The 141884-nt window shown below is 32.2% G+C and overlaps 18 protein-coding genes, 2 long non-coding RNA genes, 2 other non-coding genes and 2 pseudogenes across 33 annotated transcripts; 10 read left to right on the top strand and 14 right to left on the bottom strand.

The window, feature by feature from the left end:
- Nucleotides 1-1460: 1460 nt before the first annotated feature.
- LOC112771609 (uncharacterized) lies at nt 1461-2220 on the top strand. The gene is made up of 3 exons (XR_003187125.2): nt 1461-1545; nt 1648-1732; nt 2081-2220. It is a non-coding gene; the product is annotated as an uncharacterized lncRNA (long non-coding RNA).
- Nucleotides 2221-2389: 169 nt separating this feature from the next.
- Nucleotides 2390-3672, top strand: LOC112792302 (probable helicase MAGATAMA 3). The gene is made up of 4 exons (XM_025835484.3): nt 2390-2441; nt 2619-2741; nt 2834-2920; nt 3161-3672. Exons 2-4 carry the CDS (start codon nt 2703-2705, stop codon nt 3365-3367), a joined length of 333 nt encoding a protein of 110 aa, XP_025691269.1. The 5' UTR covers nt 2390-2441; nt 2619-2702; the 3' UTR covers nt 3368-3672.
- A 1653-nt stretch (nt 3673-5325) lies between these two features.
- LOC112792301 (G-box-binding factor 4-like) lies at nt 5326-9061 on the top strand. Of its 2 annotated transcripts, XM_025835481.3 has the most exons (4): nt 5326-6479; nt 6759-6830; nt 7343-7372; nt 8419-9061. In XM_025835481.3, exons 1-4 carry the CDS (start codon nt 5754-5756, stop codon nt 8497-8499), a joined length of 909 nt encoding a protein of 302 aa, XP_025691266.1. In that variant the 5' UTR covers nt 5326-5753; the 3' UTR covers nt 8500-9061. The 2 variants fall into 2 exon arrangements, with proteins under 2 accessions (XP_025691266.1, XP_025691268.1); XM_025835483.3 differs by lacking the exon at nt 6759-6830.
- A 1422-nt stretch (nt 9062-10483) lies between these two features.
- LOC112792299 (probable U3 small nucleolar RNA-associated protein 11) lies at nt 10484-15093 on the top strand. Of its 2 annotated transcripts, none has more exons than XM_025835478.3 (9): nt 10484-10961; nt 12294-12411; nt 12514-12604; nt 12699-12790; nt 12895-12988; nt 13083-13162; nt 14167-14256; nt 14512-14611; nt 14692-15093. In XM_025835478.3, the coding sequence occupies exons 2-9, from the start codon at nt 12356-12358 to the stop codon at nt 14782-14784; spliced, it is 696 nt and encodes a 231-aa protein (XP_025691263.1). In that variant the 5' UTR covers nt 10484-10961; nt 12294-12355; the 3' UTR covers nt 14785-15093. The 2 variants fall into 2 exon arrangements, with proteins under 2 accessions (XP_025691263.1, XP_025691264.1); XM_025835479.3 differs by having other exon boundaries at nt 10522-10961; nt 12297-12411.
- A 266-nt stretch (nt 15094-15359) lies between these two features.
- Nucleotides 15360-17026, bottom strand: LOC112792300 (bidirectional sugar transporter N3-like). Of its 2 annotated transcripts, XM_025835480.2 has the most exons (6): nt 16659-17022; nt 16530-16566; nt 16199-16409; nt 15896-16057; nt 15679-15798; nt 15360-15586 (listed from the first exon to the last, which is right to left on the bottom strand). In XM_025835480.2, exons 1-6 carry the CDS (start codon nt 16708-16710, stop codon nt 15506-15508), a joined length of 663 nt encoding a protein of 220 aa, XP_025691265.1. In that variant the 5' UTR covers nt 16711-17022; the 3' UTR covers nt 15360-15505. The 2 variants fall into 2 exon arrangements, with proteins under 2 accessions (XP_025691265.1, XP_072068966.1); XM_072212865.1 differs by lacking the exon at nt 15896-16057 and having other exon boundaries at nt 16659-17026.
- A 9304-nt stretch (nt 17027-26330) lies between these two features.
- LOC112792298 (bidirectional sugar transporter N3) lies at nt 26331-29667 on the bottom strand. The gene is made up of 6 exons (XM_025835477.3): nt 29416-29667; nt 29285-29321; nt 28269-28479; nt 28021-28182; nt 27812-27931; nt 26331-26832 (listed from the first exon to the last, which is right to left on the bottom strand). The coding sequence occupies exons 1-6, from the start codon at nt 29468-29470 to the stop codon at nt 26536-26538; spliced, it is 882 nt and encodes a 293-aa protein (XP_025691262.1). The 5' UTR covers nt 29471-29667; the 3' UTR covers nt 26331-26535.
- Nucleotides 29668-47658: 17991 nt separating this feature from the next.
- Nucleotides 47659-55109, top strand: LOC112792297 (uncharacterized). 7 transcript variants are annotated; one of them, XM_025835476.2, is made up of 15 exons: nt 47659-48544; nt 48631-48716; nt 49437-49560; nt 49940-49998; nt 50166-50360; nt 50664-50718; nt 50860-51054; nt 51163-51287; nt 51668-51851; nt 51986-52045; nt 52135-52377; nt 52972-53230; nt 53341-53546; nt 53778-53828; nt 54310-55109. In XM_025835476.2, exons 3-15 carry the CDS (start codon nt 49444-49446, stop codon nt 54595-54597), a joined length of 2037 nt encoding a protein of 678 aa, XP_025691261.1. In that variant the 5' UTR covers nt 47659-48544; nt 48631-48716; nt 49437-49443; the 3' UTR covers nt 54598-55109. The 7 variants fall into 7 exon arrangements, with proteins under 7 accessions (XP_025691261.1, XP_025691259.1, XP_072068965.1 ...); XM_025835474.3 differs by having other exon boundaries at nt 47660-48544; nt 49406-49560; XM_072212864.1 differs by having other exon boundaries at nt 47664-48544; nt 49406-49560; nt 52135-52236.
- Nucleotides 55110-55878: 769 nt separating this feature from the next.
- Nucleotides 55879-58400, bottom strand: LOC112792296 (protein BYPASS1-LIKE). The gene is made up of 2 exons (XM_025835472.3): nt 57845-58400; nt 55879-57387 (listed from the first exon to the last, which is right to left on the bottom strand). The coding sequence occupies exon 2, from the start codon at nt 57320-57322 to the stop codon at nt 56147-56149; it is 1176 nt and encodes a 391-aa protein (XP_025691257.1). The 5' UTR covers nt 57323-57387; nt 57845-58400; the 3' UTR covers nt 55879-56146.
- Nucleotides 58401-59214: 814 nt separating this feature from the next.
- LOC112792295 (tubby-like F-box protein 8) lies at nt 59215-64264 on the bottom strand. Of its 2 annotated transcripts, XM_025835470.3 has the most exons (7): nt 63052-63465; nt 62848-62912; nt 62608-62664; nt 61575-61994; nt 61355-61442; nt 60479-60611; nt 59215-60186 (listed from the first exon to the last, which is right to left on the bottom strand). In XM_025835470.3, the coding sequence occupies exons 4-7, from the start codon at nt 61920-61922 to the stop codon at nt 59472-59474; spliced, it is 1284 nt and encodes a 427-aa protein (XP_025691255.1). In that variant the 5' UTR covers nt 61923-61994; nt 62608-62664; nt 62848-62912; nt 63052-63465; the 3' UTR covers nt 59215-59471. The 2 variants fall into 2 exon arrangements, with proteins under 2 accessions (XP_025691255.1, XP_025691254.1); XM_025835469.3 differs by having other exon boundaries at nt 62848-64264.
- A 367-nt stretch (nt 64265-64631) lies between these two features.
- Nucleotides 64632-64705, bottom strand: TRNAV-CAC (transfer RNA valine (anticodon CAC)). The gene has a single exon. It is a non-coding gene; the product is annotated as a tRNA-Val (tRNA).
- Nucleotides 64706-65354: 649 nt separating this feature from the next.
- On the bottom strand, nt 65355-67520 carry LOC112792294 (WAT1-related protein At1g25270). The gene is made up of 5 exons (XM_025835467.3): nt 66927-67520; nt 66565-66681; nt 66087-66492; nt 65808-65959; nt 65355-65717 (listed from the first exon to the last, which is right to left on the bottom strand). Exons 1-5 carry the CDS (start codon nt 67175-67177, stop codon nt 65522-65524), a joined length of 1122 nt encoding a protein of 373 aa, XP_025691252.1. The 5' UTR covers nt 67178-67520; the 3' UTR covers nt 65355-65521.
- A 3702-nt stretch (nt 67521-71222) lies between these two features.
- Nucleotides 71223-73460, bottom strand: LOC112792293 (WAT1-related protein At1g25270). Its single transcript, XM_025835466.3, has 6 exons — nt 73048-73460; nt 72846-72962; nt 72160-72403; nt 71930-72091; nt 71712-71863; nt 71223-71630 (listed from the first exon to the last, which is right to left on the bottom strand). The coding sequence occupies exons 1-6, from the start codon at nt 73305-73307 to the stop codon at nt 71438-71440; spliced, it is 1128 nt and encodes a 375-aa protein (XP_025691251.1). The 5' UTR covers nt 73308-73460; the 3' UTR covers nt 71223-71437.
- Nucleotides 73461-78571: 5111 nt separating this feature from the next.
- On the bottom strand, nt 78572-79688 carry LOC112792292 (cytochrome b-c1 complex subunit 6-1, mitochondrial). The gene is made up of 4 exons (XM_025835465.3): nt 79507-79688; nt 79320-79404; nt 79001-79090; nt 78572-78912 (listed from the first exon to the last, which is right to left on the bottom strand). Coding segments are annotated over exons 1-4 (210 nt in total). The 5' UTR covers nt 79509-79688; the 3' UTR covers nt 78572-78879.
- Nucleotides 79689-80422: 734 nt separating this feature from the next.
- Nucleotides 80423-81641, top strand: LOC112792291 (uncharacterized). The gene is made up of 2 exons (XM_025835464.3): nt 80423-80870; nt 81144-81641. The coding sequence occupies exons 1-2, from the start codon at nt 80661-80663 to the stop codon at nt 81291-81293; spliced, it is 360 nt and encodes a 119-aa protein (XP_025691249.1). The 5' UTR covers nt 80423-80660; the 3' UTR covers nt 81294-81641.
- A 6560-nt stretch (nt 81642-88201) lies between these two features.
- LOC112792290 (serine decarboxylase 1-like) lies at nt 88202-90041 on the bottom strand (annotated as a pseudogene).
- Nucleotides 90042-112955: 22914 nt separating this feature from the next.
- Nucleotides 112956-113974, top strand: LOC112792288 (vacuolar iron transporter homolog 4). The gene has a single exon (XM_025835462.3). It carries the CDS (start codon nt 113063-113065, stop codon nt 113726-113728), a length of 666 nt encoding a protein of 221 aa, XP_025691247.1. The 5' UTR covers nt 112956-113062; the 3' UTR covers nt 113729-113974.
- A 75-nt stretch (nt 113975-114049) lies between these two features.
- Nucleotides 114050-115075, bottom strand: LOC112792286 (vacuolar iron transporter homolog 4). The gene has a single exon (XM_025835460.3). The coding sequence runs from the start codon at nt 114975-114977 to the stop codon at nt 114318-114320; it is 660 nt and encodes a 219-aa protein (XP_025691245.2). The 5' UTR covers nt 114978-115075; the 3' UTR covers nt 114050-114317.
- A 2473-nt stretch (nt 115076-117548) lies between these two features.
- On the top strand, nt 117549-118675 carry LOC112792287 (vacuolar iron transporter homolog 4-like). Its single transcript, XM_025835461.3, has one exon. The coding sequence runs from the start codon at nt 117848-117850 to the stop codon at nt 118541-118543; it is 696 nt and encodes a 231-aa protein (XP_025691246.1). The 5' UTR covers nt 117549-117847; the 3' UTR covers nt 118544-118675.
- A 1343-nt stretch (nt 118676-120018) lies between these two features.
- LOC112792289 (glycine-rich RNA-binding protein RZ1A) lies at nt 120019-122461 on the bottom strand. Its single transcript, XM_025835463.3, has 4 exons — nt 122308-122461; nt 121187-121298; nt 120339-120871; nt 120019-120260 (listed from the first exon to the last, which is right to left on the bottom strand). Exons 2-3 carry the CDS (start codon nt 121295-121297, stop codon nt 120362-120364), a joined length of 621 nt encoding a protein of 206 aa, XP_025691248.1. The 5' UTR covers nt 121298; nt 122308-122461; the 3' UTR covers nt 120019-120260; nt 120339-120361.
- An 850-nt stretch (nt 122462-123311) lies between these two features.
- On the top strand, nt 123312-126268 carry LOC112792285 (uncharacterized). Its single transcript, XM_025835458.3, has 6 exons — nt 123312-123706; nt 123819-124030; nt 124637-124954; nt 125083-125157; nt 125336-125410; nt 125572-126268. The coding sequence occupies exons 1-6, from the start codon at nt 123490-123492 to the stop codon at nt 126124-126126; spliced, it is 1452 nt and encodes a 483-aa protein (XP_025691243.1). The 5' UTR covers nt 123312-123489; the 3' UTR covers nt 126127-126268.
- Nucleotides 126269-131794: 5526 nt separating this feature from the next.
- On the bottom strand, nt 131795-134107 carry LOC112792284 (uncharacterized). 2 transcript variants are annotated; one of them, XR_003817950.2, is made up of 2 exons: nt 133875-134107; nt 131795-132306 (listed from the first exon to the last, which is right to left on the bottom strand). It is a non-coding gene; the product is annotated as an uncharacterized lncRNA (long non-coding RNA). The 2 variants fall into 2 exon arrangements; XR_011870078.1 differs by having other exon boundaries at nt 131795-132273.
- LOC112793343 (U2 spliceosomal RNA) lies at nt 132925-133108 on the bottom strand (annotated as a pseudogene).
- On the top strand, nt 133465-133688 carry LOC112793602 (small nucleolar RNA U3). Its single transcript, XR_003198302.1, has one exon. It is a non-coding gene; the product is annotated as a small nucleolar RNA U3 (small nucleolar RNA).
- Nucleotides 134108-137651: 3544 nt separating the features above from the next.
- LOC140177781 (uncharacterized) lies at nt 137652-141354 on the bottom strand. Its single transcript, XM_072210950.1, has 7 exons — nt 141257-141354; nt 140241-141188; nt 139930-140093; nt 139722-139777; nt 139508-139640; nt 138748-139414; nt 137652-137718 (listed from the first exon to the last, which is right to left on the bottom strand). Exons 1-7 carry the CDS (start codon nt 141352-141354, stop codon nt 137652-137654), a joined length of 2133 nt encoding a protein of 710 aa, XP_072067051.1.
- Nucleotides 141355-141884: the final 530 nt, after the last annotated feature.

The following is a 141884-nucleotide window of genomic DNA, read 5'->3' as shown; positions in this document are numbered from 1 at the left end:
ATTTACACCTAACATGTGTTGGTCGCAAACACATTCACCACAATCAAATCAAGCAAGCGCCTGGATGAACGTATAACAAGGAGATTACATGTCTTTTAAATGGCTGCCACTGTTTTTTTAGTTCCGTATCTTATCCCATGGAACGTTATAGCCGTAGATTGAAACCTTATAAATGTTGAGGAAATTTGTTTTTTAATATAGTGTTGAACATAATACATATTTTTCGACCTGGTTTAACCTGCACCGACAGTATAAATAATGAAACGTAAGCCACATATAGTTATGGCATCTATGATATATTTCTATTTGTGTGGTTCATCTCCACTTTTAAATCTACTTTGGCACTTAGATTGTATTATTTGCAGGTGAAAGGAAAACGATCAGTGCCAACAAATCATCTACTGATAAGCAGAGCAATGGTCCGGGGGAATAATATGAAGTGTCCGGCTGCACTTCTGGATAAGCCACAATAGTATATATTCAATTTAATCTGAATTCAAATAGAAAATATAGCATTGTGGTTTTCGAAGAATTTTCTTTGTGCATGGGCAGGTTTCTCGGACTCCAGTTTTAGTGGTTCGCATATCTTCAGTAACTAAATCGCAGCTTTGATGTTGTGATTATAGATGAAGCAGCCCAACCTGTAAGTATGAAATCTTTTTCAGTGTTAGGTTGCTTGTAGTATAATCAATTTGGCTAAGCTGCCTAAGCAGGTTAGTAGCATAAGCTGGTGGAACTTCATGATAAGCATAATTGATATCAGATAATTTTTTTATTAATTTTCATGTAACTCAGTGCAAACTTTCTTTATAAAGATAAAATCATATATTTTAGAAATCATCACTTTTTTGTAAAAAAATTTGCGGCCTTTTACTTGGGAGTACATACATGTTCCTTTTAGTCTGCTCTTAAATTTTCAAAAATTGTGCTTCAGTAGAATAACAGTCTCACTGTTGTCTGTGTGCTGTGTTTTTTAATGTCTAATATACTTCTCTCTGCAAGTCAGCATATGCAATAGCATATTGTCAATTAGTCAGCATTAATGAATCGCTCTGGTCTCGGTGTTATATTTGTCCTAAGTAAGTTAGTGTGTTGTTAGCTTGTTATCATTGCAAAAGTAGATTAATGATTTCAGTATGTACGATTTTCATTTTTCAATGTAAAAAAACCAATGTTGCTAATTTTATTCATCTTTTGTACGACATGCTACCCATGAACAGGTGGAACCTGCGACCTTGTGCCATTAGCCAATCAATGCAAAAAAGTATTCTGGTATTGTTCACCACCCCACTGTCGTCAAAGGATCCTGGATTGTTTGTATTTACAATATGTAGTTGCAAGTATTCTTAAAATGCCCAGTTTGCAGGTTATAACTAACTAATGATTTTGTTGTGCATAGTTTTGACTTTTTAATTATTCGGACTAGATTTTTGTCATATTTGTATTTTTTACCATGCTATTTTAATTTTGGCTTTTGTGTTTTAAGGTTGGTGATCCTGCACAGCTTCCAGCAACTGTAATTTCAGATGTTGCTAAGAATCATGGGTAAACAATCTTTTGATGAGATAAGCATATCTTCTAACTAAATAAAACTATTCTTCTGCTTAATACCCTACTTTTGTGCTGTTTTCTGTTTCATGCTTTAAGATATGGCACAAGCTTATTTGAAAGATTGATGCAAGCTGGCTATCCAGTTAAAATGTTAAAGACCCAATACCGAATGCATCCTGAGGTTGGTTCATATTTTCCTGTTCATACTATGGTCATGCTTCACATTTGGGATTCCTTTATTCCCTAGGCAGCCTCAGATTGAATTGCATAACACAACCAATAATATTAACTTATCGGTTTTGTTGTTCTGCCTTGCGCCCCCCCCCCCCCCCCCCAAAAAAAAAATTTAGAATTATATTATACTCATTACTTATCAGGATTTGGATATTTAGTGTCATGAGACTTCATCTGTTTTGGGGAATAAGGTTCATCCTTGTGTTTCTGTCTACTATCAAATCTTGTGTTCTCTTGATCTATTAAAATATCCTATCACTTTTTCTAAGTGGATTTATCATATGTGATCAAATAGATAAGAAGCTTCCCTTCTAGCGAATTTTATGAAGATGCATTGGTAGATGGGGATGATGTCAAAATGCGGACACAACGTGAGTGGCATCAGTATCGCTGCTTTGGTCCATTCTGTTTCTTTGATGTACATGAGGGAAAAGAGACTCGCCATCAGGAGTGGTTCTTGGATAATACTGAGGAAGTTGATTTTGTCCTATTCTTGTATCAAAAACTGATAACACGATATCCCACGTGAAGTCGGGTAACCAAGTTGCAATCATATCACCCTATAGACAACAAGTAAGCTCTTCCAAAAACGTTTTGAAGAGACTTTTGAGTGTCATCCCAGGAATAGTGATACATGTACGGTTGATGGTTGCCAGGTAAACTAGCTACATTCAGTTATGTACCAGTCATTTTTTCCCCTCCTAAATAGTATTGAAGAAATTTCCAATAAACAAAATATTTGAATATGGTTCTGGTTTCGCAACATGGGGCACAGATCACATGGTTGCATAGATTAAAGTACTAAACAATGCTCTTTTTTTTCTTTCTTTTAGGGACGTGAGAAGGATGTTGCAATATTTTCATGTGTGAGGGCAAGCGAAGATAAAGGTATAGGGTTTGTGGAGGACATCCGGCGAATGAATGTTGGGATCACAAGAGCAAAGTCTGCAGTTTTGGTACTGTATCATTCGGGTTAAAGCGAGGTTTTCAATGAATTGATTTGGTGCACATGCTTTACTGTGATCAATTTTCGTTTTTTCTATTATAGGTTGTTGGATCTGCCTCAACATTGAGGAGGAGCAAACAATGGAACAAGCTAGTGGAAAGTGCTGAGAAGAGGGATTGTTTCTTCCAAGTAAATGCTCTGAAAGTTATATTTATATGCATACCAGTAGCATTGAAGTGAAATTTATTAATTAAAATCGAGGTTTTTAATTATTTAATTTGTGTTCCCTAATCGTAGTTTTTTCTTTGAAAAATCCTCTCCTCTTTTGTTCATGATTCCACTATGCAGGAGGAGTCTCACACACTTGGACAACTTTTTTATAGTTATTGTTTCTAAGCTGAAGACTAACCCAAGAATTTACGTCTTCAGGTTTCGAAACCCTACTCCTCATTCTTCAGCGACGAAAATCTTACATCCATGAAAGCAAAGATAGGGGAACAATCTCAGAATGCTGAAATGCAGGATGTCGAAATGCCGCATGAAAATGCTGTAGCAGATGCCGATCAAGCACAAGCTGAGGACTATGGAGATGGTGATGGCGATGCTGAAATGGATGATCCAGGTGACGATGATTAGAGTTAATAAATAGTTACATAGCTGTATAGTTGAGTATACACATAACAGGCTTCTGGTTCTGTATATTCCAATATTTGCAACCTGCATTTGTCTGGATAGTTAGTAACTTTCATCACCAAAAAGCAAGAAAGTCCATCCGCGACTATTGGTTTGTTATACTTGTTAGAGTATAATTAGGATCAATTTACATTATTTAACATATCTGAATATTTATTATAGGATATTATGTCTTAGCACCTATGAATATTTTTTTATATTGTATCATTCTACACAACTTGAATACTCACAAACCTTTTTTCTGTTGCTTTCTCTCCCTTTTCTGACAATACTAACTTGTATTCTATGATGATAATTGATATTGGGGCAGCTTCTAATTATTTTCATACAAGTAATACGAAATCAATATAATATTTGAGATGAAAGAAAAATTAATGTTGGAAAAAGAAAGAAACGAAGGAATAACAGCATGATCGATGATCAGGTGAATTTATGTGAGTTAAGCTCTATTTTGGTTTCTAAGATTAGTGGGTTGCACTAATTTTGTTTTTGACTTTCCAATTGCTACTATATGGTCTCCAAAATTCAAAAAAGTACACTAATGTAATCCTTTGTTTATTTTCCATCACTGGAACTCAATGCCATTAGTGACCGTAACTCAAGTCTTGTCACGCTGGACATATTAAAACGACATCGTACGCGTTTTGACGCTAAAAAAGGTATTAAACGACGTCGTTTGAGGATTATAACAAACCTCAAGTTCAACGCGGTAAATGCATAAAATTTCTAGCATTTAACTCCGTACTATGAAAAGCTTAGCCGTACATTTGAAAGATAAAAGATATCCTGTTCCATCATAGAGAATTTATGTGATACGTTGCAGCAATCATTTTCGAAGATTTGATAATTGCTAAAAGCTTATTTTTTCAAATTTATAATTCTTAAATTTAAATAAAGGCGTTTGATTACATTTTTGAAAGAGAATAAAGAAAAAAGTAAAAAAAATTAAATGGTCTGACCATGTATCAAGAGAATTTGGTTATGACAAGATTGTTTAAACCCTCAAACGATATAGTTTAATGCTTTTTTAGTATCAAAATGCGTACAATGTCGTTTTAATATGTCCAGCATGGCAAGGCTTGAATCACGTCATTAATGGCATTGAGTTCCGGTGACAAGAAATACACGAAGGATTATATTAATGTACTTTTTTTAATCTGAAAGACCAAATTACAATTAAAAAATCAGAGACTAAATCAGTACAACTCGTTAATCTCAAAGATCAAAATGAGGCTTAACTCGAATTTATGTACTACTTATAAATTAAAATGTTTCATTTTTGCTGGAACGTTCTATTCTACCTCGTTTGTCTTATGGTAAAAAAATTCTTTTCAAAAATACTATTTTCTCAACTATTATCTTTTTTTATTTATTGTTTATCAATTCTACTATTAAATGTTTTATCAATTCTACTATTAAATATATAATTATCATTATGGCTATTGTTATGATTGTTATCATTATCTAGAAAGATGATAATAGAGAAAAAAAATATTTTTAAAAGAATTTTTTTATTAAAAAATTAAAATAAGATGAAATAAAATATTTAAGACAAAAATAAGATATTTTAAATAATAAAAAATTAAATTAAATCTAAATATTGACTAAATTAATACTTGTCACTACTAAATTAATCTTAATGACCGATGTATTCACCTTTCTATAATATTCATTTCTATTATAGTTTGTTCGGTTGTCCATTCACTTCTATTCTATTATAAACTCCTAAATTAGCTACCTTTAGCCATTTTATTATACTCTTTTAGTGTATTCAATTAGTAAATAATAACTAGTATTTAACCCTTGAAATATTGTCTGCCTATTTAATCAACTAAAAGCCAACTCTCCAGCAATGTGAAGTGCATTTTAAATATTATTAATAGTATAATGCATAAATAATTGTTTATTATAATTACATTAAAAATTTAGTTTTCATACAGTAACTATATAAAATAAAATAAAATACTACGATAATTGAGTATGTACGTAAAATATCTTCACCATGGTAAATTGTTAATAACTTAATACAGTGTACTATAAGTAGTTAAGTATGTATTTAAGGGGGTAGATCCCGAATTCCAATGTGAAAGTGAAGTAAGCCAAAGGGTGGTTGCGTAGGGTAGGGTAGGGTGAAGCAACTGAGCTGTGAAGAGTACGATGATGACATAATATTCGTTCCCAAATTGGCCAATCGCAATGCTTCCTTACTCACTCACTCCCAAACTCTTTTTATAGTGGCAAATCCGTCCATCCAAGTATCCAATCAAAGAAAAAAACAAACACTACTATTATAACAGAAAAAAGAGAAAGAGAGAGCTAGAAACGCGGCATGGCGTCGTCGAAGATTGTCACGACGAATACGGATCTGCCACGCGACTCTTCTTCTTCATCATCGTCTTCTTCTTCTTCTTCCTCTTCTTCTTCTTCTGCTGCTGCTGCTGCTGCTTCTTCTAATTATTACTCCCTTCTTCACAATCAAAATCTGCATTATTATTCAAACTCGTCCGTGGTAATGGACGATCTTCTAAACTCCATCTACACCACCACAACAACCACCACCTCTCACCCCTCAAATCCTTCTTCATCCCCTCCTCCTCCGCCCAAAACCGTCGATGATGTCTGGAAAGACATGATCCTAACCCACTCTCACAGAGACTCAACTCACCATAATCACCACCCGTTCGAGGAAATGACCCTTGAGGCTTTCCTCTCAAAAAACGCTGCCGTCACTGATGACGACGTCACCGCCGTTGCTCCTCTTCATAATCATCATCCTGTTCCTCATCAGTTCCCGCAGGTGCCCGCCGTTGAAGGCTCATCCTCCTCCGCGGCTGAGCCTTTTGCCAATGGGATTGATGCTGCGGTGGCAAGTGGAGTCCCAGCACCCTCGTCATCATCAGGAGGAGGCGGCGGTGGTGGAGGAGGAGGGGCAGCTGCGGTGGCAAAGGGAAAGAGAAGGGCGGTGGAGGAACCAGTGGACAAGGCCACTCTTCAAAAGCAGAGACGCATGATCAAGAATCGTGAGTCTGCGGCTAGGTCCAGGGAACGCAAGCAGGTACTTACCCTGTTTTTCTAATTTTTTTTAATAAAGTTTCATTTTTTATATATTTTTATTTGATGTTTGGAAAATGGAGATTCTTATGTGGTAAGTGAGGTTCACTGTTCCTGGGAATCTCACTATTGGGGGGCTTTAATAGTTGAATTGGGAGGAACAGGAACTGAACTAAAGTTGAGATTTTTCTTCTCTTTTATTTTATGCTTAGCCTTTGTCTGGTTTTGTGACCACTTACTCTCTAATGGGAAATAGTCTTTGATGCTCTTCTTCCTTTAACAGGCTTACACAACTGACCTTGAGTCTAATGTTCAACAGCTGGAGATAGAGAATGCCCGGTTATTGAGTGAAGAGGTGCCCATTATTATATATATATATATATATATATATATATATATATATATATATATATATATATATATATATATATATATATATATGTTATTGCTTGACACTTATACATGTCCATTTCTTTCTTTCTTTGGCTAGATTGAAAAAGCCAATGGTGGAGGTCTTGACAGTGATGTTATTTTAGCTGTTTTAGACTTCAGTCTTAAGATTCTAGCACATGGTTTTGTTGGAGTAGGCATCAATAATACTGTAACATACCCATCCAACACTTAGGATAGAGGTTCTTCTTTTGGTTTTTTTCTTAGGCCATCACACTATTCATCCTTCTTCTATCCAATTGTGCCTTTGGTGGCCTTTTATTGCTAATACAAACTTAAACTTTATGCTTTGTATTTAATGTGGCTCACATATTGTGTTTCAACCTTTTTCTTTTTACTCACCTGGTTTATTCTTCTTGAGAATCTTTACATTTTTTGCCTAAAATCTGATTTATTGATTAAGTTGGCTGACTGCAGGCTGAAAAGAAAAAGAAGAGATTGAAGGAGGTATGTAATGTATCTCACTTTCTGTTAACTCAATTTGCGTATTCTTGTGTATTTGATCTTATGTGATTGAAACTGTCATGTGAAGATATGTATTTATTAAAGAATTCACATTCTACTCTGGACAAAACAGACTCGTTAATCCTTTATAGTTGTGGCTTCAATGGCAGACTGAAGCTTTGGCTTGAGTGTTAAAAATGAAAAATGTAGGAAGTTCCAGCTAAACATTGTTTAGAAATATGGAAAAATGATAGCCTGATTGTGTATAGACATAGCCAGAGATGTCCAACTTGACTATTACAGCTCTCTGTGAAGAGCTAATTCTTAAATGCTTAAATTTACCTCTGCTCTTCATTACATTAGCAATCTTCCAATGAACCTCATTCTACATGACTTTCATTGTTTAGTACAGAGCATAGATGTTGTTAGAAACAAAACATGGTTAAGAACTTGTTTGTGAGAAACCAAACTTCATATATTACACTAATAGTAGTTACATATACAAAAACAATAGCAGGAAGGTATAATATCATTTACTATAAATGAAATTGTAATCCTCTGTGAAAGCTATTTCCTAGGATTTTAGTTTCCAATACCATGTATAATGATGCTTTGTTCAAACATAAAACTACTTTAACAGCTGTATGCAACCTAAATTGTCATGACTACCATTCTTGTTTAGTTATGCAGGCTTGCTTGAGCTAGGCTTCTGTATACTCTTCAATTAAGTTCATAAGTGCCAGTTTATTTGAAACTGCAGGCTATCATATATTTAAAAATCGAGGGTCTTTTGTGGAATTGGCAAATCGACAGTTATATCCATTGATAAAATGGTCTCTTGTTTTCATTCTCCTATTGCACTAGCAGCATAGTTGTTTCTACTTGCCAGTATTAGTTGCAAACTTGTTTGTTATAGTTTGGATCTTTCTCATTCATTTTGGTATATGCATAGGGTAGAAAAAAGGGTCACGAGCCAACTTCAAACAACTCACTACTTTCAATGATTTGTTGTCAAACTTATCTCTATAACTTTAAATTACTTGTTGCAGCTTCTTGAGTTCGTCATCCCAGTTGTGGAGAAGCGTAAACCAAAAAAGCTTCTAAGAACGAATTCAGTTCAGTCATTGTGATCAGTTTATGGCATGATGTAGATACAAGGGGAAACTTTACAAGAGGGAGCAAAGGTTACAGGGTGTTAATATACCTTAGCTGGTTCCCGGAGTCACATTGTATACAGAAAATAGCTGCAACAAAATAATTCAAGTAATTTGATTCAACTTCAACGTACATTGTTGGTCCATTGCTTGCGGAAGATCCATGGTGCTGGGTGGACTTTGCCAGGGTAGTCCTTGTTAGGAAAAAGTTGAAATAAGATTGCATTGTTTTATGTTAACTGATGCAATCTGATTGAATACTATGGTTGATTTCATTCATGGCAATGGGGGAAGGGAGGGGTGGTGAGAGGAATTAATAAAAGGTGCATGCTCACATACAGGTCGCAAGGTTTACAGTTGTTACAATGTTGCTATTGTTGTGGTATGGAGGCAGCCACATGTAACTGGAGGCTATGATTATTTCATTTTTCTGTCTGCTTCTTGTCTAGTAGAGAACAGGTTCATGATAAAAATTGAAATATATAAATAAATTTCGACCATCATGATATCATATGATGGTTAGGATTCATCCTTCTAATATTTCCATGATAAATTTGTCTGATATTATAGACTTAAAGTAGCACTATGCTTTTTGCTTGGGATCTGCTTTCTCAAAACACTATAAATATTTGGCAACTACTCATATAAAGATGGCAAAAGCATCTTCTCATGAAAATGCTTTGTTTAAAAGTGTGATTTATTTATTTAACTACATTTTAAACAAAGACAATACTTTTATATTATATCAAAATAACTATACAATTCGTCATCTAAGGATAAATTTTTTTTTTTTCACATAGAGACAATTATAAAATCTTCATTCTAATATCCACTTAAATATTTTATTCCTGTCGTAGGTGCTGGGCTCTCATTGTGGTAAGCAATAGTAGGAACAATAACACAAGAATCATTCACCAAAAGTATTCTAGATTTCAAGGGCACAAAGATACTTGCTCAATGCTCATCAATCGAGAAAATTAAAAATTGAAGCCAATCCAAGATACCGCATGCAGGAAACTAATAAAATGACATGCGAAAGTTTATATCTCTCATAAAAAAAATTTAAAAGATGCTTCCAATAAATAAATTTACAAAAGATGATTGCTTCAAATTATTATAAATAACCACATTTTTCTGAAAAATAAATAAAAATTATTGCTTCAAATTTTTCGTACAATTTTTAAAATTTATTCAAATATTGTCACAAAAATTAAGATGAAATGGATAAGTCCATTGCTAAGTACAAAATTTTTTTTGTCGCTTACAAAAAATATATTTATTGATTATTTTTGTCGCATTTTTAAATCATTCAGGCTATTTGCCCATAACATCTTTTAAAGATTTTTTTGTCAACGGAATCTTTCGAATACTAAATTGGTAGTTAAATATTTATATAACTGAAAGAAACTGATTGGCCAGATAATACAATTTAGTTTTAGAATTAATTTATATGAGTTAATAATCAAATTAGTCTTTGAAAAATAGCTCGCTCAGTTTTACCCATAAAAAAATAATTTTCGTCAGATGTTAATTAACAGCATACCTAATATTTAGCATGTTCAAATTAGACACTGATCAAATATATTTATAAAAATTATCAATTTAGTTCTTAGTATAACCTAATTCTACTATAATTTAGAGACTAAATTAATAAATTTTCATAAAAATTTCTATTTAACATTTAATTTGAATATACTAAATATTGTATATATTGTTAGTTAATGTTTAACCTCATCAAAGACTAATTTATATGCACTAACAACGCAAAATAGTTTTACTTTATGCTACCATCGGACATCAAAATGCAAGATTATGTCATATCAATTGTTTTAATTTTTTATCTTAAAAGAAAATCTCAATTTTTTATTTTTTGAAAAATTTAAATTAATTTAATTTTTGAGGTCTTTACTAATAAATTAATAATAGTAGAAAATAGGGTGCACAACTCTGCACATGGTTTGGTTTGGGTCAAAATTGGCCCGACTTAATAGTGATCCGGCTAAAGTCAAAGTTCGGGTCATTTCACCAGGCCGGGTTGAACCCAGTTCCTATGTTAGGGGTTTAGGGCAGTGCAGAGTGCTTCAACGTGGTTGCTTCCCTTTCTTCTTCATGCTTCAGCCACCTCCCACGGCCACCACCGCGTAGGCGCACACCAGCCAGGCAGCCACAGCCTTCTTCCCTTTCTTCCTCACCAGCCAGCCAGCCTCAACCACCAACCCACCAAGATTCGCGGCTTTCCTCGCACCGGTCACTACCACGTACCACGGTTCGCCGCTGCGCCACCTATTACGGCGTTTCTCACCGCGCCATCATCCACCCATCCCACCGGATATCGTTCTCTAATATCACCGTGCGACCACGCTGTTGTCTTTGATCGTCGCTGCCGCCAACCACCAGCTCGTCGCCGTTCAAACCAGTAGGCAGCAGCCTTTTAACAAGTAAACCTCGTCGTCGTCTACTCGTCTTTGCTTAACCTTGATAATGCTAATAATGTTTATTTCAACAGCTTGATTGTTGAAGATTGATCATTGATTGTTGATTCTGATAACATGATATTACTGATTCAGCAGCCTATTATTGCTAAAATTTGATTGTTTATTATGTTGATTCTGTTATACTGTGCATATGTTATATAAAAATATATAGTATCAGTGTTACATAAATAATATGGGATTGTGTTCTTTGTGAGACTTGATGAGTTCCTCAGTAGCTTGCCTATTCTCAATGTTGTGGCTGACGATAAGGCTAAGGGTAATTAGTCTTGTAGATGCATGTTTTTCTTGTTTCTTTATTTGGAGAATGTAGATGGCACTTTTATATTTGCACCTGTCGCACAAAATGATACTGAGCTTCTTGTGAATTAATGTTATTGTTAAATTATATAATAATTTGCAGCAGAACTCCTGTACTTTTGTTTTCAACTATTTGAGGACAATTGCTTAATGTAGATTGTGATCAAAATGATCTTTTGACAATGCTGATTGATTGTGAGAATGAAAATGGTTGGAATGAGGCTGAGATTTTCTCAGCAAGAAGCCTTTATCACAGAATGAAGTAGACCTTATCCTTTGTATTGGTGTTGCCTATGTGTAGTATTCTGATCTTATGATTGCGTCCTTGGTGCTGAGTGTTGATCAAGGCTTACAAAACATGTGACAAAAGCAAATTTTGTGTGTGAAGATAACTCTTTGGTCGTTGAGACTCTTAGCTTCTCATTTAGCGTAATGCCATTGATGATTTGCAAGAGAAACAAACTTTTATAATGTTTTTCTAGTTGGCTAAAAACTCTCATACTGCTCTGACTTGCTATATATATCACTACTACCACCTCTTGAGAAGCATTCTTTGATTCTGTGTCTGTTGAGAATTCTCTGGTGTATGTGCAGTGTATAGTTTCTTTACCCGGTCTACTGGTTTCATTGTGGCCCGGAAGTTGTGAGATTTCATTAGATTTAGGGTTGGACAAGGGTTTCAAAAACAGACCCGGTCACTATTTAGGGGCGGTCATGGGCCAAGACAAACCCGGTATCATCCGGCCCATGTACACCCTAGAAACTTTTTCATAAATTTATTTTATTTTATTTTATTTTTGGTCGTGAATGATATTCTTGATGGGTGTTGCCTTAGTCTTAAACAGGCCAATAATAAGCCCATTCTGATAACTGAAATTATTTACTGCAAAAACAAGTTCAATGTGTTTACATTCGATTATGATTGGAAGCAAGGGGCCTAATTAGCAATTACCGTTACTTTTTCCCCCAATTCTGCAGCAGCCACCGAGAGCCACTGTCACGCACCTGCTTCCCCAAAAGCTCCTCCGTGTAACTGCAACATGTCTTCTCTCAGGAATGCCATTCCCAGGCGTGCCCACAAAGAACGCGCTCAACCGTAAGTCCCCAAAACCCCATCTTTTCTCCTACCCAACTTCAATTACCTCAATAGAAATCATGGTTCTGCTTCAATTTTTGAGCATGCTTTTGTTTCCATTAGGTCCTCGAGGAAAAAATTTGGCTTGCTTGAGAAGCACAAAGACTATGTTGAGCGCGCAAAAGCATTCCACAAGAAAGAGGACACCATACGGGTACGTACAGTTTCACTTGTTTACTCTTGCTTTTCCAAGTTTTGATGTTGCAGTTCTTATAGATTTTGTTGCATGTGCTGCTTTATTTTTGCAGAGGCTCAGGGAAAAAGCGGCAAACAGAAACGAAGATGAATTTTACTTTAAGATGATCAAGACAAAAGTCGTTGATGGAGTTCATAAACCAGAGTATGAACTTTCTGTACTTTTTTATTTTTCTATTGCTGGTTCAGTGATTGTTTCTTTGCTTCTTTTTTGGATTGAGCTCTTGATGCGTTTACTTCTTTGTGTAGGAGTGATGCAAACAAGTATACCCAAGAAGAACTTCTGCTGATGAAAACACAGGATATAGGATATATTCTTCAAAAGCTTCAGAGTGAGAGAAAGGTGAAAGAATGCTTTGAAATTTGATAAATATATATGGGGATCTGTGCAAAAATTATATTTAGGTTTACTGGCGAATATTTCATGTTTCTTGCAGAAAATTGAGAAGCTGAATGCCACTCTGCACTGTACTGATAATCAACGGCCAAATAAGCATGTCTTCTTTGCTGAGGACAGGTTTGCGCTCTTGAAGCTGTCATTCTATAACTAGCATGAGTTGGTTCTTTTTTATGGAGATATTATGTATGTTAGTGCACTCACTTCTGTATGTGTTGCAACCTTTTCTCTTTCTACTTTTCTAATTTTAGTTTTACCTTGATGCTACAAATAGAAGAGTCCAATGCTTAGCCGATGAACTTGATTACCCTTTTGATGCAATCAGCCAATAACAAGAGCAGCACAGTAGAAGTTACAGAACTAATAAAAAGGCGCAGAACTATAACAATTATTAAACGTATAGAATGGGGTCAGTCACATGAACCAGATGACACAATAGCGTAACTGTCTGTAATCATGTCTAAAAAGTGAGAAGCATTTTTTTATTAAATGAATATGTTGAAGACATATTGAATTGATCGTGAGAATTTTGAATCTAGACAAGAATATTTTAGATCACTTAGGTGTTTCCTGCATCATTGATTGAGTCTCTTTATGACAAGACTGTAATTCTCCCATCAAATGAACTAAGTATTGTTGCTCGTTCATGCTGTTCTTAGAGGCTGTAACCTGGCTTTTCTTTTCTTTAGAGTGATAGTATCATATTCATCATTTATCAAGTCTATGGTTACTACTTGTCTGTGATATGTAAAATGGATGATAAATAATGTTGAATATGGCGTTAGGCTCTGAAAAATTAAGTTTCGGTTTGCAATTCAAGTTTCAACTGGTTTCTTGTGCAATTAATGGTATATGTTCATAAAAAAGAAAATTATATATTTATATTCGTTTAGGCTTCACAGATTGTGTAGCATGTCAATGGTGTTAGAGATGTACTCATGTTATAAGGTCCTTCATTTAGTAAGGATGCTTTTCCCTCATTTTTCACCTATGGATTGATGTTAGTTTATTCCTCTTTTCGAGATCTATTCTGTGAACCGTGTGAATCATTATAGAATTTTTGCCATTCCTTAAATATATTCCGAAGGAATGGCTTTGTTGATCTGTTGGCCATTTATGTGCAGGGAAGAGGCAAAAGAGTTACAATCACAAAATCTAAGAAGAGAAGTTCATCTTCCTCTTACTTCCGATGATCTTCCTACGAACATTAAGAGGTACACCTTACACTTGGCTTCAAAGACACTGATTTTGTTATCGTTTTGCTTAATACCCTATCCTTTGAAATCAAACATTTTGTTACATTTCCCTGCTGAAGCTTGTTATGGATTTGTTGTACCAAATATTTTATCTGTTCTCTTTGATGCCCTCAAAATCATTAATTTTAGTAAGTATCTCAATTGTAATAAACACCGTGCTGATATTTTAGCATGTTGAATTGTAAACTGGATATATATTTTTTTCATACACAGAAAGATTGCCAAATCCTATAAAGAGCTGGAAGCGAGGAAGACTAGACTCGGCCAGCTAGAGAAAATCTACTTGGACATGTCAATGCAGAAAGAGTTGCAGGTATTGACATATTATGTGCCTTATTGCAAGTCCATTTAGATATTTAGGATGCTAAGAAGTTATTTTTCATATCTCGCCAGAAAAAGGGTAAGAAGCGCAAACTACGAGAAGACGAGCTTGTCACTCCAGCCTCTAAATCAGTATACAAGTGGCATGCAGAAAGAAAGCGCTAAATGGGATAAAATAGAGTATCCGACCTCTTAGCGTAAGGATAATTTTTTTTCTTGATTGTGTTTCTACTGGAGATGGAAGCACAGAACATATGTATTCTAGGGCTACCTATTTTGGTGTTGATAGCAGAGTAGCCGGCTTTCTTGCTGGGAATTCCTTGATCATCAAGTAATAGTCGAATATCTTTTCAATACTATAGATTTTGTGCAATTAGACCTGTGACTATTGTGAAATGCATGCTGTTTTCATATAGATCCTAAATGGAATGTAACAGTTGAATTTCTATTTCCAATACTAAAGATTTTGTGCAACTTATCATGGGTAGCTGGAAATGCCGCCTATTTTTATATAGAACCTAAAATGGCATGAACCTGTCTCTACTTAATTATTGTTGGTTGCAAAGACTTTCTGATCAAATAGAGTAACATAATGTTAACAAAGCAAGCAAAGTTGTTTATCAGGGGACAATTCATATGGATTAAGGGATTTTAATTTTACTAAGTGGGACTCAAAAGATAAGATAAAAAATACATCTCTTTCATTTTATTTATATAGGGTAATTTTGTATAGACAAATCTTTGAATAATGTGTAATAGTTAGCATAAATAGCTTGTAAACTCATTCTGTTCTAATGTTTGGCACTTATTACAAAGTAAACTGGAATCTAAATGTAAATACTAAATAGTAGTTCATTAGTTGGTGCCAAGGGGCTATAGAAAGACATTAACGTTCCCCACGTCCCCTATAAATTAAATATACCACCATCTGTATTAACCCCAACGTAAAACCCACCACGTTTGGTATCTGCACATAACATAACCAATGAATCATAATCATTACTATTATTATTTATTTAATAACATATTATGAAGCTATAAATCGCTAGCTATACTTACGGTAATCCATATGTCCTTCAGAAAAATACCGTAACAAAACCACATTATGGCACTAACTGTGAGAATGCTTGACAAAAGGATGGGCATAAACTCTACGCTCTTTGTACGTATAACCTTTACCTGCAATTTAGATTAAATACATGCATGGCAAGAATATAATTATTATGAATAATAATGCTTAGTTATTGCACATCATTCCAATTTCAATTCCACTGACCAAAATGCTTAGGGGTGCTACAAAGACACACGTTGAAATTATTACACATATGAGTCCAACAACTTTGACGCGAACCAAACCATGTAGCTTAAAATACGTCCCCAGAATGATCGTAGGCAAGCACATCACATTCATAGCCACAAATTGTGCTATGCAAAAATACTGCAAAACTCGGTCGTCCAAAGACTAATCCGTCATGCAAGTGATACTTATTTTAAGACGAGGAGTGAGCTGACCACTCAAGCAACTAAGATGGTTAGATTAAATATTATTATTAAAAATATACAAATATAAATATATTACCCTGGCACGCTTGTCTGCATAGATCATGTAGATTAAAATGTAAATAATCTCTATGGCACATCCAAATGAGTTAATGGTAACGAGAAGAAAAACGTTGGTTTTGAGTGTGGCATAGTATAACCATACAATGCAGCTGAATAATGCAACAACGTAAGGCAATGATTGGAAGCCTTCCGTCGATTTCCTTTTCCATATTCGCTTAAATGTTTTCCTACCATGCATTTAAAAAAAAAAAATTAATCACAATATATATTCAAAATATATGCCTATTGTTATTGTCATTCAAGAGAATTGAAACTAGAAGACATGTCCTTAATTACTACATACTCACAAGGGTGATAAAAACGCGAAGAAGGAAATCACGTTGCCTAGCCAGGACATAAGAAAATTACATGAATAATAATTAATAACAATAACAAATAACAAAATTTGAAGGATATTTTTTGTGTATACATGTTACCTAGTATCCCAAAAATAAATGCTGCACGAGGGTGGTCTATTGGAACAGCCATGAAACTTCTTCAATTCTCTCTCTCTTTAGGTTTGTTAAGCAAATTAATTAATTATAATAAGCACAAGGAGAGGGTTTCTATTTCTACTTGCTTAGAGAAATCTTAATCTCATGCAAATGCAGCCACTGAAGTTGGTGATGAGGATGGATGATTATTCATATTATCATGTCCAATAGCATATATATAACAAAAGATAGATAAGTGATGATGAGCAATTGAAATCATCAAGGTAGAAACTGATATTTTTATTAGAAATATTTTCGCATGCTTATGAATCTTGCACATTAAACTTAAGCACATTTTGTATCGGGAATAAGAATCCCGCTTTATGCATGCAACAATTAATTAATCAATAACAAATTTTTAAATAGAGTTTAATATTACAGCGAATTAATCTTTGATTTATCGGGTTGAAAAATACTGTAAAAAAAAAATTTTAACATACTTGATAAAAATTAATCCTACATTAATTCATAACATGTATTAGTATTTACTTATTATTTTTTGGCCCCCACACATTTTTATCTACAAGTGTGCCTAATATATAATAAAATGTACCCTTTCGTTAGTCTTAAAAAAAGTATATAATATATATAATCATGTCCATTAGAAAATGTCCAGCAGGACAGTCACTCGAATCTTAATATTACGGGGATCCATTTACATGAATTATTTACTAATTAAAAGTAGCACTATTAATTAAATACATAAAGCACTAAATTAGTCTTTTATGTTTAAGCATAATTTTATTTTGGTCTTTAAAATTTAAAATGTCTTATTTAAACTAAAAAAGTTTTATTTAATTTTAATATAATTCTATGTGAAGTTAAAATTAAATAATGAATGAAATGTCCTACATGACAGCAGTATAAGAATAAAGTCGATAATTTGGAGAATAAGTATAAGTTCTAAAGACACAAAATTAACTATGGGTGCATCAATATATTTATTTATTATTTTTCTTACAATTTAAATAAAATATTTTCTATAGAACAAAGAAAAATAATAAATAAATATATTGATTGATCCACAATTGATTTTGTGCCTTTAGAACTTGTATTTGTTCTTTAAATTATTAACCTTGTTCTTGTATTGCTGTTATATAGGACATTTCATTAATTATTTAACTTTCACCTTACAGTGAAACTATATTAAAATTAAATAAAATTTTTTTAAATTCAAATAGGATACTTTAAACTAAAAAAAATGAAATAAAATTATAATTATACACATGAAGACTAATTTAATACTCTATCCTTGATTAAATTGGTATCTCTCATCCACCAACATTATACTTGACAATTATATGTACCAGAGTAGTAAAAAAAGTGACAAAGGAGATAGCAACATGCATTCACATATTTCTCTTTTGATATGTATTATTTTTGTTAGTATGAACACTATAAATGAGGGTTACCGTTAGTTAAAAGAAATAAGGATAATAAAAAAATTTGTATAAAATTAGAAAATAAAATAATAATTAAAAATTAAATATAATATATTAACATTATTTTAAAAATATTATTTATTTATTAATTTATTAATTAATTTTAAATAAATATTTTAATTTAAAATTAGAGATAATTTAATTATTTATTTTCGTTCATAAAATTAAACTTCAAATTTTAATTTTTAAATTAAATTATCAAATCTTTATTATTTATTAATTATTAAAATTTATATGAATTCAAAATAATTTTAAATTCAAAGTTTGATCAATTTGACTCAAATACTTTTAGTAAAATAATTTTTTTAATATAAAATCTTAAACAAATATAATAAATCATAAATAACACATTATTTTAATTTTTAAAAATTCGAATCTTACTTTTAGTATTTTGAAACAAAATTTCTTATTAATTACAAAAAATTACTACAAAAAAAAATGTTGACTACCGTCGAATTTACTGTCAGATTCTTTAAATATATCCGACGGTAAACTAATTACCGTTGAAAAATATCAGCCGGTATAAACCTCGCTGATAAACAGTTACCGTCAGATTTATTGCGTCTGACAGTAATTTTTTGACGGAATATAGTAAAAACAAAAAATGGATTCTTCGTCGATGTTACCGTCGCGCCACTTCGTACGATTTTTTGCTATACTACCGGAGGATTTATCTAACGTTAATACCAACGGAGATGTTATTTGAACTTCTTTTAAAAAATAATGGCTGGTGTCAAAATATTTTTTCTTAAGTTTAAATTATTTTTTTCTGTCTATTTCTAGTGTACCCTGATAATTAACAATTAAATAGTACTTTAAACCTGATGTGAAGTATGAAAAATTTAAATTATAAATACCTGATGATAGTAACTGAAATATCTGAAATAAAGCTAACTATATTACATTCACAGAACTATGTTTACATTCACTAAAATATATATTACAAATACACAAAGTTTCTTAAAGAAATACATATCACAAAACTATGTTTACATTAACCCTAATCAGATTCATCATCTTCTTCCTCTGGTTCACCATCCTCGTCTTCCGATGTAGTTTCTTGATTATTATCGACTCATCTTTCTTTTCTTCATTGCCATCAATCCCGTCTTCTTCTTGAAGATCATCATCCTGCTGGAAGTGCATCGACATCTAGTCCAAGGTCAATAATGTCATCATCCATAATAGCAGACCGAAGGGAGATCGACTAACTGGTATTAATCACCATTTTTGAAAGAGTTGGGTCGTGTATTTGGTTCCTGACCTTCTATCATATCATCATACTCAATGAGGCCTCTTGACTTAGTCCTAACCACAACCACCCAACTAGACTTGCATGAATTTGGATAAGGCAAATAGTATACTTGATGTATATTTTGAGGTAGAATAAAAGGATCGTAGAGCCTATATTTCCTGGTTACATTTACTTCAGTAATATCGTAGTCCTTGTGCTTTCGTATTCCTTGTCGCAAACTTGGATCATACCATTCACATTCAAGCACGCACACCTTGTATGTAATGCGACAAAAATATAGTAATTCAATTATGTTGTGCAACATACCAAACCAATCAGAATAGACCTCGTTTGAATCCACACGAACCCAAATCTAGTGTTACATGTTTTCTTTCTAATTGATCATTGTAAAGTATGGAACCGATATCTATTAATATTGAAGATCGGGTAGCTAGTTGCCTTATTCAATGGGCCCCAACTAAGTGCAACTAGTTTTGAATCTGTTGTGTCAGTTAGCTATGCACTGACGTATTCTCAAAACCAACATGAAAAATTGGTCAATGATGTCTCTGGATTTGCCTCTCGGGATAACCTGTATGATAGAATACATCAACAAAGTTTTAATTATTAGATTATGAAGCTAGTTTGTTACTGATTGCAATATTTATGAAGACTTATAAAACACACATAAGGTAGGATAAAACTTGGTCATAGTTAAGCAGCACATGCGGATGTGTAGCATCGATCTCCTTCTGCTCTAACTAGTAGTCACTGCACGCACCTATTGCAACTCCTTCTGATGTTGTTCCACTTGATGAAGATTCTCCCCTCTCATCATTCCTTGCAACCCTTGTTATGCGTGACTCAACATGAGACTGAAAATAGAAAGAGCAAAATGCGAAATTTTTCTTAGCCAGAAATGCTTTACAGATGTTGTCCTCAATCCGAGCTCTATTTTTCATGATGCGCTTAAATGAACTAATCATCCTCTCAAACGGGTACATCCATCAAAATTGGACTAGCTCACATAGCATTGTTTCGTATGGTAGGTGGACTGCTAAATGTTCTATGACGTCAAAAAAAGATGGAAGGAATATCCTCTCTAGCTTACAAAGTATGATGGAAATTTTCTTGTCCATAACTGTAAGGTCATTCATGCTCAGTTTCGTAGCACATAACTCCCTAAAGAACTTACTTATTTCTATAAGGAATTTCCAGATCTTGGTTAGAAGTTATCTGAACGGGACCGAAAACAAAGACTCTATGAATACATGACAATCATAACTCTTCAATCCAACAAGCCTACTTTGTGACACGTTTACACACCTGACCAAGTTAGAGGCGTAACCACCAGGAAACCTTAATTCTCTAATCTACTTACAAACGTTTTGCCTCTGTTCTTTCGTTAGAGAGAACACCGCTTTTGGTTTAGCCCATCGCCTGTTATCAAGTCTTTTTAAGTTCAGATCTGGCCGCCTTCAAATATCTATCAAGTCAAATATAGCCTTATCATTCTCCTTTGTTCACTCATCGTCTATTACTGTGTGCATGATGTTATCAAACACGTTTTTTCAATGTGCATCACAACAAAACAATGTCGAACCAAGTTGTCTATTCAATAAAGGCAACTCCCAAAATATATTTTGTTTAGTTCAATTATGCTCTCTGCCATATCTCGGATGTCTCACCTCTACCCCGTTATCGACAATCTTTAGGATTCTTCTAACACACATGGGTGTTCATAGATCAGATCCGATCCGCATATCCGTGGTATTTATCCGAATCCGATCCAAAAATTACGGATATAGATCCGATCTGCAAGGCTATCGGATCGGATCGGATCCGTACACTAATAAGATCGGATTGCAGATTTTGTGCAGGTATTCACATATCCGATCTGCATATCTGCGTATCCGCAAAAATAAAGAAATAAATAAGTAAATATTCTTTTATGTTTTATTTCAACTAATAATTATCATATATGTTGTATTATTTTAATTTATTATTTAAGAAAAGTATATTCAATATTATTTTAAGAGTAAACATACTCAAAAGAATAGAAAAAAATAAATTTTATTAATTTTTTATAATAAAAATAAACTTTTAAAAATATTTTTGTGTTTTGCGAATATATCTGATATCCGATCCGTTCTGCAAATGTTTGGATCGGATCAGATCGGATCCAAGATTAAAAACTGCGGATATTGGATCTGATTCGATGATTTTAATGCAGATCGGATCGAAATTTTGGCCATATCCGATCCGATCTTCGTTCATCCCTAGACACACTGCCAAACTTGCCTACCATCCAACCTCTCGGGTGCCTATTTGTGTTCACCTTACTCTTTTTAAATGAGTCCTCATTGCGCCCAAAAGGATGATCCATGTCAAAAAATCTTCGATGGCAATCAAATCCTGAATTCTTACCGCCATCCGTCAACCAAAATACGTTTGTATCCTCCATACGAATGGGACATGCCATTCTGCTCTGTGTGAACCAACTGAACAACATGCTGTATGCAGAAAAGTCATTAAAGGTCCACATTAACATAGCCCATAGTTGGAGGTTTGTCTTTGTCAAAATATTATACGTTTGTACACCATGGATCCAGAAGTCTTGGAACTCGTCCACTAAAGGCTGCAAGAAGATATCTATTTTGGCTTTTGAATTGCTGGGACCAGGTATAATGCAAGTTAGAAACATATACGGGTCTGTCATGCACATTTCGAGACTCATGTTATAACATGTCACGATTACGGGCCAACAAGAGGGCATGTTAACGAAATTGGAATTGGGTGCGAACACGTCAGAGCACAAAGCTAGTCTAACATTTTTGGGCTTGCTCGTAAATGTAGGATAGATCCGGTCAAAGTGCTTCCAAGCTAATCTGTGTGATGGATGCATCATGATCCCATTATCTCTCTTGTTACTACTATGACAGGTCATGTGAGGGGTCGAACTCATTGAGGCATACAATCGTTTCAACTTCGGAATTAAGGGCAAGTAGTGCATTTGTTTCACATAAATTCTCTTTAACCAATATTTACCAATATATTCTATCTCGACTTAAAACCTTGGTGATCTACAAAATCTGCATTTGTTAAGGTTTGCATCCATCTTGTAGTACAGCATATAACCATTCAAACAACAATCAATTTTCACTGCATTTAGACCCAATTTCAAAAACTAGCTTCTTTACTTCATAGTGGTTTCGGGGGATGCTAGATGACCCTATAGGTACCAGTTCACTGTAAAGGGTGGCCCACTTATCAAAAGACTGTTGGGTATGATTTGACTCGGACTTAATACTCATCATTCTAACACATGCAGACAACTCCGAATGAACGGACCCATCGTACAAAGGTTTTACAGCAGCTTCTAACAGATGATAAAATCTTTTTGCTTCCGGGTTAGGCTCTTCTTCAGGCTCTTCCAATTCATTAACACCTGTTACATTACACACCATCTTGTTGTATTTCTCTTGGTTAGTCTCCCAAGTCATTTCATTCATATTTAGGTCTCTCACCATCCGAATCCTCGTTGTTTGACAACCAGACCTATTCAAATTAAAGGTAGACCAGTTTATTCCCTACTCGTCCACTTCTCTTTGTTCTGTCCACATCTAATACCCATTCTTGAACCCGGTACGGTAGAGGTGAAGCATTATGTCTGCAGGTCCGAACTATTTAGTCAGCCGACACTTTTGATATGGACATCTAGAAACCTCTTTGGACATAAACGGTTCCACATGTTGAAAACATGCGTGACAAACGTGTCAACACCCTCAAAGAATTTGTGTTTTATACCCTCTTGGCCATCGTTATCCTTCTTATACATCCGTAGACGATGGCTTGGAATCATATCGACACATACACACTAGAATTCAATGAATAACAGTAATTATTTAAGTTTTTAGAGAAATCGGTAGAGTAATCCTTGTAATTAGAAGCTCCCGCCGCATACAATAATTATTTTCTGACAAACCAAACACGTTTTAAACAATTTAAACAATAATTCGGCAAAATTTCTGTTTAATTCAATGACATCCATGAAATAAATACAACGGTTTTCATATAGGAAACAGTTGCAAGCATAAATCATTAACATACAGGCATTCAATAAAATATCAAATTCTAACCGTTCTTAAGCGCAACCCCTTATAACTCCACAATTTTTCAGCAAACAAGGGTTTCGAGAAGGCGCCATTACGCGACTTTCTCCCACTTTCGTCCTAAAAGTCTATCCTAGAAAAAGTAAGTCCAACATAAAATTTAAACAATTCATCGTATTCAAAAATAGAAAATCAACCTCAGATATTACTGCATAGAGAATAAAAGAAGGAAGCTCCAATTGAGTTTAGAGAAAATAGCACTATCCTAATAAAAAAGATTACTTATTAAATTCACAAGCTGAACCTAATTCGAAAACTAACTTAAAAGAATAGGTAAAACTCATTACTCTAATTAATTAAAGCATAATTCTTAATTCAACCAAACTAACAAGAGGCATCACAAATTTAATTTTTACTTATATTAAAGTACACAACAACTCCTAATAGCATATTTCATTATTAAGCAAATTTAACCACTGATTAAGCAACAATTTTAACAAAATATTAAACTCACAAGAAAAACTAATTTAAAAGAATAAGTAAAATTCATTATTTTAATTAATTAAAACCTAATTCTTATTCAACCAAACTAACAAGATTTAACAACAACTCTAAGAAAATATTAAATTTACAAAATAATATGAAAAAACATTATAACCAAACCAACAAACAAATTTGATGATATTAGTGGTGACTCGTGGTAACAAAGGCAGCAGTAACGACGACGTGAACATAAATTGCAGCGGAAGATGCAACGGCGGCAGCAGCAGATTTGACGAGCACGTGCAGCGACGGATGCTCCAGGCACGGTGGCGACGTCAACTTACTCCATCTGACGATAACGACTTTGTATGCCCAAAACGCCGTGTTTCACTAAATAACAGTACCATCAGATTATTCCGACCCTAAATCCGACAGTACTGAGCATGTTAAAAAAATTTTTTTCCTCAAAATATTACCGTCGTTGTCACTGTCGGAATTTGTGTTATGGCGGTTATATTTTAGGGTTACGAATTATTTGTCTAATCTGACGATAAATCTGACAAAATTCTGCCACTATCTTCCGACGGTAACTTCAACGGTACTCAACATTTTTTTATAGTAAATTTTTTAATTTTATGACAAATAAATAACTTGTTATAAAAATATTGTATTTTATGAAAAATTAATTTTTGGTTACAAAATATTTTGAATTCTTACAACAATATAATCTTTTGTTATAAAATATCATAATATTTTACAACAAAATAACAATTCAATACAAAAATTAATAAAATTTGTAACAAATTTTTTTTGTTGTATAAAATATTCTTATTCTATAACAATAATTAATTATTGTTAAAAAACTATAATTTATAATAATTTTAAATTTGATACAATTTTTTTGTTACAATTTTTTTATTTTCTTATAGTGCTGACGAGGAATATCAACTTCAATTCCTATCATAATTATCAAATTCAGTCCAATTTGATCGGTAAATCCAATCATCAATTTAAATTAGGTCATTATTGAAACCAGTCAAATAATTAATCTAGTCAAATTTAATTAAACACAATAAAAATTTTGTCAAACTTAATTAAAACCGGTTAAAATTGATTCAGACAAACTCGGTCAAATTAAAAAAATATTATTTTTTATATATGATACTTTTTATTGAATATATTACATAAATAAAATTAATTATATTTATAAATTTTTAAAAATAATATTTTATTAATTATAATATATTTTTTATTTTTATGATTATTATTTTTTATAAATATTCTAAGAGTAGTATAATAAATATAAATTTTATAAATACTTGAAAAGTATAATAAATATAAACTAATTAATAAATTATTAAAATTTAAAAATAATAATTAATTTAATATAAAATAAAATAAAATAAAAACAGATATTTATTATGAAAATAAAAAATAAAATAAATTTTACAAAATTATATATTTAATTATCAATAGATCAATCAATTTAACTTATAACTCTAGTTAAATCAATAAAATAAGCTAATAATTTAACCAGTTTAATTCTAATAACTGTGATTCTTACCACTCAACCATCAGTAGTATATCTAATGCAGCCACTACTTAATGATGATAATAATAATAATAATAATAATAATAATAATAATAATAATAATAATAATAATAATAATAATAATAATAATTAGAGATAAAGTATTTGTTATTATTATTATGAAATATATTATGATTTTTCATTAGGATGAATTTTTATGATATCAATTTAAATTCTATATTATTATTTAATATTTTATTAGTATAAATTTATTAATGTTATTTTTTTACAGTAGTGTTATTCATAATATATATTTTTATATTTTGTATATTTTTTTATTAGGATTATTTTTATTATTAATTTAAATTTTTCATTATCGTTTAATTAATATTTTATTATTATAAATTTATGAATTTTTTTTACAAGAATACTATTCATAAATTATATATCTTTTTTATTTTTTTATTTTCACTTGATAAAATTTGATGCGTAAGCAAGGTTCCTAAATTATTTGTATATAAATTATGTGGTAGGGTGTTAATTAGGTGTTTACTTTTCTGTACATAAATCATGGAAGATTATTAGTGTATTTTATATATGTACAATTTTAAAAGCTCATCGCTACGAGGGTTAGGATTATATGTTAATGAAAAATATTAAATTTTTGAGTAAATCATGATAGGGTATCATAACTCCCGAGTCCCGACATTTGTTTAAGCGGAGTAGTGAAGTAACTATTAGATCAACCTAATTTATTTATGATTTTATGTATTTGATTTAGGTAAAAAAGCCTAAAACTATAACAAGATAAGATGAGAGAAATTGAAAATCTAATTATTATTAAATTATAGTAAGAAAGTCGCATACAAGCAAGGATGATAAACAGCTAAGAAATCATCACTGGCCTTAGGAATTAGTATATAAGCATTAAGCAAGCATATATATAAATAAACCCATGGCCTTCGACACTTGCTCCATGAAAACAATAATCACTCAGCACATCTACTTTCATCGATCATCACACTATGGTTTCGATGTCACGCACATTTTTCTCATCATCATCATCATCATCATGATTATTATTGTTATTCTTTGTCATCACTCTATGATCCTTTGTAATTGGTGATGGAATTGGAACTATAATCTCATTAGTCCCCTTTGGGCTCAATTCTATAACAACGTTTGTGACCAAATCTAATGTTTTATGCTCCTTCTTAGAATATCCCTTATTGTTACCACCATTATTATTATTCCTGTAAATTCCATATAACACCATCTGTACTACTCCCAGAGCAAAACCCACCACATTTGGTATCTGCACAAATTACATACATTAATTAACCAATATTATTATTATAATCAAGCTAGCATTATTCATTATTGAAACATTTATTTATTTATCTAATACATGCACTCAAATCATCATTATATGGAAAAAAAATAATAAGAAATATCTTAAATTCTTATTGTAAGAATATGTAATTAATCCACGCACTATGTTGTCATTTTTTGGTCAAAAAGACTTTAATAATTAATATATTATGTTAATATATGTGTATAAGTTGGCGGGTTCATAATAATAATGAATAAAATAAATCAACCCTATATAAATCTAGGAATTCTTATATATATAATACACGCAACGATGCTTCTTATCATGAAGAGTATGATGATTATATAACTTTAATAATGCTTAAAAACTATTGTTAAAATTAAAATAATATTGTTTATTAACAGTGTCATTTAATTTAAAAAATAAAAGTAAAAATAATACCAAAATATAAAAAAGAATATGATCTTAATTTTAAATATTGCTAAAATTGTATAATTGTATAGTCATTATAGTTATAATTAAAAAAATAATTTAAATATATAATTAAGAGAAAGTTTACAAGCTAGTATTTTTATTAAAATTTGACAAATACTTAATCAGTAAAAAAAAAGTGAATAATTTTACACCATTAAATATAATCTCATATTATTAAAAATATTAATAATGACTAATTGATAGTTACAAATGACAAAATTACTTGCCTTCTAGCACTCCTCTATAATTGATTAATAGCAATCATTATTAATATTTAAATCAAAAATACTATTCGTACACCAAAAATAACTATTAAAATCAACTATCAAAGTATTTATGTATAAATATATATGTGATCTTTAATTTATTTTCAACGTGTATTTATATTCTAACATCCTAGTGGCTGATTTTAGTAACTGATTTTGGTGTATACGTAACATAATCCAAATAATTTTATTGTAATAAGAGGATGTTAATAGATACTTACAGCAATGCATATGTCCTTAATAAATGCGCCATAACCAAACCACATAATAGCACTAAGTGTGAGGAACAATGAGAGATTGAAGGGCATAAACTCCACACTCTTTGTACGAATAACTTGTGCCTGCATATATAGCAAGGAATTTAATTATATATATTAATATAGAAAACGAAGTAATTAGTTAATTAAACAAAGGAATAATTTGGACTCACCATAATGCTTAGGGGTGCTGCAAATACAGACACTGAAATAGATACACATATCCATCCAAGGACTTTGACACGAAGGGAACCGTGTAGTGCAAAGTTGGTAACACAAAATATCAATGCAAACAAGCCCACATTCATTGCCATAAATAGTTTTATGGTCAACCACTGCAATCAGTAATCAACTTAATTAATTGGTGCTCTTTTCATAATTGATCAATTATTATTAGCAACTATGTATGAATATATATTACCCTAGCATCCTTATTTGCATAGATTATGTACGTTAAAATGTAAATAATCTCTATGCCACATCCAAATGAGTTAATGGTGATGAGAAGAATAACATCCTTTTTAAGTGAGGCATAGTATAGCCATAAAACACAGCTGAATAATGCCACAAGGTAAGGCAGTGATTGGAACTCTTCGGTCGATTTCTTTTTGAATATTCTGTAAAATGTTGGCCTGAAATTTTCCGGAGAAAAAAAAAATTATTTTTCGTTAATAATAACAATGTATGTGTATATGTAATTGGAAAAGTATAGATAGTCAATGAAAATACTAAATAATGCGAATAATAGATATATCGGATGTTCAATTTATTAAATGTGCGGATGGTTATCCTAATATTAATATTTAGATGAGTAATTTAGATATATAGTGTGTTTTTACTTTATTAGATCAATTTTAGAGTCTATTATTCATATTGTTTACAAAAGTCATTGTCTACCTAACAAAATCCTATATAATTTTGCCACTTTTTAATTAATAACATTACTAATTTATTGTATGTTATTTTCAAATTAATAATGTTATATTATCAATAAATATTATATTTTCGACCAACGTTTAATGTTTAGTTAACAATAATTTGCATACATATATTTTGTATCAGCATTTGATTAGTAATAATTTATAGTTTACACTTACATTATATTAATAATGGTTTACACATATTTATTAAAATTTATACATATAAATTAATAAAATTAATTTATTAAAGACAATTTAGTATTTGTGTTTGCTAAATTCTAACCAAAATTCTTGAATGTTGATGGCTGCAAGATTTGATGGTCTCAAAATACTTTTAATAAAGATAATTTAATGAAAAGTAAAATAACAAAAAATAAAAAATAATTTAAAAATCACACAAAAAATAAGTGTCATTAATTATGAGAGGCAAAATCATTATCGTTTGTATATATGTTTAAAAGAGATGTCGAATTTATTGATATGTAGAAGAAGATAATAGATAGGTATATATACTTACAGGGGTGCCAAAAACACCATGAAGGAAATTACGTTACCTAGCATCATGAAAATAACAAAGGAGGAAATGTTAATTCCTTTAATTTGCTTAATTAGCTTTATAGCCAATAAAAAGGGGGTAAATATATATACCTAGTATGCCAAAAATAAGAGCCAAATTATCGTGGGTGGACACAGAAGAAGCCATGCTCTTATCTCTCTCTTTGAGAAAATTTTATAAACAAGGTGAGGGGTTGCTACAATAATTGCTAATAAGAAAACCTGAATGAGTAGTTTGGTTAGTACTTATTATTAGTAGCTAACTTCAATTCCTACTACTCAACCCCTCAACTAATGTAAATATGTAGCACTAGCCACTACTAATTAAAGCTGGTGAGAATTATTGAGCAAACCATGCCCTATATATACCCAAAGAAAATAGAGAGAATAATAATAATAACAATAATAAAAAATTTGTTATTATTAAAATATATATTATTAGGAAAAGTATAGGGTACCAACATATTACCTGCCAATTTCTGCCAACTCTTATTTATAATTGTGCTTCATGGAAGTGTGTTCGTAGATGTGTCTAATAATTAATATATTTTAAATACATATATAAAGAGACACATCTAGAAAATATATCTATAAAGATACTTCTATTAAACACAGCTATAAAAAAGACATTTTTATTAGACACATCCACGAATACACTTCCATAAAACACAATTATAAATAAAAGTTGGCAGAAGTTGGCAGATATACTGTTGGTAACGTAGTGGAACCGATATTATTAATAATGATTAATGATGTAAGATGAGCATTGCATATCATACATGTTTCATGAGGGGGTTGATAGATATGATCATTTTAGTAGGTGGCGTCGCAGAAAAAGAGAACCATTTAATTTGCATAATATTGCCACCTTAGGAAATGTCCACGTGTGCCGCCTCATAGTATATATTAAGCAAAACGTAATGCATTTAATTAATTTGCTAATAACAAGGCAAGAAAGCACTCAAATTGGTGAAAAACGTGACACAAGTAGTAACAGTCACGATTTCAATGATGATATTTATTTGGAGCATTTTTTACGTTACTTAAACATAGGGAAGGTGTCGTCGGTCTAATTAATCTTTCGTTAATTGATACATAATTCACGTGACACTTAGCTTAGCTTCCCCTGAATAATGCCCTCTAATGTTGCATATATGCGTATCTATCTCTCACGTTTTGCCTCGTCATTAAATCAAATCAACTAATCATTCTAGGTAGCTCTTTTTGTGTGATCGATTAATTAAGGTTACGTTTTTCGTGTATATTCTTCTTTCAGTTAGTGTGTTATGCAAAAGGAATAATATATATAACAACCCCCATCAACTACTTTAATAATATTGTTTACTTTTTGCAATTTTGTTGCTTTTAGTTTGTGGCTGGTAATTACTTAGTTTCTTCCATCAGTGAACACAAGATCGATGAAAATGATTCTTGATTTTCAGCAGAGAAAATGAAATGAAAATATTGTGTTACATCACACTCTTATATAGGCACTACACTGCTATAAGAAAAGCAGTTATAACTGCTATAACAGCAAACTACTTCAACAAACTGATTCTACCAATCTCTTATTTTTACTCTTATCACATCCATTATATATATATATATATATATATATATATATATATATATATATATATATATATATATATTGTCATCATTTTTTGTTATATTAATTATTGAATTAATGTATGAGAAAAACTAGAAGACTAACAGAACTTGTTGTTTTTGGTTCGTATTTATCTAATAATTTAATAATATATTTTTAAATATTGATAATTAATTACGGATAAAAATTATAAATTCGGTTGGTTCTCTAGTATTTTGTTAATGTATTATATATAAATTATATTTAGATGTATTAAATATTTTTGTATCTAAATAGTAAATGAATTAATTAAGAATAACTAAAAAATAACAATGACAACAAAAAAAAATAAAAGAAAAGTAAAGAGTAACATATAGCATATGACTATCATTATTGTATATGTTTATAGCTTCGGTAGTGTCCTGATATATTTCGTGCTGCTCAGCATGGTGCATTCACATAGACTTGCGTACATTTTCATTTTTATTATCCAGCACAATTTTCAATACTAATATATTTAGGTCGGTTAATTAATTACTTGTAGGGCTGAGAATGGTAGCGAGTATTCGATTACTCATTCAAATCTGAATCAAATTAATTAAATTAATTCTGAAATCAACAGGTCGGGTCCAATTCAAACTAAACCAATAACTATTTCTAGTAATTGATTCGGATGACAGTTCTGGAGGTATGGAACCCAAACCAACTCATAGACCCATTCATATATTAATTAAATAAAAATAAAAAAAATATATACATATTCTTAATGAGTTTTTCGACTTGTAACCCTAATACAGCAATACTAGCGGTGCCCTCTCACACTCTCCGTCTCTTACCTATGGAGTAAACAAACCCACAAACCCAGAAATTCTAGCAGAGGCAGAGCTTCCTCATACTTGTATTAATTAATGAAAGTCAAGATCTGATAAAATACATGACTTCTTTTATGAAATAATAATATATAGAGTTTTGCTAATAATAAATATCCTAAAAATTAATATTGAAGATTTTTATAAAATATTTAGTGTTTAATATGTTTAGACTATTTCAATTGATATTATATGTTTATTATACTTATTGAATTTTTAAGATAAAAATTTCATTTTTGTATGAGTTTCTATTTTATTGGGTATCTAATTACCTAAACCGAGCCAATCCGTTTTTAATCCATTGAATTTAGTTTGGATACATACACAAAAAAATATAAATTCAAATCAAACTAAATTAATTATATTTTAATTGGTTCAATTTTAATTTCACTTTGAATCCGAACCAACCCGACCCATACTCACCCCTAATTACTTGAATTCGTATTATATACTTCCAATTTAATAAGTAAAATATTGTAAACATTCAGAAGATAAATATATACTACATATGAAGGGGGAAAAATTTCAAGTATTAGCATGTAATGTACTAGAGGCAAAATAGAAAAAAAATAGAGTAGAATTAAGAGAGAAACTGAGAGTGAGTGTTTTATTGTTGATTACAAAAAATGAAGATTATTTATATAGTGAGTTTCAGGATTACAATTTATAGTGGCAAGTGAGGTGTGAAAGCTAAGGTGTGATATAATTGGTTAGAGAGAGTAACTAGCTAATTAAATTGTTAAGATGTCATAATAAAATAACCACTTGTTAATTTAGGAAGGTTTACGTAACTAACACTAACATCATGTCCTCTCAAACCAACGGTCATTTAAGGTTTTGCTTTGAAGACTTTAAGTAGATTTCTGAAATTAGGAAAGATGAAACTGAGAGAGGTTTTGTCAGTGTATATATCTACCAGTACTAATTAATTCTGGGTTGGAATGTGTTGAACATAAATTTTTTTTTGGTTACATAATCTCTAACAAATGACTGATCAAGGGCGAAATGTTTTGATTTGTTGTATAAAATTAGTTTTGTTCTATCAATAGATTCTGAAGCCAAACAATTTCAATTATTGCATCAGAGATACCTCAAAATTCTGTTTCAGTGCTGCTCCTAGATACTGTAGCCTGTTTACGACTTGTCCAAGACACCAGATTCGGGCCAAGATAGATCCCATATCCATTGGTTGACTTTCTGTCATCAATCTCATTAGCCCAGTCTGAGTCACAGAAGTCATAAATTATGAAGTTTGTGAACTTGTTGAACCTTAATCTATGATGTGTTGTGCCTGCCAGATACCAGAGGATCCGTTTTACAGCTTTCCAGTGAGAATTGAGGTGGTTGTGAAGAAATTGTGCTACCTTATTGACTGAGAAAGGGATTTCTGGTCGGGTAATAGTGGCATATTGCAAGCCACCAACAATAGATATGTACAATGTAGACTTGGAGAAGGCTTCATCACCTGAGGTAGAGTGTTTGAGATAGGAGGTATGGGAGTGGGGACTGACTTTGCGTTACTCATCTCAGCTTTCTTCAGCAGATCCTTAATATATTTTGTTTGTTTAAAAGTTACTATGCCATTCAAGCTCCTTGCTACTTCAATGCTAAGAAAATAATTTATCCCACCAAGTTCTTTTAGTGAAAATGTGTCATTTAGCTGGGCCATGAGACTCTTGATTTTTGCTTCTGAATTGTCGGTGACTAGTGTGTCATCTACATACACTAGGATATAGATGGATGAGGTGTAAGTGAACCAGGTGAAGAGAGATACATCGGATTTGATGCTAGAAAAACCAAAGTTGAAGGGTAGAGCTCATTTTTGTGAACCAAGCACGAGGGACTTGCTTGAGTCCATAGAGTGATCTTTGAAACTTGCACACTTGTTGAGGGTTGAATGACACAAATCTCTCTAGCTGCTGCATGTAGACATTTTCAAAGAGATTCTCATTTAAAAATGCGTTGTTGAAATCAAATTGGTGAATTTTTCATCCTCTTGCAAGGGCCACACTGAGCATGATTCGAATTGTTGTAGGTCTAACTACAGGGCTAAAAATCTGATCGTAACTAGCTCCTTGCTTCTGGTGGAAACCTTTTGCCACGAGCCTCACTTTATATTTTTAAATGGTTCTGACAGTGTTCTTTTTTACTCTAAAAAACCATCTGTAGCCTATTGGCTCTGAATGAGTAGGTGGATCAACTAACTTCCACGTTTGGTTATTTATGAAGGCTGAGTATTCTTCATTCATTGCCTCCCTCCAGTGTGGAGTTTCAAGTGCTCGAATAATTGAGTGTGGAAGGCTATGGCTGGTGTCTTCTTCAGTGACTAAAGTGGCATCAAACACTTTGGGTTTAAAAATTTCACTCTTGCTTCAAGTTTGTGTAGCATGAGTATTTTGAGCAGGAAGGGAGGCATGATTGAGTTGATCATGCTGAGTGTTTAGTCCAATGACAACTTGTAAAGGTACAGTTTCAAAAAATTCTTCATTTTCAACAAGTACATTAGCAGAATTATCAATAGACTCAGTATTAGTTACATGAACAGATGTTGTTGGCAATGAATTAGATATGGAATTGGTAAAATTAGAAGGAGTATCATGAATACCTATAGGTAGAGGGTGGTGTGGTTTCTTATTTTTTCAAGATTAGGTGTGGTGTGATGTTCACTAAAAATTAAAAGGATGGAAATGGGGATTTATGTTCACAAAATAGCATATGTCAGGTGATATACACCCTGCTTGATGGAGACAGACACTTGTAGCCTCTGTGGTCAAAGCTATAACAAATAAAAATGTATTTGATGGACTTGTGATCAAACTTATGTCTGTTGTATGGTTTTAGCTAAGGGTAGTAGGTGTAGTCAGAAGGCTTTAAGGAACTGTAATCAGGTGTGGAAGAGAGTTTCTAGTGGTGTCTTGAGAATAAGAACTTGGGTGGACAGTCAATTTATGAGGTATGTGAAGGTCAATATGGCTTCATCCCAGAAAGAGATAGGAAGGGTTGCTTAGGACAGTAGTGTTAGTGAGGTCTCTGTTAAGTGCTTGTGTTTCTTTTCTACACAACCATTTTGCTGGTGTATTTGGAGACAGATAAGTCTATGCTGGATTCCTTATTCTCTAAGATATTGAGTGAACGCTTTGGACAGGTACTCTTCACCGTTATCTGTTTGTAGTGATTTGATTTCGTGGTTTGTTCTGGACTCTATCATAGTTTTGAAGTGACAGAAAGTTGTGAAAGCTTGTGATTTGGTTTGGAGGAGGTAGATGAAGGTGTATTTGCTGAAGGTATCAATAAAGCAAACATAATATCTGAAGCATGACCTACTTATGGTTGGTGCAAGCCCCCAAAGATCAGAATACACAAGTTCTAAGGGTGTGTTGTATTTGGTTTCTGACCGTGAGAAAGGGATGAGTTGATGGATTTTGTTGGCGAGACATGGTTTACAGTGTGTGTTGGAGCTGCTGTGACTTTGAAAAAAGGGATTTGGTTCTTAATGAGAATATTTTTAGTAATTTTGTGTGGGGATGGCCTAGTCTATGGTGCTAGAGGTCAAATGTGCTGGTATTGTTGGATTTTGGCTCTTGATTGTCTAAGGGTTTGCTGCTGATTTCAAGTGTGTTAGTGATAATAACATCATTAGTGCTAGCAATATTAGCATAATAGAAGGAACAAAAGAGACAATATTGGCAGCAACTTTATTTATATTGGGAATGATATGTGAATTTGAATATTGTTGTTTGCACTTCTCTTGGTGCTAGTACACTTATTTTTTCTACTAAGCTAAAATTTTCACTATTTGAGCTAAAATTGCAGTTTTAATTTCAGTTTTGTTCCAAACTATATTATTTTGACTACTACTATTACAGCTACTAATTTCTTCTTCTTTTTCTTTTGTTAAGTTGTGCTATTCTTTTCTTTTTCTTTGCTCTTTTCTTTTTCTTTTTCTTTTCTCAAACTATCAGCAACGATCACACTATCAACAATATTAGCACAAAATTTCTTTTCCTTTTCAACAGAAAAATCTTGAACTTTTATCAATTTTTCAGATTGGCCTTTGTATCTGGATATGATGAAACTAATATAATCCATTTTTAAGTCTGCCTTATAGTAGAATCTTCTTGAATTTCTGACATTTTATAGCACACAAGTAAGGCTAGAATTCAAACAATATTCCATTGTCAAGTGTAAATTTGGAGACACTCACTAAATTCTTTGAAATTTGATGGGGCATGAAACAAATTATGGAGTTTAAAAAATTTATTTAACATAAATGCATGCATGATAGAACTTCCAATATTAGTAATGCTCATATCTTTTCCATTATCTCCAAACACTGTTGATCATATTCATTTGGTCAAAAATATTGTGACGAGATGCTCCAGAGTTAGGATACCATCATGTGTCACTGCTGCTTGCTAGAACTGTTAGCAATGCTTGAAGAGCTTGGTTAGGCTTGCTTGGTTGCTGAGTGTATTGGACGTAAGGCTGAGTTTGGTTTGTTATGTTGATAAAAAGAACCATTGTGGTGGAGGCGCCTGATTGGAATGTTAAAGTTGTGGATTTTGGTAACGCTGGTTGAATCTATGGTAACATTGTCAAACAGTGTGGCCAATTTTTCCACAAAGCTTCTTCCTCTACTTTTGTTGTTTTGGCCTCTGTATGAGTCTCTTGTCAGTCTTGTGTAGTTTTCATAGGAGTCTGATGTTGTGTAGTCACTAACTTCTTTACCTGCATCTGGTTCTTTGTGCACTAAATTCGCATGAGCCATGGTCAGATTCGTTTTTCAAAATCTGTCATTCACTTCCTCTTGTGCTCGAACCTGTGACTCGAACTCACTAACAGTCATGTGATCCATTCTTTCATTAACCATGGTGATGAAAGCATTGAACTCTTCATCCAATCCTCTTAAAGCACATTCAAAATATTCCTCTTTTGAGAGAGGAGCTCTAAGAGCTGAAGTGAGTTGATTACCTTGTTCATCTTGCCGATATATTCATAAATTGTTGATCAATATTTCTTGATTTTCTTCAGCTACACTTTTAGCGATTTTATCCTTGATTTGAGTCTTGCTGCGAAGTAGTCTTCTAGAGCATTTCAGATCTAATACACATAGTCATATTCTACAACTTTGTTAACAAAAATTTCATTCATGGCAGAGAGTATCCAGCCACTAGGCATTCATTTCGTTGTTTCCATTCTTTAAATTTTGGAGAGATTCTTTTTTCTGTTTGATCTTGATTAGTGTCGAATTTTCTTGGAATCGACGATATTGCTACGATGTGATTCTGCAACTTGTTTGCCTTGAGGTACGCTAGTGTTTGGGATTTTTATGTTTTGAAGTTGTCTTCATCTAACTTTATTGTTGCTAAAAAGTTGGCAATCGAAGCCATTGTTATTGTTGTTGACTGAAGCTTTGAAGCTTAAACAGTTAAGTGTTGATTTGCGAAAGGTGTGGAATCCTTCATGAATCAGAACCGTAAAATTTTGATACCATGTAAGATACCTGAGACAAAAAAAGAAAGATAAAAAGGAAAATTGAGAGAGTAAATGAGAGTGAATATATTGTTGTTGATTGCAGAAAATGAAGATTAGTTGAACAGTGAGTTTTAGAATTATAATTTATAGTGGCAAGTGAAGTGTGAGAGGTGTGACTATAGTTGATTAATAGAAAAAGAAATCAACTAACTAACTTGTTGAGCTATCATATAACAAAATATATAACTGCTTGCTAATTTATAAAGGTTTATTTAGGTAGCGTTTGGTGGAGAGACAGAGACGGAAAGATTGAGATTGAGAGACAAAGACTAAGAGACAAAAATTAAAATAAATTTCAGTATTCTATTTGGTGTAAAGTGGGAGACAAAAATTGAAAGAAAAATAAAATTCTAATTTAATTTGTACAAAGGGTAAAATTAGAATTAATTAATTGAAATGAAGGTATTTTAGGTGTAAAATGTTATTAAAATTTCAGTCTCCATCTCTAAAAATTTTAGTCCCTGTGTCCCCACTTTTTAAAAGTACTGAATACTGAAATTTTGGGGATAGAGACAAAAATTTTAATATCAGTCTATAAACCAACAAATATGATATTGAGTTTTAGTCTCGCAGTTTCTATTTCAATACCTCAAAACAAATGCTACCTTAAGTAACACTAACAAGCATAACTTTTAGTCTTTTATATATATTATGACGCTCAAAATTTTTCATAAATTAAGGTTTAACTTTTTAATTAAGACTTTCCTGGATTAATCAATTGGGAAAATGTTAGATGAATCATACTTTTTTAAAAGGTAAGAGTTAATTAGTTAATATCGATTCAAAATATAGAAAGAAAATTTTCAATAACCTAACATTTGAGTTAAAATTAAGCAAGAGAAATGTGTGTATTTCATGTTGACGTCTGGATTTTAGTGTAGTAGTAGCAATTTTAATAACTATTATTTTATATTATATATATCCAAAATTAACTACTTAATAAATTATTATATATTTATATTATTTAATTTATTTTTAATATATATTTTATATTAAAAATTAATTTAATAGTTAATTTTAATATACACCTCATATGATTAAAAAATTATAATGCATGATAACATTTCATGTGATTGCATTGTGTAGTGCTAGCTTTGATACTACAACACACATAAAAATTTTAATTAACTATTAACATAATAAATTTATAAAATTAGATTAAATTAAAAACTAATTAAAAAAATTGAGATATTAAAATTCTTTAATTTGAGATTTATTTGATCTAATTTCATAAATTTATTATATTAATTAATTATCAATTACAATTATTAGATGTGTATTGTGATATCACTTAACATGTCATATCAATAAATTTTGACGTTATTAATAACAAAAATAATAAAATAACTAAAATAATTAATTTAAAATTTTTAATAGACGAATTTAATTAAAAATAATTTTTTAATAATTAATTTAAAAAATAATGATGTTTCATAAACTAATTTGATAATTTACTCCTTTACAGTATTTTTTGGTCGAAATGTGGATGACCATTATTCAAAACATGGTACTTTAGTTTAATGTATATAGAACAAAATATAAGATAAGATACAAGATACAAGATACGGGGTTACCAATTAAAAACTCTCTTAATTGTAAAGTGCCATAAAAAAATTGAAAAGCTTTAGCTTTCAGGAACGAATTTTGCATTGAGCACTGTCCATTGCGTCGCATTTGCTATTAATATATACACATTCTTTTGTGTATAAGATAAGATATGTTACATGATACGTATTCCTTCACCCCCAATTATATATTTGGATGCAATAAGAACTTTCGCACTAAATAAAGGTGGCTGATTGATGATTTGATATTGCTAATATTTGCTATAATTAATTCATTTTGGTAGTTAATTATATATAGTACTAATTAACAATCTGCGCAAGTTATAAAATTTGTATGCATAAAAAAACATTTTATATATTTATAATCTAATCACTTGATGAGAATGGAAACTTGGTGGCTTTGGTGGTTCTTTTTTTTTATTATATGGTGTGGTGGTCTCTAATTGTTTCTTTATTTCACTTTTTTTTTTCATTTTTCTCTTCTCTTCTTTCTTTGCTTTATTCTCTCTGTAAATCGAATTTATTTTGGAAAATTACTCTAGAAGGCTATTATAGAGAATTAATTATTAAAAATAACAGTTTTGGAATGAAATTATTTAAAAAGGTTGATTTATGTAAACATGAAAAATGCTAATATAGAATTATTTTGGAAAATAAAATTTAGTCTTTGAAACTGCAGCAAGATAGGCATGTGATGACCCACATATATAAATAAATGTAAAAATATTATGCAAGCAAGTGATTTTTATAATGAAATATTATCTATATATTAATACTCTTGATATTTATATAAAAATATAACTATTAATAATTAATTATATATTTAAATTATTTTTTAATTAATAAAACAAAATATATATATTTAATTGTAAAAAAAATACTAATACTAAAACAGTATTTATTATAAAAATTTAATTTTAATATATTATCAATATAAAATAGTTATATATATATATTTAATTACGTCAAAAAAAAAATTATATTTTAAGAAATGACTAAATTTTATTTTCGTGTCAACGTACAATAATACCTTTGATCATCTTCAATCTTAATTTGTTCTTCGATTGCAATAAAACCCTGTTTTTTTCCTCTCAATGTAATTGAATATATCAGTTTATCTCTGCACTGCATTGGCTTGGGTTGCTGAAATTCTTATCCCTTTTATAAGTACAACAATGTTTATCGAGCAACAATGAAATTTTCTTGGCAATTGTGTCATTGAAATTTTTTATCAGTAGACTACTTAAACGATACTCGAGAAATTTTGTTGACAAAAAATATTTAATTGGCTAATAGAAAAAATAATATGGCAAATTAAATTAAAAGATTATCTCACATTATCTTTAATTTACTTTTAATTTCAAAAAATTCAAAGTTAAATTTTTATATTATAATGCAGAATTATATTTTATATTAACTTTTTTAACATTAAAAATTTTAGTAGTGATTCTTTAAATGTTAATAAGCTAAAGAATATTTTAATGAATTTTAAAAAAAATGTTAATAAAATATGAAATATATATATATAAGTACAGTGGCTCTACTTACAATGAGACGTTATTATAAATGGATGGTTAAGAAAAAGATATGCATGGTTGAAGCTAAAGGTAGCTAAAGGGTGAAATTGTTCTAGGGTTCATCGAGCACATGTGGTTGCCATAAGACAGCTGGGTTTGAAGCAAACATTCCTTTCATTTTGAATAAATAAAAATAATTGTCTCATTCCTTGTTTCATTATTAGCTACAACTTATCGTCATTTGTGACATCTTCCTTTCATTAAAATATTTATATATTTTTTAATGGTGATTAATAAAACGAAGTCGAAAATGGAGACACACACGATTTACAATTAATATTCTTTAGGAATTTTTTTTTGTATATATGCTATAAAGAGCAATAATATATATAGAGGATTGTTTTCTGCATAAAACAATCTTCTCTTCAATATTCTTTTGGAGTGAGATATATACTTACATGAAAGAAGAAGAAATTTCTTTACCTATATTTTTGTGGTAGATTTATTTATTATTAGGATTAGAATTATGGAATATTTTTTCTTTGAGCAATGGCAGTGAGGGTTGATGTCTTGACGATGAGGTAAAATTTATCTTTTTTTTTGGTGAGCAACCAAGAAAAGGAAAAAAAATGAAACAAAAGAGCAGAAAAGAAAAACAAAAACAAAAAGTAAAAAAAATCAGATTTTTAACAGTAAAAGAGGATAAATTATTTCTGATGACTGATATTAAAGATGAATCTCATCAGTATCGTTACCTTCACATCCCATCTTTGCTAACCGATCTGCCATGATATTAGCTTTTTTTGGAATAAGCTCAAAACGAACATCCCAATCCCTTCTCAATTTCAATTCAAAGATCAGTTATATCACTTTTTATCAAAATGCGAGAGCGAAACTTGCCAATCACTTACCAGCTCAAAAGCCGCCGTGCAATCCATCTCACAGACAACAAGCTTAAGACCTGCCTCCCAAGTCCAAGCCAATTCTTTTCATATACTTTACAACTCCATCGTAATGATACTAGATCCAAAGGAATTTTTTGAGCATCCCATTACTCATTGACTGGAGCTATTGTGAATTACTCACCCAAAATCTGCATAATCATTTCCAAATTCACACTCCCATCACAATTTAACTTCCAAACACCAAGTTCTAGCGGAGACCAAGAAAGGGGTTTTAATTCCTGGACGCAACACACTCGATTCTGAATTGTATATTCAAAATCAAATATCCACTTGCGAGCTTTGTAAGCAATTGACCCAGAAGATCCAAAAGCTCCTTGAAAATTATCAATATTTATGTCTTGCCAAATCAACCATATTATACCTGCATTTTTAATGTTATTTATTTATTTTTTCCCTTTTGATTCGAAACTAATTGGGCTAATTTTTTATATAATTTTTTTTATCTAACACTTAATTATTAAATTTGATAGTATTTTTTAAAATTTTGAGAGCAAAAACTCCCCGATATTATATATTTCAAAAAAAAATCATAAAATTCAATAACTAAGTGTTTGATAGAGAAAAGATCAAGTCAATAATTAAGATTGACCAAGATTTTAATTTAGCCGCCAAGTCAGTTAGTAAAACAGAATGCAGTTACATAAGCTAGCCTAATAATATAGTGTTCTCTCTTGTATAAATACTGATTGAGCTTGTTTTAGAAAACAGATTTTTGATGATTATTCATTCAATATAAACACATACACAGTTTTATGATTAATTAGGAACAGAACTTCAGATCTTTTTTTTTTTACTTTTTCTCATGGTATCAAAACTCATTAAGATCCATGGGAGAAATAGTTTCAATTTTTACTACTTTATCCAATGTGAAAATTTTTCTTTCTCAACCAATCCTTGATAAATTTGATAAATCTTCCTTCAAAACATGGGAGTAACTTGCTCTTTACACCATTGGTTTCAACAATCTTGAAGATCATCTGGTCAAAGAAAAGATTCCTCCAAAATTCTCCATTATTTGCAAATTTCATAAAGCTATATATGGATTAAAACAAACACTTCGTACTTGATACATTACATTATTTACAGCTTTAGGCAAGTTTAGCTTCACTACAATAAGGTCAGACCCTTCCTTGTTTACTAAAAGAACTTCTTCTTCTATGATTTTTATTTTAGTTTATGTTGATGATATACTGGTGAGTAGTAATAATTAAAATGAAATTATTGCATTGATGCAGAAATTACATGGCATGTTTGCTTTAAAATCTCTTAGCACTTTCAATTTTTTTTAGGAATTGAGGCCACTAAACTAAAATCTGATGCATATCATTTATCTCAAACTAAATACATAAAAGATGTGTTATGCAAATCAGGAATGATTGATGCTAAGTCAGTCCCAACATCTATGATTACTTCAGAAAAGCTTTCTAAACATAGTTTTGAACATTATTCTGATCCTACTTATTATCGTTATATAGTAGGGGCTCTGTAATACTGCACTCTCACTAGATCTGAGATAGCATTCTCAGTAAATAAGGTAAGCCAATTTATGCAAAGACCTTTGCTCAGCCACTAGAGATCAGTAAAAATGATCCTTCGATATCTAGCTGGTATAACTGAGCAAGGTCTGCTTTTTCATCCATCTACTAATCTCCAAATCTTTGGTTTTGCAGATGCTGATTGGGCCTCTGATGTTGATGATAAGAGATCCACTTCAGGCTATTGTATCTTCTTAGGCACTAATCTAGTCATACTCGTGGTACAGTCATTGAATTTCAAATTCGTTCTATTTCTGAACCAAAATTTTTCAATCCTATTGCCTACAAATCTTTCTATGCTAATTTCCCTAAAGAGTCCTTTGATCGTCATCGATATAATTCCCTCATGAACAATCTGTTTTTCTACAAAGATATTTACAAGCGTACCCCTTCCAAACTTGTAAATCTAGACAAATTCTGCAGGAAAGGTCTGAATTTTACACCCTTGTTTGCATGTCAGGAATGGATTCCCATCCTATCCATCTGTGAGAAAATCTATCCCGACTTAGTGAAACAATTCTATAGAAACATGTCATATAAGAAAGGAAGGATTGCATCCTTTGTCAAAGGTCGCACAGTCATTCTCGATAAATACCACTTAGGTAAAGCTCTAGATTACCAGGACAAGGGACTTGATGTGTTCACTTCTGGTAAGTGGGATGAAACTCTCAATGTGTCATATTTTGAAGCCCTAAGTACTGTGTGCGTCAACATTCCTCTCCTAGAAGGTACCATTCCTACTCATCAGTCTCTTGGTCCAGTCCGTGTCTAGTTGCACAGGATTGTGAATCATATAATTCTGCCTCAAAGTGGCTATTTTCAGCGAGTCTCCTTTTATGACACACTGGTTCTGTTCGCCCTTCTCTCCAAAATTCCAATTTCTTTTACTTACTTGTTAGTGAGACACATGAATGCTTGTGTTAGTACTAAAAAAGCTTTACCTTATGCAATGCTGCTCAAAATTTTTTTTTAATATTATAGTGTTGATTTTGGGGTTGAGATTTCTAAAGATGTAACTCATACATCAAAGGGGGTGGTGCAGTAAAGAGAACAGCACCTAGGCACCGCAACACTGATGAAGGCACAGAAGCTCCACTGATTCTCACATCCAATTCCTCCAAAATCAGAGTTCTGACAAGTATAATGAAAAATGTGCTTCAAGAGTTCGTCAATCTCACCCACCACCTAATCACTTATAGAGCCGAGCGCAAGAGAAATGAAGTTATGGAAGAGAATGCGCTCAAGAAATCCAAAGGAAGGATTAGGATTCTGAGGGATTTTGTGGAGGACATCGAGGCTGGCCTTACAACCACGGACAATGAGGATGATGATGATGATGATGAAGTCTCCGATGATTCCAATTCTGATGCCTAGAATATTTCATCTCTTCTGTGAATTGGACTATTTTACTTGAACTTTTTTTTTTTTGGATGACTGTAAAACCTAACTACTTTACTTCTTAATGACTCTTTTGAATAGCCATTAACAGTTTTTGCAAGGTCTTTTTCCACTTTGATGACAATCACCACTACTATTGAATTACAACCTAATTCAATTAGTATCTACCACTAAGCTTTTTTAACTAAAGCTCTGCTACCCAAAGTGCTGTTCCAACTTGAAAAGGAAATCTAAACAGATTCAAACTCACCAAGTGCTAACCCAACTTGGCAAGCAGAACTAATCCTAATTCAACAACTCAAATACACAAAAATTCAGTGGCTCTTTCTTGCTCCTTTTTTCTTTTCTCTCATGGCTTTTTCACTCACATATTCAGCCTTTTTCTCACTACAAAAGATGACTCAAGATAGCCATAACAAAAAATCAAAAATGAAGTTTGAGTATAAAAAAAGAATTCAGCTCAATAGTTGAGATGATGCTCTTGAATTTGCTCTCTTTTTCTTGCCTTCAAATGTTGAAGTGAGGCTTCTTATATGTTTTCTGCTTGCTTTCCAATTTACCTCTTCTGTTTCCTTATCCCAACTATCCGTTGGAGCTGTCTATGAAGGCATGCAGTCCTTTTCCATACTACTCCACTAACACACCAAGTTAAGGAACCATTCCACCACCTCTGTTGTCCTTGGACTTGCTTTCTTCCTTGGCATGCATTTCTTTTTCCTTCTGCTCCATTACCGCTGCTGTCTGAGGAGCTATACCACTAAAAGGAAATCCACTACACTGAATTTTATGTATTTGAGTTATTGAACTAGGATTAGTTCTGCTTACCAAGTTGGGTTAGCACTTGGTGAGTTTGAATCTGTTTAGATTTCCCTTTCAAGTTGGAACAACACTTTGGGTAGCAGAGCTTTGGTTAAGAAAGCTTAGTGGTAGATACTAATTGAATTAGGTTGTAATTCAATAGTATTGGTGATTGTAATCAGTGGATTATAGTGAAAATTCCACCATAGTTGTGGTGGAGATTGGACGTAGAATTCACGGCGTTTAGAATCTGAACCAGGATACATGTTGACCCCTTTCTTTTCTTCCCTTTTCTGTTTTTTTTCTGCACATTAGACAAAACAAAAAAATCTTCTGCATTTTTAACTTCCACAAAAACAAAACTTAAAGTATCAATTTTTAAGCTAACTTGATTCAACCCTTCAATCACTACCATCAGAGTGTTATACTAAAATTTTACCAATATCTAAAAAATAAGGAACACTTTTCATCTTATTTGCATGTACCATATAGTACTTTGAGAAGAAGTCAAATTCCACCTAACTGTTTGAATGCAATGGCAGATTGGAGTGAAGGCAGTAATTTTAAAGGGCACTATATTTTCTTAAACGAATTTTTATTAATTTGATGTCAAATATCTTTTCGTGGTGGATATTAAAAAGTCAAAACTACAATAGGGTATAGATAATAGGCCACATGAGCACATGTCAAATTTCAAGAAACCAGACATTGCTAATTGCTACTCTAGTATTGTTCACATTCTACTTTTATTACACAATATCATGTGCTGCATTCGTGCATTTTCCCCAAAGGATACATTCTTTTATGTGGATACTTTTTTTTGGAAAATGTTAGGTGATAAATACTTAAATTTTGTTTTTATTTTATATTGGATTAATATTATTTGTTATACTAAAAATGTTGTCTCCATTTTTTATTCTCATTTTTTAAAGGTACTTATAAAGATAAAATGATGAATTAAATAAGTGAAATACCCTTTAAATTCAACTACAATCCTCCTCTTTAATGGATACTTTCCCTTCCCATTTAATGAAACCACCCTTCCCTTTAATGGATACCACCAACTCATAAGTCATAACCACCAAGAGTGCACTAAACTTTACTCTTCTCATCTCCACACCACACACTAAAATATCTAAAAAAAAATTACTAAAGGCATAAATATAATAAAATATAGAATAAAATATATTTTTTATTTTTAAAATTTATACAAATTTTAAAAATATCCCTAAATTTTATTTTATTTCAAAAAATTTTATTTGCAACAAATATACACATGACAACTAAATTTTTTAAAAAATTTATATTAATCCAGTAATAATACATAACAACTATCTCTGGTTTATTTGTGTTGATAATTATTCTTGTAAAAAATTGCTAAATTTGTCCTTAAGTTTTTTGAAACATTAGTCCTCAGAGATATATTTGATGCAAATCGAAAATTTTTAAAATAAAATTGAAATAAAATAAAATTTAGGTATATTTTTAAAATTTTTAACAAATTTTAAAAACAAAAAATATATTTTACTCTAAAATATAATTTTAAGGGATATTTACTAATTATAATATAATTCACTCCACTATATAGAAAGATTTTACTAACAAGTGCTTTAAAAAAACTTTTATGAATATTATAATAAAAAATATTAAATAATAAAAATTTGTACTTCTAATATATCAATGATTATTTTTAACTAAATTTATAATTTTGAGTTTAATTTAATATACTAATAATATGAAATATTTTTATAGAATCATCAAATTAAATTTATATGTTTAAATAATTTTTTAAGTAATATATTTAAAAATTAATCTTTTTATTAATATAACAGAGGTTATTTTTTTAATATTGGTAAAAAATATGTATTACACTAAATTATTTAGTTTCAGGTGAGTTTTACTCTATAATATTTTTTTTTTTACTTTTCAAAAGACACAAAATGTTTGTATAAAATAGGATTGTTGGTATAAAATACCATTGATTATTTATATAAATTTTTTTTATGGTTAATTAAATTTGATTAATTAATAGGATAAGAGTTTGTAATAAAATCATATTTAAACTTTTGAATTTGAATCTTCTAAATTTGAAATTTTTTATTTTAGAGGATAAAGTATGATCTTTTATCCTTGAATAATTTTTTTTTTATATTTTTTCTTAATTCCACTTATAAAATAAGAAAAAGCAGGTGGACAATGATTTTTGTGAACAACATAGATAATAGGCCCAATAAAGCAAAAACACGTTACACTCTTAAATTACCCACTTAAATATTAATATTAAGATAACCATTGGCAGATCTAGTGAATTGAACATCAGTTATTTATGTTGTTCAAAAAAGTCATTAATTAACTAGCATTATCCATAAAATAAATAATAAAATCATGAGATATCACACTTTATCCTCTAAAATAAAATTCAAAATTTAAAATTCAAAGTCTAAACTTTCTCTTATTAATTTTTTTCTCTAAAAAGAATTCAAATAAATCCCACAATTTTCAATTTGCAGAAAAAAACTAAACCACATTTGAGGTTTCACTAATAAATGTGAAGTATTGGAAAAAAAGGGTAGAGTAGACTAGTAGTGTAGAGTAGTAAAGGAAGCTTCAATCATTTTTCATCGGATCTAAACTCTAAACAGAGACACTGCTACTACTCCTACCTTCTTTCTTCCTACTTTTCACGTTTTGCAGTGAAAGTGATGCCACATTCAGCATAGCGTACTGGACCCATCATTTACGATATACGCCTTTCACCGACGCCACCATAACCCCATTCTTTCTCTCAAACAAAGGTCCTTTTTTTTTACTTTCATCTTTTTCTGCTCTGCAAAAGTTACAGCAAAACCCCCCTTTGTTGAAAAAGGGTTGACAAAAAATTATTCTGTCCACTGAATAATGAATTAGTGAATTACCATCAATCATGGCATGACTAAAGTTTGTACTTTTGTTCTTCCCTCTGATTCATTCATTCATTCATTTACCTTTTACTACCCCTTTTGTTCTTTTCAATCTTGGTCCCCAATTTTTCCAACCTTCAACCAGCACATAAAGTTTTGACATTATTCAGATTTATGGGTAGCTCAAATGGGTGTGGGTTGGGTTGAAACCGAGGTGGGTGAGAGAAAGTTGGATCCTTTTTTGGGTTCTGTTGCAGTAGTGGGGTTTTGATCCAGTTCAATTGAAAGGTTAGAAGGATAACGGATGAATGATCATCGGTCTTGTAATTGAGCACATTACTGTATCTGTTGCTGTTGCTAGTGACTACATATGTTTCGGAGACTGAGATGGTTTGTGGGTCTGAATCAGAAGAATTTGTCAACAAAGAGGTTGGGCAATGTTGAGCACCAACCTGGACCTGAAAGGCCAAGCCAGCTCCCTGTGTTAGATGCTGTTCATGAAGTTGCTGTTTACATTCATAGGTTTCATAATCTTGACCTTTTTGAACAAGGGTAAGCTCCAATTTCTTGCAGCCTCATTATTTATTTATTCAGGTTTATGATGAATCTGACCTTTGATTCTTATTTCTATCATGCAGATGGTACAAAATCAAGGTTACCGTGAGATGGGAGGTGGGTGAAGATTCCTATCCTGGGATTCCAGCACGAGTTGTTCAATATGAAGGTGACATATGTTCCTAAGCTGTTTTTTTGTAGTTTGTGATAATTCATCCAGTACTAGACTAACTTTATTGAAGCATAAGTTTCTGATTCACTGAGATCTTGTGGTTGCCTCATCAAGGTTGTGCGGTGTGTGTGTGTGATCCACGCACTCACATGTTCATATATATAAATTTTGGTTTATTTCCCGGCGCAATCTGTCTTTCTTTTAATGCAGTAAGTTGTAATCAGAATGTAAATAAAATTTTCCAAAATCTGAAATGTTTAACATCCAATCCAAGCACAGACTACAGTCAACATACGCGTGAGTTCTACATGAAACAAGTAGTTGTTGATAGTTTATATCGCACATAGATATTCAAAACAATGGGGTTCCATATATATTGAAATTCATATACGCTGACAGCCTGTATTAGAGATATAACCATTAATGTTGCCTTCTCCCATCGGCTTAAACTTTTGGGATGAGTGGTTTCATAACATGGTATCAGAGCTCTATGTCCGAAATCGTTCCTTGGTGGACCCCAAAAGTGAAAAAATAGCATTCTGATTTAGATTTCTTAACATGCAAGCTGCTGACAAGAGCTATGCCGAGCAACTACTGTTTTTTGTTGAGTTATTTTGCTATGTTATATGATATTTGTTTTTAGCTAGAATAACAGTCTTAGAATCCAACTTTTCTTCAAGCTGCAGCTCCTGAAGTGGGTTCTGACAATTTATGTAGAGTTTGGATGATCGATGATGCTGACAACAGTTTTTCAACCCCACCATTCCGAATTAAATATGCTAGGCAGGATGTACTTCTTTCTATCATGGTTTCATTCTACCTATCTTTTGGTGCATGTGAGGTCAGTTTTTCTCTTTCATGATCTTTTTATATAACTATAATATATATACAACAGCGGATAAAACTGTTTTGTTCAAATAAACAAATTAGGTGTATGATGCCAAAAGTTTAAGATATTAGACATGGTGTTCGCAGGTGTTAAGCCTGATCTTCTGTTATGTAGCAATATTGAACATTTTGTTGCATTTTTTAGTTAGTTATGATTCTTTCTTTCTACTCATTTTCCCTTTTGGATCATTGAAGTCCTTTTTTTCTCTATGATGATAGCTTTTGCTCTTTATGATAATAGCTTTTGCATAGTTGCACACGTATTGATGTATAATTTTCATTTCTTCCTTATCATAAATACCTGTACCTTGGCTAATATTGTTTATGTGCAGGATCAATCTTCTGTTATCTTGAAGTTCGAGCTCTTACATGCCCCTATGAGCGGAACAGGGTTAGTTAATATGATTCTATTTCCCTTACCGAGTGTAATGGTGTATTAAACTAGCAAAAGCTGTATATAACTAAATTGATTCAGCATGAGTTTGATTTTGTTTTCATGGTTATATGAAGTTAGGGTTGCAAAATGCAAACATTGAAAATGCTTGCATAATTGTGCAGGTATGAGTTCCAAGGTTCACCAGATGCATTCTCTGCTTCAGTTCATGAATATAAAATACCCCCTAAAGGTCTTCTAGGATTGCATTCATACTGTCCTGTCAATTTTGATGCTTTCCATGCTGTCCTTGTTGATACAAGTGTTCACATCAGTCTACTAAAAGCTAGTCATCACACCTCTCGACCGAAGGTATCCAGGTTTGTCAACGTTCCAGTTTTTGAAGTTCAAATAGATACTCTCTTATAAATGTTGTATCACCAATATATCGATAGATTGTTTTCAGAATATCACAAATATATTTTAGGATAAACTAGTTCTCTAATTGATGAGAAATCTTAGGAGTTGACTTGTTTCCTTATTTGATTCAGGTTAAGAGTTTGTACGAGCAGGCTTAGGTTTAGATTAATTGTTCTTCACTAGTGCTTTCATTTTATGCATGTTAGTGCTTGACCTACATTTTCTTTTAACCTTTGAATGACATGGATTTTGAATTGTATCAGTGATTCTAGAGGCTCAGAAGGCACTTATGTTGAAGATTATGTCGGGTCAAACAAGGTATATAGATATCTTTTGTTGCTTTAAATTTTGTGCACTCATAAATGTAGTTGTTGTAATCTCTCTCTCTCTCTCTCTCTCTCTCTCTCTCCTATTTTTTTACTGTCATAACTTATTTCCTTACTGATGATCAACAATCAGGTTACGCTCATCAAAGCATTGATGGCTGCCCATGATATCCTGCTTGAGGATTTGAAAAGAATAAGCACAGGCATTGACCAAGCTGTTGATTTGACTGAAATTTCTTCTGCATCAGATGTTACGGAATGGTTTAGTTCTACTTCACCAGCAAATGTCAATGGTGATTCATCACCTCTACTGTCTGACAGGCCACACGTAAGTTCTGAAGTCCTTTATCATTACAAAGTGAATGTTTTGTTATTTGTTTTGTTTCTGTGTCTCAGACAATTTGCTGATGCAATATGTTAATTTTTCTCTCGACAGAAAGCTGCTAATTCTATCAATAAACTTACCGACCCTTTCTCTTGGGACGACCATCTGTTAATCTCTCTCCAATCTCTAGGGAATCAGCTGCTAAGTCTTTGGAATACTTTTCTGAAATTCCACAGGTTTGTTCAGATAGATTCTACAAGTAATTTCTTATCAAAATAATTATTCAACTTTGGCAACTGCTTAGGTTTTGGCAACCCTTTTCTCAATAAAGTAATGCTACAAATTGTGCATCCATTCTAATGGTTATGGCATCTAAAATATTATTTTGTTGCCCCCCCCCCCCCCTCCTTATTTTTGGTTTTTGGTTTATATATTTTTTCAGTGTAGTTAGCCAAGCTTGAGCCTGAATGACAGGCTAACTGAACTGAGATTTAGAAAACTTTTTTCTTTTTATATATATTTTTAATACATATTGTTGAAGGCATATCTATTAGTATTTTAGCACCACATCAAGTTGATAATATAATCTCCTTTTTAATGTCACCACTTCACACAGGGAAAACAAAACAAAGATAATGGAATTCTTACGTAATTCCTGGGCTAATGAACGGAGAACTGAATGGTCAATATGGATGGTGTACTCAAAGGTTGCAATGCCTCATCAACCTAAGATTAATGGAGTTGAAAGGACACTGTTGCACCATGGTGCACGCGGAAATACAAGGAGGTTAACTGATGATGTAATTATCTTTATATGTTGTACAAGATTCAATAAGTTCACCATTGTCCCATGTTTGAAATTAATTGTTACATTGTCTTCATATAGTTCACATAATCATTTTCTTCAAATACGTTACCTTTATTTTCTGTTCAGCCTATTCAAATTGCAACAATGCGTGCAGAGCTTCATAGGCGTGGTATAGCACAAATGAGGGTGAGTGATACTATTGTTTGACTGGAATGATTTATAATATCTTGTATTCCTGCTCACTGGAATTTATGAAATATATGAATTCCATGCAGATCAACAATCGGTCACTTCAAGACATGTATATATTTGGAGATCCTTTGCATATTCCAATTATTATTGTTGAACGCTTGACAAACATATACCATTCAACAAGTGTGAGTTCAGATTTCATTCCTCTGAAGGAAGAAGCAAGGCATAAACTAGAAAATGGATATAGAGCCACAAATAAGAGTGGGAATAGCCGGCGACAAAATGAACACATTTTGAGAGTAGTAGTTTTTGTACATGGGTTTCAGGCATGTTTCATATTCTTGCAGTTGCTTTGATCTTCTTCATCTGTTTGATTTTTCTCCTCTTCTTCCTGTGATTTTGTGGCTTCAATTGTTTGAGTCTAAATAATACATGTGATTCGGTTGTTAGAGTACTATTAATCTAGTTATTTACTTGCTGTGATTTTGTTGTGGAGTTCACTTTGTGGTACCTTCTGTAATAGTGAATTACTGGATTAATAGTCTACAAGTGTTAAATAATCTAGTCTCATAGCTTGGTTGAAGGTCCTACCCATTATTAGAATGTGGCTACAATTGGATGTATCCATGATTCTTCCTTTAAGAAATTTCACTTGCCCTTGGTGACTGCCCTATAAAAGTTGTTCTAATAAAAGTTATATTTATCTTTGTATATGTATTACTTTTGTTAGTTCGTTGATTTTTCTTTTATTTTTGCATAATTTGGTTTATTTCTGATGATTTTGACATAAATTTCGTACATAAGTTATTGGGATTCTTGCTTTAATACATAGGTTTTTACTCAGCAGTTTATTGTTTTCCATCTTGTTCCATCATTGTGACATGTGACTAAGCATGCACTTTGTTACTCAAATATTACAGGGAAATCATCTGGATTTACGGCTTGTTCGGAACCAGTGGCTTTTAATAGATCCCAAAATACATTTTCTCATGTCAGAGGCAAATGAAGACAAAACATCTGGAGACTTCAGAGAAATGGGGTCAAGGCTTGCCCATGAAGTGATCACCTTCCTTAAAAAGAAGATGGATAAAGTTTCAAGAAATGCCATCTTAACTGATATCAAGCTTAGCTTTGTTGGTCATTCTATTGGAAACCTCATTATCCGAACTGCCCTCGCTGGTATTTATTGTCAATTTTAAAAGATACTACTAATGAAATTTAAAGTGGTGAAACTGACTTCTTTCTTTCTCTCTCTCCCCCCCCCCCCCCCAAACAAAAAATAAAAACAGAAAGCATCATGGAGCCATATCTGATGTACTTACATACATATGTCTCCATATCTGGTCCACACTTGGGTTATATGTATAGTTCAAACTCTTTATTCAATTCAGGACTATGGCTATTGAAGAAGCTGAAGGGTACACAATGCATTCATCAACTAACTTTTACAGATGACCCTGATCTTGAGAATACTTTCATATACAATCTTTCCAAGGTATTAGGTGCCAAATTTACTCTTCTTATATGTTGTCCTACTCCTACACCTTTCCCTCTATCCAGATCACCTTTCCCGCAGTCTTAGCATTTAGAAGTAATGATAACACGGTGTTTGCTATATGTTTTTGTTGAATGTCATTGATGTATTTTAATGAAGGGAACATAGGAAAGTAAGTTGTATATTTTACCTTTGGCTGCAAATGTAAAATACTGTCATTTTTGTCTACAGGAGAAGACACTGGAAAACTTCCAGAATGTAATTCTTTTCTCCTCTCCTCAGGTAACCTCCCTTATAAGCTTATGATCAGAATTATCATAGATTGTATGTTGACAGATCTTAACTTTCCTAACATTAGTTTGAATTACCTTGTATTAACAATTTACATACTGGGCTATTCCTGAAGAGTGAAGATATGATTTAAGATTGTAAGTTTGTGTAACTTATTGTCATAGAAAAATGGATAAATAGAGATGTACTTGATGGAAAACTTAAATTGTTTGGGATTCATACTAATATTGATAACATGACTATTTTGCCGCTCCATCCGCTTTTCTGCATGAGCATGCGTTTTTTTTTTTTTTGGGTGTTTTTCTTGATTCATGTCCCATGGAAATGATAGGATTTGTTTGAGAGTTTAACGTTCAAAATTAAGTTTTCTATTCTGCATATCCTTAATGTTTAGTGTCTACTATTATATCTACCTACTCTTTTCTTTTATTATTTCAAATGATATATAATTCCCATGCTCATTACATTTCAGGATGGTTATGTTCCGTATCATTCTGCCAGAATTGAACCGAGTTCAGCGGCTTCCTTGGATTCCTCTAAAAGAGGGAAAATCTTCCATGAGATGCTAAATAATTTGTTGGGCCAAATCCAAAGTGACTCTGACCATCGTGTGGTAATCCGATGTGATGTCAACTTCAACACGGCTTGCTATGGCAGAAACTTAAACACACTTATTGGACGCACTGCACATATTGAGTTCTTGGAGTCCGACATTTTCGCCAAGTTCATAATGTGGTCTTTCCCAGAGCTGTTCAGATAGTAAACAACTGAATTTCCATAATTCAGGCCATTTTGTCATTTTAGCAAAACAGATAGGTCGACCGAAGGCTTTCGGAGCAGTGTAATTGAAACAGCTAAGAGATGCTGAATTCAAGTCCGTCAAATGTCAAAACTCCATGGCATCCGGCTTGATTCTCGCGGTCTGAATCGTGATCCTCCAAAAAATGTGCCCACATTTTGCTTACATGGGGAATCTTGTGGCATGTGTGGAGCAACAGGCCTTGCATGGAAGGGGAATATAGCCTTTTTTGCTAACTAGTGTTCCCTGTATTCTGCTAAAGGACCTGAGCTTTTGCATTTATGCAAGGGCAGAATAATGTAAATTAACTCAGGCATGTACAATTACAAAGAACAAAAACAATGTGCATTGTATCATATCTGACAAGTATATATAATATTGTTAGATCTGCTGCAGGCTTAGAAAACTAGAGATAATGTTGTACACACAAAGTTTATTAACCCTTCCTTGTTAAGCAGTGTTATTTTTGTTAACTGTTCTGGTGGCAGTTGTTATGATCTTGTCCATGGTTTGGTTCTGTTGTCTCTTCTTTATACATGTATATCTGAAGCGGCTAATGCGTTTTGTTGCTTTGTGTAGTGAGTTTTCCAATGAGCCAAATGAAGCTGTCTCCATTATTAGATAATTATAGAAATCTAGTATTTCTGGCATAGTTGTAATAGTGAGACAAACTTAATATAGAAATATACATAGTAACAAAAAATGTTCATGAGTCTAGACAAGATTAGAACAAATCATGAACACAAGCAATTTATTTAAATAATAAGAATTTAAATTTTAATGCACTGTGCATCTAATTAGCTTAAATGACCCTCCAATAAAACAGACATGATTGGATGAATGTGTAAATGTACTAATACATCAAAATTAAACTCAAATAATAAATTGTCAGTTTGTTATACGTTTCAGGTGTTTGGACAAATGATAATAACATTTTGTTGAAAGAAATTTTCTTCTGAAAAGAGAACACATTGCACAATGCACATGTGTCATGCCTCACTGGAACACAGAATAAATTCTATTTAATCTATCGGCTGTCTCCATTTTCACAAACACGAGCGATGTTACTTTAAGGCATCATACATTCTTCTTATGAATAAGCAACACATTCAGTTCATTGAGAATAGAAACATAACATGCAACTTACATAATACAGGCATTCAAATGAAATTTTTAAACCCTATTTAATAACTTTAACCCAAACCTTAGCAACAGGAAATCATTCAGACAGAACCTTCGGCATTAGAAATTTACTCACATAAGTGTGAGAAAATACTTGCTATATATAAATATATCTCTTAAGCCACCGAACCATAAAATATTTATGAAGTGATTATGTTTTCTTATACAAAGTACAGATATATAAATACAATGCAAAACAAGGAAGCTAAATGATTTATCAACTAAGCTCGTCTACTCATTCTTCCTCCTCCCCAAAAAGCTGGTATGATGTAAAAATATACATGTTCCGCAAATTTGTACATCTGGTAAGCTCAACAATCCAACATTTTCATTGATCTGCATAGCTGGATGAGCCAAGGTAATCAAGACCCTCAGTTCGGCATGTCATAATCTTCCGGAATGCCTCCCTCACTTGGCGCTCCAGTGGATCCAGTCCAACTCTAAAAGCTTCACAAACATGAGTGAGCTCCTTCATGTCCTGTTCAATTTCCATTTCCTGATCCTCTGTCAAGGGAAACTGAGGTGAATCCACCAAGTCTGTCAAGTGACGGGTACATAGCTCAACTCGATATATCTCCTTCAACAATCCATTTGAGTTCCGGCGATCTCGCTTCTTTGACTCCTCCATGATCCGTTCATAGAGGGTGTTAACCGGCACGCTCCAAGAAAATTGCCGTGAGACTGAAAAGTGAATGTTTAGACCCCTGTCCTGGCAGGGAATTGCTGCAACAAGGGTCCACAAAACAAACAAGAGAATACAATTCATTGTATAAACAGGAACTGCAAGTCCTCTTGTAGCAGAAATCTCATTCCCACGGGGTGGAACAAGGTTGCTTGCAATGGACTGGAGTTGCTTGGCAGCAGACCATGATCGAGAGACACTCCATGAATGCGATCGTGAATGCCCTGCCGAGTGCTGATCCTTGCTCGAGTTATGACGCCCAAAAGATCTATTACGTTGCGAAAAAACTGATCCAGAGTCTTTCTCCTCGAGCATTGCCAATGCCAAATCCATCAGTGCCTTTCTTGCCCTCCGGAACTGGCCTTCATTCAATGCTCTCTTATTCGAACCCAAGGCAGAAAGCACAATATCCAGATGCTTTTGCCATGTACGAATCTTCTCAACCCCATCACGGCTTGCATTACAAATATCAAGCGCCTTCACTGACTTCTCAAAGAATTCAGAAATCAAACGATCTAAGGGGGGTTTTGAAACCTGCTCTTTATTATTCAACAGAATAGTCCTGAATTCCTCATGGCAGCAGATGAATACACCCAATAGCTTCTGAACCCAATCAATTGAGAGCAATTCATCATTACTCGCCCCAGAGAGGTCCTGAAATCGATCTGTAACCCGCCTTTGGAATGATCCAAGCTCTAAGTTACAGGAGTCGGATTCGTGGCCTGCATCAACAGAATGAACCTGTTCCTGCCTGACACCAAATATTGAGCGGCCAAACGAGGAGAATGACGATGAGGGGCTCTGATTATCTGTTGAAGGCATAGTTGCTCTGAAACCTCTGAAACACCTCAATACACTGGACCAGAACCAAAGAGATCACATATAACCTATCAAAAACAGCTGCATTAACGTTTGTATCCCGAAAGGAACTAAATTCAAAGAATGTAAGTTGTTCAACAGTCCAACACAATTCTCCCTCAATCCAATCAAAATCGTTATACTTATCAAAACATCGATCCGAATAAACAGATCAACCAAATTCCAATCATGGAATCAAACCCCAAAAAAGAAAAGATCTCAGCTTTCAATCACACGACACTAATCACCTCCAAACACCAACACAAATTCAATAGCTACGAAAACCCAACTAGAAAAACAGACCTTTATATCTGACCCAGTGCCCAAAAAATCAAAATTTTCATATACCCACATAACCCATATTCAGAAAATCTTCAATAAGAGAAAGATTTCTTAGAATATCATCCAGTTAGGTTAAAAAGAAGACAAGTGCATGAACTGCATGTAAGAAAGCTTTTCAAAAAACATGCGGAATAAAGGAAGTACCTTTGCAGTTGAAAAGCGTAGACGGGAAGCAAAGAAGATCATGGGAGGCTTGTGGATTGAAAAGGGTGATCATAGGAAGCGTAGAATTGCAGAAAAGGGAAAATGGCGAATTCCAAAACCCTAGCGAAGGACCAAAGCCCCTCGCTTTGGTTCAGTTCACGCCAGTTGAAGGGAAGAGAAGGACAGACAAGAGGGCAATGTAAAATCAGAATATTATTGGCGAGACAACTGACATGACAACATTTTTTTAAGGTATAAATTTAAAAAAAAAAATGTGTGTAAGAAACTAAGAATAAAAGAGGATTTTTGTTTGGAAACGTGCTATTCATTTGTTTATATTTTTTATGCTTTGCAGAATTTTTGTACTTTGTTTGGAATTTTTTTAAATATTATTATTGTAATTTTATTAAAAATAACCAATAATAAACTCAAGTACTTTTTTGGATATCAAAAATTTTATATTGACAACTGCTTGCTCAAACAAATAGATTAAATATAATTAAAGCATATAGATTTTAATTGAATGCTGTAGTTTGAAACTTTGAACGTTTTGTTTACTGGAAGTTCCAAGATTTTTAATTGGGTCATATAACGTTTGACAATTTAGTTAATTCAGAAATTCAATTATTAGTTAATTCTTTTTTGTTTTCTAAATTAATTAGTCCATGTTATTGTTCATAGCTTCTTGCCAACTATAGTTTCACATCACATTCATGAAATTTAATTTAAGTAAATGACGAATAAGCCTAATTTATCACTCCAAAATATCAAATGTACGATGAGAATGAAATTTGCAAGCATTGATCAAATATCTCTTTTCCTTTAGTGTGGTAACTTTCCATCTAATTTATTCCGTGAAAAATTCATATGAATGATTTAATAGTTTTCTAAAGAGGCCATTAGAAAATAATAACACTTAATTGACACAGATCACTACTTGTTACCTTGAATATCACGTGAACCAAAATAAAAGGAGAAATGTTCATTGAATATCTAATAAAGAAAAGTGTAGATGGTGAAGTCCTTTGGTAATAAAGAAGTCCAGCCACAAATTTGTCACAAAAATTTCAGCCTTATATATATATTTTAAATAAATATAAATTATCAGCTGAACCTTTAATAAACTCAATATAAGCATAAAATTATAATAGCAACTGTGCTTAGAAAGGATTATATATGATTTCAGTTGATTAAATTTGAGAGCTGATAATAGCCACATATATCCACAACCTGTTCCAACTCATCTTAGCAGCAAATCATAATTGAATTGAATTGATAGCTGCAACTGCAACCAACATGGCCAGAAAATGACTCACCAGAGTTCCGGTACTAATAATTTGCTTTGTGGGGTACTAATAAGTAATAACCTCTTAAGAAAACAATTTGAGCACCGCATGATGGTGATTATAAGCACCTAAAATCTGTTACATGATACATTGCTGGAACTGAGTAAGGATACATAGAACAACATTAAAAGTTAAAAATGTTCTTAAACATTGTTACATCAAGGACTTGCTACAGTTAAAATGATTAATACAATAGTAATTGCCTATTCTGATGAAGCTGGTAACAAAATAAATTGACAAATACAAAGAGATGGTAGGATCACTGTTCTCTGCTCCAAGATTTATTCACAAGCCAATTTGGTGTCAAAGCTGCTCAAGCATATTGCAAAAGCCTGGAATGCAGATAGTGGATACCTATAATCCATTGTGAACATATCTTTTCCGACTTTGCCGAACTGCAGAATTACCTTGTCATGCTCCGGGGGAGCCGGCTGAGATGGCGTTGGCACACCGGCAGGTGGCGGCATTGCAGCAATGAGCTGAAAGTTTTTTACAGATGCAACTGTTACCCTTCCCCGGAAATTAAGACACCAACATTGTAATTGTTCATGCCATCTTGGAGGCTTGTTTTTCAGGACCAAGGGCCTTGTCTTGTCATCTAAGTCTTCGTTGGAGGATCCCCCAATCTCAGAGAATCGAGCACTGCTGAACTCGATAGAGCGATCTAGGGACTTGGAAAAGGAGATGCTTCGGAATGAGTCCTCTAAGGCGCGAGGAAGAAGCTCTGGTTGACCAGGAACGCTGCCACCCACATCAAGTGCTGACATTGGTATTGAATGCATAACACAATGCATCTTCCTGGGGCCTCTTGTGCCAAGCACATTCAATTCATATGTCACCTGAGCTATGTTGTAACTCCCAGATGGGACCTTGGGTGAAACCTTCTTGGAATAAAATCTCCGGCTTGTTCTCCCAACCCCTGGAGCTGCTACATGGGCACCAGTGTATGGAGGCTGTGTATCATATATGATGAATTTTGTGCCAAGAAAGTTCGATCTGGTGTTGCAAATTAAAAGAAGTGAGAATACAAAGTCATAAAATAGAACAGATATTTTTCTCCTTAAAAATAAAACAATGGAAGGTAAGAAGAACCCAAAATGGTGATATTTGCTTATACATTATGATCAATTTAAGCTTACAGATTGTATGATCATGAATTTCAACTTATACTTCTGGGAGTTAGAAGTTGTCATTCTTCTCTTAGAGCATAGTACTTCTAATAGTTATAAACTTATAATATCGAAGATGATGGCCAAGAATAATAAAGATTTTCAAGCAGTAAACCCACCTCAGCTTCCCAATGTAAGTGCTACTTGATCTAGATATGTTGCCAGCATCCATCGAAATGACATACTCTGTGTAAGTTGTTCTCCTCGTCCTCTTGGCAGAAAGGAGGAATTTCCCATTTTCAACTAGCAAAGCTACAAAAATCATGGGACAAGGTTAGAAATATCACATTCTGATTTATTACCATATATTATGCAGTGACAGACAGATTGATGATAGCAACTAATGATAGAGAGAAACAATTTATACCATACTCATAACAGAATAATCTAAATCCACAAAGTATTTAATAACTTAAAAAAAGTTTCACATGCAATTTGTAGAAAAGATCATTTTTATAATCCCAGCTGGTCAACAACCCAATGAAACTTGTAGTACTTCATAAAAAATAATATAGGCATAAAATAATATAACTAATAGGTGCTATCAAACTAGCTAGTTGGTTATTAGAAATATAACCATTCATGTCGTCTCCTCCTATCAGCTTAAACTTATGGAATGAGTGGTATCATGACACCGGTCAACAAAATCATGACTATCGATATATGCATAAATTAGCATTTAACACCATTAATAAGCATTAACAAACACCTAATTCCTAGCTAAGTAGATAATAACATCCATAACTTGAAATTTGAATACATAACATAAAATTCTAAGCTGCAAAATATCAACTGCACATACAATAGTATTACATACTTCCCCCTTTTATCGATGCAAAATATGAACATAGACAACGGGTATCAACATTTGCAGAGTGTCACATTTATATCAAGTAAGGATCATTCTTTAAGTTATATCTATATTCTATAGTATCAATCACATCAACTGTTTGACCCAAATAGTCATAGATAGCACTATACAGAGGAAGGCTTACCAGGGCTGAGACAAAGGAATAGGCGGTACGTTAAACTTGATTTATCTCTTTTGATAAAACATTGAACCATTCCATCACGTGGTCCTGGCTGAAAGATCAATGAAGAAGGGAAAACAAGAAAAATTATTATGGTGCTTCAAACAAATGTATCATGGATGAGTGATAGATTAGTTCACCAAAGTGAGACAATCTGCTATAGAAAACAAACAACAAAACTAACCTGCTTCAAGGACACAGGAAACGTGAGTTTGCCACAGAACTCTGGACTCTTCACAATTTCCTTGCACATACTCCTCCAAGACCTGCATACTGCAGCACATGCAACAACATGCTTTCGAGCAGGCCACGTGCTCTCGCTCTCCTCGAGTCTTTTAATGACATCATATAATAATTCCGGGGGCAAGCTAGCCCAGCAACTACTTTGAACAACAAAAGGCTGGTCATGCAAGTCTTGTACAGACCCATGAGATTTTCCTCTATGATGGCCAGTGAGCCTAACATCAAAACTCCTCATAGACAAGCTCCCGAAACTACCCCTCACATCTCGAACTATGCTTCGGAATGACATTCTTCGCTCGTACCCCAAATATAGAATTATATATATAGTGATGGACTATATCTGACCACTGTGAGCATATACCTGTCAAACCCATAAAAGGAAAGTTTCGGTTCAACAGTGACACTGCCATGTATCAACATTGTTGTTATTCTTCATCTTTTCCATATACCAATTACTCATTAAATACAAAGTCTTGTTCCACTGAGTGAGGTTGACTATATATTAAGCATCCACACAATCATAAGTTCATAATGATAAATCAAAACACACAAGTATCCAAAATTTGTGAAGTTGGTTTAGTTAACAAGGGAATCAAGGTTTGACATTTGATGATTACCAGACATTGTAAAGGATAATCCAAAAGGGTATTATCATTAACAAGATGATAAAATGGCTGCACATAGAGCAACAAAAGTGCTACAAAACTTGTGTCATTTAGAAGTTTATTTATATATTCTAATTCAGTTCCGAAATGCATTTTACACAGGATAAAATACTAAGCAGAAAAGATCAATTATTCAGGAAAGGTCTAATGCAGGACTTTAAAAAGTTAAAAATAAAAAAAATTAATGAGAACCTTTCATCTTAATTTTCCTCTTCTCTACTTACCTAAGCTCAAACCACAAGCAGTTTCTAAATCAGGAAGAGGCAGAAGAAAAGGGCATGTGAAACAAAGAAGGGAAAAGAGACTCACTTTCAAAACTTAACAACTAATCCAAGCTAGACCAGTAGACCACAAGCCACCCTTTAACTGCAAAACCATAAGAAAATGTCAGAAATTGGGTACTTAAAATAGGGGGAAAACCTAAAAAAAACCACAATCTTGTTTAAGATTGTACCCATTTCCATGCCCTTCATTTTACTTCAAAACCCAAACCCAGCAAACTTGTACAAGATCAACAAAAACAAAGTTGCAACTCAAAGGAGAACATACCCAAATTGGAGAGATCTGGAGGAGCTGAAGCACAAGCACTACTTAACAAGAGATGAAATCTACAGCTGAATACAAATAAAGAAAAAAAAAAAAAAAGTGTCCCCTTTATGCATCAGAGAGATTCAATAAAGCAAAAAGACTCAACCTTTTATGTGTGTGTTTGGTGTTAAAAAGAAGGCTAAGATTAAATTAATAAGATGCTACTGCTAAAGTCTTCTTCTCAAGACTCTTTGCTCTGTGTCTCTGAGATACCCGGACTCCAAAGCTGCATTAAATCTACTTCACCAACCAAAAGGGTTTTCAATAATTTATGTTTAATCAAAACCTCTTCTCAATTTTCCTTTTCTTTCTTTTTCTAGATTTGCCTTTGTTAAAGTATGTAATGTAAAAAAATTTATTGAAAAATATATCTTTGGGCTTTACATTGCATGAATTTATCATAAATTTTATTTTATGCAACTTTTTCTAGTGAGCATGAAATTTTATTTTTCCTTGAAATATAAAAATACATATTTATTTATGGATTACAACTGTGAACTGTAAAGAGAATATAGTAGAACATATTATTTTTAGTTGGTGTCCAGCATTAAATGCCATTTGACTTTTCTCTTGTCTTCCTTCAGATGAATGATCTGCACTTCTTTTTTAACTATCCATCATTAGAATTTAGAACAAATCATACAACTGCTATGCATGATTGTCAACTAATCACCTATTTTCTTTTAATTGTGTATTCATCATAGTAGTGAGTGCAGAATTCCAATATTGTTACCAATGTGATTTTTAATTGAGTGACAATTATTTGGTAGTAATCTAAAAATTTAAGTTCTAAAGTACATGCTTGCTTAGAGGGCAAGATGAGGTGTTCTCCAACGGGTTTTGGATTTGTTATTATTTTATTTCAGTGAAACTTTGCTTAATAGTTACATTTTTGAGTTGTGAACAATATAATATCGATCTGTAACAAAAAGAATATATATAATTATTTATTCAATTACTTGAAACTTACGCAATCTATCCAAAAAAGAGCAAATAAACCAGGATCCCTTGCTAAAATGGTCAAACTGATTACTGTTATTGCACCATTTTTTCAGTGCAATTAATTAGTCTAGAAAATATCCTCATAGTAAATAATGTATACAATTTTTTATGATGGATCTATATACTAAAATTAGTGGTACTTGTACACTAAAATTTATTGTTCATTATTATTCACACATGACACCTAGTAAGCATGGAGAATTTAAGTGGGATATATGGTAGATACTGTTAATCTAAATTTACTATAAACTAGTAGTGAGGGAATGAAGCATAAATTGTAGAGAATAATTTTGATTGAATAATTAAAATAAATATGTATATGTTAATATGTATGTGGTGTGGTGATGAGGGTCATGATTTTTTTTCCCAAAGGGTCAAAAGGATGGTTTGTATTATGAGTATTAGTTAATAATTTACCTGAGAGTCTGACTTTGACACCGCCCTATCCCGTATCTGTATTCGTATACGTATCGTATGTGCTGATTTCTGGTCATAACTCATTCACACCTTTCTTGAATCTTCCCAGAAACTGCACAACAATGTACGTACGTGTGTTCCTTTGGTCCCCTCCCTCATTCAGATTATAATATGTGCTATACAATGTTATCTTTGTTCTTTCTTTCTTGTGCATATGCATTGACATGTCTATACAACATGATTAAAGGCAGGCCACTCTTGTATTCGAATGGTATATATTCATTTCAAATAACAGAAATCCCCCAAGGTTAAAAGAGAAAGAAAAATGTCTGAGCCCGGGTTCGAACCGGGGACCTCTAGTGTGTGAGACTAGCGTGATAACCAACTACACCACCCAGACTTTGTTGATATTAAATTTTGTTTTAATGTATCATAATCATATCTGTTTCTGTTATAAATCCATGATTTCTCATATATTTTCACACAAGATAGCTGACAAGTGCTACAAGTAAGAGTGTACAATAATGTTCTGCTTACTAGTTACTATGACTCTATGATTTGAGAGTTGAGTTAAATCCTATTTTAGTTTTTGAAATGCGCGAGTTGCATTGATTTAATTTTTGATTTTTTAATTAATAATTTGGTCTCTCAGATTCAAAAAAAAAAAGTACTAATGTAGTTGTTCCTATATTTTCTATTACTAGAATTCAATACTATTAATAACGTAGCTCAAACCTTATCACATTAGACATATTAAAATAATATCTACGCGTTTTGACATTAAAAAAATGCATTAAACGACGTAATATGAGGATTTGAACAATTTTATCATAACTTAATTCTTTGTCATAACCTCCGACGTTGTTTAATGGCTTTTTTAGCATCAAAATATATACAACTTCGTTTTAATATGTCCAGCGTGGTAAGGTTTGAGCCACGTCACTAATAACGTTGAGCTCCGATAACAAAAAATACATAAGAGATTACATTAGTGCACCTTTTTAAATTTAAAAGACCAAATTATAACAACTAAAAAATCAAGAATTAAATTAGTGCAACTCACCCAAGAAATCGAAGTGGGATCATTAATCGCAATATATTTGAAACACCAAAACCATGAACCAAAAAAAAATGTAAAAGGATTATCCAGTTAAAAGGGGAATACAAAAACACAACCTATACTACTAAAGAGTAACGCCTTTTATTTCCCCCATTATTATGAGGAGGGCAATTCTGAATTTGATGATGAGTTTTGTTGTTGTTTCTGCGGGGACATAACAATAACTTGAAGAGGATCTCTTGTGATTTCTTCTGATAACTGAGTGTGAATCTGAATCTTGTGTTTGGTTTCTCTGCTGTTCCCCCAAAGCACTGTGTATAGCCCACTCACTATCAACACTCCTCCAATCACACTATGAGTATGTGTCAAAGTTACAATTAAATTAGTAAAGTTAGGTAACAATAAAATCATGAAATAGCATATATTAATTCATAGTATGTACCTTCCTAAATATAAATTCTCATTCAACAAGAAGGAAGCAGCTATGGCCACAAGCACAAGCTGCAGAGGATTGAAAACAGAGCCAAATAGAGGGCCTCTCATATGCACGCACCATGCAATAATATTAACCACAATTCCAGACGTCACAATTCCCTGCAATTCAGTACGAAAATATTTGATAACAAAAAAGAATTAACTAAAAAAATAATAAATACTAAATAAGACGAATTCTGACTGTTTTTTTTGTCTCTCTAATATTACACTGAATAGTTAAACTTACGGAATAAGCGACAGTGAGGAGCCTGATATTCCAAGCAAGCTTCCATTGGGAGGCCCAATCCCTATCAAGAGAGAGAGCAAAGAGAGTGGATTGTAATGCGGCCATAGTGCACATAAGAGCTGTGCCTGTGTGGTGCCTGGGGAATTCTTGATTCAACTTAGCCTGAATGTTGAGCCACAATGCAAAAGAACAGCAGCTTGCAGTTGCATATGAAAAACCCAAGAATTTGTTACCATAATCAGGGCCATGTGCATGATGCAAGAGGTTGATATGGGAAGAAGAAGAAGACCATGTATCAATTTGTTTGCCTTTGTAAAACGTCAACACCATTGCACCACTGATTCCGGTTATTGTTCCTATTACTTTGGCCTTCCCTGCTGCCGCTCCCAAATTCAACTTTTCCAAACTATGTATAAATAAAATAAAAATCAATAGTAAGTAAGAGACGAAGATGATGCATATTGCATGGAGTACGTACCCTGAGGTTATGGCCATGATGAAGGTGACAGCTGGACAAAGATTAAGGATGGCCAACACAAACGTTGCTGGCATCAAAGCCAATGCCGCGAAGTAAAAGTTCAGAAATAACGTTCCGCTGCGTCAAGCAACATTATATGTTCATGGGAGTCTAATATAATTGTCTTTATGTAAAAGTTGATAATTAAAAATTGGTGGAAAATCAGGTGCAGTCGACTTCACATGAAGTTTGATATCTGAGAGCCGTTAGATGATTTGACTAAATTTTTAAGGCCTAAATGATTTGATATTAAATTGTCGTCTAACAATTTTCAATTTAATTTTTTGAAAAAAGGTGAATGAAAAATGAGAGATGATGCATACCCAAATAATCCACAAAGAAATTCCAAAAGAAGCACCCTTGGAGTAATCTTGGGCTTATTGTTGTTGTTGTTGGTATCAAAAATGAGAGCAACGGGGAGAGTGAAGGCAGAAGCAAAGATGAGGCGATAAGCAGTAGCAACCCTCATGCTCATTCCATCATTGATGGCCATCTTGTACAACACATTCACCACCACAAATGTTATCTGCACCAACACCATTAGCATTATTGGCTTCAACCCTTGCAACACCATCCTGCAACTCAACAATAATTAATTCACTTGATTCTCTATTATTACCTATTAGCATGTATTGATATTTATATGCGGATTTAACGGCCACGGTTTCTATATACTATATGCTGCACTACTATTATTATTGGAGATACACTCATGTGGGGGCTGAGATCAAAGTTTCCTCAAAATGACTTCACATTTTAAACATTCATGTAATTCTAGTGACTTAATTTATTTTATTTCTAATTTATCTACCACCACTCATGAATCATGAACTAACTTCGCCCAATAAGTCCTTCCCCGGTGGGCGAGCCTATGCTTTAGTAGTACTGCTTCATCATTTCATTTGCCATCCTACTACTGTCACTAGTATATTTGACAAAAATAGTTATCCAAATGAGATTGGTTAAAATCATACATATTTTATTAAATTAAAATTTGTTACATTTTTTTAGAAATGAAAAAAAATTGTGTGTTTCAATATCATGGTTAATTGGTGTGTTTTTTTTTTAATATAGATTTATATATTTATTTTAAATAACAAATTAGACTAGTCAAATTTTATATTACACAAATTGAATGATGAAATAATTTTTTTCGCTATAAAGTAAATAAGAGGATTCAATTCGTATGTTTAAAAAAAAATTAACACTAGAATATAAATTTGAAGGTCAAATTTGTATATTTACAAAATTTTAAAATAATAAAAAACAAGTTTGACCCTCAAATTTATGGTATACATACACAAACAAAAATGCATCAAATTTTCACATTATTAAAAAATACCACTAAAACCACAACACTCAAATTAAAAAGCCGACTTTTGATTTTTTCCGTAGTAGTTCAACTAAATCCTATTTACTTAATCAAACTTTTAATAATTAGACTATTAAAAAAGTAGTAGTTAAATGAAAATAGTAGGAATATAAAAAAAATAAAATGTAAAAACTTAAGTGTAATTAACTTTATGTAAAATTGATAGTTGAAAAGTGTTAGATGATAATAATTTAGTCAAACCTATTAAATCATTTAACAATGGATTCCGTTAGGTAGACAATGAACTATTTGTACAATGTGTACAATGAGTTATTGAATTACAAAATGAACATCTCCCATACTATCTAGAATAACCATCCGAGTACTAGGGATAATAAACATCTAGATCTAGCGCTTTAATATCATGTCATGATACCACTCATCCCAAAAACTTCAACTTATATCTCTAATTGTTCCATAAACCTCCATTATACATATTGTATAAGTATTTCATTGACTCTTCGTACTTTTTTAACTATTAATTTTATATGAAATTAACTGCATCTAAATTTTCACATTAATTTGTTATTTGAATTTCTTAGTTGTCCCATGCACAGAAAGCAGAAACTTCACATCAGATGATGATGGTTTGTTGATTGAGAGCAATAGAGCATATATCCCATTCTTCAAATGATATTGTCATCAGTCATCACTCACCATATATATACAAGACATACAGAATTTATTAGTGCTTATTAGAGAGCAGATATCATATATTCTCGATAGATTCCCACACATACATACGTGAGAGAATAGAAACTGTGCATAAATAAGAAATCTTCGATCTTAATGCATGTATAAGGATATAAACTACCTAATTAAACCAATGGTTTAGTTTTGCCACTTATCTTGTTGCCCATTATTATACATCATGCATTACGTAATGCAAAGTCTTAAGTTCCCTTATTTCAATGATGTATAGCGGCTAGTGGATACGTCTACAGAATACAGAATCGATGCTCTTCCAAATTTGGAGTCTTCTACTCATCAGTGATGTCAAACTTTTATTTATTTGCACTTGCACTTTCGTATTATTAGACTTTCTTTGAGGAAATTAAACAACGCTCAAAATTATTATACTTTTATTGTTCATTCTTTCATTTCTTTTTTTCACTTACCTTGGGGAAGGATACTTAAATTAATGAGTACTTTTATTTTTATAATTCTGTCATTTTAACTTTATTTTACACATCTCTCATCTCTCTAATAGGCACTAGCACATAGATAGAACTCTCAAGTCCCAACAATGTAATTGACTGGCAGAATTAATAATCAGCTTCATGCGGTTCTGATGTGGATGCAAATTCAAGGTTGATGGGAAATAAAATAATAGCCAAATATCAATTTGTAGAAAGTCAACACCATTGCCCCCACCAATTACACTTGTAGTTCCTAACACTTTGGCCTTTCCTAGTAGTGTTGCTCCCAGATTCAATTTTTTCCAAGCTCTATAACATTGATCGGGAATTAAATACAATATTATAATTTGGAGTGAAAAAGTAACTTTAATTTCCACTCATTTTTATCATTTAAATGTGTATGGTCGTATGTGTGGCCTGACTAAGCATAGCTTTAACGAAATATGATTTTATTCATTTACATTTTATATTTTTTAAATAAAAAATATTATAAACATACTAAAAATTAGTTATTACATATTTATTGTTCAACTTATATTTTATGTATATTTTATATTTTAATATGTATTTTATTTTTTTTATTTTTAATATTTTTATAAAAATAATTGACGTCATATGATTGTTATTAGGTATACATAAAAAATTAATTGTTAATTAATAATTAATATAAAATATATATTAAAATATAAAATATACATAAAATATAAGTTGAACAATAAATATATATAAATATATTATAATTAATTTAATATTTAATTTCGTGTGTATATATTATTTTTTTATTTAATATATACATCTTGATTATATAATCATATTGGTGCATAATTATAGTAGTAAATATAAAGAGAATTTAGTTAATATGTATTTTTATGGTATATCATAAATTCATATAAAGAAAACCCGCGTCCTATATATAGAGATAGATGTGCATGCAACTTGCAAGATCGATGAACAAGGACAGTACGCAACTTAATTAATTAATTAATGAGTAAATAACGATCTTGATAAATTTTTTTGAAGAACTACGACGCTTTTAATAAAAAATTATTCATTTTTAATTTTGATATTATTTAATTTTGTGAGATTGGTTAGCTCTTTTATTAATAATTTCATTCTAGAATATATTTATATGATACGATATCATTAATACATTCTCTATTTAATTTCTATAAATAAATATAATTTAAAAATTATTAATATTTTTTAGTTTTACATAATAAATTTAGTCAATATATTTTAAAAAAAGTAATAAAAAATTGAAAAATTAAACGATTCTAATCATTATTCTTAAAAAATAATAAAATTTTTTAAAAAATTTGACAATTCTAATTAAATTTTAACAGATAAATTAATAATTAAACTTGCTATAAGTTAATTCCATTAATATAAAAAAATGTTAATAAAAAAATGAACCAATTTCATAAAAATAAAAATAACAAATAAAAAAAGATATATTTTTTTTATTAAGAATCTTATTGCCTTTTAAAATAACGGTTAGGGAGGGATCATTTAGTGTTCTTTTCTCGTAGTTAATCCCAGGTCACGTTTTAACGTTTACGTACTGTGCAGTATCGCCAAAGAAACATGATGCACACTTTTATATTTCTCATATACATGACACATTCAGCTGTCCCATTAAATATAAGATTTTCAATCTAAAAGTATGATGAATTTAATTAATGTATTCTTTACTTATCTACGCGGAGTGCATCTATTCAATATTTAATCAACTACTCTGATATGTAATCTGTATAAATAAAAAATTAACTCTATTACTTTCTCTTTTTTTTATAATGAAGTAAATTGAACTGTAGACTCTAATATGTACAAATACTAAGATTCACAAATATTAAGTGGTCATTTACTTATATTTTAATATGTTTAACTAAATTATTTAATATAATATATAATATATATTTACACCTAAATTATTATTTTTAAGTAAATATATTTTTACGTGATAATCATTCTACAAATAATATTATTTAGATGCATTAATAAAATTATAAAATATGAATCCTATGGCACCGAATATAAGATAATAATGTGATGTATGTCCTTAGCAGCTAGCTAGTAAAATATGACGTGTCATATTAGACTACAGAAAATACAAAAATATAAAAATTTACATTATTAATTTCAGATGAAAATAACTGTACATAAATATTCAGTATTCAACAATTCTTGTGTGTTGGGATGATGAGATGACATGACTTTTGTGTTGAACAATTGTGTGTTTCCATACGAATGGAAACAGCATTGTACGTACGTAGTAGTAGTGGTAGTTTGATATGACGATGAAGTGATGAACACCCACTACTAGTCACTGTATATTGTTGTGTTGTTCACTTTTATGATCAACAACAACATCAACATCAACAACTTGGGACCCTTTATTATTATTCATTATTTGTAATGAAACTAACTCATCCATCCTCTGCTTCTCTTCAATTTCTTTGCTCTTTCCCCATAGCACCGTGTACAAGCCAATCACGATCACCACTCCTCCAACCACACTACATATAAATTAATTAATTCCTGAATAATGATAAATGCGAAGAAATATAATGTATGATGAGTTTGATATATATATGTACCTTCCTAAATATAAATTCTCATTGAGAATCAAAGAAGCAACAATAGCCACAAGCAGAAGCTGTAGAGGATTGAAAATAGACGCAAATAGAGGGCCTCTCACTTTTATGCACCACGCAGTAATTATAATCACTATACCCGATGCTACGATTCCCTGATAATTAATTATATGTTAATGAAGATTATTCATGATTAATCCTAATAGATGTTAAATACGTACCGCGTAAGCCACAGTGAGAAGCCTTATGTTCCAACCAAGGCGCCATTGGGTCCAATCCCTATCAACACAAAGAGCAAAAACAGTGGCTTGTATTGCGCCCATTGTGGACATCAATGCTGTCCCTGTGTGATGCCTTGGGTATTCTTTACCATTCATTTTACCCTGCAAAATGTTTAAGCGAACAAGTGAGCTGATTACTTGACCTGCAAGTCAAACTAAATTATTCGTACCTGAATGTTGAGCCAGAGAGAAAAGGAGCAGCAGCTTGCTATGGCAAATGTGAGACCCAAGAGTTTGTTGGCATATTCAGCATGTGGTGGCGGATGATTATGATGCAAGAGATCTATGTGTGTGGACCAAATATCAATTTCAACACCTCTGAAAAAGCTTAACACCATTGCCCCTGTAATTCCAGTTACTGTTCCTAGTACCTTTGCTTTTCCCGCTGCGGATCCCAAGTTCAATTTTTCCAAACTACAAAAACACAACTACTTTATATACTTGCTCCACTACTTTTAAATTATTAAAATGATGTTATCAATTCCGAAATATAAATTTGAGTTTTCAATTTATCAGTAAAATTTGTCTAATAATAAGCAAAATTAAATGTGTTGACAACAATAAAAAATAAGGTAAAAACTCAGGTGTAGTCGACTTTACGTGAAGTTGATAACTGAGAGTCAACGGCTCCCAGCTATCAACTTCACGTGAAGTCAACTGCATCTGAGTTTCCACCAAAAAATAAATAAATAAAGTGTATGTCAACAAGTTATAACTCAAATGACATAGACTTTTTATACTCACTCAGAGATATCACTCAGAGATATCAGATTCGAGCCTCACTCCTATTTTTTATAAAAAAAAAATAATAAAATAAATAAATAAGGTATATATATATATAAAGCATACTACACACCGGAAAATTATGGCCATGACGAAGGTGACAGCCGGAGCAAGGTTGTTGATGGCCAACATGAACGTCGCGGGCAACAGAGACAGGGCCGCAAAATAAAGGTTGAGAAATAAACTTCCGCTGCAGATGATTTAAATAAGCATAATATATAATAATGCAGCATATAATAAGAAAAGAGTGTAGGTAGGTAGAAGCATATATATACCCGAAAAATCCACAAAGACATTCCATAATAAGCACCTTGCTGGTAATTCTTGGTGGGTTATTTCTATCAAAGAAGAGAGCAAGTGGGAGAGTAAAGGCAGAAGCAAAGATGAGACGGTAAGCAGAAGCAACTCTCATGCTCATTCCATCAAATATAGCGAGCTTATACAACACGTTCAGCGCTGCATATAATATCTGTAGTAACACCATTAGTATCACTGGTTTCAACCCTTCCATTTCCCAACCACTAGAAAGCTTCATCACTTAGTGTACGTATTATAATTAGGTTTTGAATGATAGTGGCCAGCTCTTTCAATTGAGTTACTTAGTTAGGCCTTGACAGTAAATAATTAAACATTTGATTCATTATGCGCCTTTCCAATTACACCTTTGCACTTAGATTAGTGGGATTACACAGTGGACTACACTAACATATATACTTTAAAGGAATTCAATTTATTTAGTAATAGTAAACTCCAACCCCTAATAGTTCAGATAAAATATATTTAAAGTAAAGAATCGGTAGTCTTAGAAAGACAATATTTAAAATTATTTTATATAATATAATATTTAAAATTATATAAACGATAATTAATAAATATTGAATAAAATAATTTTTTAAACTGTTTAAATTAATTTTTTATTATTTCTCAAATATTATTGGTAAAAAATTGATAGGGGCAGACAGTACCTATTGAAAAATAAAATGAAAAATAAATATCTCTTCTATTCTTTGGAATTAAATGAGAAGTGCATCCTTGCACACAAGCAGGAACTGAACAAAGAGAAAGAATAACATGAGAAATAAGAATCATTAATGACATACCATTAAATTCTTTGTTTGACCTTAAATTATATATAAGGTTATAAAAATTAAAAACTGTATAGGTAACCAACAACATTTTTGAATTGGAAAGAATAAAAACTAATTATCAACGCTTAAATGCTTGTCATTAATGTACCTTCAGAAAGTGTATGTATATGTGCATCATGTGAGTGGGCTTGGCTTGGTTACCAAATTGGATGCTGATGCCTATGGAATCAGAATACATATTATGGAAAGAAAAATGTGAATTGTCAACTTTTCAACATGATTTAATTTAACGTGTATAATGGATGTAAAAGTAATAATGGTTCCACTTGTCTGATTGTCTATACAGAACTGATGCTGTTTTAAATTAAATTCGGAGTTTTGTTACGAGAGTCAAGAGTAATACTATATGATTAATAAGTAATAACATTTATCATTTTTATCAAACATTTGGCCAATTAAAAATTCTAAATCTCAAAATTTAAATTCTAATGGTATAAAAGTAAGTTTTTGGATTAAAATATTGACTAATATTAATAAAAATATAAATTCTCTAACATTTGTCTTGTTACAGTTATGTCATACATTGAGGTGACGGAAGCAACTTTCCTTCGTTTTCTTTGTTTCTCTGTATTGTTCCAATTGATGATTGGAGGAGTGAAACCATATTAGAATCTTTTATAAAATCAGGTGATAGAGCGTGGTTGAGTGGAAGAAATGTATCCTTCCTTAATCAAGTGTGGATAATTTGGATCTTAAAACTCTCATTTTATTCATCAAATTTCTCAATACATACAGTTTTATAGTGCATAAAGATCACCTTTGCTCTCACACTATTGTGGTGAACATGAAAGCAACTTCAACAGTGATTGTAGATTCTCTAGTAATTTTTTATAGAACCAAGTGATTCATTGTTTTGCTCTTACCTCACTATAAGCCACACACAATCAGCACTACTCCAATTACACGAAACTTGCATGTTGCAAACAACGAACCGTAACAATGGTGCCGGTGCATACAAGAAAATTATTATTATTATTAAAAAGTAAATTAATAGACGAATTAATTTTTATTAATGCACTAATAATCCAATATATATGAGTGCAACTAAGTATCTTTTAAAAATTGTCCATCATTCAACTTTTAGAAGAGAGAAACTAAAAAATAAATAACTTTTCATTAAAAAATAAGTAACATTCTGTAAAAGTAGATATTTAAATTAATTAAATAATATTATTTAAATTAAAAGGTTGAATAAAGACTGAAAATTTAAAGAATAAATAGCATTTTTCTATATATAGTGAGCATATATTACCGAATAGGCACCTAATACCCAAAGTTTTTAAAGTAGTATTTATTTTCAAAGACTAAGACAAAGTGATTGGGACTCAATATTATATATGGGGTCAGAGACTGAAAATTTTAATCTCAAGACACAAAATTTTATTTTTTTTCAATATCTCTAAAAAGTGAGAACACCATAAAATGGAGATACAGAGAATTTTTTAAGATAAAGACTAAAACTTTAATATTTCTTCTTAAAAATACCTTATTTAACTTTTCAAAATTTAAATTTACCCCTCAATTTTCATATTTATCTTAAATTAAACAAAATATCGAGACATAACTAAGTTCAGTATATTTTCTACCAAATATTCCACTAAATACAATCTAAAAACTTAATTTAGTTTCAATGTTGGAGGGAAAAGAAATTAAAAGTTTTCGGGGTCATGGTACAATAACATCAGTACTACTGTAATCGGAGACAATAGTGTCACTCAGCTTGTTCATGCACTCAGGAAATGGATGATGAGAAAGAAAAGACGTGCATCTCGCATCAAAGCTCTCACCAATGGCAACGGAGGATTGAGTCAAAATGGAAACATGTCACGAAGGAGTGTGTAGTAGAGATTACGTTGTATGTAATTCTAATAATTTAAGGCAAATTCTTTGATGTTTTGGTGTCGAATTTATTAAATTTATTTTTTAGGGTAAGTTTTAAATATTTAAAATTTATTTATTTTTATATTTTTAAATTAAATATTAATTTTTATCTTTTTTTAATAAATTAAATAATTATATATAAACACCATAACATGTGCTATCATTTAAAATCAAACTCTAATTATTCTTAATAATGTAAAATCTAATTTTTATATTTAATTTAACCGGCTAATCACTCGTGCGAGTAAGTCAGGTTGGAAGAAAGGGAGGAAGGGAAGGTTTTCGGCTTGTAGAAGGAATCAATGAGGCGAATTGAACTAGGTTGCACTACTTTGAGGGAAACCCCCAGCTTCTTAGAGGCTTGGGACAATGGTTGAGGGAGTATATAATGAGACCTTCTTTTATGACTAATAGCCCTAATTTTTTATTCCATTATTTATGTTGTTTAGTATTAATGTTGTCTTTCTATATTTTCTTTTTCTCATAAAGAATTGATGGGGGCAGACAGTACCTAGTGAAAAATAAAATGGAGAACAGATTTCTCTTGTATTTCTTGGAATTAAATGAAAAGTGCATCCTTGCACACAAGCAGGGAACTGAACAAAGAAAAAGAATAAAATGAGAATAAGAGTCACCAATGACATACTATTAAATTCTTTGTTTGCCCTTAAATTATATATAGAGATATAAGGGTATAAAAATCAAACTTCTTTTATATATATTTGGAAAGAATAAAAACTAATTATCAACGCTTAAATGCTTGTCGTTAATGTCCCTTCAGAAAGTGTATGTTTCTGTGTATTGTGAGTGGGCTTGGCTTGGTTACCAAATTGGATGCTGAAGCCTATGGAATTAGAACATAGTGTGATCTTTTATTATTTATTTTATAGATAAAATTAAAAGAAAATATAAAAAAAATTATTTAATGATGAGAGATTATATTTTATTTTCTAAAATAAAAATTTAAAATTTAAAAAATCTAAATTCAGGCTTATAATAATATATGCTCATGATATATATTAGGTTAATAGTGCATTAATAAAAATTATTTTTTTATTAATTTATTTTTTAATAATAATAATAATAATAATAATAATAATAATAATAATAATTTTCTTGTATGCACCAGCACCATTGTTACAGTTCGTTGTTTGCAACATGCAAGTTTCGTGTAACCGGAGTTGTGCTGATTATGTGTGGCTTATAGTAAAATTTAAATTTTTTAAATTTTGAATTTTTATTTTAGAGGATAAAATGTAATTTTTTATTATTGAATATCATTTTTCTCATATTTTCTCTTAGTTTCATCGATAAAATAAATTATGAGAGATTATACTTAATTCTATAAAATAAAATTTAAAATTTAGAGGATCAAAATCCATTAAGTTTAGTACGGTCTTTATGACAGAGATGGAGAAACTAAGACTTAGTAAGGACATAAAATTTCTGCCCTCTCATTATTTTCAAAAAGTGGAGACATAAGGCCATTTGTTTTCAGGGACAAGATGGACAGAATTGAGACAGAGATACGGAGACAAAATCTTGTTACATGGATAGAAACATTGTATCATTAATGTATTTTGTATCTATTCTGACAGAAATGACACAAAGATATTAACAAGAGACACAACTTATTTTTTATTTTTTCTTTTTTTATTCTTGTTAATTTTTTATAAATATATTTTTCTATTATTATACTTTTCTTCTCAAAATTTTTGAATGAAAAAAATAAAAATAAATTGGATTCATAATTTATTCTAGTTTATTATAAAAAACACAAAATTATGTCTCTGTTTTTTGTGTCTTATTCTATTCTAAAAATCAAACGTAGCCTAAAAGGCTAAAAATTTTTTAAATGAAGATTGAAACTTTAATAATATTTTTTCTTAAAAATATTCTTATTTAATTTTTTACAAGAGACACAACTTATTTTTTATTTTTTCTTTTTTTATTCTTGTTAATTTTTTATAAATATATTTTTCTATTTTATACTTTTCTTCTCAAAATTTTTGAATGAAAAAAATAAAAATAAATTGGATTCATAATTTATTCTAGTTTATTATAAAAAACACAAAATTATGTCTCTGTTTTTTGTGTCTTATTCTATTCTAAAAATCAAACGTAGCCTAAAAGGCTGAAAATTTTTTAAATGAAGATCGAAACTTTAATAATATTTTTTCTTAAAAATATTCTTATTTAATTTTTTAAATTCTAAATCTATTCCTCAATTTCTATGTTTATCTTAAATTAAACATAATACCAAAACATAACACAATTTAGTATATTTTATATTAAACACAATACAAAAGTTTAATTTAATTTCTAGGCCCTTTCAAACGCATCCAACCCACTTCCAGTGAAGGAGTGAATCATTAAAAAAATAAAATATTGTTGTATGGGAACAGAGACGCCGTAGTATCAAACTGGTTTCAGTATAAAATTAAACTAAATTCAGCGCACGATCGTAATGTAATGTGAGTAGGATTAAAAGTTTAAAACTAAGCCAACTGATTTGCTTTGACAAATTGTAATGCCCTTGTACGATATGAGACAAAGATGCTAACATTTCAGAACCACTTTGTATTGAATTGCGTTGAATCATCATATAGTTAGCAACAACGTTCCTTTACCTTTTAGCTTCGGATATTGCTGCAACAAACACTATAATGGCGTGGACGTGGCTAGTTCCCACGTCAGACTCAGACCTCAGTAGTCATATATTTTCTGTCATAATATTCCTTGGAAAACAGCTAATGGATCACTCAAGAAATATGGGCAAGGTAAATTTTTCCTATTCAAATGTGCGTGTCGGACAGTAAATCAATCCAACAATAAGCTCTTCAATCAACACCCTACTTATTAACAAATAATTCAAGACAGAATACATCCTTCAGAATCTAAAAGGTATAATAATTTCGCATAATGTTCTTATTAATCACAGTCTAAGCTCAACATGATTTCAAAATTTCACACTAAACACAATGATAACTGTAGGGGAATAAAATCCGGGTAGTTTTGTTATTTGTGAATGATGTAAACCGGAGGTATTTGATAAAACAAGTGAAAAAATTTCTCTCATTACTTCAGTTTGGGGAATAGCTTTGGTGCAACCTGCATTGCAACATGATGATTTATTACTGGTATTCAGAGAGAACAAAATGGTTCAATGGTTGTTTGCTTTATAAACTGTAATACTTACACATTTATCAATACATGACCAGTAATCAAAATATTGTCCAGTGCAGTGTTTGTGACCGGAATCATCACCATCAATCCTCTTGATACATGCCTGTAGCAATAATACAATTGAAGAACAGAATGAAAGAATGGTAGCATCTCTTGTTTTAGTAAAAAATTATAACCAACTCACATCATCCATATAAGAAGGCAGTAAAAAATATAAGCATTTCATTTCCTAGTACTGTTTTACCATTTTGTCCTAAATCTTCGAATCTATCTATTCTGCCATTCCAGAAGCCATCTTGTAGAAAAAGCAACAAAAATAAAGGAATCCATACCTGATATTCAAGTAATGGTTTGACACACTTCGGTTTGCAAGAGTCTTCGAGATATCTCTTTTGATCAACGGGTTCGTCGTCAGCCCTAAGTGCAGGTCAATAAATAAGAAAACAACAAATTAACATAGGATCAGATCCATGGGAGGAATCAAGTACAAAGAGAACAGATCTGATTGAGGAGACTTACATTGCAGTTGCAGTTAGCGTTGGGAGCAGAGAGAGAGAGAGCGTGGTTAGTGCGATGCGATGCGATGCGATGGAAAGGAAGGTGGGAGAGAAAGGAGAGGGTTGCTTCTTGGGTTTTGGGGGGTGCTTGGGTTTCGGATCCAACTCCTTTCAAGTTTGAACCTGTCAACGTTCTTTGATCTGCCTCCTTTTTTGGCACTCCTTACTACTTTTTTGTTGTTTCCAGAAAATCTTACTGGGCTTTTTGTCCAAAACGAAAATAAGAACGAGATTTTAGCCTTGCCCAAAAAAAAACATTATATTTGTATGAAATAATTAAGATGTAAATGTATGTGGGTTGGTCAACCCACTCATCCGCTTAAACAAGTGTTAAAGTAAAGATTGCTAAAGTGTTAGAAATTATTTATTCAGACAAAAAAAATATATAACTTCACCAGCCAAGTTTGCCGCCACTTCAATGACTTCAATCCACCACCATTTTTGTTGATATGAAATCTACCTCCTCTTCAAAATGAAAAGCTAGAGTTACCTTCCAATAAATCAAATAATTATACATAGAATTATTTATTTAATTTAAAGCTTATGATTGTGCAATTTCATTTAGAAAAAAATACGATTAATAATTGATATAATTTAATAAATATAGGATTTTAATTTTCCATTTTTTTTAATAAAAACAAAAATGATTAAAATCGTAATTTAGTTTGATTCATAAAAGTATAACATAACCAAATTGAACCAAACAACATGTTTGGATTAGCTTTTTAATGATTGGTTGATTGAAAAGACTCAGAGCAGCCCATGGTTTTAAAAAGTTGTAATTGTGTTGATAGAGTAAGAAGAAAGGCTATTTAATTTAAGAAAAGGAATAAAAAAGCAAGGGCAACCGTTGGCCTCCTCAAAATATTGCTGGCTATTAGGAACAAAACAATCCAAAACCCACCCTTTATAAACTACTTTGGGATATCAACTATTATTTTATTCTTTTTTGGCACTTTCCCTATTGCCTTCTTAGTGTTCTTTCTCTCATAATTAACCAAGGGGGAGAACCACCAAGAAGGTATAGTAATAATTAACTTTCTTTGTTTCTTCATTATATTCTCTCAACAAAGAAAACCAAAAACAACAATTTGTGTCTAGCAATAATAATTGAATATGGGTAACTGTGGTGCCAAGCCTAAGACTAAGGAAGGTCTTGAGCCAATTGAAGAGGAGCCCGTGATGAACCAGAATGAGCTCAAGCATAAGGAAAAGAATGAAGATGAACAAGAAAATAATGTTGATACCATTAATTATAATAAGTTAGAGGAGATACCCCACAATAATGCTTCTGATCAGAAGTCCCTTCATAACTTGCTCAATGAGGTACTTGCATATTTAATTTAGTATTTTCCTCTACAATTTAAATTACAAAAGGATTTAAATTTTATTATTTTATTGTTAGTAGTATGAAATTTCTTTACATACAATGCTTCTAAAGTAAAATTAAAGCATTACTTATCCAATAGCACTTTTCAGTATTCAGTATTCACCCCTGCATCAAGAATGTTACATCATTACTCTTGTTTATTGTAGTAAAATCTGAAAACTATGAAATTATCATCTTTAGAATAATATGTGGATATTGTATATTGGCAGAAGGAGGAGGAGGCACCAAAATTGGAGGCGGCAGAGGCGGAGGCGTCTGGCGTGGCGGAGGTGGTAAAGTTAGAGGTAGTAGAGCCCAAGGAGTTAAAGGTTATTCAAGAAGAGAATCCCAGCAGGGAAGAGGCAAAGATTGAGGCCTAGATATAATAGCTAAGAACATGCACACCCTTTAAAACATTAACTATAGATATGGTTGTGATGCATGCCTTTAGCTAATAATAATAATAGTTATTATTATTATTATTATTAATGATAATAATTAATAGCTATATATGATAACTTTTAGCTTTTCAGTTTTGAGCTTCAACAAGACTTTGACTTTGTTTGGGTTTAGGATTTGTTGATTTGATTTAGTAGCTGGGGGAAGGATGATTTTCCTCTCATACTAAAAGCAAGTGTGTTGTATGAATAACTATGTAATGTGAAACTTTATTAATTAATGCATTATGGCCAGGGTTAATTAAATAACGCCATTGGCATGTTTCCAAAGATTACAATTCAGGTGACATTACATTTTTTTTAATTTATATTATTTGGTATTGCTCCAAATACAAGTATTTCTGTAATTAATTCTAACCAAATCGATTCAGTTATTAATTGATCCAACAAAAATTACCCATACAAAACACACATAAATCATGCACTTCTTTTTCGTTCTTATGCTATTGTTACTTTTTTTTCTTCTTCTTTTCTTTTATGTTTTTTTTATTTTCTTTTTTTTTAGAAGAAGAGCAAAGAAAATAACTAAAACGAAAGAAAGAGGAGAAAAATCATATAATTTGTGTTATTTCTTGTAAATTTATGTGATCTTTTTAAAATTTATGTGCTTATTGTAAAATTAAAGAAGAAACAAAAAAATCAGATAAAAAGTTACAGTATTCTATAAAAATATATATCTATATATATAAATTATAAAGTTAGATATGAAAATATGAAAAATTGCGAAGCTGAATACAAAATAATGAAACACATCTCATTGTAAAAATAATGTAAATTATACACCAAATTAGAAGAGTAAAAAACAGTCTATCTGAAAAGAGAAAATATGAAGAGCTAATGTATGTAGTGTATAATATGTACAATGGAGATTAAATTGAAATTAAAATCAAATTATAGACAATTAATTAATTTTAAATAATTTTTAATTTTAAATTTAAAATAAATTAAAATTGCCGTTAGTTATACAAACACACAAACGAAGATCCTCTCTATATACGATGTTACATTCTCTATCCCTTTCTCCTCGTTTCTCACCGGCGTACGTAAAGGCAACCCCCCACTAGCACATTCCGATCGTGTGTGTTCTTATCGCGGCACCGCAGCAACTCTCGCAGCAACTCCAAGCAGCACATTCCGATCGTGTGCGCTGTTCTTGCGGCCCAGACGAGCAACGACTCCCTCGCAGCCAGCGTGTGTCTCCCTCCCTACGACAATGACGCAAGATAAAGAGATCACAAGTGTGTTTCCTTTGTTACGTCCATCACTCCTCGGGAGTTCGTAAATGGAGTGCAATAACCGTGTGAATATAGTAGATGTAACTTACGCGTGCTTGAAGACAATATCAAATCAAACACTCAATTGTTTACTTTTAATTTTTACTCATGTCTCTTCATCTGTTCAAAGTTTTTTTTTTTCTCTAGTTTTATAGTTACATCTGTAAAATTTTGGATTTTTAAAAATTAAATAATTAGTTATTTATGAACTAATATATTATATTGAGATGTAATTTTTAAGAAAATTATTTTTAACAAAAATAATTAAATAAAATTTTATGATTATTGAAGTTTGATTTAATTATTATTTATTCTATTAAATTTAAATTATTTATCAAAAAATAATTTAATAAGGCAAAAATTAAATTTTTTATTATTATTATTATTATTATTATTATTATTATTATTATTATTATTATTATTATTATTATTATTAAAGTTAAAAAAAAGAAAAGATTTGGCCGAACCCATTTTGGAGTAAAAGAAAGAAAATGAAACATAGCTTATATGTATACATATATGTATAATCAATGCTACCAAATCACCATTTATTATATTTATTACCTTGGTTTCATATATATATAACCTAGACATTACTATTCAATTGGCCAAAGCCTTTAAGGGAATTGAGAAAATTGAAATATATATATATAAAAGAGAGAAATACCATGAGAGAGAAGAGAACGGAAATCATGGAAAACAATCTATAATTTCAATAAAAAATTTAATTCGGTAAAAGTTTGTATCATTTTTCTTTATATATTGGCATTACTTTTGTTTGATAAAAACTAATGGTGACGTAGTTCCTTTTTTTCTTGAATTCGGCCAATTGAAGTTATAGGAGGCATAGATAATTTCTAACGCTTTCCACTTCAGCAGCTCAATAAAAAAGCTTTTCTGAAATTTTTGTTAAATTTGATTTCATACAAAAGTAGAAAATTTTATTTTAAAATTAACGGTTTTCAATTTAAGGATGTCCAAAAATATAGTAAGTAATTATAAATATGTTAGTAATTATAATGTTATTGAGTTTGAATTTTTGGTGGTGAATGATTGGCTATGTTTGTGACTGAATTTTTGGTTACGAGAGTGAATGAAAATTGATTTCTTAATTAGAAGTAGTAATTTTGAGAGTTTATAAATGATTTTATAAGGATTGGAATCACATGTCGATTATTAAAAACCTTATGTTTGAAAGGTGTTGATAGAAGGCCGGTAAACTGTCTAGAAGTTATGGAAGTGAGGGAACCCGTAAGGGTGGTGAAGTCGAGTCTTAAGGGGAGGTTCTGTCTAAGTTTTTGTAAAAATAAACGAAAAAGTAGTTTTGGTTCATGATTAATGTGAAAAAAGCATGGTCAGAAGGTTATTTAAAGTTTGAATGAACGCAAGAATTTTTCTGTTGGTTTTAATAGCAAAAGATTTGAAAAGGAGTTGAATTTTATTGAAATAGAAAGAGGCGTAGCTTTAAAGAAAATGATTTGATTATTGAAAAACTTATTTAATATTTCGAATGGTGTGATTGTTGAAAATGATTTGTTACTTGGAAATATTTTGAAAAGGGTTTGAAAGGTGGTTAGATTGGGACCCTTGAAGGGTGGCAAAATCCGAATTTTAGAGAAAATATTGCAGAAATTTTTATAAAACTCCGAAACTCTGCTTAAAGCATAATTTAAAAAGAAAACTGGATTTAGGGTTTATAATAGTTGATTTTTGAATTATCAAGAAAAATACCATGTTTTAAGTTTAATCTATTGAGAAAAGATTTTTGTTTTAAGTTATAATTTGATTTCGATTTATTAAGAAAAAGAGTTTTTATTAAACGTTACGAAGTTTGATTATTTAGAAACTAATCAATTTAATAGATGAGTGAATAGGTGGTGATGCGGAGGTGTAATTGATTATTTGGTGATGCGGAGGTGTGGGTATGTAATTGGTGATGTGGAGGTATAATAAAAAGAAAGAAAATGAGAACTAATGAAGGAAATAGATAATTAAGAGAAAAAAAATGAGAAAGAATGAATAAGATAGATACTTGAAAAGTGTATGTTAAATAGGTATTGTGCCAAAGTGCTAATGCGAAAGTACCCGCCTAACTGATAGCCTAAGGATGCTAATGCGGGAATGTCTGCCTAACTGATATATAGCCTACAGTTGCTAATGCGAAAGTACCCGCCTAACTGATAGTCTAAGATTGCTAATGCGGGAAAGTTCACCTAACTAATAGCCCGTTTCTACCGTGATGCCAAAATATCCTAACTGATACGGGTTCGCCCATGATGATAATTGTGTCTGACTGACATGGTAAGAGACCATATTCGGGATTCGCTCCGAGTAACATCGGGTTGTGGGTAGACAATCGACGCGTGAACTCATGGCCTGCATAGGAAAGGCATGCATCATATTGTTTGTGCATTTGCATTTGATTATGGTTGTTGAATGTTGTAGTAGGCTTAGAGAAGGGGGATTGAATCTATGCATTTCTTTTAAGTTACTGATATAACCCTTTAAAGTAAAATTTCAAGTCTAATTCTATTTGAACTCAGCAGCGAAAAATTTATGAGACAATTTGTTTTTGTCTCATGAATATCAGAAAACAGAACAGAGCAGAGAAGAGAGAAGCTGACACCATCATGTATCCTGGTTCAGTTGCCTTGTGCAATGCAACCTACATCTAGTCTCCACCACAACAGTAGTGGAATTTCCACTATAGTTAAAGTATTACATACACCAATTCCACAGGATTGTCACAATCCTTTCACACTCAAGTTCTAACATAACTTGGCATTGGCTATGCTAATACCTAACTCTTCACTCTTAGTGCTAACCCAACTAAGAAAGGGGTACCTCACAGGTACAAGATACAAGATATAAACTCACCTAAAGAAATCTGAAATAGCTCTAGACTTTTCTCTCATGTGTATCTCTCTGCCTCTTTCCACTTTTAGCCTCTTTCAATGACACTCTCATTCAGCCTTTTACCTCAAGAAATTATAGAAAGATAAACATTGAAAAGTAAATTATAATCTGTAAAACATGAAGGAGATTGACGCTTCAACAGCCTCTGTTGCTATGTGATGAACCATATTTGCTTAACTCTGATTTAGTTTCTCATTCTGGCGGAATACTTTTTTGAAAGAAAGCACTGTCCAAGTTGATGAACTCTCTTAGAGAAGACTTCTCAAAATATGAACTTCAAACCCTGGTTCTCTCTCCTCATTTTCAAACTGAAGTGATTTTTCTATTTGTATGATTTCAAATTTTTTTCACACCATAGGCTTGCTTCACACAGTTGACTTCTTCTTCTCACAAAAATAGAGCAACAGCTACGCATAAGAGAGATGGGACTATAGCAGATATTTTAGATTTCATGCATTTATACCTTCCATCTTCTCTTTTATCCTTTTTCCAATATCTTCAAAGATCTGAACCATTTATTTTTGCTTTGACTCCTAGTTCTTTTCTTGACCGTTGATCCACAGCAGAATTTCATAACACCTATTTTCTTCATTTTGCCAGAAATGGATATGAGGGGGAAGAAAGTTTCAACAAGTTACTTTGAGGTATCAATAATAGAAACATCTTTCTGATTTGCCTAAGATTTGATTTTGCCTTAGCTTTTGATTTTTTTTCTTTCTTCTTTGTAGCTAACCTCTTTTTTCTTCTAGGATGTAAACCATGGCATGACCATTTCTGACTTAGCTTAGCTTGCTTTGATTAGGGTGATTAGACATTAGTTTTTTGTGATTTACCTTTCTCTCTCTTTCTTTTTTGATGAAAGAACAATAAGAGTGAAGCTCTCTCTCTCTTTCTTTCTGATTCTTACTAAAACAAATATGTGAAGTGCTTTGGGAGGCTTTAGGAGGCTTCAGCTTGAGTGATGTGCCTTGGGCTTGGATTATCTTTACTTACCTCTTAGCCCATGTAACTTCTTTGTTATTTTCATTTGGGTTTTATTTATTAGGCAATTCACCAACAATGTTTTGGTTTCCTTGCACTTGGGATGCTGTTCCTTTTGATTTGGCCTGCAACACTTAATGAAATATAATCAAGCCCAATTGGATATTTAATCCAATAAAATAATATTTGTCATCATCAATTAAGTTAGTTAATTTCTTAACTCAACAGTTATTAATCTTGTTTATTTGTGATTGTGCTGTTGTCTTGGTGACTTGCTTGTATGCTTGATTGAACATTTTACTTGTGCTATGGACTTAATAATGTGGTGGGAGTTGATGTTTGTGGTTTGGGTTTAGGTATATTAATTGTGATGCTGCCTTATTTAGATATTACGATAATTGAGGAATGTTGTTAAGAGATGAGGAATTGTCAATGTGACGGAGATTTTGTTTAAGTAATGTGATTTAAAGAAAGGATTTTACACGGATTTAGGTAAGACTTACGAAGGATTTCAAGGGTTTAATTAATAAAACTGTTTCAGGTTATGAGTTAACTATTTGTATATTATTATGTATATTTCTACGGCATTCGCTATCCCTACTGAGAACATGCGAGGACGACGTTCTTACCCCCTACAGATCTTCTGTTTCAGCGACAGGCCCGGAAATCCTTGGCGCGGAGCCGCGACTGAACATCGGAGCTTTATGTAAATATATATCCGTATTTTCTGTAGTTGGTTTAGCCTTAGATTTTCTCCTTGCCATTTATTATCTTTGATTTTTAGAGTGGTAGGACTTGTATTTGAGAATTTTGGAATAAGTTTATGTATATATTGTTATGTGAGTATATATATTTTTGTGTTAATAATTTTAAAGTAAAGACCTTTCATTTTCTTAATTAGAGTTTCGGTTCGTATTCGCGAAAGCTCAATATTAAATAAATGTAGTATATAAATAAAGGAATAGAGGTAAGTAGCGCTCGGACTTTTAGTACAATCATGAGGTACTAAAAGTTAGGGTGTTACAACATCAAATCATAAGACTCATGTGTCAAATTATACATTTTCCTTTTTTTAATAAAAATTAAATTGTTGGATGATCATAGTTGTTTTTTCTATTTATTCATTTTCTTCTTCTATTTTAATAGTCAATTTAGGATGGTCATTTTAGTAGGTATACAAATGGTTATTTTAATTTTTATGTAGATGATTATTTTGATTGGATTGAATTTAGTTATATATAATTAAAATATGTTAGATGTTCAATTCATTAGATATGCGGATGATATTTTTATCTTTGAGTGGATGATTATTTTTACTAAGGATGAGTGACGTGTGGCAAGCCAAAAAGCGATAGTAAAATAGGATGATTATTGATAAAAATGGGGTGACCGCCGGTTAAAAAAAAAGAAAATATTAGAGTAAAATATTTTAGTAAATTAGGATTTCAGATGATTTTTTTTAAATAACTAATTGAACTTTTAAAAATTTAAAATTTAAAATTAAAAAATTTAAAATTTAAAATTTGATGTGAAATAATTGAACGAAAATTTTTAAATTTATTATTTATTTTTATTGGACTAGATAACCAACCCATTATAAACATTGTCAAAATTTTTTATTGGCTCTTAACAGGATTCATCTGACAATTAAAACAACTCTGGTATTAAACAATCTTCAATTCATCCATTCCAGTGTAGCTACATTTCTTGATTGTTGCTTTCAATACCACAAACATTAAGAAACATAAATCATATATACATACAAGCGATTACACACAACAACAACTCTATAAATATCCGAGTGACAGTTTCTCACCTATGCAAAGCACAAAGGCAATTATGTATGCCAACATCAGAAGCTATACAAGGAGGCTGAGATTTCCCTTCTCCGAACCATGCATCACGCTTTTGCACAAGCTCGTCAAGAAAACCATCCAGCTTGTGTATGGTGACATTTGGCATGACCACAACATGTGCTATGTTCCCCTGGCACGCCAACTGCCACTTGCGCACGAACTCCTCGTCGTGAGGGCGCTCAAACACGACGGTGCTGCTGAGCTCGTTCAGCATTGCTCCGATCCCCGCGTGGACGAGGCGGTCCTTGAAGTAGTGTGCGTTCCTCAAGCATTTCTGAACCTCTTTCCGGAATCCCCTGTATCCTTTTCTGTTTAGAGTGTACCATAGGAAGAGTGGCGCGTGGCCGTTACGGCTACCCATGATTGTTGCATCTCTCGAGGCAAGGTACTCTACGTTCCTTGACAGCACCTTCACGTGTTCCAATCTTGTTATCAGCACCCCACATGGCATTGGACACCCAACGAATTTGTGCCCTGACACACTCACGCTTCCAATTGCCTTCTTGAAACTCACTTTCGGAGCCTGAATTAGTTAAACATGTCAAATCATTTAACAGTTAACAATTAACAATTGATGAATGAAATTGGAAGGTTTGATTAATTACTGGTTTGACGAAAGGTAACATGAGACCAAACAAAGCCCCATCACAATGGATATAGAATCTGTCATGGGAGAATCCTGCTTCCTGAAGCTTGTTAATAACCAAATCAAGATCATCAACAGCTCCTTTGACAGTTGTACCTATGTTAACATTAACAATGGCAGGCTTATCCTTGTTAGAAAGAAGCTTGGACTTAAAATCATGGCAATCAATCTCGCCAGAGGAAAGAGTGTTGACTTTGACACAGTCCATTCTGTACATGCGAGCAGCCTTGAAAACGGAGTAGTGTGATTCCTGAGAGGCATATACAAGATTCCATCTGGGAACACCTCTCTGCCAACAAGGATTCCATGGAGATTCCCTTCTGTGCCACAGTTTGTTATGTATCCCCAGTACTGGTTCTTGTCAAGTTCCCACAACCTTGCAAACCAGTCCAAAACACCAACCTCGAACTGCCTCGAGTGCACCCCGTAGTTGCTCTCGATAAACGGATCCCCCAGGTTGTTTATGGAGAAGTGCTGAAGCTGACACAGCGCATCGTAGTCGAAATCCAGATTGTACGGATAGCCTGAAACAAGTCATCATAAATTAGTTTGTTTTGAATTGCAACGCCATGCATAGTAGTTGGTTTTTTCTGTTACCTAGATGGAACTTGGTTTTTTTTGTGAGGGATTTTTTGTACTTGGATAAAACACTAGCCATATAAGCTTCTCTTTCTCCTGTAACGTCATCATCCAGATCTGGTTCAGTGATTTCAAACGACACCGTATGCATATCTCTTCCCAGAACTATCTTCTCCCTTTCGCCATGATGATGGACTAGTTCTTTGATCAAACATCCCCCTACACCTGCTCCATTCATGCTTGAATCAACAGTACCCCAAACATCAACACTTCCCACCATTTTTAAAGAGTAATTAAATGGATATTGAAATTAAGTACCAAGAATGGAATGAAGCATGAAGCATGATGCCTCTGATTTATATAGTAGCTAGCTATCACAAGCAGATATTATTGTATGAACGCAACGTAATACGTATTAAATGCTTTGGAATCAATTATTGACACCTTATTAGGTTGTTGGGAGTTTCAGACCATACATATTTTTAAATCTGCCAGCAGCAACTGTTTACTTTTACTTCATTCCTTAAAAATTTAAATGCAGTTAACTTTACTTATAAAATTGATAGTTGAGAGATATTAAATAATTTAATTAATTTAATTCGTTTTTAATTATTAATTTTACATCAAATTAACTGCACTTTAATTTTATCTTATTTAATTTCAGTTATCAGAATGCAACAAAAGGAGAGAATCAGTTCTATTTACATAATGAACATTTATTCTGTTTTGCCTCATGAAGATGATGTAGTAGTAGTAAAGAAATTCTCGACATCATATGATGATGATGCCTTATCCACAGTACATACAATGATACAAGAGTGTTGTAATAATTGGGTTCATATAATTACGAGACGTGGGGGCACCCATGTGATTCTCATGCATGCTGGAATCTGCATGTGGGCTCCACTATCATCTATCACAATATCTTCTAACGGAAATGTTTGGAAAACGATAAAAATTAGTTAACATTAACTTTAAATTATTTTATTTTATATTTATTAATTATTTTTAAAATGAATTATTTTTCATATACAATCAATTTTAGTATTTAGGTTAGAGATACACCGTTTTTTCTCTCTCTTGCTTCTTCTCCTTTTCTTTCTCTTTCTTCTTATTTTAAATTTACGTACGTGTGAAGTTTTTTTTTATCTTCATATTTCTCATTTTTTTTTTCTCTTTTTTTTTCACATTTCTTTTTTTTTACATATTTTCTCTTTCTTCTTTATACTCTTTTAATAATAATAATTTTTTATTGATATTGAACCTATTTAAATAAAAAATATTTAAACATGTAACAACTCTGATCTATTTTAAAATATTAGACATAATAAATATATAATTTTAAATTTATATATATAAAATTATAAATATTAATTTAAAAAATTAAATTATTATCTTTATAACATTATTAAATATTATGAATAGATTTATCAATCATTTCATGTGATCATTCACAGATAAATCGTAGCATAATCACAAGTTAACAACCCATTAGCCGCATACTCCTATTATAAGTTTATAACTTCCTTTTAGCTATAGTTTTATTTACTATAAGTTTGCGTGAATTTTGCATTAATTTTTTATCTTATTTTTATTTATCTTATACAAACTTTTTTTTAATTAGCAAAAGATTAAATTGTCAAATATTTTAGTTATAAAAATTTTAATACCATCTCATAAATTAATTTTTTAAAAAACTTAAATCAACAAAAAAATATATATAAATAATTATATATTTATGAATTTGTTTTGCTTGATGGGTTAAAAGAATAATATATGTATATATAGAAAAAAAAATCCACATTATCATCAAGAATCAGGTATACATACAGCTTTGATTTCCTTTTTTTTTCCGTATATAATTCTTAGTAGATAGTTAGCAAAATAATTTTTACGCTTATAGTTTATGTAGAGTAAAATTCTATCCAAATTTTTAATTATTTTGTTAGCTCTCATTCTGTTTTTTATTGATTAGAAAATAGTATTTTGATCTTTAATAATTAATTTCGTCAAATATTTTATTCTTTCTATTAATATTTTTATCTAGAGTTAATGGATTTTATTTATATGTCCTGTTAGTTAATGACATATCAAAAAATTATTCTAAGAGACAAAATGTTGATTGTCATGTTAGTAATACACTGCAGTAAAGTAGAACAATTAAACTCCTAAACAAATTTTAGAAGACCCTTAAACTTCTGACTAATTTAAACATAAACACATAAATCCATAATAATGAACTATAAAGTATGACAAATATTTTCAAATTTTAGCAAACTATTGTATTTACTGCACTGATTGTTGACGTTGGTTGGCGACAATCTCATTCATTACTCCTCATCCTCTTTCTTTTTTTCTGTAAAGTTCTGATAGTAAAAACTACCTCATCAAGTTCAATCCCTTTCAATCATTTTCTTCTTGATTTTCAATGCGAATTTTATGTCCCTATCTTTGCAATATTCATCCACTAGTGTTGTGAACATGATTTTGTTAGATTTTTTAAACCTCTCTCACTCATCTCATTTATAAGTTTCCTAACTTCCTTCAAATTGCAGATCTTGCAAAGGCTATTGATCAGCGCATTGTATGTGATCAAGTCCGGCCTAATGGCTTGATTGATCATTACCTGAAAATTCTTTCATGCTAAAATAATTAATTTTTCATATTTGCATTGTCCATCAATCAAAGTGGTGAAAGTAACACTATTCGAGACCAACCCTCTTTGCAGAAGAAAAAGAAGAAGAATATTATAGGTTTATGTTTAAATTAGTTAGGTTTATTATAGGTTTATGTTTAAATTAGTTAGGAGTTTAAGTGTCTTATAAAAAAAATTTCAGAAATTTAATTGTCCTATTTTACTATAGCATATTATTGATATGACAGAAAATGTTTCATTCTTTAGAATGATTCCTTATGATTCTTTGATACGTCCTCATCTAATGTGATATATAGACAAAATTCATTAGTAGATAGTAGAATATTCGACAAAATTCATTATTAGGAATTACAATGTTATTTTTCAATTAATAAAAATAGAATGAGAGTTAGCGAAATAGTTAGAGGTCGGAGTGAGATTTTACTCTTATACATATATATATATATATATATATATATATATATATATATATATATATATATAACAGATGATGAAGAGAAGGTTATTATAAGAAAGTAACTACTAACACAACAACAATTTTAGTATTTTGCAGCGATTTTTAGAGTCGTTTTGTGACGGTTTTGAACTGTCACAAAATATTTTACAACGGTTTAATTAAACACCAGAAGATAGAACGCGGATAAACGTTTAGTGAAAGTTTTTTCAACCGCTGAAATAATTGTCGTTAAACGTCTATCAATTTCTGTCGCTAACTGCTGGAATTATTGTAATGTATAAAGAACAAGGTGTAGTGTGGTCCGCTATACTAATTAAGATGCTTTGGATCTTTCGTAGTACATAAATGTATTTGGGCCTCTACATTGTCACATCTCTAATAATTAAAAACAAAATCTAAATTTTGTGTGAAATTGAAAAAATAGATTTAGTATATAAAATATGAAATGGTAAAAAGGGATATGGTTACATCATCATCATCAATCAATAGTTCAATACTACCTGCCTTTGATGCCACTATAATTTCTGTGAACCCCAGTTCTATATAAATTTCCAAGGAATGAAAATAAAGTAACTCTAATCCTATAACTACTGTCCTAAAGATGTGGAGTTTCAGAATTTAAAATTTAGTTTGCTACTTTTTCTCCTCTCCTTTTATAAGTATATTTAAAAGGAGTTAAATCCCTATTATCTCTCTGGTTTGTTGCAATACCCCCCATGAAGAGCCACCTTGTCCTCAAGGTGGAAAGAGGGAAATGTTGTCTGTAATGTTGCTGCTGACTCCCAAGTATTCTCGAAATCTGGCAGTTCTTTCCATTTGATAAGGACCTCAAGATCTCCCTGATTGTTGTAGCGGCTGTCAATGGCTTGTTCAGGTTCTACCAGCAATTCCCCTTCTTCAGTGAGTGCTACGGGTAATGGTTGAGGATGTAAGGAAGGTCCAACACTTTTCTTCAACTGGGAAATATGAAAAACAGGGTGTATTCTTGCTGTGTCAGGTAATTTCAGCCTGTAGGCCACTGCTCCAATCCGTTCTAGCACCTCAAAAGGACCATAAAACCTTGCACCTAACTTCTGATTTGATCTGGCTGCCAAAGATTTCATCCTATATGGCTGAAGTTTGAGATACACAAAGTCTCCTACTTCAAAAGACACATCACGTCGTTTCTTGTTTGCACTTTGTCTTATTCTGTTCTGAGCCCTATTAAGCTGAAATTGGATTTCATCTAGCATCTGATTTCGTTCCTCCAATAAGACCCTTACTTCTTCTACTGAAGATTCCATCCCTCCTCGTAATAAAGCTGGAGGTTCCCTGCCATATAAAGCTCGAAAAGGTGTCATCCGAATAGAGCCATGGTATGAGGTATTATACCAAAATTTTGCCCAAGAAAGCCAAGCTGGCCATTGTTTAGGTTTAGCACCAGTTAAGCATCGCAGGTAGGTTTCCAAGCATTTATTCACCGCCTCAGTTTGCCCGTCGGTCTGTGGGTGATAGGCCGAGGACATCTTCAAGGTAGTACCGGCCTGTTTAAAAACTTCAGTCCAGAAAGCACTCATGAATATTTTGTCTCGATCGGAGACAATTGATGATGGAAAACCATGGAGGCGTACCACTTCCTTAATGAACAAAACAGCAACATCCTTTGCCATAAAGGGATGTGAAAGTGGGAAGAAATGAGCATATTTAGTCATGCGGTCCACCACCACAAATATTGTATCCATCCCATTGGCTTTGGGTAATCCCCCTATGAAATCCATTGAGATGTCAGCCCATACATTGGAAGGAATTGGCAGCGGTTGTAGGAGACCAGCAGGTTGCAAGGTAGAATGCTTGTTCTGCTGGCAAATTTCACAGCCTTTAATAAATTTCATCACTGCTGCCTTCATACCCTCCCAATAAAGGATAGCAGAAATCCTCTTGTAAGTTCTAAAGAAGCCCGAATGGCCTCCCAGCTTGGAGCTATGAAATTCCAACAGAATTTTTGGAATCCATTTAGAGGTTTTTGCAAGCACTAACCTCCCTTTATATTTGAGTTTTCCATTCATTAATGCAAAACCGGGTGTAGTTTCTTCCCCTACTAACAACTTCTGCATAATCCCATTTAATTTTTCATCAGCCAATACTTCAGCCTCCATATCATCCCATTCTGCTGCCATGGAAAAAGACAGGGAGGAGAAATGAAATTTCCTAGAAAGGGCATCAGCCACCCTGTTTTCTGTACCTGCCTTATATTTAATGTCAAAATTGTATCCCAGTAACTTGGATAACCATTTCTGCTGGCCTTCGTCTGCTACACGCTGATCTAATAAAAACTTCAAGGACTGTTGATCAGTAAAAACTGTGAACTGCTGTCCCATGAGATAGTGTTTCCACTTTTGAACAGCTAGAACAATTGCCATAAACTCTCTTTCGTAGACAGATTTTTGCTGGGCTGTTTCCGAGAGTTTTTGGCTCATAAAAGCAATTGGCCGACCCTCCTGCATCAAGACAGCACCCACTCCCTTTCCGGATGCATCGGTTTCCAACTGGAAAGGTTTAGAAAAGCATGGAACGGCTAAAACCGGAACGGAAACCATAGCTGTTTTGAGCTTTTGAAAAGCAGATTCAGCATCCTTACCCCAATTAAAAGAGTCCTTTTTGAGAAGTTGGGTGAGAGGAGCAGCAATAGTACCATACCCCTTTACAAAGCGGCGATAATATCCGGTTAAGCCCAAGAAACCCCGCAAGCTGCGAATATCTTTTGGTGGAGGCCAGTCAAGCATATCTCTGAGTTTCTTAGGATCAGCCGCCACCCCTTCGGCAGAAATAACGTGTCCAAGGTACTCAATACTCGTTGCTTCAAAACAGCACTTCTTTTTATTTACCAATAAACTGTGCTGCCTCAGTACCTCAAAAATATTCTGCAAATGACCTCTGTGGCTAATGAGATCCTTGCTATAAATAAGGATGTCATCGAAGAAAACTAAAGCAAATTTTCTGAGGAACGGACGAAGTACAGTGTTCATGAGGGCTTGAAAAGTGGATGGAGCGTTTGTGAGGCCAAAAGGCATTACAAGGAATTCGTAATGGCCGTCGTGGGTGCGAAAAGCTGTCTTATGAATATCCTCCTCCTTCATTCGAATTTGATGATATCCGGATTTGAGATCCAATTTGGAAAACACTGTTGCACCATCGAGCTCATCCAATAGCTCCTCTATAATAGGAATAGGAAATTTGTCCGGCACCGTGATCTTATTGAGGGCCCTATAGTCGACGCAAAACCTCCACCCACCATCCTTTTTCTTTACCAAAATTACCGGGCTCGAGAAGGGACTTGTGCTGGGCCGAATAATCCCAATCTGCAGCATTTCATCAATTATTTTTTCCATTTCTGCCTTCTGATAATGTGGATATCTGTAAGGTCTAATGTTTGGGATTTCTGCACTGTCTTTTAGCACTATAGCATGATCGTGTGTTCTTTGTGGAGGAAGACCATATGGGGACTGAAAGACATCCTCAAATTGCTGCAAAATTGCCAAAGTTGCTGACGAAACAGATAGTTGGGCTTCTGTAGACTCGGCAATGAACATAGGGGTTACGAGAAAGCCCTATTCATTATTTCTCAGGGCATTTAAAGTCACTTTTGCACTAGCTCGACTTCTCCCTAAAGAGGGATCACCATGCAAAGTCACCTTCTTCCCATTCAACATCCAGCTTAAGGATAAGGCGTTATAATCCCCTTCAAATTTGCCCAAACTAGCAATCCACCCCGCACCCAAAACGACTTCAGAACGTCCAAATTCCATCACCAAGAAGTCCTCCACAATAGAAATTCCTTGTACCAATAATTCCACTTTTTCACAGCCACCTAACCCATGCTCTATTGCTCCATTTCCAACCTCAATTCGGAAAGGAGGCAGGTGTACCAATGGCAAACCCAGTATGGAGACAAGAGAAGATGAAATAAAATTCGCCTCAGCCCCTGGGTCAACCAACACGACCACCTCAACACCGTTTATAGTAGCTCGTACCTTCAAAGTTTGGTGTGATGTAAGTCCCCAATAACTTAGAGAAGAGAGACGAAGAGAAAGACTGTTAATGGTTACGATAGGTTCGTCCGAGGCCAAATCTTCGCAACAATCCTCGGGTTGTTCATCCTCCTCCCCCAGGAGAATGAGTTGTTGATGTCCGAACTTGCATGCGTGGCCAGGATTCCACTTGTCCCCGCATCGGAAACAGAGACCTTTGCGCTGTCTCTCACTCCATTCCTCATTTGAAATCCATCGTGATGAAGGCTTTGTGATATTAGTGGTGGAAGGGGCCGAGGAAGTATTGGATTCTGTTTTACTATGGGGGATGGATGTGGGCTGTTTAGTTATGGAAGGAGATTGTGAAGTGTGCTGAGCCCAATTATTGGATCTGGCACCGCTCCAGCCCAAACGGTTAGTATTTTCATTTCGTCTTCCTCCTGGGTGCGTTCCTTCTGTACGCCACGCTTCATTCCTCGACTCTAACATCATGGCCCTATCCATCAGGGCCTGGAGGTTTTCAAACTCGGCAACTCTCATCTCCGCTTTGATCGACGGTTTGAGTCCTTCATGGAACATGCACAACAAGGTATCTCCCCCCAAATGTCTATGTGCCCTAGCCGCTATCTCAAAGTCTCTCCGATACTCCATAACCGACCCATGCTGTCTCACCTGCAATAATGGCGCAAGAGGATTCGCATCTGCACCAGGCTCAAATCGTTTGAGCAAATCTTGTTTAAAACGAATCCATGAAGGGAAGGTGGATTGAGACTCCCACCATTCAAACCAAGTTAAAGCTTCCCCATGAAGTGCAAGCACCGCGTACTCGAGTTTCTCTTCCACCTGAATCCTTGATATGCGAAAATAACGATCCATTCGAACCAACCATCCGCTCGCATCCGAGCCATCAAACGAAGGAATGTCCACTCTGCGATTGAGATCACCCCTGTTTGGAGGTGGATCTCGCTGACGCCCGCCACCCGGATCGTTGATGCGCGAGTTCCCACCGCTCGAATCCTGTTGTGGGATTCGCATTACTAATTCATCCATCCTTTGCGTCATCGTTTCCATTATTCCTGTGAATGGTTTCCACACGCAGCGGAGGTGCGATGGAGGATCGGGTTGAGAGTCTGGAGAAACAGTTGAATGAGTTTCGATCTGAACAAAACAGAATAATGGAAACGATAACGCAAAGGATGGATGAATTAGTAATGCGAATCCCACAACAGGATTCGAGCGGTGGGAACTCGCGCATCAACGATCCGGGTGGCGGGCGTCAGCGAGATCCACCTCCAAACAGGGGTGATCTCAATCGCAGAGTGGACATTCCTTCGTTTGATGGCTCGGATGCGAGCGGATGGTTGGTTCGAATGGATCGTTATTTTCGCATATCAAGGATTCAGGTGGAAGAGAAACTCGAGTACGCGGTGCTTGCACTTCATGGGGAAGCTTTAACTTGGTTTGAATGGTGGGAGTCTCAATCCACCTTCCCTTCATGGATTCGTTTTAAACAAGATTTGCTCAAACGATTTGAGCCTGGTGCAGATGCGAATCCTCTTGCGCCATTATTGCAGGTGAGACAGCATGGGTCGGTTATGGAGTATCGGAGAGACTTTGAGATAGCGGCTAGGGCACATAGACATTTGGAGGGAGATACCTTGTTGTGCATGTTCCATGAAGGACTCAAACCGTCGATCAAAGCGGAGATGAGAGTTGCCGAGTTTGAAAACCTCCAGGCCCTGATGGATAGGGCCATGATGTTAGAGTCGAGGAATGAAGCGTGGCGTACAGAAGGAACGCACCCAGGAGGAAGACGAAATGAAAATACTAACCGTTTGGGCTGGAGCGGTGCCAGATCCAATAATTGGGCTCAGCACACTTCACAATCTCCTTCCATAACTAAACAGCCCACATCCATCCCCCATAGTAAAACAGAATCCAATACTTCCTCGGCCCCTTCCACCACTAATATCACAAAGCCTTCATCACGATGGATTTCAAATGAGGAATGGAGTGAGAGACAGCGCAAAGGTCTCTGTTTCCGATGCGGGGACAAGTGGAATCCTGGCCACGCATGCAAGTTCGGACATCAACAACTCATTCTCCTGGGGGAGGAGGATGAACAACCCGAGGATTGTTGCGAAGATTTGGCCTCGGACGAACCTATCGTAACCATTAACAGTCTTTCTCTTCGTCTCTCTTCTCTAAGTTATTGGGGACTTACATCACACCAAACTTTGAAGGTACGAGCTACTATAAACGGTGTTGAGGTGGTCGTGTTGGTTGACCCAGGGGCTGAGGCGAATTTTATTTCATCTTCTCTTGTCTCCATACTGGGTTTGCCATTGGTACACCTGCCTCCTTTCCGAATTGAGGTTGGAAATGGAGCAATAGAGCATGGGTTAGGTGGCTGTGAAAAAGTGGAATTATTGGTACAAGGAATTTCTATTGTGGAGGACTTCTTGGTGATGGAATTTGGACGTTCTGAAGTCGTTTTGGGTGCGGGGTGGATTGCTAGTTTGGGCAAATTTGAAGGGGATTATAACGCCTTATCCTTAAGCTGGATGTTGAATGGGAAGAAGGTGACTTTGCATGGTGATCCCTCTTTAGGGAGAAGTCGAGCTAGTGCAAAAGTGACTTTAAATGCCCTGAGAAATAATGAATAGGGCTTTCTCGTAACCCCTATGTTCATTGCCGAGTCTACAGAAGCCCAACTATCTGTTTCGTCAGCAACTTTGGCAATTTTGCAGCAATTTGAGGATGTCTTTCAGTCCCCATATGGTCTTCCTCCACAAAGAACACACGATCATGCTATAGTGCTAAAAGACAGTGCAGAAATCCCAAACATTAGACCTTACAGATATCCACATTATCAGAAGGCAGAAATGGAAAAAATAATTGATGAAATGCTGCAGATTGGGATTATTCGGCCCAGCACAAGTCCCTTCTCGAGCCCGGTAATTTTGGTAAAGAAAAAGGATGGTGGGTGGAGGTTTTGCGTCGACTATAGGGCCCTCAATAAGATCACGGTGCCGGACAAATTTCCTATTCCTATTATAGAGGAGCTATTGGATGAGCTCGATGGTGCAACAGTGTTTTCCAAATTGGATCTCAAATCCGGATATCATCAAATTCGAATGAAGGAGGAGGATATTCATAAGACAGCTTTTCGCACCCACGACGGCCATTACGAATTCCTTGTAATGCCTTTTGGCCTCACAAACGCTCCATCCACTTTTCAAGCCCTCATGAACACTGTACTTCGTCCGTTCCTCAGAAAATTTGCTTTAGTTTTCTTCGATGACATCCTTATTTATAGCAAGGATCTCATTAGCCACAGAGGTCATTTGCAGAATATTTTTGAGGTACTGAGGCAGCACAGTTTATTGGTAAATAAAAAGAAGTGCTGTTTTGAAGCAACGAGTATTGAGTACCTTGGACACGTTATTTCTGCCGAAGGGGTGGCGGCTGATCCTAAGAAACTCAGAGATATGCTTGACTGGCCTCCACCAAAAGATATTCGCAGCTTGCGGGGTTTCTTGGGCTTAACCGGATATTATCGCCGCTTTGTAAAGGGGTATGGTACTATTGCTGCTCCTCTCACCCAACTTCTCAAAAAGGACTCTTTTAATTGGGGTAAGGATGCTGAATCTGCTTTTCAAAAGCTCAAAACAGCTATGGTTTCCGTTCCGGTTTTAGCCGTTCCATGCTTTTCTAAACCTTTCCAGTTGGAAACCGATGCATCCGGAAAGGGAGTGGGTGCTGTCTTGATGCAGGAGGGTCGGCCAATTGCTTTTATGAGCCAAAAACTCTCGGAAACAGCCCAGCAAAAATCTGTCTACGAAAGAGAGTTTATGGCAATTGTTCTAGCTGTTCAAAAGTGGAAACACTATCTCATGGGACAGCAGTTCACAGTTTTTACTGATCAACAGTCCTTGAAGTTTTTATTAGATCAGCGTGTAGCAGACGAAGGCCAGCAGAAATGGTTATCCAAGTTACTGGGATACAATTTTGACATTAAATATAAGGCAGGTACAGAAAACAGGGTGGCTGATGCCCTTTCTAGGAAATTTCATTTCTCCTCCCTGTCTTTTTCCATGGCAGCAGAATGGGATGATATGGAGGCTGAAGTATTGGCTGATGAAAAATTAAATGGGATTATGCAGAAGTTGTTAGTAGGGGAAGAAACTACACCCGGTTTTGCATTAATGAATGGAAAACTCAAATATAAAGGGAGGTTAGTGCTTGCAAAAACCTCTAAATGGATTCCAAAAATTCTGTTGGAATTTCATAGCTCCAAGCTGGGAGGCCATTCGGGCTTCTTTAGAACTTACAAGAGGATTTCTGCTATCCTTTATTGGGAGGGTATGAAGGCAGCAGTGATGAAATTTATTAAAGGCTGTGAAATTTGCCAGCAGAACAAGCATTCTACCTTGCAACCTGCTGGTCTCCTACAACCGCTGCCAATTCCTTCCAATGTATGGGCTGACATCTCAATGGATTTCATAGGGGGATTACCCAAAGCCAATGGGATGGATACAATATTTGTGGTGGTGGACCGCATGACTAAATATGCTCATTTCTTCCCACTTTCACATCCCTTTATGGCAAAGGATGTTGCTGTTTTGTTCATTAAGGAAGTGGTACGCCTCCATGGTTTTCCATCATCAATTGTCTCCGATCGAGACAAAATATTCATGAGTGCTTTCTGTACTGAAGTTTTTAAACAGGCCGGTACTACCTTGAAGATGTCCTCGGCCTATCACCCGCAGACCGACGGGCAAACTGAGGCGGTGAATAAATGCTTGGAAACCTACCTGCGATGCTTAACTGGTGCTAAACCTAAACAATGGCCAGCTTGGCTTTCTTGGGCAAAATTTTGGTATAATACCTCATACCATGGCTCTATTCGGATGACACCTTTTCGAGCTTTATATGGCAGGGAACCTCCAGCTTTATTACGAGGAGGGATGGAATCTTCAGTAGAAGAAGTAAGGGTCTTATTGGAGGAACGAAATCAGATGCTAGATGAAATCCAATTTCAGCTTAATAGGGCTCAGAACAGAATGAGACAAAGTGCAGACAAGAAACGACGTGATGTGTCTTTTGAAGTAGGAGACTTTGTGTATCTCAAACTTCAGCCATATAGGATGAAATCTTTGGCAGCCAGATCAAATCAGAAGTTAGGTGCAAGGTTTTATGGTCCTTTTGAGGTGCTAGAACGGATTGGAGCAGTGGCCTACAGGCTGAAATTACCTGACACAGCAAGAATACACCCTGTTTTTCATATTTCCCAGTTGAAGAAAAGTGTTGGACCTTCCTTACATCCTCAACCATTACCCGAAGCACTCACTGAAGAAGGGGAATTGCTGGTAGAACCTGAACAAGCCATTGACAGCCGCTACAACAATCAGGGAGATCTTGAGGTCCTTATCAAATGGAAAGAACTGCCAGATTTCGAGAATACTTGGGAGTCAGCAGCAACATTACAGACAACATTTCCCTCTTTCCACCTTGAGGACAAGGTGGCTCTTCATGGGGGGGGTATTGCAACAAACCAGAGAGATAATAGGGATTTAACTCCTTTTAAATATACTTATAAAAGGAGAGGAGAAAAAGTAGCAAACTAAATTTTAAATTCTGAAACTCCACATCTTTAGGACAGTAGTTATAGGATTAGATATTATAAATAGATAGGCTGGAAAAGCGAGTAGGCAGGAAATAAGTGGAGTGAAAATCTAGAGGGAGAGAATTGACCTCTCGAAAGTCAATTATTCTTGTTTTTTCTTTCATTTAAATCTAGAGGCAGGAAATAAGTGTTCTTGTGAAGTGAGTGTTGTGATGTATATAATTCGTCCAGGATTAGTTCATCTTCGCTTGAAATAGATGAGTTATACATTAATTTTAAGAAAATTGAAAACATTAAACACTTATAAGAATATTCTGATACTCAAATAAAAAAAATATAAAATAAATATAATTGTTCATACCTTACTTCAATACTATATATTATAGCTCAAATTTAAATACACCAAAAGGTCCAATTTAAATATTGGTCTTCCCTATCCATCGACCTCTTCGGAAGAGGTCGGAGTCGAAACAGACTCCTCCTCAAAGAAGTCGGGCTCGATAGATAGCTGATAGATAACACTTATTCAAATAAGTAACTACCCCTAAAATCTCTCACCTCACTTCCAAAAGCTATAAATCAACTACCCTAAAATAAAGGGACGGTTATCCACCCTAAAAAGTGGAACTACACCAACAATGATTATTGGATCACCAATATAAATACACTGACAACTCTCAGGTATCTCTATTTTCTAATACATTCAAAACCTGCTTAACCCCTTACTGACTTAGGCATCGGAGTGTCTTTACAGGTACCACCCCCCATTCTTTTACACACACATCGGACAGCAGCTCCCAGACGCATATTAAGTCGGAAACCAACTCCTTTAGACACTTGGGCCAATCTTTCAAGCCCAATCCACCAATCTCAGGTTACCTAAGTAACAATAATATATATTCATAATAAATAGCGAATTTTTTTATTTTGAACTATCATAAAATGAATTAAATTTTAATATAGTATAATAGAAGGTGAAAACTCAGGTACAGTCGACTTCACATGAAATTGATATCTAAGAGCCATTAGATGATTTGGCTAATTTGACTAAATTTTTATCTAACGGCTCTTAGATATCAACTTTACATGAAGTCGACTTCACCTGAATTTTTACCATAATAGAATTACTTTTTTTGACTTAATCTTTTGATAATCATATGTGAAATTTATCTTCTGGGTGATATTATATATGCTATATATATTGGTAACCATATGAAGCGTGTTCTTTGTTATTAAGCGATGAGATTTTAAGTTAACTTTAATTTTATTAAATATATCAATTTATATGAAATTTTTTTTTATCGAATTATAACGGACAAATTATCAACTATTCATTATATATTCGAATGAAGATGAAATTAATAGTAGACAATACGTCTTAATAAAAAATAAATATTAAATAAGATTAATTTTTTTAATTATCGAATATTTTTGTTATAATAATTAGATTTTGTATATTCGTTTCGTAGGGATCATTTAAAATCTAATTATTTTAATTTTTAAATGAAGCCACGTGAGTTCAATTCTACTTATAATAACACAAGTCAAAAGCGCAAATTATGCTGAAGTCTTTCTAAAAAGAAAAAGATCATTGTGCACGCACGTGGTGGGCTATATATTTATATAATGATGATAACATCGAAAATAAAATTATTCTTCTATGAAAATATATTATTATTCTTTTTTCATAACAGTATTCCTTTTCTGTTCTTTTGTGTGAACTCCTTAAACTGTTAATATTCTTGCAGAAATCTTCACATTACTTTAAGGAACACTATTCTTTTGTGTATATACTTGCTTCCGTATTAAGTGTTAATAATCTTCTTTTGTTAGCAATCTAATTAAATGGTCATATACCGTTAGATTATTTTTTATCTTTCAAACAATTTACACATTATATTGTACCTATCTACTAATCAAAACTCACCGTGCAGCCTCCATGATTGAAAGAGTGTACACGTGTCTAACCATGGGAATAATAATATTTTTTGTCACGGATCGAGTGAATCAGTATAGAATCTTATACCCTTCTTCCGATCCCCCACGTGTTTTGGAAACTATAATAAAAATAAAAAAGATGCCGTGCTTCGTTTTGTGTATTTGTCATGTACCAAACAAACACGGTATTGGTGCAGCCATTATAAAAAAAAAAAAGTGAATTCTATCCGATCTCCTCTGAAATAATATATGTAAGTTATTTTTATGATATATTATACTTTAATTAGTTATTATTTTAACTATAGTTAGGTTATTTTGTAATTTATTATTTTAGATGGGTAATTATATAATTTTTTAAAATATTAAAATTCTACCCCATTAATTGAAGCACGTTCTCACACAGTCTCTTTTCCCATCATTCCTTAACGGGTCATTGAATTCTCATGGCTCGTAACTTTTTCGTTCTTTCCAGTATAGCCAGCGCCCACTTCATTTCTGTCTCTTGTCCTCTCACTCAATCCTTTTTTTGGCCATGACCCATAAATCACTCCTTACCAACGTCAACATCATTAATGGTTAGTTCAGTTATTAAATTTTTTTCATTAAAAAAATATATATTTATTTAATTACATGATGGAATATATATTCATATGTAAAATATAATATAATAAAATAAATCTATTCAAAATACTTAAAAGTATATTTAAAATCATAAACATATAAATATAATAATAAAATTTGTACTCTAATAAAGTAAACATATTTTTTATCATACATAAATTATTTAAAAAATAAATATATTATTAAAATTAATAATACAAATTTAAAATAATAAAATCAAATTTTTTTACTGTATTTTTTATAATATTTTTATTTTTTTAATTTACAATTTATTAGTACTTTATTATTTAATTAATGATTAAACAAATTATTTTTATAAAAAATTATTTTTTGTATTATCTTAGAGAAGAGACCAATATAATAGTTTAAAAAATAACGTAAAAATAAAATTTTAAATAAAAATATTTAATATTAAAATTTTTAAATACAAAAATAATTTGTATAAATATTTAAAAGATAAATATAAATATATGCATAAAATAAATAAAACAGATAAAATGGGAGTACTCATGAGAAATATATAATTATTTTTGTCTTCTTTATTTATTTTAAACATATATTTTATATTTATATCTTGAATATTTATACAATTTGTTTTTGTATTTAAAAATTTTAATATTAACTATTTTTTATTTAAAATATTATTTTTACATTAATTTTTAAACTGTTATATTGATCTCTTCTTCAAGATTATACAAGAAATAATTTCTCATGAAAATAATTTGTTTAATCATTAATTAAATAATAAAATATTAATAAATTAAAAATTAAAAGAATAAAAATATTATAAAAAATACTTATAAAAAAGTTGAATTTTATCATTTTAAATTTTTGTTATTAATTTTAATAATTTATATTTTTTAAATAATTTATGTATGATAAAAGATATATTTACTTATTTAGAGTACAAATTTTATTATTATATTTGTATATTCTTGATTTTAATTATACTTTAAGTATTCTGAACAGATTTATTTTATTATATTATATTTTACATATGAATATATATTTTATATATTATTTTTAATGAAAAAAAATTAATAACCGAACTAACCATTAATTATGTTGGTAAGAAGTAATCTACGACAAAAAAAGGATTGAGTGAGAGGACAGGAAATAGCAATGAAGTCGCTGGCTATACTGGGAAGAACGGAAAAATTACAAGCCATGGGAATTCAACGACTCATTAAAGAATGATGCACTGTAGAAAGAGATTGCGTGCAACTAGAGTAGAATTTTAATATTTTAAGAAATTATACAATTACCCATCTAAAATAATAAATTACAAAATAACCTAACTATAGTTAAGATAATAACCAATTAAAGTGTGACACATCATGAAGGGTAACTTACATATTATTTTAGAGGGGGTTAGGTAGAATTCACTTATAAAAAAATGTTTGAAAAATAATAAAAACTAGTTAAAATCAATCTAAAATTACCGTATTTTATATTTATTAATTATTTTTAAAATAAATATATAAAATTATAGATATTAAATTAAATAAAATAATTTTAAATTATTATTTTTTAATATTACTAAATTATTGTACATGAATTATCACATAAATTACGCAATTATTGCACCTAGGTTGCATTTGATCACGTGTTAAATTATCAAATTATTTATTCTATATTTACTGGTGGCGGATGTAAAAATGCTTACTGTATCTTTGTATGTAAAAGAGACCCTGTTGTCAATAAGTTTCATCGCTTAACTTAAACACTATTTTTTTTGGTGACTTAACTTAAACACTATTTAATTTGTATTATTTCATCTTTATATATAATAATGCACGTGCATGGTACTATTTAATTGTATAATAATTGATGTAGCTACAGGCCTACAGCTAATAGCTGAGGTTGCACGGCACCACATAAAAGTTTGTATCTTAAAAATATCATAATAAAAAGATAGAAGCTGTTCGGATAAATATGTTAAAAATGTTTTTTTAGAATATTTTTTAATAATTAAAATTTAATATATATAATTAATTAAATTATGTTATTTTTATTAAAATTATATTGAATAAATTAGTTTAGTCAAAAAATTAATAAATTAAATTTTAAATTAATATTTTTTTATAAAAATAATTACAATATCACTATTATAAAAAATTCTAAATCTTAATTCTATCATGACAGAAAAGAAGAGAGTAAGAATTTATAATTCTCAAAATTAATATATATACAAGTGTAATTACCCGTGCCATGTACGTGATAAGATTGAAATTATAATTTTAAATTATTTTTTAAAATTAGTTTAAATTATAATAATTTGATTAATAAAAAATTAATATGTTATGCATTGTTTGTTTTTTTTTTTAAATTTAGTATTAACTGGATTAACTCTAAAATAGTTATTAATCAATTTTAATAATCTACTTTCCTCAATAAATCAGATATATATACTGAATGTGATTATAAATAATATAGTAATAGTTAAATTTACCAACAAACATATTGGCTATTATCACACTCTAGAACAAATTAAATATAAAGGCTATTAGCACGCACTTATAAATCTATAAAATCGCACTGTCTTTAATTCATGCAAGGGTTTATTTATCAAATAAACTTAAAATATAAACAAAAAATATTTATAAAATGGACCTAGCATCACTTGAAAGAATCATGGAAAATAATCAACTTACCTTATCATCCATAAGAACCATTTCTATGTAAGTCGTATTGTTTTTGTCAAAATTGGATGAGACTTTTCATAACCTTATAATTCTTGCCTTTATTTTTCAAACTTTTTTATTACATAATCTATCATAGGTAATACTATTGATAGAATCGTAGTTAGTATTCTTTAGGTATGAAAAATAATAAACAGAAGAAGTTCTATGTCTGAGGTACGAATGTTCTAGATGATAAATAATTGTAACAATTCACTATTAATCCTTATATATATATATACACACACACTAATTATACACAGTAATTAGTGCTATATGTTATCGACATTAATTATATGCTAATATTTTTAGGAATAAGCTAAAAGAGGAGATATATAAATATATATAATATTATTGCTATATAGGAAGTATACATAAATTGTTATATTTTTTTATTATATTATACAATTTAAAACTATACTATCGTGTTATTATTAATCCTAGATACTTGCTATAATTATATCAAATTTAATTATGAATCTAATAAATAAAATAGATAACATTCAATATTATTTTTTTCTTTTTTACATTCAATATTATTGTAAATATAAAAAGTAAAATAATTAATGAAAAAATATGAGCAAAAAATAAAACATATTAATTAAAATTCAATTTATATGATTATTTTTATTCTACAATCGAGCAATAATATTTTCTAAAATATTATTGCTCTATATGAAACAGCTTTATATTACTATAATTATATCAAATTTAATTATAACTGTAAATAAATAAAATAGAAAACAATCAAAATTAATTTTTTTATAGTCAAAATTTACTGTAAATATAAAAAATAAAATCACTAATGATTAAAATTTTGAGTAGAAAATAAAAATCCATAAACTAAATTCAATTTGTTAACTAATTAATTGTATGTCCATATAATATTATTATTATTATATATTGATTAAAACTGTAAATACATACTAATAAAATTATTACATATGAATGAGAATTAGAACTATATCAATTATATCAATTATATAAATTCAAAATTATTATTATTATTATTATTATTATTATTATTATTATTATTATTAATTGTCACATAATTATACTTGAATATTATTTAATTTTATTATTATTATTATTATTATTATTATTATTATTGAGTAATGATGATAATTCATGTGATAATGATTATTACCTGTAAAACATCTAAAATTAAATAATATTCAAGTATAATTATGTGACAATTATAATTGAAAAATTATTATATATGAAGTCATGTGAATTATTATTATAATTGATATAATAATTGCTATAATTGCTACATATTCTCAATCTTATCGGTTGTATCAATTTAACTATATCAATTATATTCAAATTAGTAGTCAATTATTTTTATGAAAATTCTTGCTATAATTAGGTTATATTTATGAGATTATCTTGTATTAATCATTATAATTAATTTAATAAAGATATTTATTAAGTATATATGTTATCTATATTAATTATATGCTAATATTTGTAAGAATGAGTTTAAAAAAGTGATATATAAATATATATAATATTATTGTTATATAAAAAATAGATTTAAATAATATATTAAATATTAATTTGATATAATTATAATAAAAATATTTTTTTTAAATAATATAATCATACATTATTTATGAGTTAATTATAATGTAATTAAATGTATAATATTATTCTATATTATTTATTTACCCTCATGATTTGATTTGATTGTTTTCTAGTTTATTTACTTACATAAATGATTAAAATATATAACATAACTATCATAATTATTATAATTTTATGATATAATTATAATTAACATATTTTATCATAATTAAATATTAATTTAATATAATTATAATGAAAAAAAATTTCTAAAATAATATAATTATACATTATTTATGAGCTAATTATAATAAAATTAAAGATATTATTATATCATAATGTCTACTTACTATATTAATATACTATCAAAAAGATATATGTTTCATTATTTTTTATAGATAAAATCGATTTTTATTGGCAACTAAATTGTGTTTAGGTCAACAAAAACTATATGTTTAGGTAGAGATTTTTTTGTCAAATATAATGAAAATACAAATAAAGAAATAAAGGATAAAAATAAACTTAAATAATATATCTGACACCACTTCATTTTATTAATTATTAAATTATTTAAAAATAGTACATCCGCGAAAAATACTCATAATATATAAATTGAGGCAATAATTTAAAATTTTTTAATTATAATTTAATCAAATACTAATATTAAAACCAAATTACTTAAACAATATTGAATCTATTTTAGTTCTTAGTCACGTATAGTATAGAGTCATTCTCGTAATGATAACCAACTGAAATAACATCGTAAATATCAACATTTAGAATTCATGTAAATTCAAACCATCCTCTTGTTAAATAAGATTCATCATCCGCTATCCATGCAATGCTGCAAGGTATATAATTACCACACTGAAAAACCAAACTAACCTTTATTCCTCATTGTATTGCATGTATGTAAAAGAAAGCCGATAATTTCTGAAAAAAATCACAATATGTTATAAAATTATTATAATAATGAACAATTTAAAATAAGAAAATTTAAATATATTACCAATCGTTGAAATTGCATATCCGAGTTTGTCACGAATTTAGCAAAACTGAACTTAAACTGAGAGAATTCAATCTCATTATGTGCTCCACTTCGAAGATTTTCGGGCAGACGTAAAAAGCATGGAGGGGATGGAACTTGAACTTGCCCTATAAAGTTCAGTGAATGCAATTCCTCAATCAAAAATCGAGCTCCTCCCAAGAAAGCTAACTTTAACCACATTCCATTAGGTTTGTCATAATAGGTGAGTAGATCCAACAATCATTCGGTAAAGTAGAGATTATTATTGCCCCTTCTTTAAACGCTTACATCCATGTAGTTGGAACTTGAATAAGTGAAGACAACTCGATGAGATATTTCTTGGATGTGATGCATTGTAAACGATTGTGGTAAAAGACAATCGAACTGGAACATTAGACGATAAGAAGAACTTAGAGTAACAACAATTAATAAATTATTAAAAGAATAATATAATAGAATGAGTATATGAAAAATATTATAAAAAATTATAAATTGTACCTTAAAAGGATCAACTTCAATAAAAAACGAAGAATACATTCTTATTTTATAAAGTAGTAAAAAAAAATACTAAATATAAAATTATGAGTTGACTCTCATATTTAGATTCATGTACCACAAAAAATAGTATTTATAGATTTTAGTAAAACAAAAATAAGTATGTAAATTACTTATTATCAAGAAAATTTTTTATTATGTACAGTAATTATGCATTATAATTGATAAGTAGTTTAACAGTACATTAAATATTGATTTGATATAATTATAATGAAGATATAGTTCTAAATTAGTATAATTATATATTATTCATTAAATATTAATTATAATATAATAATATAATTATAATAAAGGTATTTTTTATAAAATAATTTAGAATAGATGAAAAATTTCATTCGTTTTGGAGGAAAACAGACTCACGAGAGATCGACACGTTACCCTTATTAGTTGGAGAAAAATCCAGTTTTAGTATATTAAGTAGATAATGAAAGTATTTTAGTCATTTTTGATAATAGGAATATTGTAGTCATTTTTTATAAAAAATAATATTAATTTAGACTAATTTAAAATTTAATTTATTATTTTTTTGTTTAAATTAATTTATCTAGTTTAATTTTGACAATAAAAATACAGTTTAATTAATTATATGAATCAAATTTTAATTATTAAAAAATATTTAAAAAAAATATTTTAGACATTTTTATTTAAATAGTTTTCTAAAAAAAGATACCTAGCTAAATATTTCCCACCCCTTTTAGGTGGATAATTCAGTTGCTGATTAATTAAGAATATGTTAATTTAATGGCTGTTATTTATTTTTACACCATTTTCATATTTTGTGTTAATGACCCACAAGAATGACAAATTAAAATTTGTAAATTATTAAATATCCAAAGTGACTCCAGTCTTCAATGACTCATTTCTCTCCTGCATTCACTAACAATGACGACATGCAACCTTTATGCTCAAAACTAAAATTTGTGAACCATCTAAATTATTATATCATGGTAGTTTAATGTATATAACTGACCCGTTAATTAAGAAAATTTGAAACATATGTATGAAAAGAATCTGGCAGTTCTTAATATTTGATAAAAAAAGGTTAACATCATTCATTCATTCATTCATTTAGGGATTACAAAATAATGTATTGCTTACACAAAATGTTTTACATAATAAGAAAGTTAACAATAGTCGTAACATGAATAATGTGCCTAAGCACTATACTCTGAAGAAATCTAAATTATATAGATTTTTTGTGTCTGGAAGATATGAAATTACGAAACGTTCCAATTATAAATTAAAAAAAAAGGGAACAATTTTCGCCTTCGTTGCATCGGGCTGAGATTTTCCTGGACGGAAATGCTTAATTCATAAAAACAAATTAACAAAGACTTCAGTATGATTTATAAGAAGGTAATAATTATAATTAATAAGTCTAACAGTACGATAACACAAAGCAACAATGTAAAATAATTGTCAGAAACCAAGCATGCCTTTCAACTTAATGGGCTGAGTTTTCTATACTTTGTTTCAACCTCATGGGCCTAAATTAGGTGGGTGAATCGGAATGGGTCTGGCAAATTTGGCCCAATCCAAAATGACAGCCAAAATTTAACTAATAAGTAACAGGTCTCTTTTACCATGTCTAATTTTTAAGTTACATGATATAAATATAAAAGTGAAATCTATATTTTCTCCTCTTACCTTTTAGATAAATTAGACACCATAAAATTTTTCTAAGTAATAACAACTGGTATAGGTTTATGATGAAGTTACTTATAACTAACTATTCCTAGGGCAAAATTCTAATTTAAAAAGTATCTCGACTTTTCTAATAATAGAAAGTTCAGGGAATAAAAATAGTGGTGTTTGGATTTTAATTATATATAAAAAAAATAAGCTACTACATATAAAAATATTGAAAAAATTTTAAGTGTATTAAGTATACTAGTGTTCTAATAATTTTAACGGTTAATTTTAATTATAAAAAATATATATATTAATTAAAATCAACGATTAAGATTACTGAAACAACGATGTTTTGAGTATATTTGATAATTAATATATTACATATTTAGTTATTTTAATAGCTAATTATTTAATTAAAAAAATTACATAAATTAATATGTATAAACATACTGAGATATATAAATTTCGATTTTTATTAACAAATTATAATGATTGGATTTTGATCCTTAAAATATAGAGAGATTCTGAATAATGACCCTGGCTCAGAATAGACATTATACCTCTGCAAATTATTTTGCCTTTTCGAGTGCTGTTGTATCTAAATTCCGAATTATATATGTTATTCAGCTGGCTACAATCTATGTATAACAGTTGTTGAATTTTGCTAGCTATGGCTTCTAATGCAGCTTGTGTTAATAATTTGGTAGCAGGAGAAGTAGTTGTTGCAGCTAAGATGAGCGAAGAAGATGGCAATAATAACGTTGACTACTCACAAAGGGGTCAATGGCTTCGAGCAGCAGTTCTAGGAGCCAATGATGGGTTGGTCTCAGTTGCATCATTGATGATGGGTGTAGGAGCTGTTAAGAGAGACTCCAAAGCCATGTTACTTGCTGGCTTAGTGGGATGCATTGCAGGAGCATGTAGCATGGCATTGGGTGAATATGTTTCGGTTTCAACTCAGTATGAAGTTGAAGTTGGTCAAATCAAAAGGGACATGATGATCATGATGGAGAACAAGAATGAGATGGAGAAAAAGAGGAGGTCATTGCTCCCTAACCCTTTGCATGCTGCTTTGGCATCTGCATTGTCATTTACTGTAGGTGCAGTCATTCCTTTGGTTTTCACTGCATTTGTGAGGGACTATAGGTTAAGGCTTGGGTTGTGTGTGGTGGTGTCTAGCTTGTCTTTGGTGGGGTTTGGATGCTTGGGTGCTGAGTTGGGACACACACATAAGGTTAAGTCCTCTATCAGGATCCTTATTGGGGGCTTGTTGTCTATGGCTATCACTTTTGGGTTAACCAAATTAGTAGGCTTTAGTGCTAATTTGGAATTGTGAATCTATCTTTGAAGAATCAACCATGATATGCTGTTGTTGTTGTTCCTCCTTGTCTTTATTGAATAATAAGGTATGCATTGGAGAATGAAATGTTTCAATTTAGGTTAATTACTTCGCCTTATTCACTTTTGTAGCTACAAGCTTCTACTTTTACATTTGTTGTTTTCAGAAAGAGGTGTCAAGTCAAGGCTAAGCGAATATACTTGTCATTTTCACTTCTTCTAGTTATTACTTGTTAACATGTTATGATGTTGTAAAAGTAATTTATTTGATTGATATATATAGACTAATCAAGGCATAAAGAGAAACAAGAAAACACTGTGATAATAAACACTTTAATTAAAAACCTTGGCAAACGGCTAAAGATGCAGGCACCTATAGCTTATTAAGGGTAATAATATCACACACATCCCACTCATTTATATAAAAAGACTAAGGTGGAAACTCATGTCCAATTAATTTCATGTAAAGTTGATAGTTGAGAGCCGTTAAATGATTTATCTAACGACTCCCAGTTATCAATTTCACGTCACTGAGTTTCCAAGTATGCATTAGTTTAATATAGGAGATAAAATGGGTACACATAATTCTAAAGTGAAACAGAGCCAAGCAACTTGGTGAAGCCAAAAGTGATAGCCATAGCCATCCAACCTCCAATGAGAACCCTGAGACAGGATCTTGTGACAGGAGTTCTACCAAGAATGGCTCCAAAAATTCCAAACACCAACAATGCTAAGCTAACAGCAACAGCAACAACACCCATTCTAACCTTATGGTTCCTTATGAACAAAGCTGCTAGCATTGGCACCACACCACCCACAGAAAATGCCACTGCTGATGCTGCTGCAGCTTGAAATGGATTTGGCAGCTTCTCCCTCTCATGATCCGCTACTTCTTCTTCTTCTCTCTTTATCTGAGCCTTCTCTATGTCATACTGAGTGTACACAGAGACAAACTCTCCGATTGCCATGCTGCATGCTCCGGCTACTAGGCCGGCAAAGCCTGCTAGAACCATGGCTGTGATGTCATGCTTAACAGCTCCAACACCCATCATGAGTGATGCAACTGAGACTAGTCCGTCGTTGGCTCCGAGCACTGCTGCTCGGAGCCACTGAGCCCTTTGAGTGTAGTTAGTATTGCTCTCTTGGTCAACCACTTGGTTTGGTTTTGGCTGCACCACAAGAGCAGCACCATTTGCATGCATGGGAATTTCAATGTGGTTAGGTGAAGTTCCATTAGTGGAAGCCATGAAGGAGAAGGGAAATAATGGTAATAGAGAGTTGTTAAATATAGTAAGGTAGAGAGGGAGAAAGGAATTTGAAGAGCTTGTGGAGAACACACGCTTGTAGTGAAGAGTATTTATAGACAGAGAGATCATAAAGATTATTGGATAGTGTTAATGGACCTAAATATTGGACACTAGACTCAACTTGGTTACTTCTTTAACTAAATGAATCTGATACTCTTTTTAAAAGTGCATAAATATAAAAGGAGTATCCAATCATCAGATATTAAATTTCTTCACTGTAATTTGAATCATTTATATACTTCAATCATGAGTATTTTAGTTTCATTTTGTTTAAGTATCGCATCAAAGTTCCCAGATGATTGAGTATGCATGACTCAACAATAACTTAGCAGAATGTGCATATTTTTCGCAAATTATTTTTTATATTGGCATGGAATGATGTTTTTGTATTTTGTTGTTGTTGTTATTGTTGTTGTTGTTGGGAATAGTGTTTTTCATGATCGTCGATTGTAAGGTGTTAATATCAAATGTGGCGCTGTTTGATTCAAAGTATAGAAATCGAACTCTCTAATTTTTTAGAGAACAAAAATCGACCTCTCCAATTTGATATTAAAATTTTTCAAAAGTATCCTTGCAAAGTAATTGGACCTACCAATTACACATTCCCATATAAAAAAACACATACAAAGCCAATAGAATTGGGTTGCATAATAAAAAATTTTATCCCATATTTTTTACATTTGATAGTGTGTGTAATCCAAAGGATAATGGGAACTAAAGTAGTGTGTAATTTAATAATTTGAAGAGAGTGTGCATTCCACACCAAAGTCACACGCTGCTCAATATTTTGAAGAGCAAACAACCAAAACCTACCACTTTATGATCAATATGGCTTAACTTTTACGGTTCTTTTTATTTAAGAAACTATTCCCTGATGAGAAAGATCTACTGCCCATTACTGCTTTCTTGATTTTTCTTTAGGTGCCACAATTATATCTTATTATCACCATGTCCATATTTATCTGCCTTTGGTCTGTACATCTCACATCTCTTGCAATTGTTATTGTTATACTAGTTGAGATAATTGCTTTTATCTTACTCTCTTTTCCATTGTTTGATAAGGATATTTTGTGTCTAATTGGTGTTAGTGAGTACCATTTTTGTTACTTTTTGCTTTGTTTTGTCTGATAAAACCTATCTTTTGCAAGCAGCAATAGTAACAGAATAGTAATTACTGTCTTACATCCCTTAATTTAAGTAACCATGCTAGTAATATTACCATGCCAGCCAATTCAGAATCCTTTAGCTCCATTAGAACACACTTAAGTTCTTGACAACATACAACATACAACATACTTCATTCATGGTAATTTTAAATTGTAAACATTTTTCTAAATGGATTAGACACTTTTCATCTTACAAAGGTAAGCACAATTTGTCAATCTCCAATTTTACAACAAAACTATTAGCCTAACAATTGTGTCCTCACATCGATAATGGGAATTAAACTTGCATCTTTATAGGATATGATCTCGTTCTGCATCAATAGTCACATCAATATTGGCCTTTTAACAGCAGAAATCTGCAAAACATAGCAACTAGCATCAACTGTCTTTATTAAAAGGTTCATATTAAAATTCTGTTTCTTCAATTCCAAATATTCAGCATACTCATCCTTGAATTAAACTTGAGGGGTTGGAGTATTTATCAGTTTCTTTTGGGCCTCATACTTTGTTCCAAAGAACTTTATGCTCTGGCAGAACAGAAATCGAATTCAAACATGTCGATTCACTATTAAATTTCTTTTGCAAATTAATGATGCATGCTGAATAGAGAAAGATTTGATCAAGATAAAAGGACCAAATGAAATCTTTAAAAGAAGAAATAGTAGAAGTGCAATATGAGATCACTATATGGCCTAACAGTAAAGTATGAGAGTACATTCAGACAAATCCACTAATGGGAAAAACTAACAATAACAAAGCGATAATGCATGTCTCCACTTCCAAATTAGAAGGAATTACAATAAGAAAATACTAACTTTAGATTTCTTTTCTTCCTCATATTCAAAGTGGCATGTGGCTTGCTTGTGGAATTCACACTCTGCTTAAATATTTAATCATGTACTTCAATCCACCCACCTACAAAGTTATGTATTATTAAACCATAGGGTGGCTGCCACTAACTTGGTCTTGTGGAATGCCACACTCTTACCAATTTAATAATCCCATCATATCCCCATAATAATTGACTTATCAATCTCCAAGATTCTATCATTGAGAATTTGAGTTTGCTTGCTGCTTAGGATAATATTATACTTGATTAATTCTTCTTCAATTAAGCTGAGTTTTAAGTAAGTTATGAGTCTTACACTGAAAAAAAAAAAGATATGATACTTAACCCATGGAGCTGTCTCTTCCTACAAGCTAGCCATATAAGTTTAAGCACACTCAGAAGTTTCAATGACATGACTTATTATGGGAAATTAAAAGCTAAACAGATTCAAAATGGTGTTATGCAAATAGACACTATTCAGATAGTTTGAATCATCTCAGATAACCATCATGGTGTTGATAAAGCTACTTCATTGATTTAGTGGATTAAGAATAATTAATGTACACATTTAGATGATCACTATATTTAATACATGAACATGTGGCCGCCCCTCCATAGTGCTATCCACACTATCAGCACTTGTTTATAACCATTTGAGGCGCATTATCATCACTATACCTAACAAGTAACAACATGGAAATCCTTTCTATATAATAACTTCTACGAGGAGAGTGTGCCCTCCACAAGCAATCTTTTCCCCTTCTCTTTATATCATAAGTCTTAACTTAACACCTTTGTCCTTTGTGCTTCAATCAATGGCTGCTTCACTTGACACTCAGAACAAAAATGAAATGCCAGTTAAACATGTTGTGATCCACATGCATGGTACTAGTGATGCAGAAGCAGAAAAGGCAACTCAAGGAACTGAAGGAAACAATAACACTACTGACTACTCTCAAAGAGCACAGTGGCTCCGAGCAGCAGTGCTCGGAGCCAATGATGGACTTGTGTCAGTGGCATCACTCATGATGGGTGTTGGAGCTGTGAACAAGGACATTGCAGCCATGCTCCTAGCCGGATTCGCGGGGCTAATAGCCGGAGCATGCAGCATGGCAATTGGAGAATTTGTCTCTGTCTACACGCAACTAGACATAGAAGTAGCTCAAATAAAAAGAGAAAGGGAACTCAACAATGAATTGGAGACAAGAGAAGGTGGTAGTGAAGAGGAGAGGCTGCCGAATCCTTTTCAAGCTGCGATAGCGTCTGCAGTCGCATTTTCTGTTGGTGCAGCGGTGCCACTGATAGCAGCAGTGTTTATAAGAGAGTATAAGATCAGGGTTGGAGTTGTTGCTGCTGTGTCTAGCTTGGCATTGTTGGTATTTGGAGGGGTAGGAGCAGTGCTTGGAAAAACTCCAGTGAGAAGGTCTTGTATCAGAGTTCTGATTGGAGGTTGGTTGGCTATGGCTATTACTTTTGGCCTCACCAAGTTAATAAGCTTAAAGGGAATGTAATTTCAGTGATTACTAGACCTCTATAAATAGTGAAGAAAGAGGTGTAGTAGGATGTGGTAACTGGTAAGCTCATGTATTCACTAGGGAACTCAAAAGGAAGTAAACTAGGCTTTATAAGCAATTTATTTGACATGATATCTTGTCGCTATTGAGAAAAATAAATATCATAGTCTTGATTTTAAAGAAGAAGAATCTATCTGACCAAAAAAGATAAAAAAAAAACACCATAAGAATTTTATTCTTGTGTTGATCACTTATCAGTATCAAAATGATGCATACAACTTTGAATATCTTAATTATGTTGGGATCCATATCGTTATGATTAAAATGTTGGTTATAACGTAACAAGATAAAGGTTCCGTACACAAAATCCGGACATATACTACACGTGCAACAAAAAAGATGTTGGATTCTGCATCTAACAAATTATTAAATGAATTACTGCATAACAATAATGAGTCATGAAAGCCAGTGCACTCCGCATAAACTTATTTTGGCTATGCCATAGCTCAACACTTAGACCGGATACTCTTGTTCATTGATGTTTTGTGATTGTGTTTAATTTTAAACCATGTGTTTCATTTTAGGCATTCATACAGCTATTACAAATCACACAAATTTCATGACAGACCATAACAATAATATATATAAATAATAGAATTGTAGGGATAAAGCTGACAATATACAATCATGATCACAATGCAGAAGTTTAGGAAGCAAATATCATATCTGATATCAGTTAGCAAAATTGTGTGGTGAAAGAACAGAAATTTGAGACAATTAATTTAATTTGACAATAGCAAGATTAATAACTGGATCTCAGCAAACAAAACCAACATCACATGCAAGTAGGTTAAAATTTTGGACAAGAGCAATCTTCCACCAAAACAGAGAAATAACGTGTAAAAAAACAATGGTATCGCAGTTGCTCAAGTCATCAAGATCTTCCAAAACGTGCCACAACCATAGAAAATAGAACCCCCTTCCATCAGTGCCCCATGAAGAAAACAAGGGTCATGCATATAGCATATTGGTTCAATTGCTGATGGCCTGTTGCAGCTGAAAAGAATTTTAGTTTAAAAAACCCATGCACTATCCCATTAGCAACAAAGGATCCCAATGATGAATCCAAAAAGACCACATTTAGCCAAAGATCCTGCCAAAATGTCAATTACTATATTAATAAAGCACAGACCAAATCGAAAATCTGGCAAGTAAGAAAGTAGGTCGTTTGGATTGATATTCAATAATTTACCCGCTTGACTACTTTTTACTCAAAGATCCAGAAATAGGATAGCCCAATGAGAATTCTACTTCTAAAACTTCCCCCAAATTAGATACAGCAAACTGCACATTTGAACCTCTACCATTTCCAAAACCCAGCCATCAAAACACTTTCCAATAGAAACAGGTAATCCGGCTGCAAATATGTCATATGCAACTCCCCATGTACGAAAGTCACAATTCACAAGATATTCCAGCAGCAATTATAGATAGCATAGAGCACATCATCATCAAATTTGACCATAAGTCAAGCATGTATAAGATTTCAACAGATCAAAAGGTCGGCTTTAGGAACATAAAAAGAGTTTGAAATATGAGCTGAGTATTGCATCTCAAAACACTGGTATCATCCATCCATCCAAACAACAATCCCAGAACATGGTGAACTAAAAAGAAACTTGAAGCAGTAACAGCAACCCCTCCAATTTCAAAGCTGAAAAAGAAGCACAACAATGCCATTCAGAATCAAGAAGATAAAGAGATACGAGGACATATCAATAAAGTAGCTTACCTCAATGAGAAGACAATGGTAGATTAACGAGCACCTCCTGATCCTCGTCGTTCATATGGTCCAGCACGATCACGATAGTATCGATCATTTCCTGAATCTCCATCCCTGCCAGCATCCCTGCTGCGTCCGCCGGAAGAACGATCTGCATTTCTATCAGGACCATAACCACTTCCACCATGTCTACCACCTTCCCTGCCACCATACCTTCCTCCTCTTCCCCCTTCACTAGGGCACTCCCTAGCAAAATGACCAGGTTTACCACACTTAAAGCATTCACCACCATTAGATCCTCGACCGCCTCCATAATCTCTGTTACGATCGCGATCACGGTCACGATCTCGACCACGATCACGGTGGCGGTCACCATCATCTCTACCCGATCCTTGTTGAGGCTGAGCTTTATCTACAGTGATAGTTCGCCCATCTAAATCCATGCCATTCATAGCATCAATAGCATCTTCCATTGCTTTCTTTTCATCAAATGTGACAAATCCAAAACCACGAGAGCGCCCAGAGAATTTGTCAACAACCACCTGTAAAAAAAATATGGCGCATGCCAATGTAAAAAATATCTTAATCATACATAATAGTATGAAAATCCAGTATTAAAGTATTTAACTACATTACAAGGTTGTCCTGATATTGTTTCCTTGATTTGTTAATTATATTTAAAAAAGGAAAAAAGAAAAAGTTAACTGATATTGCATATCCCTCCTGAATTAATGAAAAAAAAGAGAAGCATTTAAGACATCATCCAAAAGTACAGCATAAACCAACTTCGAAATATGAACATGAAATAAGAGACTGAACAATGATTGCATCAAGAAATAGAAGGTTAGATTGATTACCTTTGCTTCAACAAGCTTGCCAAACTTTTCAAATGTATCCTTTAACTTTCTATCAGATGTTGACCATGCAAGGCCACCAATGAAGCAGCGATATTCTTCCACGTCTGACATTCTAAGCCGCACATTTGCAACACAACAAGCATTAACACATGATGTTTTTGAACTGATTAAGCAAGGTGAGCCATCCCAGAGTCTCAATAAATAAGTGGAAGAAAACAGTTCCCATGAGCAAACCCAGTTTGCAGCTCACTTCAAACAAGATGTTAGAAAGGAATTTCTCATAAAAAGAAGCACATTATTATAATTAAATACATTCAATTCATTGATGGGACTCAGGTTATATGAAGTGAACCATGTTATGGATATTATACGAGGCAGTCAATCAACAAGAAACTTAACTCATATTTTTAGCAGTTTGGCATAGTATATCATAACCCTGTTTATCGACAGATGGACATAAATGCATTAAAAAAAAAAAAGAAGAAAAATTCCTGAGATTGTATTTGGTATCAAGTAGGAAATTCACTTTTACAGGATCCTATCAACAACAAAAAATGTAGACCGTTTGGTAGCTGAGACTAGACCCTAAACCCTAAACCTGCCTCCACTCCAGTCCCAAACATCTCTGTTTCGGTATGTGTATTCTCCCAATTAGTAAATATAAACATACATACAAAAATGTTAAGAAGTACCACAAAACAATGAACTTCCTGGAATCTGCATAGCTCATAGTTTAACAAGAAAGACAAAAAGCTATGAATTCACACTGTGTATAAACAAAACTAAATACTTTACCAAATTGAATGATATGTAAAAAATCCCGTGCACTGTTTCTGCTGTTCCCAGTAAGCATAAAAATTCAGCAACACAAAGCACATGTTCCATGATCGCACAAAAATTCAAAATTTCCCCAAATTAATTAAAAATTTGAAGATTTACGGTCCCCAAATTCTTAAGAAACCAGACGAAGGGCCAAGCTCCCCCCCCCCCAACCCCAAACAACCCCCCTCCACACAAAAAAGGAAGAACCTTTATCTTAATTTTAGGGCGGAATCAAAGCAAAGAAAAGCGAATTATGTGAAAAGGGAAAAGAATTAGAAAAAGGAATGGGGGAAGAATACCGTAGCGATGAGCGAGGCAGAGAGTGAGAGTGAGAGAAAACCTAGCAGAGACGAGATACGAAAGACGTGAGATTCTGCTGCTACTCCTACACTCACCAAATGTGTGTGTAAACCTCGTAACCTACCCTCCCATATTCCACGCGGATTTTCTATTAAACAAAACTACTAAAATAATATATAAAAAAGACTTTAATTTTATTTTAATATCAATAATTATTTTTATTAATGTCACGTTATATAATTTATTACAAATATAATTTTACTACAGAATTAAAATTAAATTTAAAAAATTCATTTTTTTTTATCATATTTTATGTAAAAAATAAATGATTAAAATAATATTTAAAAATTTATATTATTAACAAAAATAATTTTAAAAATACAAGTGATAAATAAATTTTTAAAATATTTTAAAATTAATAGAAGTAATTAAATATTAAATATATTTTTAAAAAATTTAGATATAAAATTTTTATGTAATTTTTTATAAATATTATTAAAAGAAAAAGATATTTTAATTTTTAAATTCCAATAATTTTATGTCAAACAATTTTTTTAAAAAATTAAAATATTTTTAATGGTATAAAATTAAAATAATACACAAAAATATATGCCACTGATTTTTTTTGGTGACTATGCCACTGATTTAAAAAGGTAACAAATTTTTTTTATTTTGTATACTTTTAACAAATAAATATAAATATTCAAAAATTAAAATTTAATTTGTAATTTCATTTTTTATATTTATTTTAATGTTTTATATTTTATAATTTTACTAAAAATAGCAACCGAAAACAATTTTTTTATTTTTATATTTTTTTATAAAATCCTAAAAAATAGAAAATATTTGAAACAAAAACGTAAGTCAAACTTACCGTATTTTTTAAGGCAAATTATTATATTAGCAACACCTTTAAAAAATTCTTTAGACCATTTGTTAGATGAATGCTAAAATAGTAAAAAATAGTAAAATACATAATACGGGGGTTGAATTATAATTTGATATTTTAGGGTATTTACATTTTGGCCCTTAAAATCGCTGAATTTACAAATTTGCAACAACGAAAGAAAAGTTGAAGTCTGGAGGCAGCCAGGGTTTTGTGATGGGTTTAGCATCACCATTCTTCTGCTTCATTCTTTCTTCAAACTCAGATTCATTCATTTTCAGCCCTCTGTCTAAAAATGTGGTATTTATGCGTTTTCTACCACAGGTTGTTGGATTACAGAAAACCCGAAGTGGAATCTCTGGCTCATCTCTTCGGTGCTTTTGAGGACGAACAAAACGGCGACGTTCCATCACAGTTGCAGTGGAAGCTCCCTATTCACCATCACCCCGATTCTCCTTTCCATTTTGTCAATCTCCCTTCAGAGCAAGTCGCTCGCAGCATTGCCAACCGAAGTAAAGTTCTCACTTTTCCTTTGACCCATTATGATTTTGGTGCTGATTTCTCTTTTTTGTGAAGTGGGTGTGTTTCAAGTTCTTAGCTTTTTAATTGGGGATTTTATTGTAGGCATACTTGTGAAGGGAATGTATGAGCTTTGGGGGGAAGGGGGCAGCTATGAGGAGTTGAAAGATTCTGTTTTGAGTTACCCTGATGAGAGGAAGCTGCCATACTTGGAAGCTGGTAGCACTTTCAAGATTACTGTTGACAGCTTTGGGAAGGTTATGAGTCTCAATGAACAGAAGGAACTCATTCAAGGGCTGGCTTATATCCCTTTCAAGGTGTGGTGTCCTCTAATTGGAATGATGCTATTTGTATTGTAAATTGAAGCTGCTTTTTGTAGGAAACTGACTTTGTTTCTGCCTCTTGACGACCTTTTCTGGTGTGTTTTGTAAGATTTGTAGGTTTATATAGGGTTGTTATAATATATTATTTGTTTTCAAAAATAGCATTGAATGATTACTGTTAACTGATATTCTCTAATTTGGTCTGCCTGTGATGAAAATGTCGTTTCAAAATTTGTTGGGAGCTTCCAGAATTATTTTTCAGATATTGGCTTATCAGAACTAATTTTCAAACTTAGCTAGTATTGTTTTAATGTAAAACACTGTAATATCGCTTAATCCATGCAAACCACCACATGTTATGGCAGGACACAGATTAGCTGCTCTGTTGTTTTACATTTTTTCCCTCAATAAATCTCTTATCTTTCCACCAGTTTTCATTTGAGCTTCTCATTGAGTCTTCTTGCCTTATATAGCTTATGAATGCTAATATATTATGATGAGTCAAATTTCTCATTATTTACTATACTGCCTTTTTCTCAATGTTAATATATTACAAGAATGTATTTGGTTTTCGTCATTATTATGTCATTTTGTTTGCAGGGACAAGTAAAGTTGAAAAACCCTGATCACAACTTCTGGCTTATAGAAATTGATAATTATGGGCGTAACAATGGTCTTCCTCCAATTGTTCAAAGGAGAATCTTCTTTGGTCGTGAAGTTGGTGGTGCTGATAGGAAGCTTATACCAACATATCAGTTGAAAAGTCGTACCTATCTTGGTCCAACTGCCATGGATGCTGAAATGGCTTTTCTAATGGCCAACCAAGCACTTGCTACTTCAGGGAAACTAATATATGACCCTTTCGTTGGAACTGGAAGTATTCTTGTTGGAGCTGCTCACTTTGGAGCACTGACCATGGTGTGCTTTGGCTTTCTTCTTCTGTTTTGCTGCTTGTCCAGCTTCTCACTATTTGCAATAATTTCTTAGCATGTTCATATCAATATGCATGCCGAAGATTTTGACAATAACTGATCTGAGTTGTTCAGGGTGCTGACATTGACATTAGGGTAGTGCGTGATGGACGTGGTCCTAACTGTAATGTATGGAGCAATTTTGAGCAGGTAATCTGCCAAACACTTACCATTGTTTTGTGATGTCTGGACTCTGGAACAAGTTGTGTATACTTGGGATTTAGCATCACTTTTCCATACTGTTATAAAAGTCTGAATGTGCTAGAATAAATCATATTTTATAATGTTTATCTCCTTACCGTGCACTGATTATGCTGTACATTTGCAGTATGGATTGCCAATGCCAGTAGGTCTGTTAAGGGCTGATAACAATCGCCCTCCCTGGCGTTCTGGGCTGAAAGAGGTATTTTTTTGGAAATAAAATCTTGTACTTATGCTTCCAAGGCTCTTTCTGCTATATTGTTGTATGTCTCAACTCTCAAGTTGAGAATTTATTGCATGATTGCAAATTTACTCAAGCGATTTTGAATTCTAGTTTGTAGATGATTTTGCTGTTTATTGCAGATATTTGATGCCATAATATGTGATCCTCCTTATGGAGTGCGAGCTGGGGGACGCAAATCTGGTGGGCGGAAGCTGCTAAAGGGGGCTGTGGAACCGTATGTTGTCCCTGATGACAAGAGGACGGATCACATACCATCAACAGCGCCTTACAGTTTAGTAGAGTGTGTGCATGATTTGCTCGATCTTGCAGCCAAAATGCTCGCAATGAGGGGCAGGCTTGTGTTCTTCTATCCCGTATTGAGAGACGATGATTGTGCCGAAACCCATTTCCCAGAGCATCCATGTTTTAAACTGATTTCTTCTTCTGAGCAGATCCTTAGTTCGCGTTATAGCAGGGTATTACTGACGATGGTCAAGGTTGGCGCTTACACCAAAGAAATAGCCGAGGCTGCAAGGTTAAAACACCTCGAGTTTAGGGAGAACCATGTTAAGTGGTTGCAAGATGGTAATCTTCATTCAGCAGTTTTTAGTCCAATTGATGCTCAACTACCGGAGGCCGGCGATTCTAAGTTTATTAAGGATCCAAAGCCTAAATACAGAGGGAAGTATGTTTAGATTTCTCAGTTAGATGGTGCTGTCCCTCAGTTACTATACACAGCACTGTAGTTTTAGTCCAAGAGCGAATTTTGTTTAACAATATGGAAGCACAATGTACCTTGTACTGTGTTTGGATTTTAGAAATTGATTTTTCCCACAAGTTTATCTTATAACCAAGTGATTTATGTTTGGAAACAATGACTTCGACAAATAAATACCACCAACATTCATCAATCATCATGAAACTTATAAAGTGAAACGTAAAAAGCTAAATTCTGTCATTCATTTAAGGTTTAGTTACTATGTGGGTTTGGGTCACTCTACTGTAAAGATCAAAGTTGGGATATTCGGTGATAGCTTTTTTTTTTTGGTTGGTGGATTGGACAACTCCTAATCCTAGGTACACAACACACCCACACACTCCTCACATATTTATCACATTTTTTCCTCAATTGCATCCTCTAGAGTTTGAACCCTAGACCTTGAGGTGGGGAGGGGGGAGAAATGCCACTAGAGCCAAGGCTCATTGGCATAAAGATAACTTGAACTGTTGATTCAAAGCTGGTTGGGTGTGTGGGTTTTTGTTGGGTGTGGGCCTTGGAGAAAGCAGATTTTTGGGCAGCCCTCCAACCTCCCAAAATATTATGTGTTAGTGAGTGAGGAGAGACGTATTGTTTCCACTATCCAGCATGGTCTTGGAAAATGGGAGAGTCCAAAAAATGTTAATCTAGTAGTGCCATACTCAGGTATTTAATATTCGTTCTCTTTATTCATTACTTTTTAAGTTATACAAAATTAACTTATAACGAGTACAGCACTAAAACAACTACTTTCTGCTAAATAAACTAAGAGTGTGTTTAACAGATCCGTCCAAAAACAAAAGTACGTTGAACTTTTTGAAAGTTTAATTTTTTATTTGGTTAATTTTCCACTATCCAGCATGGTCTTGAAAAATGGGAGAGTCCAAAAAATATTAATCTAGTAGTGCCATACTCAGGTATTTAATATTCGTTCTCTTTATTCATTACTTTTTAAGTTATACAAAATTAACTTATAACGAGTACAGCACTAAAACAACTACTTTCTGCTAAATAAACTAAGAGTGTGTTTAACAGATCCGTCCAAAAACAAAAGTACGTTGAACTTTTTGAAAGTTTAATTTTTTATTTGGTTAATTTTTTATTAGACAAACGTAAAAGTGATTTTGTATTCAAAATCATGTTTACTAACAGACTCAATAATTTTTAGTTTCTGCATTTCATTAACAGACTTTTAGCCATTTTAATTAAACATCTATTTTTTTTTACCAATTTTATCCTTTAAATATGTTATTATATTATTTATAAAATTCTTATTATTTCTCTTTATATATATGAGCTCTTTTTTTCTATTATTTATTATTTATATTTTTTTGTTAAATTTTTATTTGACATTATACATTTTTATAATTATAATTTTTGTATATTATATTTTAAAAAAAATCCACTTTCCTCCCTTGTGAGATGTCAAAATGACACTCTCCTCCTATCTATTTTACAAATATACATTCTCCTCCCTTCTAATTTTTAAAAAACCTTCTCTTTAATCCATTTAAAACTTTTTATGTTAACTAATGTTAACTTTATCTTTTTTTTAAAAAATACCCATTAGCAAAAAATTTTATTTTTTATTATTAAATTTTGCTTATTAAAATACTCTTTAATAAATTATTCTTTTATTGATTAAATTATATTTTTTTAAAAAAATTAATAATTATATTATTTTTTAAATACCCTTCAATAATTTTTTAATTGTTAAATTATAATTTTACCAAAATTTTCATTAACAACTTTTTTATATTTTACTATTAATTTTTCGATATCTATATATATTATTTTAATATTAAATAAAAAATTTTAGTAAGATTATTTTTCAATATCAATATATATTAATTGTTATACATATTAACAGTGGTAAAATCTTTTATTTAATGTTAAAATAATAAATATTGATATAAAAAAATTAATAGTAAAATATAAAAATAATTGTAAATAAAAATTTTGATAAAATCATAATTTAATAATTAAAAAATGATTGAAGGTTAGGTATCTTAGAAAAAAATAATTTAATTATTAATTTTTTAAAAAATATTTTGATAAAAATAAAATTTAATCAATAAAAAAATAATTTATTAAAGGGTATTTTGGTAAGCAAAATTTAATGATAAAAAATAAAATATTTGCTAATGGGTATATTTTTTCAAAAAATTAATTATTTTTTCTTAAAAATGGATAAAGTTAATACTAGTTAACACAAAAAATTTAAAATGGATTAAAAAGGAGGTTTTTTAAAGGTTGGAAGGGAGAAAAATGTACACTTATAAAATAGAGAGGAGGAAAGTGTCATTTTAGCATCTTAGAGAGGAGGAGAGTGAAATTTTCTCTTATATTTATTATTAGTTTTTTATAATATAATATATTGATTCTATTAGTTAAAGTAAATTAAACAAAAATTAACCAAAAATAATAATAATAGTAAAAATGTAACACCAAACTACACAGAGTTTTACGCCTAAGTCGTAAATCAATGGTATTATGGTAGTGAGGTATCACGACTTCTAAAAACAAAATACATACATATATAATGGAAGGAATATGATATACTAGGAGTCAGTGAAAAAAGACATAAGCAAAATTGCATTATACATATAGCCATTCACTATCCCCAACAACAACCAATTTCAATCCACACTTATCCTAAGGTCAACTAACCTAAGCATTCGCATAACTTTACATAATGCCTACTCGAAACTCAAACCCGTACCTTGAATGTCGGTGGTTCCAACCCTTGAAACCTTACCTAGCTCAATCTCCAAGTCCACCACCATTACAATAATTCACGCCGATTACCTTCACTTACCTCATAGGGGGGTTTTCTCACCCTATTACGGCCTCCGGCCTAATATCCAAATCAATTAACAATAAAATCAATAAACGACATTCACTTTATAATGTCATAACAATTCTTGATCTTATTTACTTATAATTAATTTACTCACTTGCAGCGCCAAACAGACTTAAGTCGGTACTGTCGGTTGAATTATCAGTACGCATATTTCGCAGAAGATTATTTTTTTTCCATTCAAAAAAATTCACTGAATTCAATTATCATAGTTAAATATTCAAATTCCTTAGTCTTGATTTTTGACTCTATCCGAACACGTTTTAACTATTTTAATTTGATGATTAATTATCTAATTAATCCTTTTATAATTTTCTCGGGTCTTACAAAAAAATTATAGGGTACTAAAGAAGAGTATTAAGAGAACTAAAAATATACTATATAAAATACATCATCAAGAATTTTTAGATTTGTTTTCATCACTATCAAAATAAATATTGAATTTTATTATTTTTAGTATTCTTTTTTATAATTATAATTCTGCTATATACAATTTTTTATTGTAATTTTTTTATAAAATAGATTATGATCCCATTAAAAAGATAAATTAAATAAAAAATTAATCATAAGTATTAATAAAATCATAAATGTTGGATTCCAAAATAATATTAAGAATAAGATTATTGAGAGTATTAGAATAAAAATACGATGTAAAAAAAATACTAAATTAACATTTTCACGTTAATACTTAAAATTTAAAAAAAATGTAACATATTTGATTAAATACTCTTATATATATATAATTAATATTTTTTATTTTTAATATAAAATATATTTTACTAATTTTTATGTTATTTTTATTTTAATAAATAAATATTAATTTTATTATAAAATTAATTAATAAGATTATTCAAATATCTAAATTAAAATAATAGGATAATATAAAAAAATTATTTAAGTTGATGTCTACTTTAGTAATTTTTTATCTAAGTGATTTTGAATAGTGTAATTCAAACAATATTTATTTTACTATAATCCATTTTAATATAAAGATGACCAAACATAAATCACTTCAATACAAACTTACTTTTTACCAAAATCAAATTTACAAAATCAATTTTATACAAACTCTCGTTTATAAACTGTAATCCAAACACACACTAATCTTCAATGTTTACCAAAAATTTAGTCCAGGCGCATTTATTCTTTCTCTTCCTTTATTTTGTTCGGGTTCATTTGGGTCATACAATCTTTTTTTTTTTTGTGGTCAAGAGTCATACAACATAAAATTACTTAATTTTACAGTATGCTTTTAACTCATTCCTCCCTTTCAACCATGATGCCCCCACGGCCTATTCATATCCAAGATCTCATATGGAGTCCATCCAACCCAGACCCAATCCTCGCACATCACCTTCTATCCAAACGGAACCAATTCCCTTCCGGCATGAGCTACTAGGTTTCGTGTGGTCGTTTTAAGTTACACCGTTTAGCAAACAATTAGAAGCGGCTCTCTCAGAACATCTATCAGCACGAGATAACTCCAAGAGAAATATCTGTATCCTCACATCTGTACCTATGATTTTTCTTAATAATTTTACTACTTTTAACAGTAAAACGTGAAATTTCATGCAAGCATTATGTTAGGTGCTTGCAGAAACGTGGAAGTAATTCAATTTGATGATATTGTTCTGATATTTTGTCTCATTTAATCGATTTCTAGTTTGGATATGTAAACTATATGGTACAATAATATTTTGTAGGATTAATCTCTCTCCGTCATAAAAAAATTCATTTATACCTTCTAAGAAATGATAGTTAATTTATCTTTTTATTTTATTAGAAATTAATTTATTTAATATTTAAAAATTAAAAAAATAAAATACACAAAAAAACATATAAGTAATAAAAATATATGCAAATTAGACTGCAAAATTACTAATGACCATAATTAGACATTAATAGTATCTAACCAGATTTATAACCTACAAGAATCTAAATCTCTATATTTATTATATTTTACCTTTATAAACAATACAATAAATTTATAATCCCAATAATTAATTTATTAATTTCTATAAATAACTCATCAATCAAATGTAATAAACATATATATTACAAATGTCATAATAATTTATTGATCATAATAAATTTTTCGTTACAAATATTCAAATTCCTTACTATTTGAACTACTTATGTAAATCTCTTATCACTATTGAGTCAATTTTAGAATCCATTGTTCACATTGTCTACAAAAATCATTGTCTACCTAACAAAATCATTCTTCAAATAGCATCAAATTTAGCACAAAAAATTATTTTTGCACTATATAACATCTCAAACTTACTCAATGGAGCATCATTCTTTGGACAATATCATCAAACAAACACACAATTGGTTTATCAAAGTTCGCATAATTCGTCTATAGAAAACATTATCACCCACAAATGAAAAAGAATTTCTTTTCTTAAAAATGATTATATTAGATGAAAAGGTACAAAACAAACATATTTATTATATTTTTAATTATATTTTTAAATTAAACATTTTCCAACACTATTTTGAATTTGCATCAATTAAAACATTGTCTGACAGAGTGGGTCAAAAAAAATATTAAAAGATAATTTTTCTTTATACTATTTTAATTATTCTTATTAAAAATAACTTATTTAAAAAAAATCTACACATTTTTGTTTTTTTTATTGTAAATATCATTAGAAAACTGCATGAATATCAAAAGATTAAGGAGAAAGAAAATCATACAAATTCAAGACACATTTTCAGAAGAAGAACATACATAAAAAAATGGAACAAACAACACAATAGAAAGTGCATACAACTCAACAATTCATAAAGAATATGTCTTTACAGGAATCTCCGACAGAAAGAAAAAAGCAACAACTTTAACAATAACCAATAAAGAAAAAAGAGGACGAACGCCACATAAGAAGACCAAGTCTATCAACCAAAACAAATACAAAAGTCAAACCACCAAATAAAAATATCACTTTGTACAACTCCAACATCCAAATCTTTTGTACTATAAATTATTTTAAACAAAACACCTTTTAAATTTAACTTTAGTTTATACATATTTAGTTTGATTCTATAAAACATAGTCAATTTTAATATTTATTATATACTATCATTAATTTATCGTCCGCGCATCGAGCGGGTTTCATTCTAGTTCATTAATAAATTCACCAGTATCTCGGGGACTCAGTTATGATCTCCTTCCACTTGTGCAAGTTGAGTGTATGGGGTTCCCATCTTAATTCGTGATGGCTGCCCACATGAAAAAGCATAATGATCATAATCCTGTTATGAAGGGAATTACTAAGATCAAAATAAGGGATTATATATAAAAAATTGTGTATATATTACAGTTCTTTTCAAGTAAGCCACTGAGTCTATGATTAGAGATAAATGTTGCTATGTAAGAAACATCTTACAGTCATGAAACCACTCTTACAACTTTATTAGAAAATCCAAAATGGTTACAAACATTTTACATATCATTCTTAATGAATGCAGCTAAATAAGTGTATATATACATGAACACAAAATTGTATACTTGGAAAAAAAGATCAGTTCTATATGCTCGTACCGCTTATCCTTGAGTTTTAAGGAACCAAAGACATGGTCGATGAACCATAAAACTAAATTGAGCATTCAATTAATTTGTTTTGATATTTCAGATATATATATGCCACCATTGTAAGCTTTAATTTTAGGTGGAATTTCATTACAGAATTGTTCATACATAAGATTGAAGATTGATCTTCTACTAAAGTACCTAATGTGAATGATAACAAAGCATCAATGGGTCACACTTTGTATTCTGTCACAACAGAACCCTATAATCCATCAACACCATTTTTTGAATTCTTAAATCCTAATCTAACATCGAAGAATAATTTGAACTGATTTGGGTGGGATGAATGTATCAAACTATGCTATAGTGCAAGACAAAGGTGACACATGAGAGTCTTAGTAGCAAACTACCACTATGGACTCTCTGGTCTCTCCCTATAAAAATTGATTTAATTCAAATGGACTATTAGCCCATGTATCAGATATTAAACTGATAAGAACAGGAGACAAATAATGATTATGTAGTTCTTATAGGCTGGAACAATGCGGCAATTAAGGTTATTAATAATATGATAAGAGAAATGACGAGAAAGGTTTAGGACCACCAGTCACGTTTTCCACAGCAATTTTAACTGGTGCACAGTCTTTCTCATGCTATTTACTTGATAATGCACCAAAAATACTACATCATTTTATAAAACATTACTATCACCATCATTTCATTATTGGCATATATATTGAGGGATCTTAAATCAATAAATACAATTCCAGAAAGAGAGAGAGTAACTGATGAGGTTAACAAGGGAAGCAAAGTTAGTCGTACATTGGTTGTTCTTAGCAAAACAAGAGCGTTTATATAATCAAAGAGCGAAACACATGGGCACGACCTTACTTGAACAGGATCTGTTCTATAGGCTCGTACAACTGTATCCTTGAGTTCTAAGGAGACAGGAACCAAAGTCTGGTTGATGAATCATGACCGTGTGATCAGAGCGTGATTAATGGTCCAGAGCGAATCCTCCTTAGAGGCTTCCATCTGTGGCAGTGGAGGATCGTTCTCACCGCACCAACTGCGGTGGGGTGGTCACACGGTTGTCTGACAGACCACACAAAATATTTTTTCACTCGACAAAATTTGCAAAATGATTTTTTCACTCGGCAATTTTTTTTTAATTTTGAAAAAGAAAAAAAAAGAAACAATTAGACGTTTATTTTAGAGAAAGAAAAGGGGCTAAAAAGATATTATCCTTGGGGCTAAATATTTAGAGGAGGGATTGCACATTTTGATTTACCTGGCAACAGAAAAATAGAAAACCATCGGAATGGTGTTGAACTTGCATGGGGTTCACCATGGAAGCTTCGTTGGTGATGAGTTCTCTTGTCGGAACGGTAGTACAAATGAAGCAGATTGCGGTGGCAACTGGCAAGTCGAAACAAAGAAGCAGTTCCAAGTGTTTTTTTGTTTTGCTTTTGATTTTGGACACACAAATGCTTTGGTTTCTCATCAAAACTATAATAACTCATAAGTCACAGCACTGCACTACTCATCGAGGTGAGGGGTACTTGCCACGTTCAATGGGTAAGAATGGAATTTCAATCCTCTTAATGGACACGTGGCAAGTGGCATGTTTCGCTGGTCCAGTCAGATCATTTCTTTGGATTTTTGCCATGTCCAAACCCAAAATCAAATCCTTAGTTCATTAATCCTTTTTTAATATTCTAAATAAGTCCTAAAAATTTGGTAGTGCGATAAATTTGTTTTTAAAAAAAATTAATTAAGTCTTAGGTCTTTAAAATTATTAGATATATGTTATATATATCTTTAAATCAGATTGAATCAGTTAACTCGATAATTTTTATCCTACATAAAAATTGTGTGTATAATATGTCAAGTAAAACAACACATGTTACGTTTAGGACACATTAGTCTTTGAATATGTAGTTAAAATAATATCGTTTTGGAACAACACTAAACGAAATCGTTTTGAGAGGATAGCTACATCTCCACCTTTATTTCCTGATTTTTAAAATTTTGACGTTTTAAAGCCAAATAAATCTCCTAAAATTTTTATTATAAGTAAAAAAAGTCTTTGAATTTAAGTGGATACCTTATATAAATTTTTTTTTTCTTTCTCTTTCTGTAAAATTACAAGTATCCCAAAATCTTACCTAAATTTTACGAACTAATCCTTCATAGGCAATATGTTGTAGGTGTAGATTAAGTAAGAGTTGTGAAGTAGTTATGGATAGGTATTTAATAATAATAAAAATAATGTAAGTGTTTAAAATTTTTATTCTGTTGTGATGTTGTTGTATTATGTTGGTTGCCTGGTTCACTTGTTAAAGAGTTTTATGTTTTGGTATTGAGATGAGTGAAGACATAATATCTATATTTTATTATGTTGAAAGTTTTGTTAGAGATAACAAAGAAGTATTTGTGTATATTAATAGAGAAAGTAAAAATTTTTTTTTCATCCATTGACTTGATCTATTTCTTTGATCTATAAAATTTTTTTTTGGACTTAGGTTATCATGACTAGTTGACCACAAGACAATGTATTAGTATAATTCTATTTCTATTAACTTAAAATTTGGTATTTACTTAATTCATAGAAATAAAAATATTAAAATTTTACAAAAGAACAAGATACTAGATAAAGATATTGATGAATTCTAATTATTTAATTGTAATTGTAATTAAGATTTGTCATTTTATGTGCTTGAAACTACATACTTTGATATACTTTAAGTAATTTTATAACAAAGTGATTTATGTTTAAAAAAATGACTTAGACAAATAAATACCATTAACATTCATTAATCATCATAAAACTTATAAAGTGAAACGTAGAAGCTAAATTCTGTCATTCATTTAAGGTTTAGTTATTATGTGGATTTTAATAATTTTACTACTTTTAACAGTAAAATGTGAAATTTCCTGCAAGCATTATGTTAGGTGCTTGCAGAAACGTGGAAATAATTCAATTTGATGATACTGTTCTGATATTTTGTCTCATTTAATCGATCTCTAGTTTGGATATGTAAACCATATGGTACAATAATATTTTGTAAGATTAATCTCTCTCCGTCATAAAAAATTCATTTATACCTTCTTCTTTTTTTGGTGACTAAATAGAAAAGAAAGAAAAAAAAAGAGACAAAACCAAATTAATTGGCTAGGGTCATATCTAAATCTATTAGATGTTGAAGCTCACTCCATGGTTGGCTCCAATTCGAGTGAATGTCCGCGACAGAAGCAGCTGCTTTAGCCATACAATCTGCAACACTATTTGCAGTCCTCTGAATTAAAAGAATAGAGACTCTCCAATTCCAATTCATAACCTCCTGAATATGCTTTGCCAAATCCCATTCCGGAATATCCTTACTAAGCATTCTTTGGTTTACCAAGAAAAGAGCTTCTAAACAGTCCGTTTCACAAATAACCTCACGAAATCCACTCTCCCAAGCAAGAAGTAAACCTCTCCAAATTGCATACAATTCAGCAAAAAGAACACTGCACACTTCGACTTTTCCAGTGCAACCTTTCAACCAACATCCATCAGGATTACGAATAATACAACCAAAACCAGCATAGCCAGAAGGAACAAACCAACTAGCATCACAATTCAATTTAACATAATGAACTGGAGGTGGAACCCAATGCAAACAAAGTGAAGGAGGAGACAGAGATTGATGCATAGCAAAAATAGTGTGAAACTCCCTTACTGAACTACGAATCAAACTCACCACTTTACTAGCACTCCATGAATCATCTATATTAAATAAGTCATGATTCCTCCTTCTCCAAATCCACCAGATGGTCGAAAAGAAAAGAAAAACATCTCCACTCCTTGCACCTCTGTAGAGCCAATCATGTAAATTCGAGTTATCTGAATACAGGCCTAAAAGGGTCCAAACCTCCTTGGCACTAGGGCACTCCCGAAGACAATGAAGAATGGATTCAGAACCATTCTGACACCGATGACAGGTGCTAGATAAAGCTAAACCACGACCCAAACGAAACTCTGTCATAGGAATAGCATTATGAAGACTGAGCCAAATTAAGAACTTATACTTCTCAGGAATATGCAGACGCCATACCCACAACCAATTATCATGCTCATTCCAGTCAAACTTTCTTTTGGCTAGCCAACTGTACCCACTCCTAGCTGAGTAGAGTCTAGAAGATGCCACACCCCACAACCAACCCGAACTCTCTCCAGCATTCAAATCCGGATTATAAGCATTCAAACACTGTTTGACATCTTCTGGAATGATAGAGAAAATATCATGGAGATTCCATTGACCATCTTTCCAAACGTCTCTAATAGTTAAATCAGAGTCAGATATATGTACAAAAGGGACATCTTGAGCAATTGGGCCCTCAATACTCCAATTGTCAAACCAAAAAGATTGATCAAGTGACCCAACGCACCAAGAGAAGGCATCCTTAAGAGCACCAAAAGCCTTTGAGATACTCTTCCAAACATGAGAAGCATTGCAAGGGACAGGGCCATCTAAAACTCCCTCATTCCTCAGATACTTCGCCCTCAATAGAGCAACCCAAGGCTTGTCCTGACAATGAAAAAGTTGCCACACCAATTTACCAAGTAAAGATATATTAACACACGCAGGATCTCTAACACCCAGGCCACCAAATTTTTTTGGAGTGATCACGGTCCTCCAATTAACAAGAGAAAGACCTCTACCATCAACTTGACCCTTCCAAAGGAACTGTCTCATCATAGAAGATAATTTCTCGCAAACCCAATTTGGAAAAAAAGATACCTGTATATGATAGACAGGAATAGATGCTGCAACAGAATTGATCAGGCAAAGTCTCCCTGCTTTATTTAGAAGCCTTCCTTTCTAATTAGCTAATCTTCCCCTCACCTTTTCAATCACCGAATGAAAATAAGCCCTACTGGTACGGAAATGATTAAGGTTAACTCCAAGATATCTTCCTAAGTCCAAAGCAAAACGTATTGAAGAAACACTAGTAAAAATATCTCTTCTACGAGCAGTCACATTTTTAGAACAAAAAGCTTTAGACTTTTCAAGATTCACTTTCATGCAAGATGCCTTGCAAAAAATGTTAAGAGAATGCATGACCATTTGGACCTGAATTTTTGTAGCCTGGCAGAAGAGTAAGAGATCATCTACAAACATCAAATGAGAAAATTTTGGGCCACCCCTAGTGACAGAAACTGGTTTCCACACACCCTCGACCACCTTATGAGATATATAGCAGGCAAGTCTTTCCATACAAAGCACAAATAAGTAAGGAGACATTGGATCGCACTGTCTAAGCCCCTTCTAGGAGCAAAACTATCCAATCTATTCCCATTCCACATAATAGAAAGAGATGATGCACGGACACAAGTCATAATCAAATTAACAGTGATGATAGGAAAACCAAAAGCAATGAGAGTACTCTCTAAAAACCTCCAATCCACCCTATCATAAGCTTTTTCAAGATCAATTTTAAAAGCAAGAGTACCTTTCTTGGATTTTGTGTGCTTCATGAAATTCAAAATTTCTTGGGCCACAATAATATTATCAGGAGCACCACGACCCGGAATAAAACCTCCTTGTAAAGGACTAACAATATCTGGAAGAAAAGGCCGAAGTCGGTTAGTCAATACTTTGGTGATAATTTTATAAACAACATTACACAAGCTAATAGGCCTGAAATCCTTCATAAAGGTAGGATTATCAATTTTAGGAATAAGCACAATCAGAGTTTTCATGATGTTAGGATTTAAGAACTCTCCCAAAAAAGCGCTCTGGACAATATTCCAAATCTCAGTGCCTACTATCTCCCAATATTCTTTAAAAAAATAAGCTTGAAAGCCATCTGGACCAGGAGCCTTAAAAGGGCTCATACTGAATACTGCTGACTTGACTTCCGCAAAAGAGACAGGGTCAATTAACCTAGCACAAGCCTCAGTGCTTAGAGTGGGCATCGGAACATCCCCTAAACAATCAACCTCAACATCTTCCGTTGTACCAAAGAGATTCTTGTAAAAAGAGAGGGCTTCTTCCTGGAGAATATCTGGATCAGTAGACCAAGACCCATCTCTAACATATAATCCATGTACTCTATTATGGTTTCTACGCACCAAAGTCTGAAGATGAAAGAATTTAGTGTTTCTATCCCCATACTTGACCCACTGCTCTCTAGATTTCTGGTACCAAAAAAGTTCCTCTTGCAATAAAAACCTATTATAATCTTCCCTGAGTTCAGCTTCTTTAATTCTCAGAGATAACACATCGGTAACCTCCAAACGCCGTTGAATCTGATCAATCTGATATTCCAGCTTATTTTTTCGCACAAAAATATTTCCAAAAATCTTTGAGTTGAAGTCCAAAGAAGCCTGTTGAACCATCTTAAGCCTTTCAGTAACGCCTCCAAACTCTTGATTCCAAGCCTTACTAATAACATGTTTATAAGAAGGATGTGTTGCCCACGCAGCTTGGAACCTAAAAGGACGAGAACCTTTTACTCTGGGGCTACCATGACAACGAACTAAAATAGGACAATGATCAGAATGAAGCCTGCTAAGAATTTCAGAATAACCCTCAGGAAACATTGACATCCACGCCTCATTAACTAGAGCTCTATCCAACCTTTTAGCCAAGTCCCTGCTAGCCTGAACTGCTCTATACCAAGTATATCTCCTACCAGTCACTTTAAGATCAAAGAGCTCACAGTCATCTAGAGTAGTAGCTAATAGACTAGCTCTGTGAGAAGAAAAATAAGCACCTGTACTCTCATCTGGTGCCACAATCTCATTAAAATCACCAATGGCCATCCATGGTCTATTATGGCCTGAATTAATAGAACGCAAATGATCCCAAAGCATACATCTTTTTTCGAATTGAGGACTCCCATATACTGCACTACAAAGCCAAACTAAGTTACCCATACTCACTTTCACTATGATGCATTGGTCAATTTGATCAATAACCACACAAGAAGCATTAGCAATAGAAGATAGAAACCAAATGCCACCCCTGTGTCCTACTGCTTCCTCAATACCAACACAATGAAAACCCTTATCCCAAAAAATTTTTAAATTATTAAACATGGTATGAGTCTCAAAGAGAAAGAAGAAAGATGGTTTATATATTCTCACCAAATTTTTGCAATGCACACGGGCCATCTTGTTAGATGCACCCGTCACATTCCAGGCTATGATATTGAAACTATTCATAAAAAACAGCAAAAAGGGAGCTCCAATAACAAACCCGAGACTCAACATGTTGTCCCTGTCTTCGACAATCCTGCCTTTAATGGACTCTCAAGTGGCAGCTCAATTTTCTCCGTCGAAACTTGCACCATACCTGCCATCGATGCTCCATCCTTATCTACTGGTGAATTCTGCAAAGAGTTTGGGCGAGGACGCTTTCGCACAGTGCCATTTGTTGTCTCACATTGCTGCTGATGATGAACATTGTGCCGGGTCCCCGAAGAAGCCACACTAACCGATTTTCCAATATTGATGCCCCTGCTTAATTTTACTTTGGATCCAGTAGCATGTGTTGTACGTTGGTGGTTAGGCCTTGTCCAAGTACTGGTAGCCTTGTTAGGAGTCTTCTTTGCTTTTGGTTAGACCTGATGGGTACTAGGAGAAGGCTTTTGATCCATTTTATACTTTCCTTTCCTAATCACTTGAGTCCAACCTTCCAAATCCTCAAGTTGTGCATGGTCTACATGAACAGCATGCAAATCACTCTCCACCAAATCCGGGACAGTAACATTTACAGTCTCATCTCCAAGATTCTTGCCAAAATGAAAACTTGCCTTTTCCACATGCACTGGATTTTTTGAATTTAAGCTTTCTGGCTGTTTTGCTACATCGCTGATCACCTTGGCATTAGTTCCTCCTCCTGCATTGCTGTCAGTCTTGCACACCTTCATATCATGACCAAACTTGAGACAGGAGTCACAAATAAGGTGAAGACTTTCATATTCAACCTCATATTCAACACTGTCAACAAGAATCTTCTTAGTCACTGGCAATCCTAAATCTATCTGAACACAGGCTCGAGCATATCGTCCTCTTTCAGCTAATTTTGTTGCCAAATCAACCTTAACGGGAATGCCAACTGCAGCCGCAACACGGAGCATTGCATCTTCTTGGTAGCACCAAATTGGTAATCCAGAAATTCTAATCCACACTAAAGTTGCTCCAAAACAGTTTTCACTTGATCTAAACTCTTGATCCCAAGGCTTCACAGCCACATAATTTCCCTCAATCATCCATGGACCTCCTAAGAAAACCTTTTCTCGCTCCTCAGCCACATCAAACTTCACAAGGAAGTAGTCAAATCCCACATCCAATAAAGCAAAACCTCCCTTAATCCTCCATACCGTTCGGAGTTTATGAGACAATGCAGTGTAGCTATAATGTTTACCTAGCACCTTAATCACTATAGCATCCTTATAAGGTTCTGCCAAGCAATTCTTAGCTTCTTGGGTAAATGTGACACTCGGTGGTAAGAGATCTCCTTGCTTCCCAAAAACTACCGCAATGTTATCTCCCGATAAAGTTTCAACAAGTGAAAAAGCTTTAGCAATCTTGGAGCCCACAACTTTGTCCCTGAAAGAAACCTTCAAAGGCTTAGAAACCCCTCCCGAAATATGATCCCCTTTTCTCCTGATGCAAACCCTCCCCCGCTCTCCCCCTTATCTCTTCCGTCGACATTATCGGCTGCCTCACCGTGTTTCACCCTCAAAGTCTCTTCCCCGCTCACTCCACCGCTCATCTTCGATTTTCAAAATTGTATAATAGTTGATTTGTAAACAAGTTTATAAATTATGTTTATAAACTTTAAAAATTCTTATACCTTCTAAGAAACGATAGTTAATTTATCTTTTTATTTTACTAGAAATTTATTTATTTAATATTCAAAAATCAATATCTGTTTTTTTTTTTGTTATAAACTAATTTATCCAATCTAAAAATTGTTAGAAATCGATTTAAAATATCATTAAAAATTAATTAAGTATTAAATAAAGTTAATATTATCAGTCAATTGCATCCTTTTTTATTTATTTAAAATTGAATAGTAGCACAATTGAATTTTTTGTTTCTCACGATATCCCCTAGTCCAGTAGGCCAAAAATTATTTTTCTGCGGATTGAGACTCCATTTAAGAGTTTGTCGCTGATCACAATTGATAATAATGGCCAAATTCAAAATTATAACTTATGTTATTAAAATGTTAAAGTAAAATTTCTTTTATCCCTAATATTATCCAAAAATTTTTACTTTATCTGTTTAAATTATCTTAAT

The sequence above is a fragment of the Arachis hypogaea genome, chromosome 13 (genome assembly GCF_003086295.3).
Source record: "Arachis hypogaea cultivar Tifrunner chromosome 13, arahy.Tifrunner.gnm2.J5K5, whole genome shotgun sequence".
Taxonomy (NCBI): Eukaryota; Viridiplantae; Streptophyta; class Magnoliopsida; order Fabales; family Fabaceae; genus Arachis; species Arachis hypogaea.
Note: the sequence above shows the minus strand (reverse complement) of the source record. Positions and strands in the feature narration are given on the sequence as shown.

Bases quoted from the DNA above. Each gene is read 5' to 3' on its own strand.
- LOC112792302 (XM_025835484.3), top strand. From the start codon at position 2,703: ATGAATGTTGGGATCACAAGAGCAAAGTCTGCAGTTTTG. The intron at 2,742-2,833 runs GTACTGTATCAT...TTTCTATTATAG, and splicing joins GAGCAAAGTCTGCAGTTTTG to GTTGTTGGATCTGCCTCAAC. The intron at 2,921-3,160 runs GTAAATGCTCTG...TTACGTCTTCAG, and splicing joins AGAGGGATTGTTTCTTCCAA to GTTTCGAAACCCTACTCCTC.
- LOC112792301 (XM_025835481.3), top strand. From the start codon at position 5,754: ATGGCGTCGTCGAAGATTGTCACGACGAATACGGATCTGCCACGCGAC. The intron at 6,480-6,758 runs GTACTTACCCTG...TTCCTTTAACAG, and splicing joins GGTCCAGGGAACGCAAGCAG to GCTTACACAACTGACCTTGA. The intron at 7,373-8,418 runs GTATGTAATGTA...TACTTGTTGCAG, and splicing joins AAAAGAAGAGATTGAAGGAG to CTTCTTGAGTTCGTCATCCC.
- LOC112792299 (XM_025835478.3), top strand. From the start codon at position 12,356: ATGTCTTCTCTCAGGAATGCCATTCCCAGGCGTGCCCACAAAGAACGC. The intron at 12,989-13,082 runs GTGAAAGAATGC...TGTTTCTTGCAG, and splicing joins AGCTTCAGAGTGAGAGAAAG to AAAATTGAGAAGCTGAATGC. The intron at 14,612-14,691 runs GTATTGACATAT...ATATCTCGCCAG, and splicing joins CAATGCAGAAAGAGTTGCAG to AAAAAGGGTAAGAAGCGCAA.
- LOC112792300 (XM_025835480.2), bottom strand. From the start codon at position 16,710: ATGGCTGTTCCAATAGACCACCCTCGTGCAGCATTTATTTTTGGGATA. The intron at 16,410-16,529 runs GTGAGTATGTAG...AATGCATGGTAG, and splicing joins TTCGCGTTTTTATCACCCTT to GAAAACATTTAAGCGAATAT. The intron at 16,058-16,198 runs GTAATATATTTA...CGAGTTTTGCAG, and splicing joins ATGCAGACAAGCGTGCCAGG to TATTTTTGCATAGCACAATT.
- LOC112792298 (XM_025835477.3), bottom strand. From the start codon at position 29,470: ATGGCTTCTTCTGTGTCCACCCACGATAATTTGGCTCTTATTTTTGGC. The intron at 28,480-29,284 runs GTAAGTATATAT...GGAAAATTTCAG, and splicing joins ATGGTGTTTTTGGCACCCCT to GCCAACATTTTACAGAATAT. The intron at 26,833-27,811 runs GTAAGTATCTAT...TAATTTGTGCAG, and splicing joins TTAAGGACATATGCATTGCT to ATACCAAATGTGGTGGGTTT.
- LOC112792297 (XM_025835473.3), top strand. From the start codon at position 48,363: ATGTTTCGGAGACTGAGATGGTTTGTGGGTCTGAATCAGAAGAATTTG. The intron at 48,717-49,399 runs GTGACATATGTT...CTTTTCTTCAAG, and splicing joins ACGAGTTGTTCAATATGAAG to CTGCAGCTCCTGAAGTGGGT. The intron at 49,999-50,165 runs GTTAGTTAATAT...ATAATTGTGCAG, and splicing joins GCCCCTATGAGCGGAACAGG to GTATGAGTTCCAAGGTTCAC.
- LOC112792296 (XM_025835472.3), bottom strand. From the start codon at position 57,322: ATGCCTTCAACAGATAATCAGAGCCCCTCATCGTCATTCTCCTCGTTT.
- LOC112792295 (XM_025835469.3), bottom strand. From the start codon at position 61,922: ATGTCATTCCGAAGCATAGTTCGAGATGTGAGGGGTAGTTTCGGGAGC. The intron at 61,443-61,574 runs GTTAGTTTTGTT...TTGATCTTTCAG, and splicing joins TTCCTGTGTCCTTGAAGCAG to CCAGGACCACGTGATGGAAT. The intron at 60,187-60,478 runs GTGGGTTTACTG...TTGCAACACCAG, and splicing joins ACTTACATTGGGAAGCTGAG to ATCGAACTTTCTTGGCACAA.
- LOC112792294 (XM_025835467.3), bottom strand. From the start codon at position 67,177: ATGGTGTTGCAAGGGTTGAAGCCAATAATGCTAATGGTGTTGGTGCAG. The intron at 66,682-66,926 runs GTATGCATCATC...TGCTTGACGCAG, and splicing joins TTTCTTTGTGGATTATTTGG to CGGAACGTTATTTCTGAACT. The intron at 65,718-65,807 runs GTACATACTATG...ACATACTCATAG, and splicing joins GAGAATTTATATTTAGGAAG to TGTGATTGGAGGAGTGTTGA.
- LOC112792293 (XM_025835466.3), bottom strand. From the start codon at position 73,307: ATGAAGCTTTCTAGTGGTTGGGAAATGGAAGGGTTGAAACCAGTGATA. The intron at 72,404-72,845 runs GTGTGTAGTATG...GTGTTTTTGTAG, and splicing joins GTCATGGCCATAATTTTCCG to TTTGGAAAAATTGAACTTGG. The intron at 72,092-72,159 runs GTACGAATAATT...AACATTTTGCAG, and splicing joins CTCTCTGGCTCAACATTCAG to GGTAAAATGAATGGTAAAGA.
- LOC112792292 (XM_025835465.3), bottom strand. The intron at 79,091-79,319 runs GTATGGATTCCT...TTATTGCTACAG, and splicing joins AACCATTACTTGAATATCAG to GCATGTATCAAGAGGATTGA. The intron at 78,913-79,000 runs GTAAGTATTACA...GTTGCAATGCAG, and splicing joins GGTCATGTATTGATAAATGT to GTTGCACCAAAGCTATTCCC.
- LOC112792291 (XM_025835464.3), top strand. From the start codon at position 80,661: ATGGGTAACTGTGGTGCCAAGCCTAAGACTAAGGAAGGTCTTGAGCCA. The intron at 80,871-81,143 runs GTACTTGCATAT...GTATATTGGCAG, and splicing joins TTCATAACTTGCTCAATGAG to AAGGAGGAGGAGGCACCAAA.
- LOC112792288 (XM_025835462.3), top strand. From the start codon at position 113,063: ATGGCTTCTAATGCAGCTTGTGTTAATAATTTGGTAGCAGGAGAAGTA.
- LOC112792286 (XM_025835460.3), bottom strand. From the start codon at position 114,977: ATGGCTTCCACTAATGGAACTTCACCTAACCACATTGAAATTCCCATG.
- LOC112792287 (XM_025835461.3), top strand. From the start codon at position 117,848: ATGGCTGCTTCACTTGACACTCAGAACAAAAATGAAATGCCAGTTAAA.
- LOC112792289 (XM_025835463.3), bottom strand. From the start codon at position 121,297: ATGTCAGACGTGGAAGAATATCGCTGCTTCATTGGTGGCCTTGCATGG. The intron at 120,872-121,186 runs GTAATCAATCTA...TTTTTTTTACAG, and splicing joins GCAAGCTTGTTGAAGCAAAG to GTGGTTGTTGACAAATTCTC.
- LOC112792285 (XM_025835458.3), top strand. From the start codon at position 123,490: ATGTGGTATTTATGCGTTTTCTACCACAGGTTGTTGGATTACAGAAAA. The intron at 123,707-123,818 runs GTAAAGTTCTCA...ATTTTATTGTAG, and splicing joins TCGCAGCATTGCCAACCGAA to GCATACTTGTGAAGGGAATG. The intron at 124,031-124,636 runs GTGTGGTGTCCT...TTTTGTTTGCAG, and splicing joins TGGCTTATATCCCTTTCAAG to GGACAAGTAAAGTTGAAAAA.
- LOC140177781 (XM_072210950.1), bottom strand. From the start codon at position 141,354: ATGAGCGGTGGAGTGAGCGGGGAAGAGACTTTGAGGGTGAAACACGGT. The intron at 139,778-139,929 runs GTATGGTGCAAG...TCAATATCATAG, and splicing joins GGATGGAGCATCGATGGCAG to CCTGGAATGTGACGGGTGCA. The intron at 139,641-139,721 runs GTGAGAATATAT...TTTTGGGATAAG, and splicing joins GTGTGCATTGCAAAAATTTG to GGTTTTCATTGTGTTGGTAT.